Below are 121,783 nucleotides of genomic sequence, written 5' to 3' on the forward strand. Positions count from 1 at the left end.
GTCTTCCTGAGGGATCCCTTCTTGTATATATCCTCAGTGGTGGAGAGGGTGGCATCCATGATGGAACTGGCTGAGTCCATCGTTCTCTGTAGCCCCTAGCCCTCCCAAACATTGGAGTCTCTGTACCAGGCAGTGATGCTACCAGTCAGAGAGATCTTTACTGTATATCAGCTGAAGTTTTGTCAGTCTTTGATGATATGCTGAATCTTTGTATGGTGCCTGTTTACTTGTGTGATTAAAATATCCAGATATTTAGAGGGTATATAATGATAGTCGTCGGGGATTTCAAAATGCAGTTAGATTGGGAAAATTAGGTTGGTGCTGGATCCCAACAGATGGAGTTTGTAGAATACCCCTGAGTTGGCTTTTTAGAGCAGTTTGTGGTTGAGTCCTCTAGGGAAATTGTAATTCTGGATTGGGTGTTGTGAAATGAACTGACTTTGGATTGGTGGACTGGTTAGTACTCAAGGACTCGGCAGCTAATCTCGATGAGTATGCCTCAGCTGTCACGGACTTTATTTGGAAATGCACGGAGGACTGTGTGTCTCGCAAGACGATCCGGGTATTCCCTAACCGGAAACCTTGGATGAATTATGAGGTCAAGACCCTTTTAAAGGCTAGAGCTGTGGCTTTTAGGTCTGGGGATACCAGTCGCTACACGGAATCCCCAGGCGTGAACTCTGGAAAGCCATTAAGGGCGGCAAGAGGCAATATTGAGCCAAGTTGGAAGCCCAGGCTAACCAAAGGGATGCCAGTAGACTATGGCAGGGTCTAAATGAGATCACTGGGTGCAAAGAAAAGGCTCAGAATATTAATAACTGTGGCGCTTCTCTTCCTGACAAACTTAACGTATTCTACGCAAGATTTGAACAGAAGAGGAGTGTTCTGCTCCCTCCGGATGAACCGGACCTGGTGGCATCGAGATTCATCATCACCGAGGAGGACGTTAGAAGGTCCTTCCTGAAGATAAATCCAAGGAAGGCGACGGGCCCAGATGGCGTCCCGGGACAGGTTCTCCAGGCCTATGCAAGCGAGCTAGCTGGAGTGTTTGCTGTCATCTTCAACTGCTCCTTGCTTCAGTCTAAGATCCCCTCGTGTTTTAAGAAGGCAAGGATAATCCCAGTGCTGAAGAAGAGCAAGGTGGCATGCCTGAATGACTATCGACCTGTGGCTCTGACATCCATTGCTATGAAGTGCTTCGAGAGATTGGTTATGGCACACATCAACCACAGCCTACCGGTCAACCTCGACGCTTTGCAATTCGCCTACCGGAGCAACAGGTCAATGGCAGATGCCATCTCTCTGGCCCTACATTCCTCCTTAGAACACCTGGAGAATAAAGATGCATACGTAAGGCTCCTTTTCATTGACTACAGCTCTGCCTTTAATACCATCATTCCAAATAAACTGATTCCTAAGCTCCGGAACCTGGGCCTTAGCACTCAGATCTGCAGCTGGATCTTCAACTCTCTCCCCTACCATCACTCTGAGCACCAGTGCCCCACAAGGCTGTGTACTCAGCCCCCTGCTGTACTCACTGTACACCCATGATTGTGTAGCCAAGTTTCCATCAAACTCAATATATAAGTTTGCTGATGACACAACAATTGTAGGCCGTATCTCGGGTAATGATGAGTTTGAGTACAGAGAGGAAATTAAGAACCTGGTGGCATGGTGCAAAGACAATAACCTATCCCTCAGCGTTAGCAAAACAAAGGAATTGGTTGTTGACTTCAGAAGGAGTAGCGGACCACACGACCCAATTTACATCGGTGGTGCGCAAGTGGAACAGGTCAAAAGCTTTAAGTTCCTCTGGATCAATATCACAAATGACCTGACTGGGTCCAACCAAGCAGAGTTCACTGCCAAGAAGGCCCACCAGCACCTTTACTTCCTGAGAAAACTAAAGAAATTTGGCCTGTCCCCTAAAAGCCTCACTAATTTTTATAGATACACTTACTTTTTATTCGCAGTTATTTTGTAAACAACAGTATTCTTTGCATTTCTGGTTAGATGCTAACTGCATTTCATTGGCTTTGTATCTGTACTCGGCACAATGACAATAAAGTTGAATCTAATCTGATCTAACTATACATAATTGATTTACTTGTTTACTTATTTTTTATTTAATTTATTATTATTATTATTGTTATTATTTTCTCTCTGCTAGATTATGTATTGCATTGAATTGCTGCTGCTAAGTTAACAAATTTCATGTCACGTGCCGGCGATAATAAACCTGAGTCTGATTCTGAGAATTGGGAACTTTTTAAAAACCAACAGAAAGCAAATAAAAAAAAACCACAAGGTGAGCAAAGATGAAGTACAAGGTAAGCTAGCCAAAAATATCAAAGAGAATACCAAAAGTTTCTTTTCAGATATATAAAAAGTAAGAGAGGTGAGAGTGGACATCAGTCTGCTGGAAAATGACACTGCATAGGTCATAATAGGGGACAAACAAATGGTAAATGAGCTCAATCAGTATTTTGCATCAGTCTTCACTGTGGAAGATACGAGCAGTATACCAGAATTTTCAAGCGTGTCAGGGGGCAGAAGTGAGTGCAGTTGCTATTTCTAAGGTGAAGGTGCTTAGGGAGCTGAAAGGTCTGAAGGTAGATAAGTAAGCTGGACCAGCTGGACTATATAGGTGCTGAAAGAGTTTGCTGAAGCTTTTGTGGAGACATCAGTATGATCTTTCAAGAATCAGTAGATTCTGGAATGGTTCCGGTGGACTGGAAAAATGGAAATGTCACTACAGTCGTTAAGAAAGAAAGAAGGCAGAAGAAAGGAAATTATAGGGCAGCTGACCTGACTTCAGCGGTTGGGAAGATGTTGGAGTCCATCATTAAGGATGAGGTTTTGGAGTATTTTGAGGCACATGATAAAGTAGGCCAAAGTCAGCATGGTTTCCTTAAGGGGAAATCTCCTGATAAATCTGATGGAAATTGTTGTGGAAATAACCGGCATGATGGACAAAGAAAAGTCAGTGGATGTTTATTTTGATTATCAGAAGGCCTTTGATAAGGTGCTGCACATGATGCTGCTTAGCAAGATAAGCGTAATATAGGGAAAATGCTATCATGGATAGAAGATTGGCTGATTGGCAGGAGGCAAAGAGTCAAATAAAAGGAGGCTTTTCTGAATGGCTGCCAGTGGCTAGTGATGTTCCCCAGGGGTCAATATTAGGACCTCTTTTTTTCACATTATATGTCAATGATTTGAATGATGGAATTGATGGCTTCGTGGCCAAGATAGTATCTGATACAAAGAAAGGTAGAGGAGCAGGTGGTGTTAAGGAAGTAGAGAGTCTGCAGGATTTGGACGGATTGGGAGATGGGAAAAGAAGTGGAATATAGTATAGAGAGGTGCCTGGTCATGCACCTTGGTAAAAGGAAATAAAAACATAGACTATTTTCTAAATGGGGAGAAAATTCAAAAACCAGAGGTGCAAAGGGACTTGAGAGTCCTCATGCAGAAATCCCCGAAGGTTAACTTGCAGGTTGAGTGGGTGGTAAGGAAGGCAAACACAATGTTAGCATTTATTTCACGAGGTCTAGGATGTAAGAGCAAGGATTTGATACCGAGGCTTTATAAGGGATTAGTCAGACCGTATTTGGAGTATTGTGAGCAGTTTTGGTCTCCTTTATTAAGAAAAGATATGGTGACATTGGAGAGGGTCAAGAGGAAGTTCACAAGAATGATTCTGGGAATGAAAGGGTTAATGTTTGAGAAGCTTTTGTGACCTTAGGCCTGTAATTGCCTGAGTTTAGTAAAATGAGGGGGTATCTCTTTGAAACCTATCGAATATTGGAAGGTCTAAAGTGGATGTAGGGGGAAAAGTCCACTGACTTTTTATTTAGAACAGAGATTAGAAAGAATTTCCTTAGCCAGATGGGATAATAAATCAGCTTGATGGAAAGGCACAGCAGGCTCGATGGGTCAAGTGGCATAATGATGCTTCTATCTCTTCTGGTCTTATGGGTATAGACAGGGTATATGCAAGCAGGCTTTTTCCATTGAGTTTGGTTGACAATAGAACTAAGAGGTCATGAGTTAGGGTGAAAGGTGAAATGTTTTGGAGAACATGAGGGGGTCATCTTCACTGAGATGATGCTGAGAGTGTGGAGTGGGCTGCAAGAGGAAGTAATGGATACTTGTTTGATTGCAACATTTGAGAGAAATTTGGTGAGGTACATGGATGGGGGGGGTTGGATATGGAGGGCTATGGTCCAGGTGTGGGTTGATGGGAGTAGGCTAGGGCTAAATCAGTGGTTGCTGGGGGCACGGCTTGAAGGGACGGAATGGCCTATTCTGTGCTGTAGCTCAATCAATCAATAAAAGAATTATGAGGGGGATTGATAGAGTTGATGTGGATAGGCTTTTTCCATTGAGAGTGGGGAAGATTCAAACAAGAAGACATCAGCTGAGAGTTAAAGGACAAAGGTTTAGGGATAACATGAGGGGGAACTTCTTTACTCAGAGAGTGGTATACTTTATACTTCATTGTCGCCAAACAATTGGTACTAGAACGTACAATCATCACAGCGATATTTGATTCTGCGCTTCACACTCCCTGGATTACAAATATTAAATATTAAAGATATTAAAAATAGTTAAAATTAGTAAATATTAAAAATTTAAATTATTAATCATAAATAGAAAATAGAAAAACTGGAAGTAAGGTAGTGCAAAAAAACCGAGAGGTTGGTTATGGAGGGTATGGCCCAGCTCCGGGTCAGGATTCGTTCAGCAATCTTATCACAGTTGGAAAGAAGCTGTTCCCAAATCTGGCCATACGAGTCTTCAAGCTCCTGAGTCTTCTTCCGGAGGGAGGAGGGATGAAAAGTGTGTTGGCTGGGTGGGTCGTGTCCTTGATTATCCTGGCAGCACTGCTCCGACAGCGTGCGGTGTAAAGTGAGTCCAAGGACGGAAGATTGGTTTGTGTGATGTGCTGCGCCGTGTTCACGATCTTCTGCAGCTTCTTTCGGTCTTGGACAAGACAACTTCCATACCAGGTTGTGATGCACCCTAGAAGAATGCTTTCTACAGTGCATCTATAAAAATTAGTGAGGGTTTTAGGGGACAGGCCAAATTTCTTTAGTTTTCTCAGGAAGTAATGGCACTGGTGGGCCTTCTTGGCAGTGAACTCTGCTTGGTGGGACCAAGTCAGGTCATTTATGATACTGACCCCGAGGAACTTAAAGCTTTTGACCTGTTCCACTTGCGCACCACCGATGTAAATGGGGTCGTGCGGTCCGCTACTCCTTCTGAAGTCAACAACCAATTCCTTCGTCTTGCTGAGGTTGAGGGATAGGTTATTGTCTTTGCACCATGCCACCAGGTTCTTAATTTCCTCTCTGTACTCAAACTCATCATTACCCGAGATACGGCCTACAATTGTTGTGTCATCAGCAAACTTATATATTGAGTTTGATGGAAACTTGGCTACACAAACATGGGTGTACAAGTGAGTACAGCAGGGGGCTGAGTACACAGCCTTGTGGGGCACTGGTGCTCAGAGTGATTGTAGAGGAGAGGTTGTCCCCTATTTTTACAGCCTGGGTCCTGTCCGTGAGGAAGTTGAAGATTCCAGCTGCAGATCTGAGTGCTAAGGTCCAGGTTCCGGAGTGGTAGCTGTGTGGAACGAGCTTCCAGCAGAAGTGGTTGAGGCAGGTTCGATGTTGTCGTTTAAAGTTAAATTGGATAGATATATGGACAGGAAAGGAATGGAGGGTTATGGGCTGAGTGCAGGTCGGTGGGACTAGGAGAGAGTAAGAGTTCGGCACTTACTAGAAGGGCCGAGATGGCCTGTTTCCATGCTGTAATGGTTACATGGTTATATGGTTATAAATAAATAAACAAACAAACAACTGATTCAGTGATCTAAATCTCAGTGATAAAGACCAATTAATTAACCAACCGGTACAGCTTTGGACTGTGGGAGGAAACTGGAGCATCCCAAGAAAACCCACACGGTCACAGAGAGAACGTTAAACTCTTTACAGACAGCGGTGGAAATTGTTTGCCTTTTCTCTTCTACTCCTTCTCGAGCCATATCTCCTCCCCCGCTTCCAGTCTGACCTCAAGCTCACACCCCTGTCTAACCCTCGCCTCTCTGAAATTATCTTACCCAAGGGACCCACCCCCTCTTCTCTCAGTCTGATTCTTTCCCAGCCAAAAATTCCTTAGGAATCTGGAGGAAGATAAGTGGAAATTCCATTTGGATAGTTGTCTGGAATTGCCAGCATCACATCCTTTCTGATCTTCTATACAGCTGAGCAGTTACCAGGACAGAAACCCACACAGTATCTTTTTAATTCAACACATTAGAGAAGGAAAGCGCAAGAGATTCTGCAGATGCAGGAACTGCAGAGCAGCACACACAAAATGCTGAAGGAACTCAGCAACTCAGGCAGCATCCATGGAGGGGAATAAACAGTTGACGTTCGGGCCAAGGAAAACTTTGGTACCAGATAACATTGCACTTAACATGATGCCAGTATTGGAACATTATTGATTTAATTACAACCAAACTCTAATCTATACCCTGAACTTCACCTCTCTTCTCACTGCTGCCATTGGGCAGGAAGTACATTGGGTCCCCACTCCCTGAGGTTCAGGAACAGTTATTGCCCTACAACCATCAGGCTCCCGAACCAGCATTAGTATCTTCACTCATCCCAACTCTGAACGGATTCCACAACCTACGGACTCATTTTCAAAGTCTTTGCAACTCATGTTCTCAGTATTATTGGTTTATTTGGTGCAGCACAGTCGAGTAGTGGTTAGCGTTAATGCTGTTACAGCACCAGTGACCCCGGGTTCAATTCCTGCTGCTGTCTGTAAGGAGTTTGTATGTTCTCTCTGTGAGGGTTTCCTCTGGGTGCTTCAGTTTCAACTTACATTCCAAAGGTGTACTGGTTAGTACGTTAAATGGTCTCATTGGTGTAATTGAGAGTGGTCGTTGGGCCAGAGGGGCTAGTTACTGTGCTGTATCTCTAAAATTTTAAAATATAATTTATTATTATTTTGTTATTATTTATTTTTGTATTTATTTATGAAGGCATGCTGGCCTTCATAACAAGGGGAATCGAGTATAGGAGCAAAGAGGTCCTTCTGCAGTTGTACAGGGCCCTGGTGAGACCACACCTGGAGTACCGTGTGCAGTTTTGGTCTCCAAATTTGAGGAAGGACATTCTTGCTATTGAGGGAGTGCAGCGTAGGTTCACAAGGTTAATTCCCGGGATGGCGGGACTGTCATATGTTGAAAGATTGGAGCGGCTGGGCTTGTATAAACTGGAACTTAGAAGGATGAGAGGGGATCTGATTGAAACATTTAAGATTATTAAGGATTGGACATGCTCGAGGCAGAAAACATGTTCCTGATGTTGGGGGAGTCCTGAACCAGAGGCCACAATTTGAGAATAAGGGGTAGGCCATTTAGAACGGAGTTGAGGAAAAACTTTTTCACCCAGAGAGATGCGGATCTGTGGAATGCTCTGCCTCAGAAGGCAGTGGGGGCCAATTCTCTGGATGCTTTCAAGAAAGAGTTAGATAGAGCTCTTAAAGATAGTGGAGTGAAGGGATATGGGGTGAAGGCAGGAACGGGGTACTGATTGTGGATGATCAGCCATGATCGCAGAGGATGGCGGTGCTGGCTCGAAGGGTCGAATGGCCTACTCCTGTACCTATTGTCTAGAGTCTATTTTGTAGATTGGTTGTTTTTCAGTTGTTGTGTGCAGGTTTTCATTGATTCTATTGCTCTACTGTGAATGTGTGCAAGAAATGAATTTCAGGGTAGTATATAGGGCAATGTACATACTGTGATAATACATTTACTTTGAACTGTGTTTCACAGTTTAAAATGAATGGAAAAGTACGACAAGTCCAATATTCAGGAATGGACAATTACATAGTTTTGGCTGAGAGATGTTATGTTTGGATCACATTAGACTGCAGATGGAAAAATGAACACTATGACCTCAATATACTTCACAGTCATCCCACTTCATCTGAGTGCTCCCCAGGACTTTGCGAATCAAATTGGTCTTAAGGGTCCTCAGAACCAGAGAAGCTAATGGTTCGTGTAGGGACGTAGTGATTCTTTAACCAGGTTTAGTAGCAGAACAGATTGTGCTCTGTGGAAGGTTTCATGTTCAAGCCAGACTTGGTGCAACATATGCTTTGATTATTCTGTGTAACAGAAATAAAACTACAATTATGCTTTTCAGAGTTGCTCATTAGGAAATTCTTAATACTTGTTCACATCTGTCGGAATTAATTGTACTAAGTTTCAGTTCTGCACATTTTTTAACTGACTGCATCACCTTCTGGTATGGAGGGGCCACTGCACAAGAGAGGAAAAAGCTGCGGAGGGTTGTAGATTCAGCCATTGCCATCATGGTCACTAGCCTCCCCAGCATCGAAGGCGCCTTCAGAAGGCGATGCCTCGAAAAGGTGGCATCCATCGTTAAGGACCCCCATCACCCAGGACATGCCTTGTTCTCATTGCTACCATCAAGCAAGAGGTACAGGAGCCTGAAGACACACACTCAGTGTTTCAGGAACAGCTTCTTCCTCTCTGCCATCAGATGTCTAAATGTCCAATTGACCCATGAACACTTCCTCAGTATTTTATTTGCTCTCTTTTGCACTTCTTATTTTAATTTTTTTATACATACATATTGTAATTTATAGGTTTTTAATTATATACTATATATATTACATATCATTGTATAATATATATAGTTCATTGTCATTTTTAGTTTTCTTCTATTATTATGTATCACATTGTACTACTGCCGCATGACAACAAATTTCACGACGTAAGCTGGTGATATTAAACCTGATTCTGTATGAAACGTTTCATCCAGTCTGACAACTTGAGCAGATGCAGGAACATTTGTATTTACTCTACGATCCAAAAAATGAAGTCAGCCCGATAAATGTAGAATTTCCCGACCAGCTCCTTTCCACTTCCGATCTGGCTGGACAGCTATTAAAACATGACACGGCAAATTCAAATTGCAGTTCTGCTGACTAATGTGAACATTGGGCAAACCTCAGCTCCCCAGTCTATGTGGCTTCATGGTCAGCAGTCATGGTGATAGACAGTGCTGTGGGTACCAATCCTACAAGGGGTTAAAAAAAGGAGGCTGAAGACGCACAATCAGCGATTCAGGAACAGCTTCTTCCCTTTCACTGCCAGATTTCTGAATGGACAATTAACCTATGAACACTACCTCACTATTACGCTCTCTTTTTTTTTTACATTCTTACTTAAATTTATAATTTTCATATATTGCTCTAACTCCATGTGTGGTGACACTTGGGGGCTGCCCCCAGCAACCCTTGGGCATGTTGGCTGTTAGCACAAGAGACACAATTCACTGTGTGTTGTGACAGGTAAATGTGAATCTTGTACCGTTGTCACAAAACAATAGATTTCACAACGTATGGTGAACATGATTCTGATTTCGCAATCTAAGCTGAGATTTGCAGCGCTGCACTCTTATTTATACAGTACTTCCTCTAGAATAGCAACAGTGCCAGGGTGGCTTGTCAAGGAAAAAGCATCCTGAAAAATATTTACCACTCAATGAAAATGTATTATGTGGCTCCCCATCATTGATGTGGGTGCCATGGTAGTGTTGGAGTTAGTGTGATGCTATTACAGCTCAGGACGGTCCATAGTTTAGAGTTCAATTCCTGCGCTATCTGTAAGGAGTTTGCACATTCTGAGGATCTAATCCGGTCCCAACGTATCAATGCAGCTATAAAGAAGGCACAACAGTGGCTATATTTGATTAGGAGTTTGAAGAGATTTGGTTTGTCAACTAAAACACTTGAAACTTCTATGGATGTACTGTGGAGAGCATTCTGACAGGCTGCATCACTGTCTGGTATGGAGCGGCTACTGCACAGGACCGAAAGAAGCTGCAGAAAGTTGTAAAATTAGTCAGCTCCATCTTGGGTTCTAGCCTCCGTAGTATCTAAGACATCTTCAAGGAGTGGTGCCTCAGAAAGGCGATGTCCATTATTAAGGACCCCATCACCTAGGCTGTACCCTCCTCTCATTGTTACCATCAGGAAGGTATAAAAGTCTGAAGGCACACACTCGGGGACTCAAGAACAGCTTCTTTCCCTCTGCTATATGATTCCTAAATAGACATTGAACCCATGAACACTACCTCACTTTTTAAAAATATATATTATTTCTGATTTTACATTATTTTAATCTATTCAACATACATATATATATTACTGTAATTGAATGTTTTTTTCTGTATATTATCACGTATTGTATTGAACTGCTGTTGCTAAGTTAACAAATTCCACGACACCTGCCGATGATAATAAACCTGATTCTGATTTTGGTTCTCCTGGTGAACCACGTGGAATTCCTCCTGGTGCTTTGATTTCTTCCCACAGTCTGGTGGGAAGATGTGCCGGTTAGTAGGTTAATTGATCATTGTAAGTTGTCCTCTGAACACTCTAGTGTAAATATGTGGGTTGCTTAGTGGTGTGGTTCTCCAGGCTGCGAGAACCTGTTCCGCCCTGATCCCTAAATTTAAAGGAGTGTCAGGGTTTGCTATGTGCATATCACCTTTTGTTTTTCCTACATCAGTAACTACAGTAGGTTCCTTTTTGTAAAACACCTTGACAATGTCAAGAGATTTGGCCAATGTGAAGAAAGCTCCTCTATTTTCTTAGAAGCTTGATTAGTTCTGGCATGTCATCAAATCTCTGACAAACTTCTGCAGACGTACTGCTGAAAGTGCCCTGATGAAGGGTCTCAGCCTGAAACATCGACTGTTTACACATCTCCATAGTTGCTGTCTGACCTGCTGAGTTCCTCCAGCATTTTAGACTGTAGGACAATAAGATATAGGAGCAGAATTATTTGGCCCATCATGTCTATTTCACCATTTCATCATGACTGATCCAATTTTCCTCTCACCTCCAATCTCTTGCCTTCACCCCGTATCCATTCATGCCCTGTCCAATCAAGAATTGATCAACCTCTACCTTAAATATACATAAAGACTCGGCTTCCAGAGATACCTAAGGAAAAGAATTCCACAGATTCACCACTCTCTGGCTAAAGAAATTCCTCCACATCTCTATTCTAAAATTCTGCCTCTCCATTCTGAGGCTGTTGTCCTCTGGTCCTAGACTCTCCCACCATTGAAAACATCCTCCCCACATCCACTCTGTCAAGGACTTTCACACCATTCAATTGATTTCAATGAGATCACTCCTCATTCTTGTGAATTCTAGTGAACATGTCCCAAATCCATCAAACGGATATGCCAAGCCATTCAATCCTGAAATCATTTTCATGAACCTCCTTTGAATTCTCCAGTTTCAATGCATTTTTTCTAAGATAAGGGGCCCAAAACTGCTCACAATACTCCACGAGGCCCCACCAGTGCTTTATAAAGTCTCAACATTACATCCTTGCTTTTATATTCTAGTCCTCCTGAAATGAATGCTAACATTGCATTTGCCTTCCTCACCACAGACTCAACCTGCAAATTAATCTTTAGGGAATCTTGTACAAGGACTCCCAAGTCCCTTTGCACCTCAGATTTTTGTATTTTCTCTCCATTTAGAAAATAGTCAACCCTTTCATTTCTTCTACCAAAGTGCATGACCATACACTTCCTGGCACAGTATTTCATCTGCCACTTCCTTGCCCATTCTCCTAATCTGTCTAAGTCCTTCTGTAGCCTATTTCCTCAAAAATACCTGCCCCTTCACTATCTTCATATTGTCTGCTACTACAAAGCCATTGTAAAGAATCACTCCCGGCACAAACCCCTGTGGAACACCACTAGTCACCAGCAGCCAGCCAGAAAGCCTCCCTTTATTCCCACTCTTTGCCTCCTGCCAATCTGCCACTGCTTTATCCATGCTAGAGGCATTCCTGTAATACCATGGGCTCGTAGTTTGTCATGTGTGGCACCTTGTCAAAGGCTTTCTAAAAATTAAAGAACACAACATCAACTGATTCCCATTTGTCTATACTGCTTGTTATTTCTTCAAAGAATTCCAACAGATTTGTCAGGCAAGATTTCCTTTGAAGAAATCATGCTGACTACGGCCTATTTTACCAGGTGCCTCCCAATACCCTGAGACCAGCATCAACTCCAACATCTTCCCAACCACTGAGGTCAGATTAACTGGCCTACAGTTTCCTCTCTTCTGCCTCTCTCCCTTCTTGAAGCGGGGAGTGGCATTTGGAATTTTTCTGTCTCCAGAACCGTTCCAGAATCCAGTGATTCTTGAAAGATCATTACTAATGTCTCCACGATCTCTTCAGCCACCTCTTTCAGAATCCTGGGGTGTACACCATCTGGTCCAGGTGACTTCTCTACCTTCAGACCTTTCAATTTCCCAAGAACCTTCTCTCTAGTAATGGTAACTTCACACACTTCATGACCCCTGACACCTGGAACTCCCACCATACTGCTAGTGTCTTCCACAGTGAAGACTGATGTAAGATACTTATTCAGTTCATCCGCCATTTTGTTGTCCCCCTTTACTACCCCTCCAGTATTGTTTTGCAGTGGTCCAATATCCATCCTTGCCTCTCTTCTACACTGTATCTATCTGAAGAAACTTTTGGTATCTTCTTAAATATTATTGGCTAGCTTACTTTCATATTCCATCTTTACCTTAATGACTTTTTTAGCTGCCTTCTGTTGGTTTCTGAAAGCTTTCCAATCTTCTAACCTCCCACTAATTTTTGCTCCATTATATGCCCTTTCTTTGGCTTTTATGTTGGCTTTGACTTCGCTTGTTAGCTACGGTTGTCATCTTTCCTTTAGACTACTTCTTTCTCTTTGGAATTAATATATTCTGTGCCTTCCAAATTGCTTCCAGATATTCCAGCCATTGCTGCTCTACCGTCATCCCTGCCAGTGTTCCTTTCCAATCAATTCTGGCCAACTCATCTTCCATGTCTCTATAATTCCCTTCACTCCACTGTAATAATGATACATCTGACCTTAGCTTCTCCTCAAATTTCAGGGTGAAATTGATTATATTATGATCACTTGCCACTAAGAGTTTTTTTTTACCTTGAGCTCTCTAATCTATTCTGGTTCATTGCATAACACCCAATCCAGAATACTTGATCTTCTAGTGGGCTCGACCGTGAGCTGCTCTAAAAAGCCATTTTGCAGACACTCTAGAAATCAACCCCCCCCCCCCACCACCACCACCCCGGTATCCAGCACCAACCCGTGATTTTCCCAAACTACCTGCATATTGAAATGCCCCATGACAATTGTAGCATTGCCTTTTTGGCATGCTTTTTCTATCTCCCATTGTAATTTGTAGGCCTCATCCTTACTACTGTTTGGGGTCTGAATACAACTCCCAGCAGGGTCGTTTTACCCTTGCAGTTCCTTAGCTCTATCCACAACTACTGAACACATTCCGACTCTATGTCACCTCTTTCTAATGATTTAATTTCACTTTTTACCTACAGAGCACACCACCCCCTCTGCCTTCCTGCCTATCCATTCGATACAATGTGTTTCCTTGGACATTAAGCTCCCAGCTACAATCTTTCAGCCATGAATCAGCGATGCCTATAGCATCATGCCTGCTAATCTGGAACTGTGTTGCTAGTTCATCTACCTTATTCTATACACTGCACACATTCAAATACAACATCTTCAGTCCTGTATTCACCCTTTGCAAATTTTTCCACCTTTTACATTGGATCTCATCCTGTTGACTGCAATTTCGCCCAATCGACAGCCTCTCCTCTCTACACCTTGTCTTTGTTTGTAAACCAGCTACCTCATCTTCAGCACTATTATCCGCCTTTCCTACGATAGTTCTTGCATTGAAATATAGGCAGCTCAGGACACTAGTCACACCATGCTCAACCTTTTGATTCCTAACTTTGTCTGAGGTCTTACCAACATCTACCTCCATAACCTCTCCACTAACTGTTCTTACACTCTAGTTTAAACCTCACCATGCAGCATTAACAAACCTTCCCACTAGGATATTAGACCCCCTCCAGTTCAGGTGCAAACCGTCTCTGCTGTACAGGTCCCACCTTCCCTGAAAGAGAGCCCAATGTTCCAAAAATCTTATGCCCTCCCTCCTACACCAACTCATTAGCCACATATTAAACTGTATAATCTTCCTAGCTCTAGCCTCACTAGAACGTGACACAGGCAGCAATCCTAAGATCACAACCCTGGAGGTCCTGCCCTTTAACTTAGCACCTAACTCCCTGAACTCCCTATGCGCAACCTCGTCACTCATCCTGACCATGTCATTAGTACCTACATAACTTCTGCTCTTCACCCTCCCAGTTAAGAATGCTGGGTACTCAATCTGAGATATCCCAGACCCCGGCAGCCCGGAGGCAACATACCATCCAGGAATCTCATTCTTGTACACAGAACCTCCTGTCTATTCCCCTAACTAATGAATCCCTTTCCAACATGGCATGCCTCTTCCCTTCTGAGTCACAAAGACAGACTCAGTGTGAGAGACCCAGTGACTCTCCTCTGTCAGGTCAACCCTCCTGATAGTATCCAAAGTGATATATCTGTTGTTGAGGGGGATGGCCACAGGGGCACTCTGCACTGGCTCCTTAACCCCTTCCCTCTCCTGACTGTCACCCAGTTTCCTATGTCTTGCACCTTGGGTGTAATCACCTTTCTAAATGTCCTGTCTATCACTCTTCAGCCTCCAAATGATTCAGAGTTCATCCAGCTCCAGCTCCAGCTCTTTAACACAGATTGTTAGAAGCTGCAGCTGGATGCACTTCTCACAGTTGTAGTGGTCAGGGATACTGGAGGTCTCCCTGCCTTCCCACATCCTGCGAGAGGAGCATGCACCTAACTTGCCTGATACCTCTACTGTCTTAATTGAGCCGATATAAAGAGAAGGAAAAACACATGAGCCTTTCTTTCCTTTGCTTTCTCTGAGTGAAGCCCCTCTTCGATGAAGCTTTGAAGAGCTGAAGCCTCAGGATCTCCTCTCTATGTCTCTCCAGCGACGGCCGCTGCGCTTGTCCTACTTCCTTTAATTTGCTCTCACTAGTCAATCCCTAAATGCCAATCGGTCGCTGGTCAAGGCTCTATTATGCTGCCGCGAACCGCTCCTGCCTTTTATTCTCAGGCAGTAGATCTGATTGAAGTCCCCCCCCCCACTTTCCAACTTCTGATGTCTGGATTGGCCGGTGGTCAAAGCTCCTTTGTGTGAATTGCTTTGGATTTGCAGCATCTGCTGACTTCCTGGTGCCACTGGTTGCATTATGGCCGTTACAGCAAGCGGCTACGGAGAGTGGTGGATGTAGCCTGCTCCATCATGGGCACAGCCTTCCCCTCCACTGACGGCAGCTACAGGCGGTGCTGCCCCAAGAAGTTGGCATCTATTCTTCAAGATCCCCAACATCTGGGCCATGTCCATTTTCTCACTGATACCATCGGGCAAGAGGTATTGAAGCCTGAAGTCCCAGACCACCAGGTTCAAGAACAGCTACTTCCCTTCAACTGGCCTGCAGAATCCCAACTCTACCTCAGCAATGAAACACTACTGACCAACCCTTGTACAACTATGGGGTATAATTTATCCCTTTATCTTTCCAACCCATCTGGCTTCACCTATCACCCTTGAGTTACCCAATGTCCCCTCCCTCCACCTTTTTATTCTGGTTTCTTCCCTCTTCCTTTCCTGATGAAGGGTCTCCACCCAAAATATCCACTGTTTATGCATTTCCACAGATGCTACCTGCCCTGCTGAGTTCCTCCAGCATTTTGTGGGCGTTGCTCTGGACTGTAGACTTGCCTCTGATTGTGTTTTTGTTTGCAGTATGTCCCGTTTTGAAGACCTTATTTCTCTTCACTCTTATGGCCCACCGCCATCAGATTTCCGAATGGATAATGAACCCACATACATTACCTTAATTCTTTTTGCATTACCAATTTAATTTTTAAACATATATTTCTTATTGTAATTTAGTTTGTTATGTATTGCAAATTACTGCTGTCACACAACGTCAGATTCCATGACATGCCAGTGATATTAAACCTGATTCTGATATATTCTGTGTTGTCTGTACCAATGAACCTCTGATACTTTTATAGCACGTTTTTCATTGTACCTGTCCCTTACCTAACTTGTGCACATCTCAGCAACTCAACTTGAAGGTAGAGTACAAGCTTAATGTTAATGTGGAGAAACAGAGGGATCTTGGGGTCCATGTCCAAAGACCCCTGAAAACTGCTGCGCAACTTTATAGAAGGCACATAGTACGTTGGCCACCATTATTCAGGGGATTGAGTTGAAGAGTTGCTAAGTAATGTTGCAGATCTATAAAATCCTACTTAGACACATTTGGGAGTATTGTGTTCAGTTCTGGCCACCTTATTATAGGAAGGGTGTGGAAACTTTAGAGTGGGTGCAGAGATTTACCAGAATGATGCTGCCTGAATTAAAGAGCATGTCTTATGAGGATAGGCTACACAAGCTAAGAATTTCCTCCTTGTTAAGATGTGTACTAGATGATAAAAGGCATAGATAGAGTGGACAGGCAGAGACCCTTTCCGCAAGGAGAACACGGCTAATATCAGGGACATAATTTAAGGTGATGGGAGGAAAGTATGGGGTGGGGGGAATGTTAGAGGTAGTTTTTTTTTAAACACAGAGAGTGGTGGGTATGTGGAACTCACTGTTGGGGGTGGTGTTAGAGGCAGATGTATTAAGGACATTTAGGCACCAGGATGAAGAAAAATGAAGGGCTATGTGGGCGGGAAGGGTTAGACTGATCTTAGAATAGGTTAAAAGGTCAGCACAATATCGTGGGCCAAAGGGTCTGTTCATGCTGTAATGATCTACATTCAGCTGTAGCTCTTAAGTCTCATTCTTGGATTCACATTAACAATCTTTCTCTTGAAGCAACACAAGATGCTGGAGGAACTCAGCAGGTCAGGCAACATCCATGGAAAAGAAGTCGACATTTTGGGTGGAGACCCTTCATTGGGGCACATTTCATTTAAACACAGGTTGACTTGACACAATGCCATTTAATGTGCTTTGACCCCAGTGACATTATAACACAGAGAAACATTGAGATAGTTGGCATGATAGTTGATCACTTGAGGTGAGTATGATGTTTTCCCAAAGGGAGATCCCCTGTGAGTGACTTTGTTTGATGTGGGCAGGCTCCACAAGGTCCTTGCAGACTCTGGGGTCAGGGTCCAGTGGGATGAAGTGCAAAACGACTGAGGACTTTTCCTCTGCCTTCACTGTCAGTGTGATGTGTCGCCAACTCCACCGATGCAGTCTTGGTTGGACCACTCCTTGTCTGATCTTGCTGCCATGACTGACCCTACCAGGAGAAACTCTGGTTCTCAGCCCCTGCGGAGCTCTGAAGCCATTGCACCACAACAGGATAATGCTCATTGGAGAAGCAGCATAGGTTTGATATGGGCTCTGTACTGTCCAAGCTTTTGCTCACTGCCCCCATCACCATTTTCATTCCCCCTTTTCTCTGACGGTGTTTATCCAGATTCCTCCGCACTGTGCGTGGTTATCACACCCCGGGAGAGTATGTTCCACATTCTCAGCACACTTGAGGCAAAGCTTCTCCTGAATTCCCTGTAGCGATCCTACCAGGAATGGCAGACAACCCTTTATCCAGAACACCATGCACAAAATGACTGAGATAAGGTAAATGCAAGCAGGCTTTTTCCATTGAGGTTGGGTAAGACAACTAGAGGTCATAGGTTAAGGGTGAGAGGTGAAATGTTTAAGGGGAACCTGAGGGGGAACGTCATCATTCAAAGGGTGGTGAGAGTGTAGAACGAGCTGCCATTGTCAGTGGTGGATGTGAGTTTGATTGCAACATACAAGGGAAATTTGGATAGGTACAAGGATAGGATGGGTATGGAGGGCTGGGGTCTAGATGTGGATCAATGGGACTAGGCAGAATAACAGCTCAGCCTGGACTAGATGGGCCAAAGGGCCTGTTTCTATGCTAGAGCACTCTATGACTCTCTGATTGCTAACTTTCCTTGTTGCCAGACTGATTCACAGAATCAGGTTAGAAGCGAGGAGTCATACCACAATCCTGGGCATCGCCCGATGAAGGGTCTCATCCCGAAATGGCGACTGTTAATTCCCCTCCATTGATACTGCTTGACCTGCTGAGTTCCTCCAGCATTTTGTGTGTGGATTTAGCTCTGGATTTCCAGTGTCTGCAGAATCTACACAAATACCCATGTCAGGATGTTGTTCATCGACTGTAGCTCAGTATTTAACACCATCATTCTCACAATCCTGATTGAGAAGTTGCAGAACGTGGGCCTCTGCAATTGGATACTCAACTTCATAACTGGAAGACCATAATCTGTGCAGATTGGTGATAACATATCCTCCTCGCCAACAATCAACACCAGCGCACCTCAAGGGTGTGTGCTTAGCCCACTATTCTACTCTCTGTATACACGACTGTGTGGCTAGGCATAGCTCAAATACCATCTATAAATTTGCTGATGATACAACCATTGTTGGTAGAATCTCAGGTGGTGATGAGAGGGCGTGCAGTAGTGAGATATGCCAACTAGTGGAATGGTGCCACAGCAACAACCTGGCACTCAACGTCAGGAAGATGAAAGAACTGATTGTGGACTTCAGGAAGGGTAAGGCGAAGGAACACATTCCAATCCTCATAGAGGGATCAGAAGTGGAGAGAGTAAGCAGCTTCAAGTTTCTGGGTGTTAAAATCTCTAGGGATCTAACCTGGTCCCAACATTTCGATGCAACTATAAAGAAGGCAAGACAATAGCTATACTTTATTAAGAGTTTGAAGAGATTTGGCATGTCAACAAATACACTCTAAAACTTCTATAGTTGTACTGTGGACAGCATTCTGACAGGCTGCATCACTGTCTGGTACAGAGGGGCTACTGCACAGGACCAAAAGAAGCTGCAGAAAGTTGTAAATCTAGTCAGCTCCATCTTGGGCACTAGCCTACAAAGTACCCAGGACATCTTCAGGGAAAAGTGTCTCAGAAAGGCAGCGTTCATTATTAGGGACCTCCAGCTTCCAGGGCATGCCATTTTCTCACTGTTACCATCAAGTAGGAGATACAGAAGCCTGAAGGCACACACTCAGCGATTCAGGAACAGCTTCTTCCCCTCCACCATCCTAAATGGACATTAAATCTTTGGACACTACCTCGCTTATTTTCAACATACAGTCCTTCTGTTTTTGCACATTTTTAAAAATCTATTCAAATTGCATAATTGATTTACTTGTTTATTTATTTATTTTTTTTCTCTCTGCTAGATTGTGTGTTGCATTGAACTGCAGCTGCTAAGTTAACAAATTCCACGTCAGATGCTGGTGATAATAAACCTGATTCTGATCTCTTGTGTTTACATCATCTGCCTCTCTGTCTCATCGGTCTGCATGAGCACTCTGGGCTGTTTCATTGATATTAAAGGTGTGGTATAAGGATAAATTGTATGCCAATGTGATATTCACAAAAAACAAAAACTTCAATGTTTCACATCGAGGCCTTGTCGAATGGAGCGGATGAGGTGCTGAGACCGTACCAGCTTCCTGCACAGCAACAAGGCTCACATTTAAAATGTTCCACAGTGTGAATGAACAGACAAAAAGGATTTTCTCTACATTTCCGTCATCCAAAATAAAACTTTCCGATCTCCGCCGATGGCACACAATGGGAGTGTCCGATGCCAGCTTATTCCTGAAGCAACGGGGGCAGAGCCGACCAGGATTGGCTGCCAAGAGGAGAGAGAGTTTGTTAACTGGGTTGCTACGCTAATCCCGCTGATCTCCTACACTAATGCAGATTACAATCTACCCACCTGGAAAAATATTACTTTTACCTCAGAGAGCTCCATCATGGCCACTAGCATCCCTAGTATCGAAGACACCTTCAAAAGGTGATGCTTCAAAAAGACGGCATCCATCATTAAGGAGCCCAACACCCAGGCCATGCCCTCTTCTCATTGCTACCATCAAGGAGGAGATACAGGAGCCTGGAGATACACACTCAGTTTCAGGAACAGCTTCTTCCATTTCACCATCAGATTTCTGAGTGGATAATGAACCCATGAACACTACCTCACTATTTTTAGCCCCCCCATCAGGGACATGTGGAGCCATGAGAGCAGGTGGTGGATGGTTGTATGAGCAGTTGGTGCATAACACACAATCCTGGTTATGTGACCACTGATGCCAGGCAGACAATCTCTGAAGAGCATTGATAATGGCTGGGGTGTCATGTCTTGTAAAGGCACTGCCCGGAAGAAGGCAATGGCAAACCATTGCCATTCTGTAGAAGACTTTGCCAAGAACAATCATGGTCATGATTGCTGACATCATACAACATGGCACATAATGATGATTTATACTTACTGTAATTTACAGGGTTTTTTTATTATGTATTGCAATGTTCTGCTGCCACAAAACAACAAGTCTCAAGACAAATGCCAGTAATAAACCTGATTCGGTTCTGGACTCCATCACCCTCAACTTGCACTCACGTCTTCTGTTTAGTTTTGCTATATGGGGGTGAATTTGTGGAAGCCATTTCCTTGGAGGGCTGTGGAGGCCAAGTCAATGGGTATATTTAAAACAGATTGATAGGTTCTTGATTAGTAAGATTGTCAAAGGTTAGGGGGAAGAGGGAAAACAAATCAGCCATGATGGAATGGCAGAGCAGACTTGATGGCCTACTTCTGCTCTGTTTTCTAATGGTTTTAAGCACCCTATTAGAACTTTGAGGGAACTATGGACTTGACACCAAGATCACTTTCTTCCTCCACACTACTAAAAGTTTTTCCTTCTTTGGTGTCTAGAACTGACATCAAGTTTTAACTTTGGAGATTCAAACCCACCTGTGGGTGACCCAAATGGTGCACAAGGAGTTGACTGTCCATCTTGCCGGGGTAGCCAATTGTTGCAAAAAGATTTTCATTGGCTTTTGACCACCTGGGAAACCGGAACAGAACAACCACAATCAGATAAAAGAATCATTTTGTAAACCAGTTTTTAATTTCTACTGCAACTAATGTCCAAGTCAAAATATGTAGTTCAAATAGAATATTACCGATAGCCTGTGCTGGTTCAATCAGGTTGATGTCAGGACCAATGCATCTACTCCTCAGGAAGCTAAATTACTAATTGAAATAATAATGTAAGCAATTACATTAATTGTTATTCTATTTGTGGTAATATGTACTATGTTGTGCACTTAGTCTGGAGAAACAATGTTTTGTTTGGTGGTACGCAGATAGACAATTAAATGACAAAATTGAACTTGAAGAAATTTGGCATGCCCCATTGACCCTTACTGATTTTTATTGATACACCATAGACAGCATCCTATCCGGACGCACAACGACCTGGCACGGCAACTGCCCGCGACCACAAGGCATTGCATGGAGTTGTGGACACAGCTCAGCACATTCGGGTACCTATCTCCCTCCATGGACTCTGTTTATACTTCTCTCTGCCTCAGTAAAGCAGCCAGTGTAATCAAAGACCCACCCACCCCGGACATTCTCTCTCCTCTTCTCTCCCATCGGGCAGAAGACAAAAGCCTGAAAGCGCGTACCACCAGGCTCAAGGACAGTTTCTATCCCACTTATCAGACTCTTGAACAACTTCTTGTATGATAAGATGGACTCTTGGCTCACAATCTACCTTCTTATAACTTTAAACTTTATCATTTACCTGCACTGCACTTTCCCTGTAGCTTTTTACACTTTATCCTGCATTCTCTTACTGTTTTCCCTTGTTCTACCTCGATGCACTGTGTAATGACCTGATCTGTATGAACACTGTGCAAATACGCTACAGTAGTGTAGCGATTACAGCTCACAGCATTCCAGAGATCGGAGTTCAATTCTGGCACCTTCATTAAGGAGTTTCCTTCAGCTACTCTGGTTTCCTCCCACAGTCCAAAGACATACAGGTTAGTCATTGTAAACTGTCCTGTATTAGGTTAGTGTTAAGCAGGTGGGTTGCTGGTGGCGAGGCTCGTGGCTCGGAAGGGTCTAAATAAATAAATAAGCTCTTCACTGTAACTTGGTACATTTGACAAAAGTAAAGGGAACCAGATAGGCTTCAGTGATAGTCCTGTTGTTTTACAATACAGACGCTAATACTAACACTTCATTCCAATGTTAGTTAATTGAATTTAATTCCATAGTTTGCATGAGGAGATAAAAGCACATTCTTCACTGACCCATGGATTTGATCCCAATCCAACCACTTGGCAGCTGTGTCCCTCACGGGAATCTCCAAAGAGGAAATCAGTTAATTGCTCTAAGTGGGGGGGTGGGGGGTGGCTGAAACTGGACCAGTGTTGGTTCCAATACTTTTCACATATCTGTCAATGATCTGTAAGATGGAACTGATGGCTTTGTGGCCAAGTTTAGAGATGATACAGAGATAGGTGGAGGGGCAGGTAGTGTTGAGGAAGCAGGGAGTCTGCAGAAGGACTTGGACAGATGAGGAGAATAAGTGAAGAAGTGGCAGGTGGAATACAGTGTCGTGAAGTGTATGGTCATGCACTTTGGTTGAAGGAATAAAGGTATAGACTCTTTTATAAACAGGGAGAAAATTCAAAAATTAGAGTACAAAGGGACTTGGAGTCCTCATGCAGGATTCCCTCAAGGTTAATTTGCAGGTTGAGTCACTGGTGAGGAAGGCAAATGCAAAGTTAGCATTCATTTTGAGAAAACTAACATATAAAAGCAAGGATGTAATGTTCAGGCTCCAAATATTGGTCAGACAGCTTTTGGAGTACTGTGAGCAGTTTTGGGCCCGTTGTCTAAGAAAAGGTGAGCTGTCGATGGACAGGAGGTTCACACAAGAATGATCCCTGACGAAGGGTCTCGGCCTGAAACGTCGACTGTACCTCTTCCTAGAGATGCTGCCTGGCCTGCTGCGTTCACCAGCAACTTTGATGTGTGTTGCTCAGAAACGAAAGATGGTTTTGATGGTTCTTGGCCTGTACTTGCTGTATTTTAGAAGAATGAGGGGGGGATTTCATTGCAGCCTGCTGAACATTGAAAACACCAAGATAGTGGACATCATTTTTAAAACAGGGATGAGAAGGAATTTCTCAGAATCAGAATTGTGAAATATTTTGCAGTTGCACTACATTGCAATACATAAATACATATAAACTACAATAAGAAATAGATAGATATCATCAAATTAAGTAAGTAGTGCAAAAAAAAGGAAAAAGTGAAGTGTACATGGGTTCACTGTGCACAGTCCATTCAGAAATCTGATGGTGGAGGAGAAGGTGTTCCTGAAACTTTGAGTGTGTGTCTTCAGAGTCCTATGTCTCATCCTCATCCTCCTCCTCCTCCTTCTCAACAGTAGCAATGAGAGGAGGGTATGTCCTGGGAGACTGGGATGGAAGCCACCTTTTTGAGACATCGCCATTTGAAGATGTCCTGGATGCTGGGGAGATCAGTGTCCAGGATGGAGCTGGTTGAGTTTGTAACTTTCCCCGATTCTGTACAGAGGCCCCCATACCAGACAGTGATGCAACTAGTTAGAATGCTCTCCACATCTCCTCAAACTCCTAATAAAATATAGCTGCTATTGTGCCTTCTTTGTAATTGCATCAATATGTTAGGCCCAGAATAAATCTTCAGAGTTTTTTTTACATCCAGTAACTTGAAACTGGTCACCCTTTCCACTGCTGATCCCTTGACGAGGACTGGTGTGTGTTCCCTTGATTTCCCCTGCCTGAAGTCCACAATCAATTCCCTGGTCTTACTGATGCTGGGTGCAAGGTTGTGGTTTTGACACCACTCAACCAGCTGATCTAGCACACTCCTGTACGCCTCCTCGTTACCATCTGAAATTCTGCCAACAGTAGTTGTGTCATTGGCAAATTTATAAATGGCGTTTGAGCTATGCCCAGCCACACAGTTGTGGGTGTAGAGAGTAGAACAGTGAACTAAGTGCATCTTTGAGTTCTGCCACTGTTGATTCAGCAAAGAGGAGATGTTATTTCTGATCTGCACTGACTGTGAGCAAGTCAAGGATCCAGTTGCAAAGGGAGGTAGAGGCCCAGATTTTGGAGCTTATTGATCAGAATTGAGGGTATGAAAGTGTTGAACTCTGAGCTGTAATCATTAGACAGCAGCCTGACATGGGTATTGCTACTGCCCAGGTCATCTAAGGCTATGTGGAGAGCCAATGAGATTACATCCACAGTAGGCCTATTATACAGTAGGCAAATTGTAGCGGGTCCAGGTCCTGGCCTAGGCAAGGGTTGATTCTTTAGCCAGAGGGTGGTGAATCTGGAATTCATTCCACAGACGGCTGTGGAGGCCAAGGCACTGGGTATACTTAAAGTGAAAGTTGATAAGTTCTTGATTAGTAAAGGCATCAGATATTACTGTTCTCAGACAGACAGGGGTTAAGAGGGAAAATAAACCAGCCACGATGAAATGGCAGAGCAGGCTTAATGGGTCTAATTCTGCTCACATGTCTTAATGTCTAACTGCAGAGATCTGGGGAAAGAACTAGCAGAGACCAGCCCATAAGACATAGAAGCATAATTCGGCTATTTGGCCCATTGAGTCTGCTCAGAACAGAAACTCCAGCCACTGGTGTTCTGCCATCATCTCTGCTGGTGACCCCTTCTAATCAACTTTGGCCAGCTCCCAATGATCCACAGATATGAAACCCTGACCCCTGCACCAATTCTTCTGCCACACATTCATCTACCAAATTATCCTATTCTTACCCTCACTGGTGAGTAGCACAGGGGGCAATCAGAGATTACTACCCTGGACGTCCAGTTTTTCAGTTTTATACCCAACTCCTATATTCTCTCTTCACCCCTTTTGCTACCTATGCCATTAGTATTAACATGTACCCAATGGGATTCCTGTGTTACATGAACAGTTCAGTGAGGTGACCTCCCCATCCTGTGACATGGGAAGTGTCAGAGCCTTGTGTTGCCCCAAATAAGGCAATTTTAGTAAATAATCTCCGTCTTACCGAAATCTGTGAGCTCCATCTAAGTGTGATGGTCGTTTCTCCTGGGGGTAACTGTAGGCAAGAAACAAAAATTAACATGACAATTAAACACATACAGATGCACACGTAGGTTTCAGGTTTAAGATGGCGCTATTGAGGACTGGCGACAGCTTACTGGTGGTTCATAAAACAAGAAATACAACTAAATATTTTATTAACAACACTTTTCCTGTGGTAAATGAAGAGGCAAGGTTGACTCAGGAGTCGAGGCCTGCGGTTGCGATGCCAAGTCGGAGTGAGGTAGAGACATGCTCGAGGAGAAGTGGTCGGAATGAGGTCGAGACAGAATTGGGATGTGCAAAGCATTGGAAAGCCAGAGCAGAGGAATTTCAGAGCCCATCCACCTAAATCCAGAGCGACACCAGATCAATCTAAGCGTCAGGCCGACTTGGGAAGGTCGGGTGCGGTTCGAACCGTGGTGGCAGGGTCCAGGATCAGAGTGTATCAAGGTGACAGGGCCCAGGTCCCAGTGTGGAGGGTGACACCGTGTTTGGACAATTTAAATGCCAGGCTGGATGGACCGGAAGGCCGGATGTCGGGATCGGAGGCGAGGGCACAATGTTCACTCCGCTCTCCGAGTACGCGAGCTCAGTTTTGCTCCGCTGTATGATGAACTGAGACGGAGACTGTGGAGCTGCTCTGGGAGTCATGTCTATAGACTCACTCTCTTTCCGAATACGGTTGCTTGCTTCTAATGCTTGCACGATTTGTGTTTTTGTTTCTCTCTGTGCATTGAGCATTCGTTGGGTCTTTTTCTTTTTAAATGAGGTATTTTGTGTTTCTTGTTTTGTGGCTGCCTGTGAGACAAATCTTTGAAAGTAAATGTACTTTGAACTTTCATGTTTGTTCAGGTTATTTAGTATATCTATGAAAAGAGTGGAGAGTGTTTCTGGGTGAGAAGTTTGAATGCAAAAGATTTCAGGAAGTGTCACGTCCAGGGAACCAGTCTGGTCAGCTGACCACCCAATTCCCACCTTCCGGGAAGTGAACAGTAACTCACCCCCTCACCTTGACTGATTGCATCACGGAGGCTCCGACGCATAGGATTTCAAGAGGCTGCAGGGGGCAGCAGTACGTTGCAAGACAAAAATATTCTACAAGTTACAAAATATATAGACAGTGTAAAAGATGAAAACATCAATAACTTCAGATATGCAGATGATACTGTGTTCATTGCAAGTACGGAGGAAGAACTACAAAACTTAATTGATATAATTGTTGAAGAAAGTGCAAAAATGGGTCTATCAATTGCAAAAAGACAGAATGTATGGTGATATCCAAAAAGGAGAATCCTATCTGCAGGCTGAGAATAAACGGGGAAGACATAAAACAAGTACAGAACTTTTGCTACTTAGGAATCTGGGTGACATCAGATGGCAGGTGCGACTTGGACATCAAAAGAAGAATAGGAATGGCAAAAGACACCTTTATAAGAATGACGAGTATACTGACCAACACTAAACTAGGCATGACAACACGTCTCAGAGCACTGAAATGTTACATCTATCCAGTTATGTTATATGGCTCAGAATATTGGACAATATCTAGTAACATGAGGAAACGAATTGTAGCAGCAGAGATGTGGTTTTTGAGGAGGATGCAAAGAATATCATGGATGAAATGAATATCTAACGAGGATGTCATGAACAGAGCAAACACAAAAAGGGAAATAATGTATGAGATCATGAAAAGGCAACGTAACTTCATTGGACATGTGATTAGGAAAGAGGAGTTAGAATGCACCGTAATTATGGGAAAGATTGAAGGGAAGAAAGCAGGAGGAAGGCAAAGACAAATGACGATGGAGACAGCAGCCAGAGAACTGGAAATGAATACCAATGAATTGATCCACTTGACCCGAAACAGGAGTGTGTGGGCCATGGCAGTCAAAGCTCAAACTGGGCACGGCACCTGATGATGATGATGAAAAGATGAATAACAAATTCATGTTCATGGGTTCATTGTCCATTCAGGAACCTGATGGCAGAGGGGAAGAAGCTGTTTTTGAATCGCTGAGTGTGTGCCTTCAGGATCCTGTACCTCGTCCCTGATGGTAGCAGTGAGAAGAGAGCTGCTCACAAATTTCTTCAGATGTACCATGGAGAGCATTCCAACCGGCTGCATTATTGTTTGGTGGGGGATGGGCGGACTACTGCACAGGATCAAAAGAAGCTGCAGAAAGTTGTGAACTCAGTCAGCTCCATCATGGACACTAGCCTCCCCAGCATCCAGGGCCTCTTCAAGGAGTGATGCTTCAAAAAGACAATCATTAAGGAACCCCAGCACTCAGGACATGCCTTTTTCTCACATTGTTACCATCAGTAAGGAGGTACAAGGACCTGAAGGCACACACTCAACAATTCAGGAACAACTTCTTCCCCTCTGCCATCAGATTTCTGAATGGACATTGAATCCATGAACACCACCTGCTGACTTTTTCCACCCCTCTTTTGGCAATACTTATTTAATATATACTTACTGTAAATAATTTAACTATTTAATAGAAATGTATATACTTATTCTAATTTACAGGTTTTTATTATGTATGGTAATGCACTGCTGCTGCAGAACAGCAAATTTCATGACATACAGCGGTGCTAATAAACCTGATTCTGAAGAGGGCATGCCCTAGGTGGAGAGGATCCTGAGTAATGGATGCCTCTTAGTGAGGCATTGCGTCCTGAAGACGTCCGTGATGGTGGGGAGGGTTGTGCCTGTGGTGGGGAGGGTTCAGTCTGCAGCCTCTTGCGATCCTGTACATTGGAGCTACCATACCAAGCAGAGATGCAACCAACCAGTCAGTATAGTCTCCACCGTCCAGCTAGAGAAATCGGAGTCTCACTATCCACCTCGTTATGATTGCGCATGTTAATATTTACCTGCACTGCACCTTCTCTGTAACTGCATTGTTATTGCTTACCCTTGCAATGCACCGTTGTAATGAATTACATGGAAATTATGTGAGACAGGTTTTTCACTGTATATTGGTACATGTGACAAAAATAAATCAATTCATTTCAGTTCAAACACCAAGGGCAAAAGGACAACCTGGCCAGCATGGACGACTGGGCCAAAGGCATTTCTGTGTTGGGGGCTTCAGCGATGATATGACACAGACAGGTGGAAGATATGTGATATCAAACGGAGCCGAGCTGAAGATGCCAGGAATCTTTTGATTTTGTGTTTTATATTCTGTGTTTCTCGCTTGTTTTTTTTCCCGTCGTTTGCACAATGTTTTTTTTTGTGTGTGGGGGCTAGATTTGATGCCCATGGTTTTTTGGGGTGTTTCGTGGCTGTCTGTGGGGAAGATGAATCTCAGGGTTGTATATTGCATATACACCTTGACAATAAAGGGTCTTTACACCATTACATAAATATACATACATCTACCCTTAAAACCATTCCAACCACAGTTATAAACACAAGAGACTCTGCAGATCAATATACACAAAGTGCTAGAGGAACTCAGCAGGCCAGGCAGAATCTATGGAAGGAATAAACAGTCAACGATCCCCTCCCCAAATCTTATTCTGAAATCTGCTCCCTTCCATTCCAGTCCCGATAAAGTGTTTCAGCCTGAAACATCAACTGTTTAGTCCATAGACGCTGCCTGACCAGCAGAATTCCTCTAGCATTTTGTGTGTGCGTTGTTCTGGATTTCCAGCATCTGTAGAATCTTGAGTTAAGGACTAAGTTGCATTTATTGGGTAATAAAACAGTGAAATCCCTCGATGTCCACATTTTGGACAGCTTCACACACAATCGTCCACAACTTGACACTAGATCTGAGTTCTGCGGGGAACAGAGAATGGTGCGGCCTTGGCCAATGGGTGTGGGACTCGACTATTCTCTGTGACTGCCTGGGTTTCCTCTGACATCGCTAAGACATTGGCAGATTAACTGTCTGCTGTAGTTTATTCCTAGTGGAAGAGATCAGTGTAGGATTGGAATGAGAGATAGGTCAGGACGTAAATGGGGAAATGGGATCTATGGGATAGTACAGAGCTGATGTAGACTTAATGGGCTGAATGGTCTCATTCTTGGTCATAAGAAATCTAAGATGAGAATTAGCACTCCACCACTGAACACATCAACATGACGAGCTGCCACAAGAAAGCAGTATCCAGCATCGAGGACTCTAAGCATCCAGGCTAAGCTGTATTCTTGCTACTGCCATCGGGGAGTTTGTACAGGAACCTTGGTTTCCACACCACCAGTTCTGGAACAGTTATTACCCCTCATGCATCAGGCTCCTGAACCAGTGTGGATAACTTAAATCACCTCATTCTAAACTGATTTCACAAACTACAGACTCACTTTCAAAGACTCTATAGCCCACGTTCTCAGTGTTACTTATTTTTCATTTACACAATTTGTCTTCTGTTGCACATTGTAAACACGAGAAAGTCTGCTGACGCAGGGAATCCAGAACAACAAACACAAAATGCTGGAGGAACTCAGCAGGCCAGGCAGCGTCTTTGAAAAGAATAAACAGTTGACGTTTTGGGCCGAGACCCTTCTTCAAGACCTATGTGCCTTGTCAGTCTTAGTTTATGTACAATTTTCATAAATTCTATTGTATTTCTTTATTTTCCTGTAAATGCCTGCAAGACGAATCTCAGGGTAGTATATGATGACATTTACATACGTTGATAATAGATTTACTTTGAACTCCATGGACACTCCCTAAACGTCCCTCTTAAACTTGATGAAATTGTTTTTAAGTTGGGATAAGTGCAGGTAACATTTACAGGATGTTAGAGTCATTGAGCACTACAGCACAGAAACAGGCCCTTCAGCCCATCTAGTCCATGCAAAACTGTTATTCTGCCTGGTCCCATTGACCCTTACTGGGACCATAGCCCTCTATACCCCTCACATCCATGTAATTATCCAAACTTTTTTTTAAAAGTGTTGGAATTGAACCTGCATTTACCACTTCCACTAGCAGCTCATTCCACACTTGCACCACTCTCTGAGTGAAGAAGTTCCCCCTCATGTTCCCCTTTCATCCTTTAGCCTATGACCTCTGGTCTCACCCAAACTCAGTGGAAAAATTTTGCAGGTGCTGGAAATCAAAGCAACACACACACAAGAAGCTGGAGAAACTGAGCAGGCCAGGCAGCAACTATAGAAAAGAGTAAACAATCAATGTTTCAGGTTGAGTCCTGATGAAGGGTCTCGGCCTGAAACGTCGATCGTTCTCTTTTCCGTAGATGCTGCCTGGCCTGCCGAGTTCCTCTAGCAACTCGAGGGACTGGGTTAGAAGGAGCGACTGGACAGGCTAGGATTTTTGCCCTGGAGTGTGAGGTGATCTGATAGAGGTATACAAGTTCATGAGGGGCAGAGATAGGGTCAATGCACACAGTCTTTTCCCAAGTGTGAAAAATCAAGAACTAGAGAGCACGAGTTTAAGGTGAGAGGGGGCAGAGACTTGAGGGCCAACGTCTTCACACAGAGAATCAGTTTATGGAGCAAGCTGCAGAGGAGATGGACAAAAACAACATTTAAAAGGTACTCGGCAGTTTGCTGCTGCCTGTTGTGAGTTCTCCATGTGACCACATGGGTTTCCTCCAGGTGCCCCAGTTTCTCCCACATTCCTACGATGTATGTGCTAGAGTCAGTAAGCTGTGGGCAATGTACGTTGGTGCCCGAAGTGCGGCCTGGTATGGTGGTAGAGGCTTTTAAGAGACTAGATAGGCACATGGATATGATAAAGGTGAAGGGATATGGACAGTGCGTAGGTAGGAGGGGTTTTGGATGTTTTAGCTGGTTTGGCACAACACTGAGGGCTGAAGGGCCTGTTTCTGTGCTGTACTGGTCCGTGTTCTATGCGTTCAGTACATCCTCAGACTGTGTTGGCCACTGATGCTAACAAAACATTTCATTGTCTGTTTCAATCGGCATCAGAATCAGGTTTATTATCACCAGCATGTGACAATTAAAGCCAGTCTTTCTTTAATCTCTAGAAGGGTAAGGGTCAAATGGGACAGGCTTACATGGGCAGCTTGGCTGGGTTGAAGGACCTGTTTCTCAACTATGTGACTCCATGGTTAACTACAGCAGCTGTTTACCTGGAGCGGGTGATGTCCCAGATCAGCCAGTCATTCCCCGCTACTGCGCCAACTTTAATCGTGTTCCCTAGACACCAGTCAGCTGACATCAGCGGCATCTGCCCACAGTCCAGCGACAGAATGGCTTGCTGTGTGACCAGATCGTAAAAGCGGATGGTCCCGTTCTTCTCTGCCACCATCAGCTGCGGAGAGAGCGAGAGAGAGAGAGGGGAACAGTCAGTGTGGAAGAAGCTTCTCAGAATTCCAAACACTGGTCTGCAAGCCAGCAATCTCATCGGCTGGTAGACCGCCCCCTCTCTGCGCTTTGGTGAGCTGTGGACACAGCTTGGCTTACATGCTCACCCTTTCCACTGCTGAACTAATGACGATCCTACTAACTCTGTCCCTCCCCACAGATGCCGCTTGGCCGCTGAGTGTTTCCAATTTATATGTGGGGAGATTAGAAAGATTTGTCAAACTCTGGTACGTGTTCCTGTGCCTACACAGTGGTTGTTCCTATGTGATGTACTGGAGTTTCAAAGAGTCATGGGGCAGCACAGTAGCATAGCAGTTAGTGTAATGCTTTACAACCCCGGTTCAATTCCTGCTGCTGTCTGTAAGGAGTCTGTGTGATCCCCGTGACCGTGTAGCTTTCGTCTGGGTGCTCTGGTTTCCTCCCACAGTCCAAAGTTGTCCGGGTTAGTAGGTTATTTGGTTAAATAGATATAATTGGACAGCTTGGGCTCATTGGGCTGGAAGGGCCTTTTACCGTGCTGTACCTCTAAATAAAATAAAATCCATAAATGTGTAGAAATTCAAAGTTTTGTTTCTTTTTTTTCCAATTCAGAATTTTTTTCTGTTATGATCACTGGCTACAGTTATGCATTTTTCCAGTTATTCAAAACAAAAAGAACATTAAGTAAAGACATCGACCTGGCTCTTATAACTAATTGCATCCACGCTGACGAGGAAAAATTTGTTTAGATAGAGGATGGTGAATCTGTAGAATTTGTTGCCAGAGACGGCTGAGGGGATAAGTCACTGAGTATATTTAAGGCAGAGGTTGAGAGGTTCTTGATTACTCAGGGCATCAAAGGTTACAGGGAGAATGGGGTTGAGGGGGATAATAAATAAATCAGCCACGATGGAACGGCAGAACAGAATGGGCTGAATAGAACATAGGAGCCTTATTCTGATCCAATGCCTTATGGTCTTCAGGCCAATGCAAGGTTTTGCTGGTATAAAATATAAGAAAACAAATTATTTTTGTCGACCGCCAGGATTGCTTCTTCAAACCCTCCCCCACCAGTTATTTTTGGCAGAAAATGAAGGAATTCCAGCCCTAACTCTGCCCCCACTGCTCCCTCGCTCCCGGCTTGTGGTTCAGGTTTCCCACAGACACAAACAACACGATTCAGAAATAAAAAATTACAAGTGAACCTTGAAGACTTCTTCAGGGTGCCAACACAAGCTCATTCCCGGAGAGTGGAGCAGAAACGAAGTCTTTTGATTTCCGTCGAGGTCCCAGATACTGTAATACATTTGAAAATTTAATCTAATTGTAATCCTTTACCAACAACAGTTGCTCAGCCAACCTTACTTACCTTGTAGAAGAGACCATCTTGTCAAGGATTTCATTCTTTCTGTCACAACAGGCTGGATTTCTCAGTGGTTAACAATTTCAGTTTGACTTCTCATTCTAACATGTCGGTCCATGACCTCCTCTAACACCGAAATGAGGCCACACTTGACTACAAATCTATTGGGATTGTCTACTGTATGCGGTGCTCCTAATGCAGCCTCCGCTACATCAGTGAGACCCAACAGAGATTGAAGACCACTTTGTCGAGCAGCTTCACACCACCCACAAAAGACAGGATTTCCCAGAAACCAATTACCATTCCAATTCTGACATGTCAGTCCATGGTCATCTCTGCCACCACAGTGAGAGGTCACACTCAGGCTGGAGGAGGAGCACCTCATTTTCCACCCCCGTAGCCCCCGGCCTAACGGCCCTTCCCACCATCGACACATCTACACGAAGTGTTGTCGCAAGAAAGCAGCATCCATCATCAGGGATCGCCACAACCCAGGTCTCGCTGCTGCCATCAGGAAGGTGGTACAGGAGCCTCAGGACTCACACAACCAGGTTCAGGAACAGTTGTTACCCCTCAACCAACAGACTCCTGAACCAAAGAAGATAACTTCACTCACCCCATTATTGAAATGCTCCACAACCACGGACTAAACTTCAAGGACTCTTCACCTCATGTTCTAGATATTTATTGCTTATTTTTTACTATTATTATTTCTTTTTTTCTTACTGTATTTGTGCAGTTTGTTGTCTTTTGCACACTGGTCGAACACCCAGGTTGGTGTGGTCTTTCATCAATTCTATTATGTTCATTATTACATTATGGACTTTTTGAGTATGCCCACAAGAAAAAGAATCTCAGGGTTGTATATAATGACATATGTACTTAGGAAATATAAGTACTTTGAACTTACGAAATTTTGGTATTGGTTTACAATGGTCATGTACAGTATCATGTTCATATACAGATAAATCATTACACAGTGCATTGAGGGAGGACAAGGTAAAACAATAGCAGAATGCAGAATAAAAGTGCAGTGCAGCTAGGCAATAAAGTGAAAGGTCATTAGGTAGACTGTGAGGTCAAGAGTCCATCTTGTCATATGAGGGAACCATTTAATAGTCTCGTTACAGTGGGGCAGAAGCTGTTCTTGAGCCTGGTGGTACTGGAAGATCAAGTCCTTCCTGGTATCAGAAACATCAGTCTGTTTACTGAGCTCCCTCACCTTCACAGGTTGGCTAGCCCCACCTGGCCTTTGGTGTATATGTCCTCAGGTCCACCCCTCTGGGTACCACGTCTGCCCTCTGAAAAGACACAGCCAATCACAGAGGATGCGGAGGAGATTTACCAGGATGCTGCCTGGATTAGACAGCGTGTCTTATTAGGTCAAGTGAGCTACAGCTTTTCTCTTTTGAAAGATGACTCAATAGAGGTGTACATGATGATAAGAGACATACATAGAGTGGATCGCTAGAGACTTTTTTTCCTGGTTGGGAATGGCTAATATGAGGGGGCATAACCTTAAAGTGACTGGAGGAAAGCATAGGGGAGATATTATGTTTTTCTCACTACACAGAGTGGTGGGTGAGTGCAACACCCTGCCAGGGGTGGTGGTAAAGGCAGATACATGAGGGACATTTAAGAAACTCTTAGATAGGCACATGGATGATAGAAAAATGAATGGTTATGTGGGACGGAAGGGTTAGATTGATCTTAGTCCAGGTTAGAAGGTTGGCACAACGTCGTGGATGAAAGGGTCTGTACTATGCTGTACTGTTCTGTTCTGATCAGGGGTGGGGGAGAGGGCAATGTGCAGTAAATGCTGGCCTTGAAGTTCAAACTTTGCAAACCGATGGCTGCCAGCTCAGATATTCCCAAACTGACGGGGAGTGCACTCACCATGCAGCGGCAGAAACGCAGGTGCCACTCTGAACAGTCAGAAAGAGATATGGAATTGAAACACACTGCCCACCTACACACCTAATAGTGACCAATGAACCTACCGACCAACGCCCCGCTCCAGGGACACACGCAGAGAAACAATTCCCACCACTGTCTGTAAGGAGGTTGTACCCCATGACAGTGCTGGTTTCCCCGGTGTGTTCTGGTTTCCTCCCACAGTCCGAAGATGTACTGGTTACTAGGTTAATTGGTCATTGTAAAATTGTCCTGTGATTAGGGGGAACGTCGACTCAGACCATGAAAGGCCTGCGTTGGGCAATTTCATGCCTTACAAGGCGCACATTGGAAGTCTGCGTGGGGCGCCACTCCTCGCACAGACTAGAGCAATGTGTGATTAAGTGCCTTGCTCAAGGGCACAAACACACTGCCACAGCTGAGGCTCGAACTAGCGACCTTCAGGTAACTAGACAAACGACTTAACAACTTGGCCACGTGCCCAACTGTGATTAGGCAAGGGTTAAATAGGGGGTGGAGGGGATTGCTGGGTGGCAGAGTTCAAGGGGCTGGAAGGGCCTTTTCCACGTTTATTGAGGAGTCTGTTCTCTGTAAAATTAACTATAACTACATTGATTCTCCCAGTGTAGTACTCAGGGAGAACCACATTGCTATTCATTTCCCCATTTCTTTACGACTGAGAATAAGGCCGTTCAGTGCATCAACACTTCTGCTGGCTCAAACCCATTATCCTATTCCCCCACTGATTTCCCCTGTAACTCTTCTCCCCAGCACTCCCATCAGCTCCCCCAGATTCCACCATCTTTCCACAAATTAAGGGTAATTTACAGACGCCGATTAAACTACCAACCTGGACGTGGGATGGTATCAGAATACCCAGGGTGAACGTGCGAACCCCACAGAGATGTGGGCGTTGCTACTCTGCACTGGAAAGCCAGTGACATGGATGGTTAACACAGGACATCCGTGGACGCTGGGCTGGCCCAGGTCGGTGGGGCCCGGGACCAGCAAGCAGGAGGTACAAGGGCCGGCCCAGAATTTGCGGTCCCGTCATCGACTCGTCTCGGAGGGAGTGGGGTTGATTGCAAAGTCTGCAAGTCAAAGCCCGATGGCCCACAGACATTTTCTGCAGTTGGAGGGCTGTCTGTGTATGTGGGCTGGGGGAGGAGAAGGGAGAAGAGAGGCTTGTCTTGATGTTGTTGTTTTGTTACTTGATGTGTTCTGTGTTGTGCTGCCAAGCATTGTGGGCATGCGATGTGGGCATCCTTAGGTGTGTTGGCTGCCAACGCAAACAACCCATTTCGCTGTACAATCAGTGGCCACTCCATTACGCACATCCCACTGAGTGTACGTTCATGGTCTTCTGCTGCTGTAGCCCATCCACGTCAAGGTTCGACGTGTTGTACATTCAGAGATGCTCTTCTGCACACCACTGTTGTAACATGTGGTTACTTGAGTTACTGTCACTTTCATTCTCCTCTGACCCCTCTCATTAACAAGGCATTTTCGCTCACAGAACTGCCACTCACTGGATGTTTTGTTTGTTTTTTCCATCATTCTCTGTGAACTCCAGAGACTGTTGTACATGAGAATCCCAGGAAATTAGCTGTTTTTTGAGATACTCCACCCATCCCATCTGGCACCAACTATCATTCCACAGTCAAAGTCACTTAGATCACATTTCTTCCCCATTCTGATGTCTGGTCTGAACAACAACTGAATCTCTTCACCATGTCTGCAAGCAGACATCCCACCTCTTCCGGAAGTTCCGGGAGTCTTCCGCATATTAATAGTGGCTCCCTGACGCCCGCAATTTATATACAATATCACGGAAATCAATTTTTTTTGAGAGCAAGCAAGCGAGAGAAAGCAAGAGAGAGCGCGAGAGCGACTGCAAGAGCGAGAAAGCAAGAGCGCAAGGGAGCGAGCACGAGAGAGAAAGCGCGAGCACGAGAGAGCGAGAGCGCGCCATGGCAGAGTGTTCCAAAAAAATATAAAACGTACGTCACCCCAGACTACCCTAAAGTGTACCCCTGCCTAATAGGGGTGAAAAATAATGACAGTGTTGCTCGCTGCACTGTTTGCAACAGTGACTTTTCTATTGCCCATGGTGGGTTAAGACTGTGAAAGATATGTTGAGGTGAGTTTAACAGGTGTCATTCATTCATTAGCATAGCTAACGTTATTTAAACTAGCTGGCTGGCTGCTAAGGAGCTACTCTATTGCAGACATCCCACCTCCCCTGGAAGTCTCCCGCAAATTGATGGTGCTACCTCCCTGAAATGAGTTTTTGCAGGGTGGGATGTCTGCTGCATGCTTTCATGCATTGAGTTGGTGCCACATGACTGGCTGATTAAATATTTGCATCAATGAGCGGGTGTACAGGTGTACCAAGTAAAGTGGGCATGGAGTGCACGTTTCCATATACACCCAATAAATACATCTGCCTCTGAATCCGGCAATGCTTGATGTCAGGATTGAACCTGTTTCTCTGGTTCTCAAACCCCACGCACTGCTCTACTCCCCAGCAGCTGTGGTCCATTTTGGCATTTGAGGACACTCCATGCTCTCAGCAAATGCTACGTGATCTGTGGCCGAGAGCAGATGGTTAATTGCCCTGGCCTGAAGACAGCAACTCCATGGGTTCAACAAGCCGTCCGTACTGTTCTGGCAACGGTCCCGGTTACGTGCCTCTAGCTCCGAGACAGGATGGGAGCAGTGACCCTCTGACCTCGAGGTGAGAGGGCCTCCCACTGAGCCGAAGTGGGTGTGCATGACAGACCCCAGGTAGATGAAAGAAATCTCGTGCAGTGGGATTGACTGAGACACAGCTGGGGGAAATGGAACAAGCAGATGTGTCTCATTAAACCTTCTGCGAGTTTGCACGGTCAACACAGGTCAGCTGGAGGATGACGTAGCAAAATTCCACTCCACAAGACCTCATTAACATTTGCAAGATTACACTGCCTGTTTTGCAAAAGATCAGAGGGTAAAGACAGGGTGCAGAAGGAAATGGAGAGAATTCTGACTGGTTGCTTCAGTGTCTGGTATGGAGGAGCCAATGCACAGGACCGGAAAAAGCTGCTGAGCACTGCCTTCCTGAACAGGTATAAATCCCGTCCCTCAGGGTCTTCTCCAGTAGCGTCCCTACCACTGCCGTGAGGCTCACAGGCCTGGATTATCCCTACGTCCTTTCTCGAACACAGTTACAACTGGTAGCATAGCGGTGGGCGTGACGCTGCTACAGCACGGGGCGTTGGAATTCTACATACGTTCTTCCTGCTCGCGCGTGGGTTTCCTCTGGGTGCTCCAGTTTCCTCCCACATTCCAAAGACGCACTGGTTAGTAGGCTCTCTCTCTCTCTCTCTCTGGATTTTGAAGTCGGGGAACTCAAAATAAGAGGAGACACTGCAGACTGTGACTGTAACGCTGGAACCGTGACTGTCTGTCTCCTCTCTCACTGTGGAAGGAGCGATATCTGTCTCTCCTGTTGTTAGTGAGAGACAGCGCGAGCCTGAGGGATGTTAAAATGTTGGCGTGAACTGCAGACCATGGTCTCTCTTTGGGGGGCTTTGCTGTAGCTTGTGTGGTGGCTGCTGCTTTCTGCGAGAGTCAGTGGGGGGAGGGGGGAAGGGTAGGTGCTGCTTGCATGTGGTGGGGCAGGGGGCTTTGGGTTCTTACATTTTTTTATCATTCATTCTTTGGGGTTTTTCTTCACAAATTTTAGGTTGTTTATTGTCAACATTTTCTAATATTAAATGGAGATAATGAGCCATTCCATTAATCACTGTAAATTGTCCCGTCATTGGGCTAGGGTTAAATAGGTAGGCTGTTCGCGGCTCAGTCAGCCAGATGGTCTTGTTCTGCGCTGTATTGCTCAATAAAATGAATAAAAATAAAAACTTGCGACTCGCCTGGAACCTCACCTGTTGCTAGTGAGGACACAAAGAACTTTATCAAAGCTCTAACCATCTCCATATTAGTTCCTTTCAATAGTCTGGGATCTACATGGTGGCCACTTTATTACGTACACCTGCTCATTAATGAAAAATATCTAATCCACCAATCATGTGGCAGCAACTCAAAGCATAAAAACATGCAGACATGGGGAATACATTCTGATTTTAGACCAAACATCAGAATAAGGAAGAAATTTGACCTAAATTACTTTGACCGTGGAATGATTGTTGGTGCCAGACGGGGTGGTTTGAGTATCTCAGAAACTGCTGATCTCCTGGAATTTTTCACACACAACAGACTCTAGAGTTTACAGAGAATAGTGTAAAAGCAAAAAAAAAAAAAAATCCAGTGAGCAGCAGTTCTGTGGGCAAAGTCTCCTTGATGAGAGAGGTCAGAGGAGAATGGCCAGACTGGTTCAAGCTGACAGGAAGGCGACAGCAACCATGCATTACACAGTGGTGAGAAGAAGAGCATCTCTGAATGTGCAACACGTTGAACCCTGAAGTGGACGGGCTACAGCAAAAGACCACGAACATACACTCAGTGGCCACTTTATTAGGTATAGGAGGCACTTAACAAATTGGCCTCTGAGTGTATGTCAGCAACAATAAACCTAATTCTTATTCTTCTGATTTAGGACACATACGGGGAAGGCTGGACTCTTTGGCGAGAATGGAAGTGGCAGATTAGGTTACTTATCTGCGTGATACAGGCACAACCCACGACGAGCCTCGGGCTCTCCTCCAGCGTCCCAACTAAGAGACAGCCAACTTCCCCGCAAGTTCTCAGCCCGCCAAGCCCACAAGCAGACCAAGTTTGACTTGGCAGTTCTTTATTTAACCTGGCAAGGACAGCCAACGATGAAGACAGATAAATGGCCAAGGGCAGAATGCATTTCAGATAGAAAAACCAATACTCAATCCTAGTTTCTCTCTGCCACCCCCTCCTTAACTAGGACCCAAACCCCAAAGTCTGACCTACCGGCATGTGTGGTCGTCACTCACACTCGCTATCTGTTTACCATTGATGGGCTCGAAGACCAGGTCGTTGATGTAATCCGTGTGGCCTTCAATGACCTATGTGGAACCACAAGTCAGATGCTTCAGTCAGAACAACTCACAACTCATAAGCACAAGGCATTCTGCAGAAGCTGGAAACCTTGAGCAACACACACAAACTTTGTTGAGCACCTTCGTTCGCTCTGTCCACGGCCAGTATGCTGGCACAAACATCAGTTTTTCCAATTTCCAGTCATTTTTCCTCCCTGTCTCCTCGCTTTTTCCATTCTTCATTCCCTTCCAAAACCCTCCCCATGTTTTCTTCCAAAAATTATGCACCTTCGTATTAGGCATTCCACCCTGAGAAAAAGTCTCTGGCTATCCACTCAGTCTATGCCTCTTATCATCTTATACACCTCCATTACATCACCTCTCATCCATCTTCACTCCATTCTCTTCTCCTCACTTGCCCTTCCTTCCCTTTCTCCCATGCTCCACTTTCCTCTCCTATCAGCTTCCTTCATCTCCAGCCCTTCACCTCTTCCACTTATCACCTCCCAGCTTCTTTCTTCATCCCCCCTCCTCCTTACCCACTCACCCATCTTCCCCCTCACCTGGTCTCACCTGTCACCTGCCAGCTTGTACTCCTTCCCCTCCCCCACACTCTTAATCTGGCTTCTTCCCACTTCCACACCCCCGCACCCCCAAACTCAGCGAGCTGATTCCATGCATGGTTCATTGATGTTTCTGTGCCTGGAACTGACTGACACAGAAAGTTCACCCAAGTCCATGAGGCAAGCAGCGGGGAGGTTGCTGAACACCAAGTCCATGAGGCAAGCAGCGGGGAGGTTGCTGAACGCCAAGTCCATGAGGCAAGCAGAGGGGAGGTTGCTGAACACCAAGTCCATGAGGCAAGCAGAGGGGAGGTTGCTGAATACCAAGTCCATGAGGCAAGCAGAGGGGAGGTTGCTGAACACCAAGTCCATGAGGCAAGCAGAGGGGAGGTTGCTGAACGCCAAGTCCATGAGGCAAGCAGCGGGGAGGTTGCTGAACGCCAAGTCCATGAGGCAAGCAGCGGGGAGGTTGCTGAACGCCAAGTCCATGAGGCAAGCAGAGGGGAGGTTGCTGAACGCCAAGTCCATGAGGCAAGCAGAGGGGAGGTTGCTGAACACCAAGTCCATGAGGCAAGCAGAGGGGAGGTTGCTGAACACCAAGTCCATGAGGCAAGCAGAGGGGAGGTTGCTGAACGCCAAGTCCATGAGGCAAGCAGAGGGGAGGTTGCTGAACACCAAGTCCATGAGGCAAGCAGAGGGGAGGTTGCTGAACGCCAAGTCCATGAGGCAAGCAGAGGGGAGGTTGCTGAACGCCAAGTCCATGAGGCAAGCAGAGGGGAGGTTGCTGAACACCAAGTCCATGAGGCAAGCAGAGGGGAGGTTGCTGAACACCAAGTCCATGAGGCAAGCAGAGGGGAGGTTGCTGAACGCCAAGTCCATGAGGCAAGCAGCGGGGAGGTTGCTGAACGCCAAGTCCATGAGGCAAGCAGAGGGGAGGTTGCTGAACGCCAAGTCCATGAGGCAAGCAGAGGGGAGGTTGCTGAACGCCAAGTCCATGAGGCAAGCAGAGGGGAGGTTGCTGAACACCAAGTCCATGAGGCAAGCAGAGGGGAGGTTGCTGAACACCAAGTCCATGAGGCAAGCAGAGGGGAGGTTGCTGAACGCCAAGTCCATGAGGCAAGCAGAGGGGAGGTTGCTGAACGCCAAGTCCATGAGGCAAGCAGAGGGGAGGTTGCTGAACACCAAGTCCATGAGGCAAGCAGAGGGGAGGTTGCTGAACACCAAGTCCATGAGGCAAGCAGAGGGGAGGTTGCTGAACGCCAAGTCCATGAGGCAAGCAGAGGGGAGGTTGCTGAACGCCAAGTCCATGAGGCAAGCAGAGGGGAGGTTGCTGAACGCCAAGTCCATGAGGCAAGCAGAGGGGAGGTTGCTGAACACCAAGTCCATGAGGCAAGCAGAGGGGAGGTTGCTGAACACCAAGTCCATGAGGCAAGCAGAGGGGAGGTTGCTGAACACCCCTTGGCACATCCTTCAGGGCAAAAAAGCAAAACATATTGAAACAACGCTGTTCAGGTAGCAGCAGCTGCCAGTGGGTGACGTCCAACAAACTTCAACTTTCCAACAAACAAGTTCCTTCATGGAGTAACAGCCAATCTTAAGGTTCCAGGAAACTTGTTGGAATAACACCAGGGAAGGCCTTCAGCCGCACAGAAACTGGAGGAACTGAAAATATTTGTCTTTGAGGAGATTTAATTGACAGCTTCAAAATTATGAAGAAAGAAATAAGAAAGATTAGCTTTATTTGTCACAGGTACAACTAAACATACAGTAAAATGATGGCTTTGTGTCAATGGCCAACACATCCCACAGATGTGCTGGGGGCAGCTGGCAAGTGTCACTATGAACCCAGCACCAAAATAGCATGCCCAAAACTTATCAACACCAATCCTAACTCATACTTCGTTGGACTTGAGGCTTAAGGTTTCCTGAGTTGCATCATCGGCTAGTTCGGGGCTCGATCTTCAAGATTGAGCCCTAAACATTGTTTGGAAGTTGTATCGGAGGCCTGGAGATGGAGGACTGTCCGTGCCTGTGGGTTGAGGGAGTAAAGAAACTTGCTTTGCTTCTTGTTGCATTCTACAGACAGTTCATGAAACTACTACTTCTGCCAAATATGATTCTACTACTAAGCTGTGTGTGATTGCAACCTTTGATTTACATTTTGATGGTACGGTTTTGGACCAATTGAGCGATCTGACGCTTTGCTGCTGCGAGTGAGGTCGGTGAGGTTTGGTGCAGTGCGTCTGGCCTGGAAGCCTGGAGACGGGACACATGCCCATGATCTCTCCGAATGAGATGTCGAGCAAGGTTGAAGTTGATGAAGATGAGAATGGAGGACAGCAGGTGTTTGACGCTATCTGCCTGTATTTGATTGCTAGCTGCTGTTGGAGGAAAGTGCAGGAACCTTGGGTTCTGTGCTACAAGGATTGATCAGCAAGGCTGTGGACCTGTTTTGAGGGACTTTGGTGCATGTATTTATGGATTCTAGCTACTTTTATTTTGTTGTTTTTGAGCAGTTTGATCAGGGTGATCAATACGGACTGGGGTGCTTCACCGAAAGATGGCCCTGCGTGCAGCCTGCCGTGGGCTAGCAGCACGATGCCAAACTGAACTAAACTGAATACTACTGGACTCCTGGCTTGATGTTTGATGTTCTATGTGTTGTTCACTCACTTTTTGCCTCTTGAGCGATTTGCTCATGGGTGTTTAGATGTTTTGTTGAATGGGTTCCACATTGTTTCTTTGTTTCATGACTGTCTGTGAAAGGACAGAGCTCAGAGTGTATAGAAAACTTGATAATAAATAAATGTACTTTGATTCTTGAATCTTAACTCCTGTTGTGTTCTGCTGAGCATTATGTTGGTGACACTTGGGGGCTGCCCCCAGCACATCCCTAGGTGTGTCGGTTGTTAACAAAAACAACACATTTCTCTGTATGTTTTGATGTACATGTGATAAATAAATCTGAATGTGAATCTGTGGGATTGGCTAGGCTGAACTTACTTCCCTGGCAACTACCCCTGCTCTTTGTAACTTTTATAAATGACTTGGATGACGAAGTGGAAGGTGAATTAGTAAGTTTGCAGATCACACAAAGGTTGACAGCACTATGAATAGCGTAGAAGGTTTACGTAGGCGAGAACAGGACATTGATAGAATGCAGAGCTTGGCTCGGATTGACTTATTCACTTATTGATCACGTGTACAACGAAACATCCTCCAAGAGGCCCACAACCTTGCCGTTGGGTTTGGAGGCCTATATGCCTCAATGACCTGGAGAGTGGTGTCGGCTGGAGTCAGAGTTTGATGCTTTGGCTCTTGGTAGGGTCACCCATGCCAATCAGGTCAAAGGGTACAGGCCAGACTAAGAGTGGTCCACCTCACAAGTCCCATTCCTCTTTCCCACACACACATACAGCCCTATAACACCTCACAAGTCCCATTCCTCTTTCCCTCAGAGTGAGAGAGACACAGACACACACCTCACAGGCCCCGTTCCACCCACCCACACAGCCCTGCAGCACCTCACAAGCCCCATTCCTCTTTCCCACACACACACACAGAGCCCTGCAACACCTCAGATTCCATCTGGGAGACCTCCAACCTGATTTCCTCCCCTTCCCCCTCTCTGCTTTTTCATTCCCCACACTGGCTCCTCTGTCACCTCTCCTGTTCTCCTCACCTGCCTATCACCTCCCGCTGGGTCCCCTCCTCCCTTCCTTTCTCCCATGGCCTACTCTCATCTCCTCTCAGATTCTTCTTCTTCCAACTCTGGCGATCGGCAATCCAACGTAAAAGGTGCATTACCGCCACGGACTGGACTGTGGTGTAGAGTTGGGAATTAAAACCCCTACTAGTTCTTTATCAAATAAAAACTAAATTAATCTAAAAAAAATCCTATAGAATGTAAATAATGAAAGGCAATATTGTGAATTAAATTAAAGTAACTTCCATCACTTAGTAAAGTTTTTAAATGACAACTCTCAGTCGCCAAAGCTAGTAACGCAGCTTGCATTTGATTTCCTTCAGCCTTATGTTTCATATTGTAAGAGACTGTGTTCAACTTTTTCATAATGATGATAAAATCTAGACACCCCAGAGTGATGTTTTCCAACAAGATACAAAGAATAATTAAGCGTAGTATGCCCAGTTCCAAGTCAAATGAATATAATTCCTTCCCTTCTTGTTGTACCCCCTTCTCGCATCAACCCAACAGTGCTATGTATTCTCTAAAGGGGTCTCCCTTTATCCCACAAGTCTTGTCATAATCCCCTAATTCTTAGCCCCACCAACCCCTTAGCTTCTGATTTGCTAAGTGGAATGTCTATACCCACAGATGAACTTTTAACAACTTTCTTAGCCAAACAATCAACCCACTCATTTCCCTCAAAACTCTACATGCAGTGACCCAGAAGTAGACATGTAAACCAATATTTTGAATATGAAATAAAGCTTTAAGAGCTTCTTGCAGTAAATCTGACCTATTGCTAGAACAAAACTGAAAAAGAATCTGAACAAATTACAACTTTGCAAGGTCAAATTTCCTCCACCCACTCTAAATCCAAAATGAACACAACAATTCTGCTGTATATACTGATAAATAGTTAGTAAGGTGTTTCTTTATTGTTATCTGTAATTCAGGCACAAAAACAGCCACACCAGTATCCCTAGTTAAATTATCTTTATCAGTAAAAAATGGTCAATATAGCATAATAATTTTCCTTAATATATTGATGAACTGACAGACTCTCAGACATATCAGCATCCTTAATTTCATTAAATCATGTCATCTAAAATCAACTAAAGTCATTTGAAAAAAAATCACAGTGGGACATATTACATAACCCAGCAAATCCATATTCCCAGCACGATTAAAACCCAGCCACGCAAAACTAAAAACACTCTTTTTGTGATGTTCCCGGCAGTTCCCCAACACACCTTAACCGGGTGATCAAATTAATCCAGTACGTTAACAACAACTTCAACCTCCACAACTGTAAGGGTAACTGTCCCATTTCAACCAGTAAAGCTGAAACAGAAGATGACTTTACTGCACCACAACACAATCTTAAAGCCTCTGCCCGTATCACATCCACACATTTTATATTTGAAGATGAAACTGATCCATTAGCCACACGGCCATAATCAAGAATAGATCTAATTAAACAAATATAATGATCAACAAAGATTTTCATGTAGTACCCCAAGAATACCCACATCAACACCTGGGAATATTTAATGCTCCTTTCTAGTTATCAATTATTTTATGGATACAGTGCTTCCCTGGCAGCTTATTATCCATCCACATGCTGAGAAATCTTACGCTGACACTTGCTCAAGTTCATATCAAGTGCAGTGCTATTAATCCTCTTTGTAAAACACATAACTTGTGTTTTTGCTACTGAAAGCTTAAAACCCCATCTATTTGTCCACTGTTCGACCTCATTAACTAATTGCATCCTATATACAGTTAAATTGAAATTTCTACGTCTAATCCGTAAAGCCCCATTAGCTGCAAAAAGTGATTTACCCACCCCAATATCTATCTCAGAGAAAATATCATTAATCATAATATTAAACAATAAAGGGCTACAAATACTGCCTTGTGGGGTCCCATTCTCTATCTCATAGAATCCCAAATATACTTTACCCACCCTTACCTGCATAGACCATCCAAATAAAAAACTCAGAAAAAAATTAAACAGCCTCCCTCACTCTTTATTCCCATAATTTGATCAAAAGACCTCCCATCCATAACACATCATAAGCTTTTTATATATCAAAAATACTTCTATTACTTCTTTATTTACCTGTGCTTTCCTAATATCATCTTCCAAACATAAAACTAAATCCAACGTCATTCTACCCTTCCGAATTTCGCTCTGATAAAATGCTATATCATCTCTATTTTCCAAAATATAATTTGTACTCCAGGGAGCGCGAAGCGCAGAATCAAATATCGCTGTGATGATTGTACGCTCTAGTATCAATTGTTCGGCGACAATAAAGTAACTGCTCTGTTACCATACGTTCCATAAGTTTACACAAATGGGGCGTGAGTGATATTGATCTATAACTGGAAGGATACAATGGGGGTTTCCCAGGTTTTAGAACAGGAACTAATATTTCCATTTTCCATGAAGAGGGAAGATGGCCTAATCTCCAAATATGATCCAAAAATTTTTTATATTATCTCAAAAGTTGTCAGTCATGTTTAAAAATACAATAGCATACATCATCCTTTCCTGAAGCCGTCTGACCTTTACAATTAATAGCCTTCTTAAATTCATAAAGAAAACTCGACATCGCTAACTACAGCTGGCTTCCAACACATCAGGGTGTTCACTAAGAACCTCACCCCTACATTGTCTAACCTCTTCACTCAAATTATCTTGATTAACCCGATCATATTCCTTCCTCTCCTCTCCAGCCCATTACCTTTTGACCCACCTGACTTTACCTATCCCTTTCCAGCTATCCTCCTTCCCCTCCCCACTCTTTTTATTCTGGTGTCTTCCCACTTCCTTGCCAGTCCTGATGAATGGTAAATATTAACATTATTTTAAGATTAGCTTTACTTGTCACCAGAAGTTCTGGTAATTTCTCCCCTTCCCCTCTTTTTCCATTCCTCTTTCATTTCTTCACTTCTCCTCACCTGCCTATCTCCTCACCCTGGTGCCCCTCCTCCTTCCTTTTCTCCCATGGCCCACTCTCTTCTCCTATCAGATTCCCTCTTCTTCAGCCTTTTACCTCTTCCACCTATCCCCTCCCAGCTTCTTACTAAACACACCCACCTTCCCCTCACCTGGCATCACCCTATCACCTGCCAGTTTATACTCCTTCCCCTCCCCCCACCGTCTCATTCTAGGCTCTTCCCCCTCCCTGTCCAGTCCTGATGAACTGTATCAGGCTGAAACGCAGACTGTTTATTCCCCTCCACAGACTGACCTGCTGGGTTCCTCCAGCAATTTGTACGCGTTATTTCCCCCAACCCAAGGGCAGGCCGCGTCCGGCAGCTCACCTTCCACGTGCTGCCTTTCAGATCAGACGTCAGTAGCCGTAACTTCCTGTCGGCATCTGCTGTGCATAACCTGTGAGGGTCGGAGGAAAAATTATTTTAAACGGTGTTAAAACTACTGTAAATGGAAAATATCATCCAGTTTATTTGTGGGTTGGGGGAGGGGGGAGGTAAACAGGCCCTCCAGCCCATCAACAGTGGCCAGGTAATTCAATTACCCAGTGAATAATCCCTAGGCCCAGAGACTCGAGTTCAAATCCCAACATGAAGGATTTAAATTCAGATTTATAAACTATTAATTTCAACGTCAGAGTCAATTTATTATCAAAATACATAGGTGTCACCAGATATTACCTTGAGATTCATTTTCTTGTAAACATTTACAATAAAAGAAATACCATAGAATTTATGAAAAGCTATACACAAAGACAGCCAAACAACCAATGTGCAAAAGATGACATATTATGGGAAAAAATACAGAGAATAAGAGTTGAAGAGTGCTTGAAAGTGAATCTGTAGGTTGTGGAATCAGTTCAGTGTTGAGGTGAGTAAAGTTATCCACACTGATGGTTCAGTGGAGTCTGGAACATATTGGCCAAGGAGATGATGGAGACAGACACTCACAGATTTAAGAGGGTAGATGTGATGTTACAGCCAGCTGAGCCGTGGCCTGATGGTTGTAGGGTAATAACTGTTCCTGACCCTGGTGGTGTGGGTCCTCGATGATGAATGCTGATTTCTGGTGGCAGTGCTCAATTAAGGGGAGGGCTTTACCCATGACAGACTGGGCTGCTTCCACTACTTTCTGTATATTTTTCCATTCCTGGACATTGGTGTTTCCATACTAGACCATGATGCAACCAGTTAGGACACTCTCCACTGTGCATCTATAGAAATTTGACCAAGTTTAGATGTCATGCCAAACCTAAACAAACGTCTGAGAAAGCAAAGACGGTGTTGTGCCTCCTTCATGATTGCCCTTAGGTGCTGGTCCTAGGACAGATCCTCTGATATGTTAACACCAAGACATTTACAAAATCAAAGAAGAAATGAAAGAAAAAAAGGAATTTGATTTAATAAAGGTGATAGGGAGAAAGCCATTCAGCCCATGATACAGCTTCACCATCCTAGACCAGCGATACCCAACCACCGGGCCGCAAAGCGCATGCTACCGGACCGTGAGGAAACGATATGAGTCAGCTGCACCTTTCCTCATTCCCCATCACGCACTGTTGAACTTGAACATAGGGTTGCCAACAGTCCGTATTTGCCGGGACATCCTGTATATTGAGCTAAATTGGTTTGTCCCATACGGGACTGCCCTTGTCCCGTATTTCCCCCGCTGAGGTAGAGCGTTCCTATGAAACCATTCGTGCTGAAATGGCGTGAAGCGAAGAAGCAATTACCATTAATTTATATGGGAAAAATTTTTGAGCGTTCCCAGACCCAAAAAATAACCCTACCAAATCATACCAAATAACACATAAACCTAAAACAACACGAACATATAGTAAAAGCAGGAATAATATGATAAATACACAGCCTATATAAAGTAGAAATAATGTATGTACAGTATAGTCGGGAAGATTAAGCCAAAACCAATTTGTGGGGAAAAAAAAATCGGCACGTATGCACATGCGCATGTCACATATGCGCACGCAGGTGCCCGCGCAAGGCTTCATGGTCATGGTAGTCTTTCTCCGGGTAAACACAAGTGTCCCGTATTTGACTGCTACTTTTGTCCCTTATTTGGGAGTGAGAAAGTTGGCAACCCTAACTGTAAAAGACATGTTGAGGTGAGTTTAACCCTACTTGAACACCCCACCCCCCCACCCCCGGTCGGCTGGGCCGCAAGAATATTGTCAATATTAAACCAGTCCATGGTGCAAAAGAGGTTGGGGACCCCTGTCCTAGACCACTGCTCAGCTGGCTGTAACTTCACATCTACCACCTTAAATCTGTTAGTCTCTATCTCCATCATCTCCTTGGGCAATGTGTTCCAGACTCCAAACCCCTCTGGGTGAAAACATTCTTCCTCAGCTCCATTAAACCTCTCCTCTCCCCCCTTACATAGAACATTACAGCACAGTACAGGCCCTTCAGCCCACAATGCTGTGCTGACCCTTTAACACAAACTAAGAGCAATCTAACACTTGTCTACTACATAGCCCTCCATTTTTCTTTCATCCATATGACTATCTGACTGTCCCGAATGTATCTGCTTCTAGCACCACCTTGGCAGCACGCTCTACTCACCCACCACCCAGTATAAAAATCCTACCTCTGACACCACCCCCCCACCCCATACTTTCCATTAAAATTATACACGAAGTGCTGGAGGAACTCAGCAGGGCAGGCAGCATCTATGGAAGAGAATAAACAGGCCAAGGTCTTTCTTCAAGACCGATGAAGGGTCTCGGCCCGAAACATCGACTCTCTCTATTCCTCTGCCTGATCTGCTGAGTCCCTGCAGCATTCAGTGTTGCTTCAAGAGGAAGATTATTAATGTGAATCCAAAAATGAGATTTAAGAGCTATAGCTGAACATAGAGCATTACAGCATAGTACAGCCCCTTTGACACATGATGTTGTGCTGTCCTTTTAACCTACACTCTAGGATCAATCTAACCCTTCCCTCCTATGCAGACCACCACTGTTCTATCATCCATGTGCCTAAGAGTTTCTTAAATGTTTCTAATGTTCTTGTCCCTATCACCATCCCCAGCAGTGAGTTCCACCCACCCATCACTCTCTGTGTAAAAGACCCACCTCTGACATCACCAAACCACCCTTCCTCCAAACACTTTAAGTTATGCCCTCTTCTATTAGTCATTTCCACCCTGGGGAAAAGTCTCTGGCTGTGCCCTCTATCTATGCCTCTTATCATCTTGTACACCTCTATCAAGTTGCCGCTCATCCTCCTTCACTCCAAAGAGAAAAGCCTTTGCTCACTCAACCTATCCTCATAAAACATGCTCTCTAATTCAGGCAGCATCCTGTTAAATCTCCTCTGCACCTTCTCCAAAGCTTCCACATCATTCCTATTGTGGAAATGTACTATTCTTGGAGTAGCAAAATGGCATTTTTTTAATCTGTAAAAAAAAAAACAGAACCTGTATTGTATCAGAGTGCTTTGCCACTAATGTTTGTGCAACATCATGCCAATGGAATCAGAGTCCTCAACAATTGCAGACCAGAAGATACATTACTGAAAGAACGCCATGTACACTGATTATTAAACAGATGAACAGAATACATCCTGTCCTTGATCTGGCACAGGTACATACAATTGTATATAAGAGTGACTTTTGCTGTCAGTTTTTTTTTCCAAAGCAATCACCAGCTCTTGTGTATTACTGGTCTTCCCTTGCAGTAAGTAAAATAAACACACTTATGACTGATCCACTCAGAGTTATTTGTATGGGACTTAGCAAGAAGGTGCTCAACACTATAATAAGGTGGCCAGAACTGAACACGAATCTTCAAGGGTGGTCTAAACCAGGTTTTATACGTAGAGCTGCAACATTACCTCACGACCTTATCCGAAATACAAACACTCTAGTTTCAGACACCTCTACGGTGGTTTCTCACTGCCGACCCTGTCAGTAGTGAGTGGAAAATTGGTTTATTTTTGTCACTTGTTGCAAGGTCCAGTGAAAATCTTTGTTCTGCATTCCCTCTTCACAGATCATTTCATTACATCAGTGTATTGAGGTAGTACAAGGGAAGGCATAACAGATTGAGGAATTTATTGCCATAGCTGTGGGGTCTAAGTCATTGGGTATATTTAAAATGGAGGTTAATAGGTTCCTGATTAGTAATGGTGTCAAAGGTTACCAGGAGAAGGCAGGAGAATGGGATTGAGAGGGATAATAAATCAGCCATGATGGAATGGCGAAGTAGACTCAATGGACCGATTAGCCTAATTCTGCTCCTATGTCTTATGGTTTGATTTAGTATTACTGTTTCCAGGTTCCTCTTTGCTGCCCTTCTTACATAAAGCAACATTCACCAACCTCCAGCCTGCCAGCACCTCAGCCTTGGCTAACGATGATACAACCAGTTCTTTCTAGGGTTTCTCTGATCTTTCCTATCTCACTTCCCATGGTGTTTTTGGATACACATGGTCAGGCCCAGGGGATTTGGTAAAATGGTTCATTATTATCACGTGTACGGAGGGACAACGAAAAAATCTGCTTCGCGTGCCGTCCATACAGATCTATTTATCACATGCACATTGAAATGTGCAGTGAAACGCAAAGTTTGCGTTAACGGCTGACGTACTTACGGATGCGCTGGGGCAGCCCGCAAGTGTTGCCATATGTTCTTGTGACAACACAGTGTGTCCTCAATGTTCAGGAGAACACAGAACACAAATGACAGAACAACAACACAAAAATCCCAATCGAACTTCAGGCTTCAATCTTCTGTACTGACCCCAGCATCCACTGATGGCGACAGATGAGGACTCTGAACAGCAGGTCTTGAATGCTGGACTCTCCATTGACTGGGGCCCCAAATTCTAGGCCTCAAACTCACTGATTCGCTGGTCTGCCAGCCAGTCAACCGACCACAGAAGACCCACATCTGTGTCTCTGGCTTTTGAACGTGGAGCAGCAGTCTGGCCTCTAATTCCCCCACCTCCCTGTCTTTAGACCCGATCCTGACCCCCTAATTCCACTCCCTGTCCCCAAATCTTGAAACAAGACAAACTAACGCTGAACATAAACACAAGAAAATCTGCTAATGCTGGAAATCCAAAGCAACAACACACAAAATGCTGAAGGAACTCAGCAGGTCAGGCAGCATCTACGGAAATGAACACAGTCGGCATTTCAGGCCGAGACACTTCTCGGGACTGAGAAGGAAGGGGAAAGATGCCAGAATAAAAAGGAGGGGAGGGGAAGGAGGATAGGAAAAGCCAGGTTGGTGGGAAAGGCCAAGGGTTGGAGAAGAAGGAACCCAACAGGAGAGGAGAGGAGACCATAGGATAAAGGGAAGGAGGAGGGGATCGAGGGGGAAGTAATAGGCAGGTGGGAGGGGGTAATAATTAGAGTTGGAAAATATAAGCGAGGGGGTAAATTTGTTTAAGGAAAGAGAGATCGATATTCATGCCATCAGGTTGGATGCTACCTGATGGAATACAAGATGTTGCTCCTCCACCCTGAGGGTGGCCTTATCGTGGTATGAGGAAGCCATGGACTAACATGTTGGAATGGGAATCAGAATTAAGATGTTTGGCCACCTGGAAGTCTCGCTTGTGGCGGATGATGTGGAGGTGCTCGATGAAGCAGTTCCCCCATTTTCGACAGATCTGGCCCACAACCTTGATGGAGACTGCATTTGGCGCCATTTTGAACAGAATGATCCAATCATTACACAGTGCTTTCAGGTAGTGCAAGGAAGAGCAGAGAGTGGTGTAAGTGAATTGGAAATAGAACATATTGATTTGATGGCACAACAGATGTTATAAAAGGTACATACTGATTGTATTGGATCTCCTGTACGTATATTCTGTGGATTTGAGATTGGAATTGTTTATTGTTATTTTTCAGTGTAATACAGAACAAAATCATGACTCCAGATATGATGCAGCAGGAAAAAGAAATGCAATAAAACACAGTAGAATGTAATATTCCTGCAAAAGATACTTCTATATTTCAGAAAATGTGTAGCTTGGTGGTTGCTGGTTGGGTTGAGTTGGCAATTTACTTGCAAGCACTTCATCACCATCAGTGTGCTGTTTATTGTGCTGCGTCCTCTGAATGCCTGTCTTTATGTACTTGTCAATTAGCTGACTGGTTGTCATTATGATGACGTACCACAATTAATAGTGCACCGACAATTTCCCGTAGTATGGTGTCAAAACGTTTGCAAGTAAGTTGCCAGGATCGGAGAACAACTCAACCCAACGCTCACAACACACTGGAGGAACTCAGCAGGTCGGGCAGCATCCGTGGAAAAGATCGGTCGACGTTTCGGGCCGGAACCCTTCGTCAGGACTGCAGGGTTCCGGCCCGAAACGTTGACCAATCTTTTCCACGGATGCTGCCCGACTTGCTGAGTTCCTCCAGCGTGTTGTGAGTGTTGCTTTGAACCCAGCATCTGCAAATTATTTTGTGTTTACAACTCAACCCAACCATTTCTTTTATAATTTTTTTTGTTTTTTTAATTGAAGTATATTTCAGAAATTAAAAGGAAACCCTGCACTAAAAGGGTTAATGAATAACTAACAACCCCCTCTTACCTTACCAGGGGCGCCAGTGTGTCGGTCTTTGTCTCTGGGCTCCAGGCAATGGCACCCACTCGCACTCCTCTGTAAAAGGTCTGCAAGGTCTTGTACTCCATACCTTTAACTTCCGCATCTTCTTCCTAAAAGGTCAGGATGAAGAGGTTATGATTTTCACATGCCTTGAATAGACAGACAGTTAAAGGTTAGCTTTATTTGTCACACGCACATCGAAACGTAAAGTGAAATGAGTCGTGTGCGTCAAATCAAATCAGATAGGTGTTGCCACACTTCAGGTACCAGCAGCATGCCCACAGCTCACTAATCCTAACCCGTCATGTAGGGGGAAAGCAGAGCACCCAGAAGATACCCAGACGGTCACAGGGAGAACATCCAGACAGTGGAGAGAACTGAACTCCGACTGGTAATTACTGGCACTGTAAATTGTGCCAACCGTTACCCTACTGTGCCAGTTGGTCTTCAAGGAATCAAAAGTTTCTAGGGGACAGGCAGGAGAAGTGCAACCAAAGCAGGGATCTTACTGAGGGGAATGCAGATGTGAGGATCCGTATGACTGACACTTATCAGATTTAATGTTAAGGGTTCAAATCCCAGAGCAGACAAAAGAATCGCGAAGAGACAATGTTTTTAAATAATTAGGCAAGAATAATTTTAACTCCACTCGCCATTCTGACACGCTGACCATGGCCTCCTGTATCACCACAGTGAGGGCACAACTCAGCTGGGAGGAGCAACACCTCATTTCATTCCACCTGTGTAGCCTCCAACCTGATGGCATGAAGGTCGATTTCTCCAACTTTTGGTAATTTCTTCCCCTCCTTTCAGTTTCCACTCCTCATTCTGGTTCCCCTCTCACCACTTCTCTTCTCACCTGCCTATCACCTCCCTCTCATTTCCCTTTCTCCCATGGTCCACTCTCATCTCCCATCAGATTCCTTCTTCTTCAGCCCCTTATCTCTTCCACCAATCACCTCCCAGCTTCTTACTTCAACACCCTACCCACCCACTCAGCGTCCCCCTCACCTAGTCTCACCCATCACCTTCCAGCTCGCGTTCCTCCCCTCCCCCGACCTCCTTATTCCGGCTTCTGCCCTCTTCCGTTCCAGTCCTGATGAAGGGTCTCAGCCCAAAACATCAACTGTTTATTCCCTTCCATGTATACTGCTTGACTTGCCAAGTTCCTCCAGCATTTTCTGTGTGTTGCTCAAGATTTCCAGCGTCTGCAGAATCCCCTGTGTTAGACAAAATGATAGCTATGCTGCGAGGGCCCAGGCGGCCATTTGGCCTTTAAGCAGCTACACCATCTTTTAACAGAAAATACTTTATACTTTATTGTCGCCAAATGATTGATACTAGAACGTACAATCATCACAGCGGTATTTGATTCTGTGCTTCCCGCTCCCTGGATTACAAATATTAAATATTAAAAATATGAAAAAATAGTAAAAATTAGTAAATATAAAAATTTAAATTATAAATCATAAATAGAAAATAGAAAAATGGAAAGTAAAGTAGTGCAAAAAAACCGAGAGGCATGTCCGGATATTTGGAGGGTACGGCCCAGATCCGGGTCAGGATCCATTCAGCAGTTGGAAAGAAGCTGTTCCCAAATCTGGCCGTACGAGTCTTCAAGCTCCTGAGCCTTCTCCTGGAGGGAAGAGGGACGAAAAGTGTGTTGGCTAATTCCCCGTAACCTGCAAACATTTCATCTCCAACTTCCTTAAGAAAATTTCCAGCTCATTCCTCCTGCCCAGATGAAGTGAGGTCAGCTTACCAGCACCCCCGGTGCAAATAGGTATTTTAGAACTCAGAACCTTACAAAACAGGAATGGGCACTTTGGCCCAACTGATCCATGCCAACAAAGAAACTCCATCCAAACCAGGTGTATCTGTCAGTGTTTGACCCATGTCTGTTCACACAGCAGTGGAAATGAATGGTATTTCATGAGAACGGGAACATAAATCTATGAAATGCAGTCTCTTGATGAAAACTTTGCATAAGATCACAAGGCAAAGGAGCAGAATTAGGCCACTCAGCCCATCGCATCTGCTCTGCCATTCCATCATGGCTGATTTATTATCCCTCTCAATCCCATTCTCCTGCCTTCACCCCGTAACCTTTGATGCCCTGACTAATCAAGAACCTATTAACCTCTGCTTTAAATGTACCCAATGATTTGGCCTCCACAGACACCTGTGGTAATGAGCTCCAAAGATTCACCACCTCCGGCTAAAGAAATTCCTCCTCATCCCTGTTCTAAATGGATGTCCCTCAATTTTGAGGCTGTGCCCTCTGGTCCTAAAGGAAACACCCTCTCCACATTCACTCTGTCTAGGCCGTTCGATATGTTTCCACGAGATCCCCCTCACACTTTGCTAGCCTGCAGGCCAGCCTTGGGCAAAGGGAAAAAGCATCTTACACTGCCGTTGGTAGAGACGTATCTCCACCCCGTCACCCTACAGGTTACGACAAGAATTATAACAAAGTCATTTGTACAAAAAAACACTAGTTTTCAGAATGCTTTAAAGAAGCAGCTACACTCGACATCAGAGATAATAAATCTGATTCACTTTCTAAAAAAGTTACTGGCTATCTACTCTATCTCTGCTTCTTGCAATTTCATTAACTTCTATCAGGTCCTCCCTCAATTTCCACTATCATAGAGAAATAGCCAATTTGTCCAATCTTTCCTCATAGTATCTGCCCTCTAATCCAGCAGTCACCCTGATAAACCACCTCCGCACACTCTCCAAAGCCGCCACATCCCTCTCATAGTGGCGTGACCAGAATTGAAGGCAATATACTCAACCAGAATTCAAAGTTCAAAGTGAATGATGTATGCATATGCCACCGTATGGAGATATATTTTCTTGCAGGCATTTTCAGGAAAGTAAGTAAATACAATCGAATTTATGAAAACTATGCATAACAAAGACTGACAAACATCTAATATGCAAGGGAAGACAAATCAGAAGTAATACTCTCTGTAGACTTTCCTGTTCCTGGGCATTGGTGTTTTTATACCATTCTGTGACGCAGCTACCCAGAAAACTCTCCACCGAGCTTCAGTGGAAGTCTTATCAAGGTTTTAGATGGCATGCTGAATCTGCGTAAATTTCTAAAAAAGTAGAGATGATGCTGTTGTCCCTTTGAGGAACTGGTCCCAGAACAGGTCCTCTGATACAACAATGCTGAGGAATGTGAAGTTGCTGACCCCTCCACCTCTGATCCCCGATGAGGACTGGCTTATGGGCCTCCGGTGTCCTCCTCCTGGAGTCAATAATCAGCTCTTTGGTCCTGTTGATGTTAAGCGAGAGGTTGCTGTGGCACCATCCAACCAGATCTTCAATCTCCCTCCTATATGCTGATTTGTCACCACTTTTGATTCAACCTCTGACAGTAAACTTAAATATGGCATTGGAGCTAAGTTTAGCCGCACAGTCATAATTATAAAGTGAGGAGAGCAGGGGGCTAAGCACACAGCCTCGCGGTGTACCTGTGCTGATGGAGATTGTGGAGGAGAAGCTGTTGCCAATCTGAACTGACTGGGATCTGCAAGTGAGGAAACCAAAGATCCAGTTGTACAGGAAAGCTCAGGGAGCTGTGAACTTGCATGTCAAGTTCTCTCTGTAAGAGGTCCTTGCAATATAATATGGTAGCTCCACCATCTCAGGGAGGTAGCACCCCCCGCCCCCCCCCCCCACAACCCCATACTCCCCACCCCCATCGACCTCCAAGGTGTAATACTTTGTTTAGTGATTTTGTCTAATCTGTAAACCAAATTGGGTATATGCAGAAAATGTGACATTAAAATATGTACTTATATTATCATGTTTATTCTATTGCAATTTTAAGCAAGTCTACAGGGAGTTTGGCCTCATCACATAGGACATCAATAGAGTAGCTCCTTAGCAGCCAGCCAGCTAGTTTAAATAACGTTAGCTATGCTAATGAACGAATGACACCTGTTAAACTCACCTCAACATGTCTTTTACAGTCTTAACCCACCATGGGCAGTAGAAAAGTCACTGTTGCAAACAGTGCAGCGAGCAACACTGTCATTATTTTTGAGGTCGACTGTAAAGCCCGCCCACAGAGAAAACTGATGTCTACTTAGCAGGGATCCCCGACCTTTTTTGCACCGCAGACCGGTTTAATATTGACAATATTCTTGCGGACCGGCCGACCCGGGGGGGTGGGGGGGGTGTTAATCACGGCCGGAATATCGGTGATAAGTCAATAGCATCATAACATTTTAAGTAACATTTGGATATTAAACACACAGCACATATTTTCCTTGTATGAACATATAAAATCATTGCAACACACCAATATGGCTGAATCAGTGGGAGCCCTGGGCTTGTTTCCCTGCAACAACACGGTCCCATCGAGGGGTGATGGGAGACAGCGATACTCGAAGGGGGTTCCTTATGTCCAGTCTATTCCGCAATTTGGTTTCCGTTGCATTCATTGCAGAAAACTCTGCTTCGCAGCAATATGATGTTGGAAATGGAAGCAACGTCTTCAGTGCTTTCGTGGTTATCTCAGGATATTCAGCCTTGACTTTGATCCAGAATGCCGGCAGAGATGTTATGTCAAACATACTTTTCAGCCCCCCGTCATTTGCAAGCTCGAGGAGTTGATCTTCCCACGCTGACACGGATGACACGTGCGTAATGACCTCGCGTGCGTTCAAGTTCAACAGTGCGTGACAAGGAATGAGGAAAGGTGCAGCTGACTCATATCGCCAAATCATATTCTTTCCTCATGGCCCGGTGGATGGGGACCACTCTTAGCACGAAGAAAGACCAATCAGGATGCTCGCTCTCCCTCTCAAAAAAATCTATTTCCGGCATTTTGTATATAATTTCCGGGCATCAGGGAGCCACTATTAATATGCGGGAGAGGTGGGATATCTAATGTTGTGCGATATTTGGTTACATAATTTGTTCTTTTTTCGTACATTGCTTGTTTGATAGTCTTCGTTGTATGAGGTTTTCCTGTGGATTCAATTGGGTTTCCTTGTTTTGCGGCTGTCTGTAAGGAGACGAATCTCAAGGTTGTATATAGTATCCCAATCACAAGCAACAGAAAATCTGCAAACGTTGGAAATCCAAGCAACACACACAAAATGCTGGAGGAACTCAGCAGGTCAGGCAGTGTCTACGGAAAGGAGTACAGGCGACATTTCAGGTCGAGACCCTTCATCAGGACTGGGAAAAAAAAAGATCAGGAGTCAGTGTTATAAGGTGGGAGGAGGGGAGGGGAGGAAGTAACACAAGGTGATAGGTGAAATGGGGGGGAGGGGGCAAGTCGATTGGTGAAAGAGTTACAGGACTGGAGAAGGGAGAATCTGATAGAAGAGGACAGAAGGCCATGGAAGAAAGAAAAGGGCGAGGAGCACCAGAGGGAGGTGATGGGCAGGTAGCAGGTAAGGTAGGGAATGGTGATGGGAGGGTGGGAAATTACCGAGTTTGAGAAATCGATGTTTATGCTGGAGGCTACCCAGACAGAATACAAGGTGTTGCTTGTGGCCCCATCGCGACAGGGACTGACATGTTGGAATGGGAATGGGAAGAGGAATTAAAATGGGTTGCCACTGGGAGATCCTGTTTTCCTCTGGCTCGGCAAAGCAGTCTCCCAATCTATGTTGGGTTTCACCGATATACAGGAGGCCACACAGGGAGCACTGGATATATACAGTATACATACTTTGATGATAAATGTACTTTGAAATTTGAACTTTGAAGAAAAATCTAGATGTCCTGATGAAGGGTCTCGGCCCAAAACATCGACTGTTTATTCCTTTCCATAGATGCCTGATCCGCTGAGTTCCTCCAGCATTTTGTGCGTCGCTCTAAATCAGGGACCCCCAACCTGGGGTCTACGGACCCCTCAGTTAATGGTAGGGGTCCAAGGCATAAAATAGGCTGGAAATCCCTGTTAGAGTCTAAAATCTCGAGGGATGAGCAACACCAGGGTTAGATGAATCACTGATACATCACTACTTGTTCAAGCAGAATAAAGACTATTATAACACAGAATAAGGTGGAGTGCCCTAACCTCAATCAATAAAGAAAAGATTAAAAAGATTCACTTTATTAGTCGCAAGTACATCCATAGTGAAATACATCGTTTGCGTTAAAGACCAACGCACTCTGATGATGTGCAGGGAACAGTCCACATGCTTCGGGCGCCAACATAACATGCCCACAACTTACTAACCCTAGCCCATACGTCTTTACAACGCGAGAGGAAACCGGAGCGCCCGGAGGAAACTCACGGGGGAAACGTAGTAACTTCTTACAGGCAGAGGCGGGAATCCAGCCGCAAGTGCAGGAAATGGGATCTGTTTATATGGTAATTTGGGCTAGTACAGGCGCCCAGGGCCGAACAGCCTCCTTTGTGTGAACTTGTCCTGCACAGTTGCAGACAAGAATCCTCCCCACCCACACTCGCTCACCTGGAAGCGACAGCTGCCCACCACCAAGTAGTTGTCCCCTCCGTAGGCGATTAGGGTGCCGGCGTCGCAGCTGTCGAACGGGCTGAACTCCACGGCGATCACCGTCTCCTCGCTCAGCACCGAGTGCGTGGCTCTTCGGGCCACGGCTTCCTTCTTCTTGTTCAGCAGCATGGCCGGGTCTGAGCTCCGAGGCTTCCCCACCAACACCGCACACCCGAGCATTCCCCGCCTGGAAGGTCCAGCCGCCGCTGATTGGCCACGGCCACTTCGCTTCCGGGTGGAAAGTGCAACATTGTAGAGCGGCGACTCCCATTGGCTGCTGCAACACCGGCCCGGGACTTTTAAACCTGCCCAGGGCCGGAGCTCGGCAGTTAGGGAGAGGATGGATTGTATTGTTAGTGAATCGGGTCTGTCATCCCGGAGATAGGGCGGACGGGATCCCAGGCGACAGACCAGCCAGCGGAGATCTTGATCGGAGCAAGAACGATGTCCTTTGATCATCTAATCTTCCAACCAAGCACAATCGAATTTCCCCCCAGGTAAACCATAGCACCCGACTCTCCCCGGGGCAGCTCTAAATGCAAAGTGACAAGCACCTGTAGTAGTGTTTTGGCAAAAGAGTTGGTTGGTATGGCTCTAACTGACGGTTGCCAAATTTAAACCGCCCACCTGCCGTGTGATTGGTTTTCTGTTAAAGCTTCTTGTAAAGCTACATTTGTCTCTGTATAGGAGGAACTCGCCCTGCTGGCAATCTTTCGAAGCGATTTGAACGTTATGTCAGATTGAGTTTAAAGGAAATATTTCTTAATAATGTATATTTCTAGCATTTTATATTGCGGATGCGGTTTGAGTGACCTGAATTTCGTTTCCGTGAGAGGGTGGTGATACAGGTTGTCTTGGTAACTCAAAAACTGCTGTTATCCCAGTGAGCTTTAGCCACCCTCGTCTACACGGGGGAGACATAAATAGAATCAATATTGATAGGGCGGTATCACGGGTTAGTGAGACGCAGAGAATATTAGACCATAACTATAAGAGCAGAATTGGGCCATTTGGCCCATTGAATCTACTCTGACGTTCGCTCGTAACTGATTTATTGTCTCTCTCAACCCCAAACCCATTCTCCACTCCTTCTCCCGGTAACCTTTGATGCGCTGACTAATCGGGATCCTATTAACCTCTGCTTTAAGGATTCTAAGAGTCCATAATCCCGGAATTTAAACGGTTAACATATGAGGAGCATTTAATGGATCTTGGTCTGAATTCGCTGCATTCTTAGAGAACTTCTTATTGAATATTGGAACTCCTGGATAGAGTGGATGTGGAGGGGATGTTTCCTACAGTGGGGGATCCTAGGACTGGAGGACACACACTTAGAATAGAGGGAAGTCCCTTTAGAATGCAGATGAGGAATTTCTTTAGCCAGATGGTGGTGGATCTGTGGAATTTATTGCACAGATGGCTGTGGAGGCCAAATCATTGAGTATATTTAAACTGGAGGTTTAGTTCTTGATTAGTAAGTGTGTCCAAGGTTATGGGGTAAAGACAGGAGAATGGGGTGAGAAGAAAAGTAAATTAGCCACAAAGGAGTATTGGAGCAGACACAATTAAGACGTGGTCTAATTCTGCTCTTGTATCTTGCTCTTGTATCTTGTGATCTAAATGTAACTTCATTTTAGCAGTCCCAACATATGACTTTCACAAAGGGAGTGCACTTTGAGCCAAGAACAAGCTGGCCACAGTGATAATTGAAATCTTTCATAGTCTTCGATATCTAGAAATTTAAGGTATAATTGATTAGTTCTCCATGGTCTCTTAGGGTCATGCATTCCTGCCAGCAGAGAGTGTTACAGTTGGTGAGGAGATTTCGGGAAGAATGGTGCCTGTCACGGGAGCGTGAGAGGATGACAGTGTGCGGTGCGGACCACATGTTCCTGGTTCTACAGCTTGCCATGGCTGAGGTGAACAAGGAGGTAACTCTTCTGTTTATCACCGAGAAGAAAGTAGATCTCAATTTCTTCTTTTGTGCTCATGGTGACTTGCACCTATCAGGAAGGTGCATTACCACCACCCATGGTAACAGAGTACAACAGGAGCCATTACTGGGACCAGATCCTGCCTCCCAAACCTGTTTTAATTAAAAAGTTCACCAGAGCTCTCACACGGATTAACCATTCCTGCCTCAGGTGCCAGAATATCCTGCAAGCTAGGCACCCCGATTGACCCAATAATTGCCCAAATAGCTTCCCAGGTTCCAGTGAGTATCCGTGACGCCATGGCCTCCTATTCCACTGCCTCGGGGACCTTACAAAAATCACTTCACCCGTTCCCATGCTTACCAACAAGTGCCACAGAGGAGTGCCAGCCTCAACACATCTTCCCTCCTACCCCTTTCCAAAAGATACCTCCCCCGAACTCATGGAACCAAGTGTAATGCCTCCTCCCCATCACCATCCCACTCCTATTCCACAATTTCTGCTGCCTTCTAATCCCAACCAACCTAGTACAAGAGTTGGCTTCATACTTTATCATATTAACTATAATAGCTACCTCAGGCTCGGTAAGTGCCTGTTTTGCTGTAATGCCCTTTCATTACCTGATACACCCACTTGTGCAGGTAGCCAACTAAACCGTACAACAATTCCCACACTCTCCAGAGCATATTAGATTAGATTATGAGAACACTCAGTCCTCTTTTTATTGTCATTTAGAAATGCATACATGCATTAAGAAATGATACAACGTTTCTCCGGAGTGATATCACAGAAACCAGGACAAACCAAAGACTAACACTGACAGAACCACAGAATTATAACATATAGTTATAGCAGTGCAAAGCAATACCATATTTTGATGAAGAACAAACCATGGGCACAGTTTAAAAAAAAGTCTCAAAGTCCCCGAGTCGATCGACTCCTGAGTCCTCGATAGCAGGGGGCAAAAGGAAGAAACTCCCTGCCATAAACCTCCAGGCACCGTCAACTTGCCGATACCTTGGAAGCAGCCGACCACAGCCGACACTGAGTCCATCCATCTGAAAACTCCGAGCTTCCGAGCAGCCTCTCCAATACAGCCTCCCGAGCGCCATCCTCTGCCCGGTGCCTTTGACCTCGCCCCGGCCGCTGAAACATGCAAAGCCAAGGACTTCGGGGTCTTCTTCTCCGGAGATTCCGGTTACCACACAGTAGCAGCGGCAGTGAAGCAGGCATTTCAGAAGTTTCTCCAGATGTTCCTCCGTACTCTCACATCTGTCTCCATCAAATCAGAATTGCACACGGTCCCCTACTTGACAGATACAGACATCACCACCGAAGTGACCGCGCGCGCTGTTGTCACGCTGCCATCTTCTCCTCCCTATAATATAGATTATAACACATGTCCATCAACAGATCGGGTCTCCTTGAACGCTTCAATTTCAAACTCTGCAGTACTGAGGCAGAATCTGAACAGTTCACAACTGTTTAGCTTAACTTGTTTGACCCACTGTATAATTTAAATTTCCATCTCCTCTCACTTTTAACCTTTGTCAGTAATGATAATTGGTGTGAGCTGATTACCTGTTGTACCAATTGTTCCATCTGGGTTTTAAACTTGCATCCCTTGTGTTCAAAATGTCTTCCTAAGCCCTCATACTTTGGCTCTAGTTACAAGATTCAGGGTCACTTATTGATCACAGGTACATCGAAACATGAAGTGAAATGTGTCACTTGCATTAACGACCAACACGCCTGAGCATGTGCTGGTGGGAGCTCGCATGTGCTGGCAACGTGGCATGCCCCCAATGTTCTGCAGAGCAGCAATGAAACAAATCACAAACAGGAGAAAATCTGCAGATGCTGGAAATCTGAGCAACACACACAAGATGCTGGAGGAACTCAGCAGGCCAGGCAGCAACTATGGTGGGGGAGAGAGAAAAAGTAGTCGCCATTTTGGGCCAAAATCCTTCTGCAGGACTGGAGAAAGTGCTGAGGAGTAGATTTAAAAGGTGGGGGGGGGGTGGAAGGACGATCACAAGATGATGGGTGGAATATGGAGGGGAGGGATGAAGTATAGAGCTGGGAAGTTCATTGGTGAAAGTGAGAGAAGCCCATGGAAGAAAGAAAAGGGGAGGGAGGAGCACCAGAAGGAGGCAATGGCAGACATCCCACCTCTCCCGGAAGTTCTGGGAGTCTCCCACATATTAATAGTGGCTCCCTGATGCCCGCAAATTATATACAATATCCTGGAAATCAATTTTTTTGAGAGAGAGAAGAAAAAAAAAAACACACACCATGGCAGAGTGTTCCAAAAAAGGAAAATATAAAACATACATCACCCCAGACTACACTAAAGTTACCCCTGCCTAATAGGGGTGAAAAATAATGACAGTGTTGCTCACTGCACTGTTTGCAACAGTGACTTTTCTATTGCCCATGGTGGGTTAAGACTGTAAAAGACATGTTGAGGTGAGTTTAACAGGTGTCATTCGTTCATTAGCATAGCTAACGTTATTTAAACTAGCTGGCTAGCTGCTAAGGAGCTACTCTATTGCAGACGTCCCAACTCTCCCGGAAGTTCCGGGTGTCTCCCGCAAATTGATGGTGCTACCTCCCTAAAATGAGTTTTTGCAGGGTGGGATGTCTGCAATGGGCAGGCAAGGAGGTGGGGGGGGTGGGTGGAAGGGGATGGGAAATGGTGACAGAGGGCATTATCAGAAGTTCGAGAAGTTGATGTTCATGCCATCAGGTTGGAGGCTACTGAAATGGAATTTTCTCTTGTTTGTGCATCCATGGCCTCCTCCACTGTCGTGATGAGGACTTCGATCTTGGGGCCTCAAACTCCTGGCTCACACAGGCCTTTGACCCCCAAGACTTGACAATCTGGGGGTGGGGGGGGTCATCCAATGCCTGAACTCGTAGATATCGGGTTTCCAGACACTGCAATATGGGGGCTTCAACCATTGGCTGTGCTTGAGTATACATGTACTGTATCTGCATTAGACGGGAGCAGAATTGGGCCAATCAGCTCATTCTATCATGGCTGATTTACTATCCCTCTCAACCCCATTCTCCTGCCTTCTCCCTGTAACTTTTGACACCCTGATTAATCAAGAATCTATCAACCTCCACTTTAAATATACCCAGTGACTCAACCTCCACAGCCATCTGTGGCAATTGGTACCATGGTTAAGCTATTGATCCTAAAGCTCTGGACAGTGATCTAGGGAATGAGTTCAAATCCCTTCATGGTAACAGAGGAATTGAAATTTGATTTGCATAGCATGGCAATGGGCCCTTCAGCCCCTTTTGTCCATGGGCACCACGTAGCAAAGCAGTAAGAGTGATGTTATTACAGGTTGGATGTCAGAGTTCAGTTCTGGCATCCTCTGTAATTTCTAGACTGGTTAAGGGGAGGTATGATAGAGGCTCATGGATAGAGTGGACATATAGAGTATCTGTTTCTCAGTGTAGAAATGTCTAATACCAGAGGGCATGAATGGAAGGTGATAGGGGGGTAGGTTCAAAGGATACATGAAGGGCAAGTTGTTTTTTAACTCGGTGGTGGATGTCTGGAATGCACTGCCTGGTATGGTGGTAGAGGCAAATACTTTAGAGGCTTTTAGATGTTTGGATAGGCCCATAGACGTAAGGAAGATGAAGGGATATGGACATGGTGTGGGTGGGAGGGATTAGTGTGTTGGGGTTTTTTGATTTTCTTTTTAGCTGGTTCAGCACAACATTATGGGCTGAATTGCCTGTTCCTAAGCTGTACTGTTCTGTTATAAATAAGTGGGTTGCTTAGCAATGTGGCTTGTTGCTGTTCTGTATCTCCATATAAATACTAGCCAACTTGCCTCATGCCAGTTCTACTGGCTTCCGTTTGGCCGATGCCCTTCTAAACCTTTCCTGTCATCTACCCATCCAAATGTTGGTGTACTTGTACCTCTTGGTGGGAAATGGTTAAAGTAACACAACCAATCTGTTGGAGGAACTCAACAGGTTGGGCAGCATCTGTGGAGAGGAATAAATAGTCGATATTTTGGTCTGAGACCCTTCATCAGGATTGGACCGAAGGGAGGGAAGAAGTGAGAATGAGGAGGGGGAGGACTAGGTGCGGGGGAAGGTGGGTGGGAGAAGGGGTGAAGTGAGAAGCTGGGAGGTGATGGGTGGAGAGGTAAAGGGCTAAAGATCATGGGAGAAAGGAGGAGAGGACCCGGGGTGGTGATAGGCAGATGGGAAGAAGAGAATGGGTTGAGATTAGAGTAAGAATGGGAATGGAAAAAGAGAAAGGAGGGGGAGAAATTTATGTTCTTGTGTCATTTAATGGGTTCCTATTAAATACCTACTTCATCTAACCCTATGCCTTCTATTTCTTGATTTCCCCCCCCCCCCCCCCCACAATCAGGAGGTCAGGAGGGTTGGGGGAGAAACTGAGTGCATTCACCCTATCTAACCCCTTGTGATTTTTTTTTTAATGTACAGTTCTCAGATTGCCCCTCATTCTCTTGTATTCCTAAGAGGGTGTCTTCTAGATGAGCGGCCATCCACACTGACAAGACCCATCTACCAAAAGCAATTGGTTTTGAGGTGCCTTTGCCCCTTCCCCTGTCAATAGAAACTGTTCTCCCAGGCTCGGTTGCTAAGCCACACATGAAGCCCAGGAGGTGGACTTAGTTGTCAGAGGCTATTTGAGACACACTTAATAGGTAGTGGGAGTTTATCCCCGCTATCTCCCCAAACTACGACAACTTTAAGAACCTCCCCTATGGCAGGCTGACCAAAACTGAACGCAAGTTCCAAACAGTCTCCATGTCTTATACAACTGCAACATAACATCACAATATCTGCACCGTGCCTGACTGCAGGTCAGTGTGACAAAGCCCTGACTAACTGCACCACCATTTACAGAATTTGGACTGCCAGGTGCCTCTGTTCCACATTTCCAATCGTTCCATAAATTTGTGATTGGGGAGGGAAAAAACTAATATCAGCACTAGTGACTTCAGAAAAATCAGTTTAAAGATTCATCTGGTTTATTTTCTTACTAAACGCTCAATAGTATGGCTCTGATTCAGATTCATTTATCTACCATAGGTACATTAAAAACATACAAACAAATGTATTTTGCAGGCCAGGCAGCATCTGTAGGAAGGGTCCTGATGAAGGGTCTCGGCCTGAAACATCGACTGCACCTCTTCCTACAGATGCTGCCTGGCCTGCTGCGTTCACCAGCAACTTTGATGTGTGTTGCTTGAATTTCCAACATCTGCAGAATTCCTGTTGTTTGCAAACAAATGTATTGCTTGCATTATCAGCCAACACAACCCAAGGATGTGCTGGGCAGCCCACAAGTGTTGCCACGTATTCTGTAATGTCAATATAACGTGCTCACCATGGTAGAAATATACAGGGAACAATGACAACTCAGCAGAACACAACAGCAACACAAACCCCTTCTCTCCCACATTCAGTCAAACACACAGTACTTGGCCAAGACATGCAAATGTTCACAAAATTCCTAGGGGACTCAGCAGGCCAGACAGCATCTATGGAAAAGAGTAAACAGTCGAGGTTTCCAGTCAAGATCCTTCATTGGAACTGGTAAACATTGGGCTCTGACTTCTGGCCACACCTGCCATTAGGCCTTGTCTTGCAGAATCTCTGACCTTCAGGTTTAAATTCCTTTATTAACCCCTGGACTGGCTGATTGCAGGCCTTTGAATTCGGGGCTGGCATGTACCTCCAAGCCTGTGACTCACTGCCCTGTTTTGTCACCCTTTCCCTGCCTGATTCCGGACTGTCAGTATTGAGCTAAGCTTTCAATTTCCCTCTGGCCCTCATGACCCCTCTCTGGGGAGAGGAGGGTGGGGTAAACGTATGGTTGCGGATACAGAATTCCAGGCTCTGGAACCATGGCAACACTTGAGAGCTACCCCTAGCACAATCCTCATTGTCGTTGATGTTGGTTGTTGAGCAAAAATGATGCATTTCACTTTATGCTTTGTGAATGTGACAATTAAATCTTGTCTTGAATGTCCCTAATGTATTGGCGTCTACCCCTGTCCCAGGCAATGCTTTCCATGCACTCTCTCTGGATATTTTAAAAAAAAAAACAACTTCGATATCTGTCCCACCTCCCCACCCCTATACTTTCTTCCAGTCAATTTAACATTGTGCTCCCTCTTATTTCTTCCCTGGGAGTAGGTCTCTGGCTGTCCAATCAATCTATGCCCCTACCTTTTACAGAGTAAACCCATAATAAATGCAAATTATAGAAATCAACATGAAAACCAAAGGTAGTGTTGATGGTCGAGGGGAAGTTGTTTCTGCATTGATTGTCTTCAGGCTCCGTCTTCTCCTCCCAGGTGGTGGTAGTGAGAGAAGGGTATGTCCCAGATGATAAAGGGTCCTAGGTGATGAATCTTGCCTTTTTGAAGCATTGCCTCTCAATGGTGAAGAATGTCATGTTCACGATGGACCTGGGCAAGTGAGTTCATAGTAAAGCACAAGTTTTCCAGCTGAATCTTTCGTTGTTATTTTTCTGTTTTCCTCTGTAGTCCTGTGGTGAATTCACCATCGCGTTGAGCGAGCTGCTCCTGATGTGGAAGTATTTACTTCAGAAGAAACTGGAGTTGCTGAGTGATCCTGAAAAGGTCCCTGAAGGGTTTGAAGGAGTGCGTGAAAGGTATCATTCCTTCCTGAGCAGAAGTAACACAGTGGATCTGATCGACGTGTACAAGATCTGTGCTGACCTGGAAACTGAAGATGCATCTGAGGAGATGCTCTCTAAGGTAAGGAGAACGTTGTAAACAAATCCCTCAGTACCCCTGGTGTTTTTGTGATAGAGTTCAGAAGCTGAGAACAAGGCATGAACTTGTTGTTTACAGCCATTTTATTAAGTGTTAAAAGAGAAAAGAACACGTAGATGGAGTGGACAGTCAGACTTTACCCCCAGGGTGGAAATGGCTAATATGAGAGGGCAGAATTTTAAAATGATTGGATGAAAGCATAGTAGTAGTCATAGTCATACTTTATTGATCCCGGGGGAAATTGGATTTTTGTTACAGTTGCTCCATAAATAAATATTAATAAAACCATAAATAGTTAAATAGTAATATGTAAATTATGCCCAGAAATAAGTCCAGGACCAGCCTGTTGGCTCAGGGTGTCTGACCCTCCAAGGGTAAAGTTTGATGGCCACAGGCAGGAATGACTTCCTATGACACTCTGTGTTGCATCTCGGTGGAATGAGTCTCTGGCTGAATGTACTCCTGTGCCCAACCAGTACATTATGTAGTGGATGGGAGACATTGTCCAAGATGGCATGCAACTTGGACAGCATCCTCTTTTCAGACACCACCGTCAGAGAGTCCCGTTCCATCCCCACAACATCACTGGCCTTACGAATGAGTTTGTTGATTCTGTTGGTGTCTGCTACCCTCAGCCTGCTGACCAAGCACACAACAGCAAACATGATCGCACTGGCCACCACAGAACATCCTCAGCATCGTCCGGCAGATGTTAAAGGTGTTAAATGGGAGGGATTGGGGGACAGTTGGCTGTACCACTACCTTGATGGTAACGATGAGACAAGGACATGTCCTAGGTAATGGAGTCCTTAATGATGGATGCTGTCTTTTTGAGGCATTGCTTTTTGAAGACCTCACTCAATGTGGCTCGTGCCCATGATGGAGCTGACAGAGTCTACAACTTCCTGCAGTGGTTTCTGAGCCTGTAGCACTTTGGCTGTAACAGAAGTTGTAAAGTCCTTCTATGCCAGTCTGTAGTTTCTGGGAACAGTTGAGGATTGAGGTGAATGAAGATATCCAAACTGGTTTGGGAGCCTGATGGTTGTAGGGAAATAAATGTTGCCAAGCCTGCTTGTGTGGGGCCTAAGGCTCCCTTTCCTGCTGTTCAGCACTGGTCAGAAAGCAAACTCAAAAATACATCAATGGTTAAGAAACAAAATACAGTCCGAATTGGATTTACTATCACTGCATAGGATATGAAATTTGTTGTTTTGTGGCAGCAGTACATTGCAATACATAATTGCAATTTATGACTTCATAAGGTGTATACATAAAAATTAAGTTCAATAGATAGTGCAAAAAGAGGAAAAATACAGGGGTAGTATTCATGGGTTCAATGTCCATTCAGAAATCTGAAGGAGGGGAAGAAGCTATTTAAGAAATGTTGAGCATTTTGGATAGTAAGACTAAGATACAGGAGCAGAATTAGGCCAATTGGTCCATCGAGTCTGCTCTGCCATTTCATCATTGCTGATCCATTTATTTTCCCCTCAGCCCCAGTCTCCTGCCTTCTCACTGTATCCCTTCATGCCCTGACAAATCAAGAATCTGTCAACTTCTGCCTTAAATATACTGTACATACAGACTTGCCCCCCAAAGCTCCCTGTGTTCCAAAAGTTCATCACTCTCTGGCGAAAGAAACTTCTCTGCATCTCATTCTAAGAGAATGCCTCTCAATTCTGAGGCTGTCCTCTGGTCTTGGACTCTGCCACCATAGGAAACATCCTCTCCACATCTACTCTATCAAGGCCTTTCACCATTCAATAGATTTCAATGAGGCCACCTCTCATTCTTCTGAATTCTTGTGAATACAGGCCAAGAGCCATCAAAGACGGTTCATATGATGACCTGTTCAAATCTGGAATCACTTTTATAAAACTCCTTTGAACCCTCTCCAGTTTCAGCACATCCTAAGAAAAGGGGCCCAAAATTGCTCTCAATACTCCATGTGAGGCCTCACCAGTGCTTTATAAAGTCTAAACGTTACATCCTTGCTCTTATATTCTAGTCCTCTGAAATTAACGCTAATGTTGTGTTTGCCTTCCTCACTACAGGTTCAACCTGCAAATCAACCTTTAGGGACCCTGCACGAGGAATCTCAAGCCCCTTTGCACCTCAGTTTTTTTTGTATTTTCTCTCCATTTAGAAAATGGTCAACCCTTTCATTTCTTCTACCAAAGTGCACAAACATCTGCCTTTTCTTTGCCTATTCTCCTAATCTGCCTATCCTTCTGTAGCCCACTCCTTCCTCAAACCTACCTGTCCCTCCTCCTATCTTCATATCATCTGCAAACTTTCCAACAAAGCCATCAATTCCATCATCCAAATCATTAACATAATGTAAAAAGAAATGGTCCTAACACTGCTCCCTGTGGAATACCTCTAGTCAGTGGCAGCCAGCCTGAAAAGGTTCCCTTTATTCCCACTATTTGCCTCCAGTCAATCAGCCACTGCTTTGTCCATGCCAGGATCTTCACTGTAATACCATAAGCTCATAGCTTGTTGAGCAGCCTAGTGTGTGACTCCTTAATAAAGGGCTTCTGAAAATCCAAGTACACATCATCAACTGTTTCTCCCTTGTTTATCCTACTTGTTATTTCTTTAAAGAATTCCAACAGAGTTGTCAGGCAAGATTGAAACCATGCTGACTACAGCCTATTTTATCATGTACCTAAAAAGTACCCTGAAATCACATCCTTAACAATCAATTTCACCATTTTCCCCAACCACTGAGGTCAGACTAGCTGGTCTATAGTTTCCTTCTGCCCCTCTCCATTCTTGAAGAGTGGAGTGATATTTGCAATTTTCCAGTTTTCTGGAGCCATTCCAGAATCCAGTGATTCTTGAAAGAACATTGTTAATGCCTGTACAATCTCTTCAGCCTCCACTTTTAGAACTTTGGGGTGTTCACCATCTGGTCCAGGTGACTCGGCTACCTTCACGCCTTTCAGTTTCCGAGAACATTCTCCCTAATAATGTAACTTCATGATCCTTGACGCCTGGAACTTCCATCATACTGCTAATGTCTTCCACAGTGAAGACTGATGCAAAATACTTATTCAGCTTGTCCACCATTTCCTTGATCCCCATTACTACCTCGCCAGCATTATTTTCAAGTGGTCCGATATCCAGACTTGCCTCCCTTTTACACTGTATGTATCTGAAAAAACTTTTGGTATTCTCTTTAATATTATTGGCTAGCTTGCTTTTGTATTCCATCTTTACCTTAATGACTTTTTTAGTTGCCTTCTGTTGGTCTTTAAAAGCTTCCAAACCCACTATTTTTTGCTCTATTATATGCCGCCTCTTTGGCTTTTGTTTCCTTTGACTTGTTACTCATGGTTGTAGTCTTGCCTTCAGAATACTACTTCCTCTTTGGGGTGAATGTATCCTGCGCCTTCTGAATTGCTTTCAGAAATTCCAGCCATTGCTGCCCTGCTGTCATCGCTGCCAGTGTTCTTTTCCGATCAGTTCTGGCCAACTCCTCTCTGCCTCTGTAATTCCCTTTATTCAGCTGTAATAGCTGATACCCAAGTGGGCTCAACCACAAACTGCTCTAAAAAGCCATCTCATGGGCACGACAGAAATTCGCCCTCCAGGATTCGAGTCCCGACCTGGTCTTTCCCAATCTATCTGCATATTGAAACCCCCCCAAGACTGTTGTAACATTGTCCTTTTGGCATGCATTTTCTATCTCCCATTTGTAATTTGTAGATCACATCCTTGCTGCTGTTTGGGGGGACTATCCAGCAGGGCCTTGCAGTTCCTTGGCACTATCCACAATGATTCAACACCTTGCAACCTTGTCAACTGTTTCTGATTTGATTTCATTTTTTACCAACAGAGCAACATCAACTCCTCTGCCTGTCCTTTTGATACAATGTGTATCCTTGGATATTAAGCTCCCAGCTACAATCTTGTAACCACGATTCAGTGGTGCCAACATCATGCCTACCAATCTGTGGCTGCTCCAAGTTCATCTAAATTATTCTGTATACTGCGCGCAGTCAGATACAACACCTTCAGACCTGTATTCACCCTTCTGATTTTGCCCACCTTTTACATTGCGGCTCATCCTGTTGACTGCAACTTTGCCCTATCAACAGCCTCTCTTCACTACACTGCTTCTGTCTGTAAACCAACTATCTCATCTTCAGCACTATCACTCCATTTCCCATCCCCCTGTCAAACTAGATTAAACCCACCCGAACAACTCTAGCTAACCTGCCTGCAATGTATTGGACCCCCTCAGGTTCAGATGCTACCTGCCCCTTTTGTACAGGTTTTGCCTTCCACAGAAGAGATCCCAATGATCCATAAACCCTGACCCCTGCACCAGTTCCTCAGCCACTCATTCACCTACCAAATATTCTATTCTTGCCCTCACTGGCTTGTGGCACAGGCAGCAATCCAGAGAATACAACCTTGGAGGTCCTGTTTCTTAACTTCTATGTGGTTCCCTAAAATCTCTCTTCAGGATTTCCTCACCTTGACTATCGACCATCCACCAAGACTTCTAGCTGCTCGCCTCTCCCTTGATAATGCCATGGACCGAATCGGAGACATCCCTGATCCTGGCACCAGGGAGGCAACATCCCATCCGGATGTCTCTTTCATACCTACAGAACCTAGTCTCTGTTCCTCTGACTAGGGAACCTCCTATCAAGACCTTTCTGCTCTTCTGAGCCACAGCACCAGACTCGGTGCCAGAGACCCAGCTCTGTGGCTCTTTTTTTGCCCCCCCCCACCACCAAAAATATCTAAAGTTGTATACTTGTTACTGAGGGGAATGGGCACAGGTGTACTCTGCACTAGTTGCGTTTGCCCCCCTTCTCCTGACAGTCCTGCAATCTAGGGTGACTACTTCCCTGTAGCTCCTGTCTACCACCACCTCATTCTCCCATCTGCAGCTTCAGTTCTTCGATACACTCTGTCAGGAGCTGCAGATCGGTGAACCTGGTGTAGATGTCTTTATCTAGGAGACTGCAGGTCTCCCAGACTTCCCGCATCCACACTGCCCTTGCAGCCATTCTCACTAAACTACTAACAGATGAGGAATTGGCAAATGAGGACAGAAAAAGCAACTTGAAAGACAATTTACCTCACCCAAACCTGATCTTGCCCAAACCTGATGAGCCGAGGTTACTAAATACTGGCACACTCCAAGTGAATGGCCACTCCTTGCAGCAGCAGGAATGAAATGCAGATCCTGCAGCTGGCATAAAGCACTGCGCCAATGGCTACATTGGTGTACTGCTCCATACTGGGTTGTGTGATGGACTGGGCTGCATTTGTAATCCTCTGCAATTACTTGTGGCCTTGGGCAGAGATGTTGCTGTGCCAAGTTGTGCTGCATCTTCCTGTGGAGCACCTCTAATAACTTCAGAAAGTACAAGTACAGGAACCATAGCTGGAGATCTATTAACCAGCCACACGAGTATAACTGCTTCGATTTAAATGCCATTGGTACTCAGAGGGAATAGTTCAAATTGCATTTTATTATTGGAGTACACGTGTCACCATATACAGCCCTGAGATTTAATGTCTTGTGGGCATACTCAACAAATCTAAAATAAGTATGATAGAATCAATTAAATACTGCCCAGCTAGGGCTTTCAACCAGTGCAAAAGACAGCAATCTGTGTAAATGCAAAAAGAAGAAACAATTTTAAGTGCAAAGAGCCGGAACTGGTTAGTAGGTAAGTTGGTGACTGAACTGCTGTTATCAGGCCTGTGTTAAATGGGTTGGTTTGCTGGGTGGTGCCGGCTCACCTGGGCTCTAAGAGCTGGTGGCAGGTTCCACGCTCCATCTCCAAGTAGATGGTTAGACCTAAATAGCCTTTTTGTGGATATGATACAATCTGAATTGATGCCAATTTGTGAGAACAACAAAACTAAATGTAAAATAATTTAGGTGGAACTACTGGACTTCCTAATGGGATCTTCATCGGATACAGCACCAGAAGTACCCACTTCTCCACCCAGTGAGCAATGTCGGTCCACTTCTAAGGTGAGGCAAAGAGTCTTGAAGAGGTGTTGTAAACACAAAATACTCTGCAGATGCTGAGGTCAAAGCAGCACTCACAACAAGCTGGAGGAACTCAGCAGGTCAGGCAGCATCCGTGGAAACGATTGGTCAACGTTTCAGGCTGGAACCCTTGAGTCCTGACGAAGGGCCACTGATGAAGGGCCTCTGCTCAAAACATCAACTGTTTATCCCTCTCCATAGACGCTGCCTGATCTGCGTTCCTCCAGCATTTTGCATTGCTCAAGATTCCCAACATTTGCAGAATCTCTTGTGTTTAGGCTTTTGTATCTGCTCATGAAAATGTCAACACAAATGTCCTATAAACTGGGTTTTAAATTCATAAACTCAGTGGGCAACACTCGTATTCTGTCTGGGTAGCCTCCAACCTGATGGCATCGACATTGACTTTTCTAATTTCCGGTCACTTCTTTCCCCGCCCCCCCCCCCCCCCCCCCACCTCTTCTTTGTTTTCCATTTCCCACTCTGGCTCCCCATCACCTCCCCTCTGTTCCTTTCTTCTATGATCCACTGTCCTCTCCTATCAAATTTCTCCTTCAGTCCTTTACCTCTTCACATCTCAGCTTCTATCTTTCCCCCACCTATCCACCTGCCAGCTTATCTGCCTTCCTTCCCTTCCCCAACTTTCTTACTCTGGCATCTTTCCCCCTTCCTTTCCAGTCCTGATGACGGGTCTCCACCTGAAACATCGACCAGCTTGCTAACTTTCCCTGAAACAAGGGTTCCCAATCTTTTTATGCCATGCTCCCCAGGGTGGGAGCCCCTGCACTAGAATTCTGTGCATTACTCTGGATTTCCAGCGTCTCTTTAATTATTGCATTACATTACAGTGTTTTTGTGGTCCAGGCACATGACTGGGTGTTTCTCACACTTCACCATTGTTCTGTTATAGCTGGTGCCGGTCTGGAGGAAGCTTCTGTCTGATTATTTGCACTTGTTGGTGAACTCCAGGAGTGACCTGGCATTGGCATGTGTTTTCAATGTCCCTGACCGGGCACTTGGTCCTGATGGTTTCACTCACCTCAAGCACACAGCACGCAGAAAGCAGATGTCCTTGTACCAGGTAAGGCAGCTCTGAACTTGTCCATTCATCACTTCCCACTAAACTTCCTCCTGGCACGTATCCCTGTAAGTAACAGATGCCACACCTGCCCGCTCACCATCTCCATTCAGGGGTGCACGGAGACCTTCCAGATGAGGCAACGCTTCGCCTGTGAATCTGTGGGGTTTGTCTATTGTATCCAGCCTCCACTACATTGGTGAGACTCTACATAAATTGGGAGATTGCTTTGTTAAGCTCTGTTGCCAAAGGTGGAATTTCCTGGTCACCAGCCATTTTAATTCCTATTCCAACTTGTCAGTCATGGCCTCCTTTTCTGCCACGATGAGGCCACTCTCAGGGTGGAGGAACAGCAGCTCATTTCATCTAGGTAGCCTCCAACCTGATTACATGAGCATCAATTTCTCCTTCTGGTAATTTTGTTCCTCCTCTTCTCCCCCACCCCCTCTATTCCCCCACTCTGGCCTCGATCTCTTCTCATCACCTGCCTATCACCTTCCCCTGGTGCTCTACCACCTTCCCTTTCTCGCACAGTCCACTCTCCTCTCCTAGCAGATTCCTTCCTCTCCAGCCCAACTGGCTTTCCCTGTCAGTCCAAAGACTTGCTGGTTGGTAGGTTAATTGGTCATTGTAATTTGTTCTGTAGTTAGGCCAGGGTTAAGTAGTGAGTTGCTGGGTGGTGTGGCTCATTGAGTCGGAAGGGCCTATTCTGTGCTGTATATTTTTTTAAATAAATTGAGTTATTACCAGTGGACACAGCTGAGGGGGCATCCTTTTAGAGAAAAGGAGGAGGAATCTTTTTAACCAGAAAGCAGTGAATCTGTGGAATTCTTTGCCACAGGCAGCTGTGGAGGCCAAATATTTATGTATATTTAAGGCCAAGGTTGATCGATTCTTGATTGGTCAGGGCAAGAAGGGATATGGGGAGAAGGCAGGAGACTGGTGCTGAGAGGAAAATTGGATCAGCCGTGATGAAATGGTGAAGCAGACTTGATGGGCCAAATGGCCTAATTTTGATCCTATTATTGGAGATATTTACAGAGGAGATTTACCAGGATGCTCTCTGGATTAGAGAGCATGTCTTGAGGATAGGTTGAGTGAGGGCTTTTCTCTTTGGAGTGAAGGAGGATGAGACGTTCCACACTCTCCACCCTCTGAGTGAAGGTGAACCACCAGCAGAAATGGAGATTGTGGGTTCGATGGCAACACTTAAGAAAAATTTGGCCCATCTAGTCTGTAGGAGGAGTATGTAGTGTTGTGATCCAGGTGCAAGTCAATGGGACTAGGCTGAGTAACAGCTTGGCATGGACTAGATGGGCCAAATGGCCTGTTTCTGTGCTGTAGCACTCTGTGATAGAGCTAGACTGGACAGCCAATGACTTTCTTCCCCCCCCCCTCCCAGAGCAGACACGGCTGATACAGGAGAGTAAATTTTAAGGTGACTGGAGGAAAGTATGGGGGGTGGGGCAGATAGTCATCAGAGATGCACAAGGTTTTTTTTAGAGTGTTGGGTGAATGGAATATGCCGCCAGGGTGGTGGTAGAGGCAGATACATCTGGGACATTTAAGCGACTCTTGGGCACGTGGATGAAGAACAAATGGGAAGCTATATAGGAGGGAAAGTTTGGATTGATCTTGGTGTATGTTAAAAGGTCAGCACAACATCGTGGGCTGAATGGCATATACAATGCTATTCTATGCTCTATTAAAGGCTGAGTTTAACAGCAAGGGTCAGGTAGAGGAATTCTTGAGGGTTCCAAGAGGTCTGGAGGCGTGAATGGTAACAGTGTGTATGTCGATGTTCCTTCACTCAGTCTTTCACCCATCACGATAGCAAATTGTCAGGCTGCTGTTCATCAACTAGATGGGCCAAACTTCTCTTAAATGTTGCCATCGAGCCTGCTCAGTGTTCAACAATATCCCCTCAACTCATCTCCTGGCTCTATTCCTCTGTAAATAGAGAACTACCTTCCTCATCGGCTGATCTGTCAACACAGATCATATCAAGTTCAAATTTAATTGTAGTTCAACCATACATGTGTATACAACCAAATGAAACACCGTTTCTCCAGGGCCAAGGTGCAAAGCACGATACACGCAGCACCAACATATAGTTACGATAGCACAAGCTAATGTCACACTTCTTCTCCCATTCTCAGACTGCAGCATCCTTTATTAGAAGCCTGGAGCTTGGAGGGAAGAGCTACGCCCCTTCAGCAGACGATCCACTCATGCAGTACGTCAAGGGACTGATGGATTTGGTGCACTTTGTGGACAAGCTGCAAGAGATAATGGGAGAGACTTCTGACCCCAGGTACTGGCAGTCTCTTGAGCTCATGAATAAAAACAGGTCGGAAGAATTCTTGCAATAAAACATAGTAGTCATAGTCATACTTCATTGATCCCGGAGGAAATTGGTTTTCGTTACAGTTGCACCATAAGTAATTAAATAGTAATAAAACCATGAATAGTTAAATAGTAATATGTAAATTATGCTAGGAAAGAAGTCCAGGACCAGCCCATTGGGTCACTGAATTTGTATGTGAAAATCAAACTACTGATGTTGGAAATCCGGAGATTTTAAAATCTAGAAACTCGGCAGGTCAGGCAGGTAAGCTGAGAAAGGAGCACATCTTCTGTAGAATCGGGTTTATTATCACTGACTGCCTTCAAATTCATTGGGTGGCGGGGTGGAGGTGCGTCTCTACCAGAGGAGGTGTAAGGTGCTGCTTCCCTCCACTAACCTGCAGGTCATCCTTGGGCAAGGTGTAGCACCTGCTTAGACCCCGATCTGGGTCACAAAACCATGGGAGCAGGTGGTGGATGGTCGTATGAGCAACTGGTACACATCACAAGTCCTGGTTATGTGACCACTGACGCCAGACAGACAGTCTGAGTATTGATAATGGCTGGGGTCACCCGTCTGGTAAAGACACTCTCCAGAAGAAGGCAATGGCAAACCAGTTCTGTAGGGAAAAACTTGCCAAGAATCATGGTTAAAGACCATGATCGCTCATGTCATACAACATGGCATATAATGATAAGTCATGATATTTGTTTTTTGTGGCAGTAGTACAATGCAATACATAAGTTGCAATAAGAAATTGTATTTTAGATTATCTTGTATTTATGAATTAGAAGTACAGTAAAGTGTTCATAGGTTCATTGTCTGTTCGGAAATCCTGATGGCAGAAGGGAAGATGCTGTTCCTAAAATGTTGAGTGTGTGTTTTCAAGATCCTGTATCTCCTCCCTGGTAACATGAAGCTGAGGTTCTGTATAGTAAATCCAACGTTTCCACTCACCCCACCACTGACATACAGCAACAACATTGTGTAGTATCTACAGGATCCATTACAACATCTCACTGAGGCTCCTCAGAGCTCCTTCCAAACCCACCACCCCTACCAACTGGTAGAATGGGAGCTACAAAAGAACAGGGAATTCCCTCAACACAAAGTAGTCTGACCTGGAAATGTATTGCTTGATTCAGATTGTCTGGTTTGAACCACATGGTAGCAGCATGTTGTGTAGCAGTCAGTGTTACACTATTACAGTGCCAAGCTAGCCAGTGGTGTGGTGGCATTTATACCTGACCTTGGTACGAGTGGTTCCAGGTTCAAATCTGGCCAGCTTCTTGTACACTATCCATCCATGCTGGATTGAGTGTCAAGCTAACAACTCGGCCTCATTTATATTTTTTAAAAAAAGATCAATACTAAAGAAACAGTAAGGTTGCCATCCGATGCCGCACAAGGTGTGGAAAGGAGCAAATTAAGTGCCAGCTGTAAGTGCAGAGTTCAATCCCTGCTGCTGTCTGTAAGGAGTTTGTATGTCCTCCCTGTGACCATGTGGGTTTCCTCTGGGTGCTCTGGTTTCCTCCCACAGTCTAAGGATGCATGGGTTAGTGTTAGTGGGTGTGCTCTGTTGGTGACTGGAAACGTGGTGACATTTGCAGGCTGCCCCAGCACAAACATCACTGATTTGATGCAAATGACGCACTTTACTGTTGTTTTCTTGTACATGAGACACATCACTTCTTCATTCACATTCAGAAATAACTTGCTGTAGGAATACAACATACAATCTGTCACAATTCAATTGTAATGAAGAATTAAATTTTTTTTTCCTGCTCTTGATATTTACTGCCCTCTGGGTAGGGGCAGCAGCTGAGTGCATTACACCAATTCATTCTGCATCTCAACTCCCCCACCCTACACCAGGAGAAGTTGACCATATCTTGCATAGAGGAAAATCTGTGCAAGAAAACGTTGTTTTCATACCAGCCGTCATTTACTAAGTGGCCAAGTCAAGAGGCATGACAGCATTGCCTGGCCTATGATGATGTCTGACCTGCTGTTCCTCCAGTGTGCATGTAACGTGTGCTTTCGTTGTCAGCCTTGCCCACTTGGTATTGGGCTGTGAGCATTTACTGAATTATTATTGAACTTTTTATCAAAAGCAGCATTTAAACATATTGTTATTTAATTCACCATCACCGGGTCAAAATCTTGGCACTCCTTCCCTGACCGCACTGTGGGAGTAGCCCACACAGCCTGGACTGCAGTAGTTCATGAAGTCGTCTCACCAGCTCAGTTACTTGGGGATAATTCAGCCAGCAAAGTCCACAAGCATTGAATATTAAAAATATTAATACAAAAGGCTTTGCAGCTTAATTAAAATCCAAGGAATTGTACACATTTTCTGGATGGCAGCAGTTCAAGGAGGCAAATCGCCATGTTTCAAGGGCATTCAGGAATGGCTGAGCCTGGGCACAAATTTAACTACAAGAAAAAGACCAATTTGACACTTCAATTCAACACAATTTATGTTTAAATGATAGATTATCAAACTGTACAGGAGCAGACCCTTCAGCTCAGAGCTGTGCTGAACCAGCTAAAAAGTAAATCAAACCCCCTCCCTAAACTAATCCTTCCTCCCTAGATAATGTCCATATCCCTCCATCTTCCTCATATCCACGTGCCTATCTAAACATTTCTTAAAACCCTGTACAGTAATATATTTGCTTCTACCACCATACCAGGCAGCACATTCCAGGCATCCACCACTGAGTCTTTTTTTTTTAAAAGTAGAAGCTTGCCCCTCACATCCCCTGTGAAGCCACCCCCTCTTGCCTTCAATGTATGCTGTCCAGCGTTAGACATTTCTACCTGCGGAAAATGACACTGTCTACTCTATCAATGGCTCACCCAATCCTGTAAACCTCTATCAGATCTCCCCCAGCCTCTGCCACTCCCAAAAAAAACCAATCTATCCAACCTCTCAGAAGCACATGCCCTCTAAACCAGGAAGCACTCTGGAAAACGTCTTCTGCAACTTCTCCAAGGCCTCAACATCCTTCCTATAATGGGGTGACCAGAACTGTATGCAATACTCTAGATGTGGCCCAACTAGAGTTTTATAAAGTTGCAACTTCATAACTTTTGAACTTCAATCTACTTGCTTACCCTTTGTAAAGCAGCACTTTTATCCTCACAAAGGAACAATCTCTTAACATTGTATAGATCATTGGAAGACCATCTTTCAAAACTTCGGTTGGTTAATAGTAATGAGTTGCAATTGCGATATTATTACAGCCGAGGCATCAGAGTTCAGTTCTGGCATCCTCTAAGAGGCTTGCACGTTCTTCCCTTTTGTGCGTGGGCTTCCTCCCGGTGCTCCAGTTTCCTCCCACACTCCAAAGCCTTGCTACTTAGTAGGTTAATTGTTCATTGTAAATTGTCTTGCAGTTAGACTGGACGGACCTGTTCTGCTGTGTATCTCTAAATGAAATTGGGATTGATAAATGTAAACAGACGAGATTCTGTCGATGCTGGAGATCTAGGGAAACACACACGCAATGCTGGAGGAACTCAGCAGGTCAGGCAGCATCTATGGAAATGAATAAGCAGCTGACGTTATGGGCCAAGATACAAGGTTAAAAGACATTGGTGTACTGTAAGCAGTTTCGGGCCGCTTATCTACAAAAGGATGTGCTGGTATTGGAGAGGGTCCAGTGGCGTTTCACAAGAATGATCGTGGGACTGAAAGGGTTAACGTGAGGAACGCTTGGTCCTATATCCGCTGAGGGGGAAATCTCTTTGAAATATATTGAAAGGCCTCAGCAGAGTGGACGTGGAGAAGATGGTTCTGTTAGTGGGGGAGGTCTTGGGTCAAAAGGATGTCGGAGCAGACTCGATGTGAGCAGAATTAGGCCAATGCTTTATGATGGGTTCTCATCTTTTTATGCTGTGGACCCCAGATTGGTGACCCCTGTCTAATCTTAAATCAGCTGCGATCAAATGGTGGAATAGATTTGATGGGCAGAGTGGCCTACATCTGCTCATATCTTGTGATTAAAGCCCACACCTCTTTGAAAATATTACAAAATATATATGTAGCAAGCTCTGATCTCTAGTTGATAGCTAAGGGTTAGAACATACTTTCTGGGCTGAATTCCCCTCTGCTGTGCTATGGTTCTTGCACAATCCAAGGTCCTGTATTTCCAAACAGATGGTGGCTGGCTTTATTCCTGAGGCATGAATTGGCTGCAAAGCAGTCCTGAACTTTGTGTTGAGCAGAGGAGTAGGAGGGAGAGGGACAAAGAGATCTTGTTGGAATTGAGTATGCTGACAGCCAAAGTGAGAAGTGCTGAGCTTGCACAGACTGTATCGTCCATAGTTCCTGGAATGAGGGTCGAGCAGCTGTGGGTTTAACTCTGATCGCTTTCCATGTGTTTAATCACTTAACAGTGTCACGAAAAACACAGCCAACGTGGAAATAATTGGAAAGCATTAACTTGTGACAGTGCTGTGAGGTGACTACATTAGGTGACTCTGCTTTGTTTCCTGTTTAAGATAAACTTGTATGTTCATCTGAGGGATTGTTCTCAACAGTTTACAGTGTGAAACATCTGTATGAGGGGCTACACTGTTTCTTGAACTTGGTCACAGCTGTGCACACACCCTGGGCCCCTGCTTTCCTAGTGAGGCTGATTGAGGTCAGAATGAATTAATTTAAAAGGCTGGAGCTGCTAGGATATTTTAAAAAAATCACAATTTACAATAAAACTACAAAGACAATGGATGCTTGAAAGTTAATTGAAACCAGAAGCTGCTCGGAATTCTCAGGAGGTTGGGCAACAGGACTTGATTCCCTAGAGCACAGGAGAAAGAGGGAAGGTTTGATGGAGGTATTTACAAAATTGAGGGGTATAGATAGGGTAAATGCAAGCAGGCTTTTTCCACTGAGGTTGGGTGAGACTAGAACTTGAAGTCTGAGTTCAGGTTGAAAGGTGAAAAGTTTAAGGGGAACCTAAAGGGAAACTTCGCTCAGAGGGTGGTGAGATTGTGGAACGAGCTGCCTGCAGAAGTGATGGATGTGGGTTCAATTTCAACATTTTAGAGAAATTTGGATAGGTATGTGGATGGGAGGGGTACGGGAGGCTATGGTCCAGGTGCAGGTTGATGGAACTAGACAGATAAATAGCTTTGCATTGACTAGATGGGCCAAAGGACCTGTTTTGTGCTGTAGTGCTCTGACTATCTCAGCAGAGAGAGAAATGGTTAATATTCTGGGTTGATCTTTCAGCAGAGACATGTTACAGATTTTACACAAGTGTAGATTGGGTGGGGGGGGAGATGAAGGAGAAGTGCTCAAAGAGGGTGTGCAACAAAATGGAAGTCTGGAGGGATTAAAGATGACAAGAGTGTTCAGTGTAGAAGGTGCAGATAAAGAACAGGCAAAGTCACAAATGGGTTGAGAGAATCTGCAGAATGGAATCGTTTATTGCTCTTACTTTTTTCCTTAAACAAAATTGCAAATTTAGACCACAGGAGCAGAATTAGAACATTCAACCTATCGCAATATCATTTTGAGTCATACTAAAGTTCAAAATAAATTTGTTATTAAAGGTACATGTGTGTCAGCATACACAGCCTTGAGGTTTGTCTCTTTACGGGCAGCCATACGAGCAAAGAAACGCAATAGAACCCATTTTAAAATAAAGATGGTCAAACACCCAATGTACAGGAGGGAAAAAATCATACAAACAACACGAGTAAGCAAATAGCATTCAGAATTGTAGTTTATGAAAGAGTCCAGCTACAGACAGAAAATCATATAACCATATAACAATTACAGCAGGGAAACAGGCCATCTCGGCCCCTCTAGTCCTTGCTGAACTCTTACTCTATCCTAGTCCCACCGACCTGCACTCAGCCCATAACCCTCCAATCCTTTCCTGTCCATATACCTATCCAATTTAACTTTAAATGACAACATCGGACCTGCCTCAACTACTTCTGCTGGCAGCTTGTTTGATAAACTGATCACCCTCTGATAAAAGTACACCAGGTCCTTCCCAAATCTTTCCCCTTCCTCACTTTAAGCCTGTAGCCTGAGTCCTCTAGTTTTTGGTTCCCTTTCCTGGGGGGGCGGGGGACAATGTCAGTCTGGATTTATGCCTCAAAGGTGGTGACGAATCAGCATATAGGAGGGAGATTGAAAATCCGGCTGAGTGGTGCCATAACAAAACCTCTCGCTTACTGTCAACAAGATAAAGGAGCTGATTATTAACTTTAGGAGGTCCATGAGCCAATCCTCTTCAGGGATCTGAGGTGGAGAGGATGAGCAATTTTAAATTCCTCATGGTCCTCATTTCAGCAGGTCTGTCCTGGGTACAATTATAATTACAAAGAAAGCCCAGCAGTGTCTCTACTTCCTTAGGAGGTGCAAAGATTCAGCATGACATCTAAAACTTTGACAAACTTCCAGATGAGTGGAGAGTATATTGACTGGCTGCATCATAGCCAGGTATGGAAAGGTCAATACCCATAAATGGAAAATCCTATATTTAAAAAAAAAAAGTAATGGTTTGGCCTTGTCCATCACAGGTAAAGCCCTCCCAACCAATGAGCATGTCTACATGAAACTCTGTCACAGGAAAGCAGCATCCATCATCAGGGACCTCCACCACCCAGGCCATGCTCTCTTCTCGCTGCTGCCATCAGGAAGGAGGTACAGGAGCCTCAGGACCCACATGACCAGGTTCAGTAACAACCATCAGGCTCTTGAACCAGTGAGGATAGGATAGCTCCACGTCACTCCACTGGACTGTTCCCACAACCTATGGACTCACTTTCACGGACAATTCATCTCATCTTCTCAATATTTATTGCTTATTTACTATTTTTTTTTCTCTTTTGTGTTTGCAATTTGTTGTCTTTTGCACACTGGTTGTCTGCCCTGTTGGGTGTGGGTGTGGTCTTTCATTAATTCCATTGTGTTTCTTTGATTTGTTGAGTATGCCACAAGAAAACGTATCTTGGGGTTGTATATAGTACTTCGGTAATAAATTTACTTTGGACTTTGAAACTTTGATTTTATGTCTTTAAAGATTAGCCTACATTCAAAGACACAGAGAAATGTATTACTTGTGTCAAAGCAAATCAGCGAAGAGCATGCTGGGGGAAGCCTGCAATGTCACCACACTTCTCGTACCAACATAGCATTCCCACAATTCACTAACCATAACCACAAATGTACATCTTTGGACTGTGGGAGGAAACCCACACAGTCATGGGGAGAACGTATAAACTCCTTACAGACAGCGATAGAAATCGAAATCTGGTCAGTGATCACTGGCACTGGAAAGTGATTGTGCCGACTACTACACCACAGTGTCACCCAGGTCATCTCTTTCCTGCGTTCCCAGGAATAAGTCCTATACTGCCCAGCCTATTCCTGTAACTCAGCCTGGAGACCTGGCAGCATTCTCATAAATATTCCCTGCATTCTTTCCAGCTCAAATGATCTTACCCCAGAGCAATACCCAGTACTCCAGGGTCTTGTTGATTGGCTTTCTGTCCTATCCCATGACGTCAGACAGATGGTTGATTGTTTTTCTGTCCTATCCCACGATGCCAGACAGATCGAACTACCTGAGGAAACCCGTCCCAGAGAGTTTTTAAAGTGGAAAGCCATTGCACTCTCACATCCTCAGAAATTCTGGTCCAGGGTACGAGACTGAGATCATGGGTTGCAGTGGATGACCATGAATTCTTCTGTGCCTTGATTTGCCCTTTGCTCTCCACAGAACATTGCCCATTGGATCTCCGTGCTGATCTCATCCGCCCAGTCCACAAGAGCATTCTAGGACAGGTGTGCCCCAATCTCACCGGGGTGTGAGGACCGCCTGTCAAAGCAGAGCATTGAGGTGTGACCACGGTCGCATGCAGACAGCCACTGGGTGTCACCAGTGAGAGCTGAGTGAGCTGCCCCAAAATGACAAGCCCCTTCACAAGAGGTGCTACTCCTGCCTGGACAGCCCCCATGTGCAACGTCCCAAGTCTTATCCCCAGGACCCTGAATGAAGAAGGCCAGAGTATTAAGACTATCAGAGAAGAGTGAGGCCTTTTGGTCCATCAGGTCTTCATTTTTTCATGGCTGATTTACTATCCCATTCTCCCATAACCTTTGACATTCCTACCAATCAAGAGACTATCAAGCTTTGCTTTAAATATACCCAATGACTGGACCTCCACAGCCATCTGTGGCAATAAATTCTCCACAGATTCACCACCTTCTGGCTAAAGAAATTTCTGCTCATCTCTGTTCTAAACGGACCATCTTCTACTCAAAATGTGTTCCCTCTGGTCCTGGACTCCCACTATAGGAAACATCTTCTCCACATCCACTGTATCTAGGCCTTTCAATATTCTATGTGTTTCGATCAGATCCCCCCTCATTCTTCTAAGCCCCGGTGAGTACAGGCCTAAAGCCATGATGAAAGGTGTTGGCCACCAATGCTGGTTTGGCAGACTGTCTATTTTGCTATGAAAGTTTACTCTGTCAACTGGCACGAACAGTTTATCCGTCAATGTTCCGACTAATTCCCGGTAAAGCTGAGGGATTTCCACAGAAGTTATCAGGGGGCCTTCATTCGGTTTAGATTTTATAATCTGTCAATTATTCACAATTTTAAATTGTCCAAAATCGTTCCCTTTTATCAGGTCAGTGTCCAGCTATATCAACTTTATTAAATATCCTTTCCAAACCCATACTCCAGAACACTACAGCATGGTGCAGGTCCCTGGGCTCACGATGTTGTGACAACCTTTGAACCTGCTCTAGAATCAATCCCTCCCACATACCCCTCCATCTATCATCCATGTGCCGATCTAAGAATCTCTGAAATGTCCCTAATGTATCTGCCTGTACCAACACCCCCGGCAGCACTTTTCACACATCTACCACTTTCTATCTATATATTCAATAAGAAAAGCCTACCCCTATACTTTCCTCAAAATGCCTTAAAGTTGTATCGTATTGTATCAGTCATTTCCAACTGGGGGAGAAAGATCTGGCTGACCTTATCTTGTACGTCTCTGTCAGGTCACCTCTCATCGTCTTTCACTCCAAAGAGAAAAGCTATAGCTCACTTGACTTATCATTATTTTTTTGCCAACAAGAAAATTTATCTCCAAGTTGTACAAGGTGGCATTTATGTACTTTGTATTTTGAACTATCCTTATAAATCATGTTCTCTAATCCAGGTAGTATCCTGGTATATCTCCTCTGTACATTCTCTAAAGTTTCCATGTCCTTCTCATAATGAGGCCACCAGAACTGAACACAATACAGTATTCCAAGTGTGGTCAAACCAGGGTTTTGTAGAGCAGCACCATAGCCTCGCGCTCTTGAACTTAATCCCCGATTACTGTAGACTAACACATTGTTTGCCTTCTTAACCATCCTATCAACCTGTGTGGACCCCTAGAGCCTTCTGTTTCTCCTTGACATTTTGGGCTTCCCCTTTGTAAAATTGCTCTGCTTTAATGAAGCTCAAAGTTATTTTTCTTACTGAGTGTTAAATAGTAATCGTACATAGAGGAGTACCGCACAGGAAAAGGGCCTTCGGCCCACAATGTCTGTACTGGATATGATGCCAAATTAAACTGCATGTGATCCATATCTTTTCATCCACTGCGTATTCATGTGTTTGTCTAAAAGTCTCAAATGTCACTATTGTACCTGTTTCCATTGCCCTCCCCAAGCAGCCTGTCCACCAGTCTTAATGTAAAAAAAACTTGCCTCACATGCCACCTTTAAAACTTTCTCCCCTGGCCTTAATTGCATGACATTTGTACCCTGGGGGTCAAGATTCTGTCCATCTCCTTATCTCTGCCTCTCATAAGTTTATAAACTTCTCCCCGCGGCCTTGCTGGATCTAGTGATATTCACCCAGAGGTTCTTCAGGAATCAGGCATGAAACCTGGTCGTAGTCTTATTTATTTATTGAGTTACAATGCAGAATAGGACCTTCACAGCAATCCAACTGGTATGTAGTTGGACTATGGAAGAAAACTGGAGTACCCATTCTCATGGGGAGAACATATGAACTCCTTACAGTCAGAATTGAACCTGGGTCGCCTGTACTGTAAAGTGTTGTGCTAACCACTACACTACCGTGTGATGGGAATTGAACCCGGGTCACTGGTACTGTAAAACGTTGGGCTAAACACTGCATTACCATACCACCCCATTTATTGAGTGTTTCATGAAGAAAGAATGAATGTGAAAAAGGAAAAAGAAGTCAAGGTCAGCTCATACTCTGAATGGAGGTAAAACACATTCCATTGATAAGATGGAATGATGCTGGAAATCAAGGTGGAATATTTAAGGGGGACCTGATGGGATCTTCATCACTCAAAGCAGGAGTGCCCAACCTGTGGTCCACAGACCCTTTGGTTTGTGGTAAGGGTCCTTGCATTAAAAAAAGATTGACAACCACTGACTTGGATGGCAGTGAGTGTGTGGAATGAACTGCCTCCACAAGTGGTGGATGTGGGTTTGATTTCAACATTGAAGAGAAACTTGGATCGGTACGTGGATGGGAGGGGAATGGAGGGCCGTGGTCGATGGGACTAGTCAGAATAATAGTTTGGCAAGGACTCAATGGGCCAAATGGCCTGTTTCTGTGCTATAGAACTGGGGTTCCCAACCTGGGGTTCACAGAGCCCTCAAGTAATGGTAAGGCTCCATGACATAAAATGGTTGGGAACCCCTGATCTAAGATGTCACCTATGAATAACCAGATCCAAGTAGTGAGGCATCTGCCGCAGGAAACCTGAGAGTTTCTGAAAAAAATAGGTTCAGCTGTACTACAATTACTGGAAAATTTAGTAAACAGGTACACAAATATAGGTGATTATATAAAAATTATCACTAAGCATAAGAAAGTTAGGCTACAAGAACAATTGCAATTTTATACCTTAATCCAACTGCCTTTAGTGTTCCAGGGAAAATAATCCAAGTTTGTCCAGCCTCTTGTTATAACTCATATTCTCAAATCCAGACAACATCTTGGTAAACCTCTTCCACCCCCTCTCCAAAAGCACGACATCCTTCCTGTAATGAGGGGAACAGAATTACGTGTGATATAACCTGTAACCTGACTTTCTGACTCTTGTGCTCATTGCTCCAACCTACGAATGCAAACATGACACGCACCTTCTTAACTACACTATCAAATGGTCCAATTTAATATCAGAAAATGTATGCAGTATACAACCTGAAATTCTTACTCTTCACCGACATCCACGAAACAGAAAAAACCCCAAAGAGTGAATGACAGAAACATCAAAGCCCCAAAAAAATCCCCCAAATAACAACATCATCAGCAGCATCATCTCTCTTTATTCGATGGTGGACTTTAGATGCAGCTTTAAATGCCAAGGTTTACTGTCCATCCCAAAGTATCGGAGTCCAGATACGTTTTGGTCAATATGTTCCTTCAGACTTGCCTACCTGCACGACACTTTCTCTGAGTCTGTTACAGTATGTTCTGCATTCCATTTTTCACCTCGAAGTACTTGTACTTAGGGTGATCTGCCTGGACGGTATGCAGACAAAAGCTTCTTCCTGTATTCTGAAAGCTGTGGCAATAATAATCCCGGTGACAATTCCTGGTCTACCCAATACCACCCCATCAACGACAAGAGTATTGAAATTGGACTGCGGGTACAATAGCGAGGGGTGCAATTAGAATTGGTTTATTGTTCTCAGATGAACATTTTGTTCTGGATATTGTCCATACAGATCAATTCATTAAGGTAGAACAAGGTGAACCAATAACAGAATGCAGAATAAAGTGTAACAGCTACAGAGAAAGTGCAGCGCAGGTAATAAGGTGCATGGTCATCACAGGACCCTCCAAGAGGACTACAACCTTGTCGTTAGATCTGGAGGCTTGCATGCCTCAATGATCCAGAGAGCTATGTTGGCTGGAGTCGGGGCCTTGTGTTTTGACTCTTGGTAGTGTCACCCGTGCCAAACAGGTCAATGGGTAGAGGCCAGACTAAGAATGGTCCACTCAGGGCTAATAACCCCGACTGGTCAAGCAAAATTGTTACAGAAACAGCCATGAAGAGTCCTTCTATATCTGAGTACAGCGGTATCCCCGAGTCTCTACCTGGGACTTGCATGACTGACAGAGGTGAAGACCGAGATGAAGCTACTGACATAATGAAGGAAGCCCTGAACACTAGCAAAACAAAGGCCAAAACTGGTTTTGGGAATGTACAGAATGAGGACCCTGAACCAAACCTTAGGCACAATAGAGAAGATGGCCAAGGACAGACAGAGATGGAGGACGTTCATTGCTGCCCTAAATGCCAGCGGCGTAACGGGCAATACATAAGTCATAACAAGGTAGATTCTGAGGTCAAGAATCTATCTTATTGTACTAGAGAACCATTCATCAGTCTTATAACAATGGGGTAAAAGCTGTCCTTGAGCCTGATGGTATATGCTTGTAGGCTTTTGTATCTTCTGCCCGATGGAATAGGATAAAAGAGAGAAGATTCAGGGTAGGTGGAGTCTCTGATTATGCTGGTTACTTAACCACGGCAGCAAGAAGTGTGGACAGCGTCTGATTTCCGTGATGTTCTGAGCTGTGTCCGTAACTCTCCGCAGTATCTTGTAGTTACGTGCAAAGAATTTGCCATACCGAGCTGTGAAGCAACCAGGTAGGATGCTTTCAAAGTTCAAAAGTTAATTTATTATCACCATGTGTGTGTGTGTGTGTGTGTGTGTGTGTTGTGTCTATATATACGGATTTATTGACTATGCCCTCAAGGAAATGAGATTCATAGGTCAATAGGTTGAGGGAACATTTCACTGAGGGGGAAAGTGAAGTTATCCCCTCTGGTTCATGAGCATGATGGCTGAGAGGTAATAACTGTTCCTGAACCTGTTGATGTGGGTCCTGAGGCTCCTGTACCACCTTCCTGATGGCAGCAGTGAGAAGGGAGCATGATCTGGATGGTGGGGGTCCCTGATGATGGATGCTGCTTTCCTGTGACAACACCCCATGTAGATGTGCCCAGCGGTGGGGAGGGCTTTACCTGTGATGGACTGGGACATATCTACTACTTTTTTCAAGGGCATTGGTGTTTCCATACTTGGCTGTGATGCATGCAGTATACCATCAATACACGTTCTATGGTGCATTAAGTAAATCTAGGTGAGGGTCCACAGTGACATGCCAAAGTTCTTTACCCTCCTGACGTGTGACTATCTTTTTCAGCATTGCAGGGAGTCAGATACTATCCACCATCACAAGACGACTGTTGAAGGGACAAAGCAGTGAGAGTTCACTCTATCTTGCCGGTGAGGAGATCCGACAGGAACTAACAATGAGGATTACCAACGCCGTCCACAGACTGGATGATGCTGCAGGGGGAAGAACGACAAACATCAGCCCTGCACAAGTGAGTGCCTTTCAGTTTTAATCTCTTCCTGCTTGGGTTTAAATTACATTTCCTTCTTTTCTTTAACCCTCGCTGGAAATGAGTTAATCCCCAGGTTATACCTAAATATCTTGCTGTGTTCTTGATGGATTTGCATAAATCAGCTCCCACAGAGTTGGTGAGATTCTGAGTCATTTAGAAGAAGTGCTTATTCTATATTGGTATAACTCGCATTTTCAACTTTCTGCTCTACAGGAAGCCCTCCTGATGTGTGCAGCAAGCTTGAATTAGTTTTGCAACTCATGTTAATTCTGTGCTTTATTTTGTTAAGTAGACCCTGTTTTGTTTTCTTAATTCTGGGAGTAATAATTTAGAAAAAAACCAGATAAAATGGGTTCAATCAGGTTAATTTTAATAATAAAGACTCTCCCTCCCCATTCCCCTCCTACTTCTCTTTCTCCCATGGTCCATTCTCCTCTCCTATTGGATACCTCCTCCTGCTGTTTACCTCTTCCATCTGTCACCACCCCCCCATCCACCTTCGCCCTCAACTGATTTCGCCTGTCACCTGTCAGCTTGTACTCCTTCCCCTCCCCTCACCTTCTTATTCTGGCTTCTGTCCATTTTCTTTCCAGTGCTGATGAAGAGCCTCGGCCTGAAACGTCAACTGTTTGTTCATTACCATCAGTGCTGCCTGGCCTGCTGAGCTCCTCCAGCATTTTGTGTGTGTTGCTCTGGTGTTTAAAATGTTGGTGGTATTATTGTTGTAGACAGCAGAAAGTGGAGAGTTAATAGTGAATGGGTTGTGAAGTCACACAGCAGCTGAGTGAAACTGTGATCGTCCTGCGGGGTTGGTGGAGTTGTGGATACAGTAGTGAAGAAGGTTGTCATAGGTGTAGATCAGCTGTAGATATGGACAGAGAAAAGGCAGATGGAATTTACACCGGGCAATTGACAGGTGTTGCACCTTGGGAAGACAGATGTAAGGTGAAAGTTAATGGCAGGTCCATCAAGAGCCTTGATGTATAGAGGCAGCTAGGGCTCCAAGTTGACAGCTCCCTGTAAGTGGCCACACAAGTGGACAGGGTGGAGAAAGCAGCTTGCTGTCAGTCAGGGCATTGAACAGGCCCTTTGGCCCACAGTGTCGTGCTGACCTAACAAAATCAGTAATCAAATGCTCAACCAACCTTATCGTTTCTGCCTACACAATGTCTATATCCTTCCATTTTCCTCACATTCATGTGTCCAACTCTTAAACACATCTGTCACCCCCGCCAGCGAATTCCAGGCATCAGTGCTTAAAAAAATCTCAAACCTTGCCTCACACACGTCCTTTGAAATTATCCTTCTCACCTGAAAGCACATCCTCTGGTATTAGCCATCTTAACCCTGCGGAAAGATACTGTCTGTCTACTCTGTCTATGCCTCTCGTAATCTTATAAATCTCTTTCAGATCTGCCCTTGGTCTCTGTTGCTCCCAAGCGTCCAACCTCTCATTATAGCTCATACCCTTCAGTAGAAGAGTGAGGAAGTTATGCTGTGGTTGTATAAAACTGTGGTTAGGCCCGAGAAAGCATTGGAGTGGCAGGACCAAGATCCGAGAGTGAGGAGAGACTTGAGGTTTGATTGACTTAAGCTCTGGGCCGTATTGCAAAGGTTGGGCATGGGCTGAATTGAGGCAGCAGGGCCTGGGCCGAGAGCGTATCGAAGCGGCAAGGCCCAGGCCCCAGAGTGAAGGACGACCGGAGGTTTGACTGATATAAATGCCGGGCCAGGCAGGTTGAAAAGGTTAGGGTTGCAGGGCTGGAGGCGAGGGAAGGGATGGTGTTCAGCTCTCTGCTCAATGTGGCCTGTAACTAATGGGCTCATGGCCCAGCCGCAGTGATGACTGGCTTCGTGGCTGCGGACTCACTTTTATGAACCTCAGTTGTTTGCTTGCTTTTGTTCTTTGCACAATTTGTAATTTTTTTCTGCAGAGTATTGATAATGACTGGGGTCACCCGTCTTGTAAAGACACTGTCCAGAAGGCAATGGCAAACCAAAAATTTGTCAACAACAACCATGGTCATGGAGATACCATTACACTCACATCCTACAACATGGCACATAATGAACAAGCAGGCAGAAGGATTTATTTAATTTGGTATTGTGTTTGGCATAGACATGGTGGGCCAGAGAGCCCACTCCTCTTCTGTATTCGAGGATAATCATCGAGGAAGTGTACGATGCACAGGGCTGTGTGGTAATGGTTACCATTTCATACGCTGGGTTACTTTAACCCTGTAAAAGATAGGATGTAGTTCCAGGCTGTGTGCTCCAGGGGTTCCCAATCTGGACTCCATGGATCTCCTGGTTAATGGCATAAAACAGTTGGGAAACCCCTGCTAGTTGTGTCTCCTGATTATTACAGACGTTTTATTTGGATGTTGTTCTCTGGCTAATAGAAATGAATTAATGTACAACATTTCTAGTTTTCAAAAGTTTCAAAGGTACATTTAATGTCAGGGAAATGTATACAATATACATTCCGAAGTTCTTTTTCTTCACAACCATCCACGAAAACAGAGAAGTGCGCCAAAGAATGAATGACAGTTAAATGTTAGAATCCAAAGCCCCCCCCCAGCTTCCCCCTCCCATGTGTAAGCAGCAGCAAAGCGACGATCACCCCACCAACAAAAAAGAAGCATCAGCCCCCCCAACAAGCACTCAAGCGCGCAGAAAGTATCAATAAAGACACCAACTTGCAGTATCCAAAAGACTACTTGTTCACGCAGTATTCGACATACCACAGGCACTCTCTCTCTCCCTAATAAGGGAAAAAGAGGTGTCTCTGTTTCACAGCGAGAGGGGAGACATAACAAACAACTCACTGATTTATGGTGTTAGAAGTCTGTTACGTCGCTTTTTCCGAGCTCTGTGCCCAAAGAACTCGGGTCTCTAATTCGGAACTCAGGCACACAGCCAGCAGCCAGCTCGCTGCTTTCGAGCTTCCGTCTCCCATGACACACCGATTTCCTGCAGCGGCACTGACATTGAGTCTGCCCGCCTCCAGATCCACGAAATCTCGAAACTCCAAAGGTGAGTTAATCTTCTAGGCTGCATCCTTGGTATATCAAATAATGGCCAGTCGTGAGACACTGAGAGCGAGTCCCATTCCTGCAAAGAACCAAAGTCAGCGTGTAACTCCAGGTCAGGGTCTTCAGAAGAACCCTGAAAGGGAAAAATAAGAGATATTAAAGACAGAAATAGAGCTGTTTCTGAAGATGCAAGCAACCGAGTTGCCGTTAGGTGCCATTGTCTCCTTCGCTCCTTTTTGTGTCTTTATGTTGATAAAGACCCTCTTTATTTGTCACATGTACTTTAAAACATCAATACTTTAGGTGAAATGTGTCATTTGCATCACTGACCAACACAATCCAAGGATGCGCTGGGCCAGCCCGCAAGTGTTGCCAGGCTTCTGGCACCAATGTAGCGTGTCCACAACTCAGTAACCCTACCTGTACACCTTTGTAATGTGGGAGGAAACCAGAGCACCAGGGGGAAACCCATGCTGTCACATGGAGGGTGTACAAACTGGTGGGAATTGAACCCGATCGCTGATTATTGTCTCTAATTATTATCGCTGATTATTGTTCCTAATTAATAATTGCTGATCATTAACGCTATCACACCACCCCGTATATCCATGCTGAGGGAATCAATACAGAGGGTCCATTGGAATGCTTGTTCAAAACCCACAAGGCATGATGGGCTGAATGGCATCCTCTGCTATCTCATTGTTTGGTACTTTTCCTCCACATAACGAGCCATGTTGCTTTTTGTTGTCAGCCCAAGGTTTATGCCATCAACCACGCCACGGCGTACGGTGGGCGAAGGGCCGTCAAGGCCTTCCTTGCCGTGCTGGATGAAGAAGCAGCCAGACCTCCGAGCGGGGGCAAGGCAGAGCTGCTGGGTGGTTCCGAGGAGAACACGAACCCTCTCGGCATGCCGAGTCTGCTGTCACTCTTCAGGTATGTTGGATCCAGCTGCTTTGGCATTCAGAAGTTCTTCCGAAGTCAAGTATAAAGCTTGTTGTTTTCAGACGCTTTATTAAGTGTTACCAGAACAGATCATGAACAACAAGAGCACTAGGAAGTCCTAGAATCATGGAGTCACAGGGCACTGTAGCACAGAAACAGGCCCTTCAGCCCATCTAGTCCATGCTAAACTGTTGTGCCTAGTTCCATTGACCATAGCCATCCATACCCCTCCCATCTATGTACTTGCCCAAAGTTCTTGAAACCTTGACATTGAACCCACATCCACTGGCAGCTCAGTCTACACTATCACTACCTTCTGAGTTTAAGTTCCAGTTCACGAGACAACTTACAATGACCCAATAACCAGTGTACCTTTAGACTGTGAGAGGAAATCAGAGCACCCGGAGGAAATCTATGCATTCCATGGGGAGGACTGGCATGTTCCTTACTTATGACGTCAGAAATGAAATCCTAACTCCAACTGCCTGAGCCGTAATGGCATTGCGCTAACCACTGCAATACCGTGGCTCTCTGGCAATCTCGGTCTGGCCTACTCTACGTTGGCGAGACCCGTTGTTAAGCACCTTAACACTGGATCTCCCGGTGACAACCCACTTCAACTAGACTACCTATTCCCATTCCGACATGTCGTTCCATGGCCTCCTTTTCAGCCAAACTCAGCTGGAAGAGCAGCTCCTCATTCCGTCTGGGTGATCTCTAACCTGATGGCATGAACATCGATTTCTCTAATTTCTCCTCTTCTTCCTTCTTTCATTTTCCAGTCCCCATTCTGGTTACCTTTCTACCCTTCTCTTTCTCCCATCTGCCAATCACCTTCTCTGGTCCCCCTCCTCTTCCTCTTTCTTCCGCTGCCCTCCCTTGCTAGATTCCTCCTCCTTCAGCCCTTTACCATAAGACTGAGGAGCAGAATCAGGCCATTCAGCCCATCAAGTCTGCTCCTCCATTCCATCATGGCTGATGCATCCCTCTGAACGTTATTCCCCTGCCTTCTTCCTGTAACCGTTGACACCCTGACTCACCAAGAGCCTATCAAACTCCATCTTAAATATACCCAGTGACTTGGCCTCCATGCCATCTGTGGCACTGACAGATTCACCACCCTCTGGTTAAAGAAATTCTTCCTCATCTCTGTTCTGAAGAAACAGCTTTATATTCTGAGGCTGTGTCCTCAGATCCTGGACTCCCACACAACTGGAAACCACTTCCACTTATCACCTCCCAGCTTCATATTTCACCCACCCACCTCCCCCCCTCACCTGGTCTCACCTGTCAGCTTGTACTCTCCCCACTCACTCACCCACCTCCCCCCTCACCTGGTCTCACCTCTCACCTCTCACCTGTCAGTTTGTACTCTCCCCACTCACTCACCCACCTCCCCCCTCACCTGGTCTCACCTCTCACCTCTCACCTGTCAGTTTGTACTCTCCCCACTCCCCCACCCACCTCCCCCCTCACCTGGTCTCACCTGTCAGCTTGTACTCTCCCCACTCACTCACCCACCTCCCCCCTCACCTGGTCTCACCTCTCACCTGTCAGCTTGTACTCTTCCCCACTCACTCACCCACCTCCCGCCTCACCTGGTCTCACCTCTCACCTCTCACCTGTCAGCTTGTACTCCCCCCACTCCCCCACCCACCTCCCCTCACCTGGTCTCACCTATCATGTGCAGGCTTGTACTCTTTCCGTTCGCCCACCCCTTTCCTTCTGGATTCTTCCCCCTTCTTTTCCCATCGGGATGAAGGGTCACAGCCTGAACGTCAACAGATTACTTCCCCTAGAGACGCTGCCTGTCTTCCTGAGTTGCCCAAAACCAAATTGCAGAGCCTCTGCTGTCAGGTGTGAAAAAATGGCAGAGCAAGATCCCAAAGGCAGGATCCTGAGTATGCTCTGAGCTCGGCCAAGGGCCAAAGGATAAGCGTTCCATTTGTGTTGGAGGGTTTTATTTATTTTATTTTATTTGAAGAGACATTACAGCTCAGAACAGGCCTGTTTGAGCGGCACCCACAGTACCGAATGGCTCTCCCACCCCTCCGAGCTGCACCCACAGTACCGAATGGCTCTCCCACCCCTCCGAGCTGCACCCACAGTACCGAATGGCTCTTCCACCCCTTCGAGCTGCACCCACAGTACCGAATGGCTCTCCCACCCCTCCGAGCTGCACCCACAGTACCGAATGGCTCTTCTAGCCCGCCAAGCTGCCACACACAGCAACCACCAACTTGACCCTGGCCTAATCACAGGACAATTCACAATGACCAGTTGACCTACAGAGTGGCACTGTGGGAGGAAGCCCATGTGCACAAGGGAAGGAATGTGCAAAGTGTCATACAGAGAACACCAGAATTGAACTCTGAGCTCTGATGTCCCAAAATGTAATAACTAACCACTATGCTACCGTGACACCCCAATAAACCTCCCATTTGCACTTTGGGGATTTTATTCTCTTCAAGCAGAACCTTCATAGTGGGTGAGTCTGCCCCTGGCTGGAGAGTGGCCAGGTGAGAATGCCCCTTCACCCCGCCCGCCCCACTGATCCTCAAGACAAGGAGAGCTTGGACATGCATGGGGAACTGCTCATTAACTGGACCAAGCCTCGTTAAGTTGTTCGTCATCTCTCCCAACATCTCATGCTGATAGGGTGGATTAGAAGGTTTATGGTGTGTTGGCCTTCATCAGTCAGAGGATTGAGTTCAAGAGCAGGAGGTAATCTTTTAGCTCTACAAAACCCTGGTTAGACCACACTTGGAGTATTGTGTTCAGTTCTGGTCCCCTCATTATAGGAAGCACATGGAAGCTTTAGAGAAGGTGCAGAGGAGATTTACCAGGATGCTGCCCGGATTAGGGAGCACACCTTATGAGGATAGGATGAGCGAGCTAGGGCTTTTCTCTTTGGAACAAAGGAGGATAAGAGGTGACTTGAAAGAAGTGTACAAGATGATAAGAGACAGAGATAGAGTGGATCGCCAGAGATTTTTTTTTAGGGAGCAAATGGCCTAATTTGCCTAGGGGACATAATTTTAAGGTGATTGGTGAAGAGTATAGGAGGTAAGTCAGAGGTTAGTTTGTTATACAGAGTAGTGGGCATGTGGAATGCCCTGTCAGGGGTGGTGACAGAGGCAGTGATGTTTCAGAGACTCTTAGGCACATTGATGAAGAAAAAATGGAGAGCTATGCGGGAGGGAGGGGTTAGATTGATATTAGACTAGGTTAAAAGGTCAGTCCAATGGGCCGAATGGCCTGTACTGTTCTGTAATGTTCTATATTCTCTGTGTCTACAATAAATTGTGTTTATGCAATCAGGGACACCAGCAGGAATAGAACACTGAAATCAGTTCCACCACTTTGCCTCTCTTGTTACTTGTCCACCTTCTTACCCCGTCGCAACCCTGCTCTGATTTCCTCCGCATCCAACGATTTATCCATCTCATGTTGAAGTACACATTCACAGACCCATCAGAAAGAGAAATGCAGACACTCTCAATCCTCTGAGTGAGGGAACCCCCTCCATCTCAGCCCTGACTGGGCTGGGTGAGAGGGCTGTGGGCCAAATGGGATGCCTAGCTTGGACGGACATCTTCGCTGGCATGGACCAGTTGGGTCAAGGAGTCTCTTTCCACGCCATATGACACAAATGACCTTTAACTTGGAAAGTGTGGTGCCCCTTTCCAGCTCCACCAGCCAGGGAGCAAATACCTTTCATCCTGGCAATCTTGAAGATTTAAAGATTTTAAAAAATTAGCTTTACTTGTCACATGTGCATCAGAACATTGAAATGTGTCATTTGCGTCAATGATCAACGCAGTCCAAATCTGTGCTGGGGGCAGCCCACAAGTGTCGCTATGCTTCCAGTGCCAACGTAGCATGTCCGCAATTTGCTCACCCTACTCCGCGTGCCTTTGAAATGTGGGAGGAAATCAGAGAACCCAGAGGAAGCCCATGTGGTGGTGGGGGAAATGTACAAACTCATTACAGACAGCAAAAGGAATGGATTTCATCCCTTTTCTGAAGAAATGCCCCTTTTAGTGGAGGAGTCGTCCCAGTACATTGGAGGAGGGAGTCAGTGCGTGACCATCGATGTGCTGTCCACCACCCTTGTGTCCCACTACATGGCAAGCGGTCCTTTGGCCCAAGGAGTCCATGACAATCATCGCCCATTCATGCACACGTGACAGGTAGAGCACATTTTAAAAATCTTTAAATCTTTAGGAATGCCAGGATGAAAGGTAGTTGTTCCCTGACTGGTGAATCTGGGAAGAGGCATCACACTTTCATCAACCCTTTTCATTAACCTCAGAATACTTACCAGCATCCAGAACATCTTCAAGGAGCAATGCCTCAAAAAGGCGGCATCCATCATTAAGGATCCCAGTCACCTCGGCCGTGCCCCCTTCTCATTGCTACCATTAGGAAGGAGGTACAGAAGCCTGAAGGCACACACTCAACGATTCAGGAACAGCTTCTCTCTCCCTGTCATCCAATTTCTGAATGGAGATTGAACCCATGAACAATACCTCATGACTTTTCTTTCTCATTTTCCACTACTTACTTAACATAACTTTATATGAATATTTACTGTATTTTATAGATTTATTATGTATTGCAATGTACTGCTGCCACATAACAACAAATTTCACATATGCCAGTGATATTAAACCTGATTTTTATTGTTTTTTTTTTGGAAAAAAATATTCTCACTGTGTTTTCTTTCTAGATCCCCAAAGCAATCAAGTGGCTCATCTCCTCAGGCCTTGCGTCATCGCATTCAGAAGCGGGACCAGGAAAAAAATCCCAGTAAGGTAATTCTTTGAGCTGTTTGGAGATAAGAGACTACAGATGCGGAAACCTGGAGCAATATAGGCACTGGAGGAACTCAGTCAGGTAGCACCTTGGAGGGCAATGGATAGTCAATGTTTCGGGTCGAGACCCTTCGTCTGGACTGGACGCTGGAACCTGGGGCAACATACAAAGTGATGGATGAACTCAACATGTCAGGCAGCGTCTGTGGAGGGAAGTGGGCAGACAATGTTATTGGGCTTCTCTTCGTTGGGACTGGATGGGAATCGACACAAATCGCTGGTGGAACTCAGATCCATCCTGATGAAGGATCTTGACCTGAAACATTGACTGTCCATTTCCCTCCATAGATACTGCCTGACCTGCTGAGTTCCTCCAGCATGTTGTGTTGCAAGGGAAATTTGTTATTTTTTGCAGTACAGTGACTGAATCAATAGTATACCAGTTCAACACTTCACCACTTCCCAGCTTTCTTGAAAGACGGGTTTCTCTGTTGTTAACCCTTTATTTAAAGCGAATGAAGCATCACCACTTTCTGAGGAGATTGAGATGCGAGTGAGGCTCCTTCCAGCTCCCCCTCCCCCATTCTAACATCCAAACCAATTTTCACAGGATTTCATGAGACGTACTTTGTTTTGTATTCAGGGATGCTGTTCTGCACGTCACTGTTGTGATGTGTGGTTATCTGAGTTACAGTCACCTTCCTGTCAGTTTGAACCAGTCTGGCCATTCTCCTCTGACCTCTCATTAACAAGGTGTTTATGCCCACAGAACTGCCCCTCACTGGATTTTTTTTTTGTTCTTTTACTATTCTCTGTAAACTCTGGAGACTGTTGTGTGTGAAAATCCCAGGAGATCAACAGTTTCTGAGGTACTCAAACCACCCTGTCTGGCACCAACTATCTTTCTTTGGTCAAAGTCAATCAGTCATGACAAAGTCATTTCTTCCCCATTCTGATGTTTGGTCTGAACAACAAATGGACCTCTTGACCAGGTCTGCGTGCTTTTATACTGTACATTCAGTTGCTTCCACATGATTGGCCGATTATATATTTGCATTAGTGAGCTGGTATACAGTGGCATCTAATAAAGTGGCCACCAAATGTATATTTCTCATTGTAATAAAGTGTATTTTATGTATTGTGCTGTACTGCTGCCACAAAACAACAAATTTCCTGGTGTATGTCAGGGATAATAAACCGGACTCTGATCGTCAGGCGTACGTGTAAAGCGGTGATGTTCGCTGATTACCTTCTCTCACTCTTTGCCTAGGTGAAACTCACAGTCAGCAAGTCTCAGTTTTCTTGCACCTACAAGGATGAGGTCGCAATACCGTGTCAGCAGAGTCTCAGCCAGGCTCCAACCTGCGTCCATCCAGCTCCAAGGCCCCTTCCAAGCACCTCGTGCGGTAACACACTACCTGACGGTAAGGAGACGTGTCGTCTGCACAACTTGTATTCGTACTCCTTTCTACGGGCAAACACCTCCTATCCACCAACACAGCTTTCTCCTATTTTCTGAAAAGCCTAGATAGAGTGCATGTGGAGGTGATGTTTCCAATTGTGGGAGAGTCTCGGACCAGAGGACACAGCCTCGGAATTGAAGGACTTTGCTTTAGAATAGAGATGAGGAGGGATTTCCTTCGCTAGACAGTGGTGAATCTATGGAATTCATTGCCATAGACGGCCATGGAGGTCAAGTCAATGAGTATACTTAAAGTGGAGTTTGATAGGTTCTTGATTAGTCAGGGTGTCAATGATTGCAGGGAAATGATAATAAAATCAGCCATGATGAAATGGTGGAACAGACCCAATGGGCTGAATGGCCTAATTCTGCTCCTATATCTTGTGGACGTATGAAGAATTGTGGACAGCCTGTGCCTTTTCCCGAGGCAGCGATGGCCAATACCAATAGATACATGTTTAGGGTATAAACCAGGCTTGATAAATGGTTTTGGACATTAGGGAAAAGTTTAGGGGTGATATCACAGGTGGGGTTATTTTACACGCAATCTTATACACCTCTTAAGTAGTTTCTCATTCTCCATCCAGCCACAGCAAACAGCTCTAGATCTCTCAACCTCCCTCCCCAAGATATGTTCTTTAATCCTGGTAAATCTCTTCTACACCTTCTCTAAAGCTTCCACATCCTTCCTATAATGAGGCAACCAGAACTCTACACAATACTCCAAGTGTGATCTAACCGGAGGTTTAGAGTGCTGCAGTGTTACCTCGTGGGCATTGGTCCCTGCCTTGTTCAAGAGCTGAAACGGCTATGGATAGGCTTCTGGATGTTAGAGGAATGGGGGATGTGGGGATAACGCAGGGGGATGGTGAGCGGGCTTGAGCGGCTGACGGCCAACTTCTGTTTCTCATGTTCTTTGGTTGCAGCGAAGCCAAAACCCACCACAAAAAAGCGGGCACACGGAACGAATCTTGGGAAAGCTGGGATGGAGAAGGCCAGGAATCAGGAAGGCAGCCGGAAGGAGATGAAGCGGAAACGCCTGGAGCTGGACTCTGGTGATGAGAATAAGCCACCAGGTTGTACGGACGTGAAATCAGTCAACCTGGAGGGGCAACGGTGCAAGCAACCGCAAAGAGGTTTGAAGGACAACAAAACTAAGAACAAATTAATTCCTGGACAATTGAAGCTCACGAGTTTCTTCAGAGTTTAATGTGTTTTTTCTTCTATCATATTTTAAATGTTAAATCCATTAATGCTACCCCATCAGTTTGTTTGACTTTATTTTCAAAGTGCTCTGAGTGTAATGTTACAACTATCAATGCAGAGTATTTAATAGTTACTATAAGTACACTGGCTGTCACACACTATTTCACATTAAAACTTTCACTGTTTAAGTCAAGGAGCACAGAGTAATGACGATGGCCACTCAGAGTGAAGCAAGAATGAAATTGTGTAGAGTTTCCCTGCGTGCCATTAACGTGTGGTCAGTTTTGCCAGCAAGGTCGGTACACACGTCCCAGCATACAGCGGAGAACTGCAAGACACAAGAAATATAATATTGATAACTGTGTACAAAATGCTGGCGGAGCGCTGCAGGCCAGGCAGCATCCTGGATTTCCAGCATCTGCACAATCTCTTATGTTTTTAATATTATTGAGTTCCCGCATAACTTTTGAATTATAGTTACCTTAGGGCTTTGTCTCTTTTATTTATGATTATGCAACTTAGAAGCAGTATTGGAGAGTCAAAGTCTTATTAAATTTAGTATCCAAGTAGGTATAAGAAACCATATAATACCTTCAGATTCATTTTCTTGTGGGCTTTCACAGGAAAATCAACCATTAGGCTCCTGAACCAGCACAGATAACTTCACTCACCTCCACACTGAACTGATTCCACAACCCACAGACTCACTTTTAACAACTGTTTACAATTCATGTTTCAATATTATTTAATACTTATCATTTGTTTTTCTTTTGTGTTTGCATATTTTGTAGCCTTTTGCGTATTGGGTGTTTGTCAGTCTTTGTGTAGCTTTTCATTGATTCTACTGTGAATGTTAGGAAGAAAATGAACCTCAGGGTAGTGTATGGTAACATATACAGTACATACTTTGAATTCTTTTGATAATAATTAACTTTGAATTAAGAAATGCAATAGAATTTATGAAAAACTATACATATATAAAGACAGTTGAACAACAGAAATAGGCCATTCTGTCCAAATACTGCGTGCTAGCCAGAAGCTCATTGAGTGGGCTCCATTTAACATGAAATAGTATTGCACAGGAACAGGCCCTCTGGCTAATGAGGTTATTCTAACTAATTAAATACAAATCCCTGCATAGTCAAATGCTTATCGAACAGGAACAGACCATTTAGCCCACAATGGTGTGCTGATCTAATTAGTATTCAAATGGCCAACTAAACTAATCCACTCTGCCTACACAATGCCCATCTCCTTCCATTTCAAGTTATTCAAGATTGTTTAATGTCATTTCCCGTACACAATTGTAAAAGAGAACAAAATTAATTGTTACTCAGGATCCAATGCAGCACTGAAAAAAATAAAGATGAACAATAATAATAAACAATAAAAATAAATAGCTTCTACACATAAAGAGATTGATTGCATGTTCATTAAAGTGACACCAAGTTGTACGTAAGCAGACTAACAGGAGGTTATAAAGTAGTGGTGGAGTTAGTGGGTGGAGGTGTTGATCAGTCTTGCTGTTTGGGGAAAGTATCTGTTTTTGAGTCTGGTGGTCCTGGTGTGGATGCTGTGTAAGCTCCTCCCTGATGTGAGTGGGACAAACAGTCCGTGAGCAGGGTGGATGACATCCTTCATGATGTTACTGGAATTCCCTCACATTTATGTGTCTATGTAAATATCTCTTCCAAGTCCAAAAAGATATAGATAAAAATAAAGCCGTATCCAAGAGCCTCTTAAACACCATCACATCTGCCTTCACCACCACCCCAATATAATCCTCACTGGTTCGAATTGATGCAGACACATTTCACTGTATGTTTCGATGTACATCTGACAAATACTAAAGCTAATTTCATTTTAAAATTTCAGTTTCACCCCCAGCACCACATTTCAGGAACCTACTACTGTCTGTGTTTAATTAAAAGCAAACTTACTCTGCACATCTCCTTTGAACTTGCCATCTTTCACTTTAAATTCATGTCATATATTTCAAAGGTTCATTTGATATTGGAGAAAGTATACAACCTGAAATTCATGCTCTTCACAGATGTCCACAAAACAAGAAACCCCTTCAAACGAATGATAGAGACTTCGAAGCCCAGTAGCTCCCTCCCTGCCTCCTTTGCACAAGCAGCAGATAAAGTATCGACCTATATCCTTCTAAACTTTACCCATCCAACTGTTTTTAAAAGTTGTTACTGTACCTGCCTTGACCACTTCCTCTGGCAGCTTGTTCTCTGTATGTAGCATCCTCGGGAAGATTGTTCCCGATGTTGGGGAAGTCCAGAACAAGGGGTCACAGTTTGAGGATAAAGGGGAAGCCTTTTAGGACCGAGATTAGGAAAAACTTCTTCACACAGAGAGTGGTGAATCTGTGGAATTCTCTGCCACAGGAAACAGTTGAGACCAGTTCATTGGCTATATTTAAGAGGGAGTTAGATATGGCCCTTGTGGCTATGGGGATCAGGGGGTATGGAGGGAAGGCTGGGGCAGGGTTCTGAGTTGGATGATCAGCCATGATCATAATAAATGGCGGTGCAGGCTCGAAAGGCCGAACGGCCTACTCCTGCACCTATTTTCTATGTTTCTAATTCTTAAAAAACCAGAGGCCATTCTAAATCTATCCACCATTTATTACAATCAGAGCTGATCTGGAATGAACCACAGCTCTGCCTTCCTGAATCCCCGAGCAACCTTTCACCTCCTTGCTTATCAAGCAACTATCTAATTATATCTTAAAAAATAAATGAAATAAATATTCTTATTTAGAGATACAGTATGGCAATTCCAGCCCAACAAGCCAATTACACCCATGTGACCAATTAATCTACTAATCTGTATGTGTTTGGAATGTGGGAGCACCCAGGAAACCAAGCAGTCACAGGGAGAACGTACAATCTCTGTACAGACAGCGATAGGAATTAAACTTGGGTTGCTGGTGCCATAACAGTGTTATGCTATTATATATTAATAGTGTTATGTAGTGGTTATGTTAACCACTACATTACCATGCCAGTAGAAACTGCCTTCTCTCAAAGTGCATCAAAGTTATGGGAAGTTATGGCACATTTGGATAGCAGTAACAGGATCGGTCCAAGTCAGCATGGATTTACGAAGGGGAAATCATGCTTGACTAATCTTCTGGAAGTTTTTTTTGAGGATGTGACTATGAAAATGGACAAGGGAGAGCCAGTGGATGTAGTGTACCTGGACTTTCAGAAAGCCTTTGATAAGGTCCAACATAGAAGATTAGTGGGCAAAATTAGAGCACATGGTATTGGGGGTAGGGTACTGACATGGATAGAAAATTGGTTGGCAGACAGGAAACTGAGTAGGGATTAACGGGTCCCTTTCAGAATGGCAGGTGGTGACTAGTGGGGTACCGCAAGGCTCAGTGCTGGGACCGCAGCTATTCACAATATACATTAATGATTTAGATGAAAGGATTAAAAGTAACATTAGCAATTTGCAGATGACACAAAACTGGGTGGCAGTGTGAAATGTGAGGAGGATGTTGAGATAATGCAGGATGACTTGGACAGATTGAGTGAGTGGGCAGATGCATGGCAGATGCAGTTTAATGTGGATAAATGTGAGGTTATCCACTTTGGTGGTAAGAACAGGAAGGCAGATTACTATCTGAATGGTGTCAAGTTAGGAAAAGGGGAAGTACAACGAGATCTAGGTGTCCTTGTTCATCAGTCACTGAAAGTAAGCATGCAGGTACAGCAGGCAGTGAAGAAAGCTAATGGCATGCTGGCCTTCATAACAAGGGGAATTGAGTATAAGAGCAAAGAGGTCCTTCTGCAGCTGTACAGGGCCCTGGTGAGACCACACCTGGAGTATTGTGTACAGTTTTGGTCTCCAAATTTGAGGAAGGGCATTCCTGCTATTGAGGGAGTGCAGCATAGGTTCACGAGGTTAATTCCCAGGATGGCAGGACTGTCATATGTTGAAAGATTGGAGTGACTGGGCTTGTATACACTGGAATTTAGAAGGATGAGAGGGGGATCTGATTGAAACATATAAGATTATTAAGGGATTGGACATGCTAGAGGCAGGAAACATGTTTCCAATGTTGGGGGAGTCCAGAACCAGAGGCCACAATTTGAGAATAAGGGGTAGGCCATTTAGAATGGAGTTGAGGAAAAACTTTTTCACCTGGAGAGTTGTGGTTCTGTGGAATTTTCTGCCTCAGGAGGCAGTGGAGGCCAATTCTCTGGATGCTTTCAAGAAAGAGTTAGATAGAACTCTTAATGATAGTGGAGTCAAGAGATATGGGGAGAAGGCAGGAACAGGGTACTGATTGTGGATGATCAGCCATGATCACAGTGAATGGCAGTGCTGTCTCAAAGGGCTGAATGGCCTATTCCTGCACGTATTGTCTATTGTCTAGCAATAGACCAGGGTTGAGAGGGAAAATAAATCAGCTATGGTCAATGGCAGAGCAGACTTGATGGGCCGAATGGGCTATTTCAGTTCCTATATTTAGATCAATGACTTGCGAGTTCTCCCCTGCTCCCCTCACAGATCATGAACCTTTCCTCAACAGCCCTGCCCAGAGACCAACAACCTACCATCAAAATTTCTCCTCCCCATGGGAAACACAACCCCATTTTTTTCATCACCATGTTCTTTGTGCACTTCTGGCAGATCAGACAGTTCTGCTTGGTTAGACACATGTGAGGTTTCTGTTCTCTTGGCCAAGGAATCAGGTGGCTCCTTCATTGATCTAAAGACCAGAAGTGGTTTCAGGAACCTCTGGAATTCGAAAGGTTGTTCAAAGGTTTTAGGATACATCTTGAAACTCCGATGCTAAATGGAAAACAAAAATGGATTTCAGTTACAATTTGCAATGACACAGAACCTTAAAATATATAGATTGGATTAACACACACAAAAAATGAAGGGTCCCAGCCTGAAACGTCGACTGTACCTCTTCCTATAGATACTGCCCGGTCTGCTGCGTTCATCAGCATCCTTTGTGTGTGTGGCTTGAATTTCCAGCATCTGCAGATTTCCTCGTGCCTGCGTTTATAGATTAGATCAGTTTTGTTTGTCATATGGGCATCAAGACACACAGTGAAATGTGTTGTTTGCATCAGGTCAAATCTGCAAGGATTGTGCCGGGCATGGTGATTCACAAGTATTACTATACATCTGGCACCAACATAACACACCCACAGGTCACTAACCCCAACCCTAAATGTATGTCTTGGAATATTGTGTTCAGTTCTGGTCACCTTACTATAGGAAGGATGTAGAAGCTTTAAAGAAGTTGCAGAGGAGATTTACCAGTATTCTGTCCCAATTAGAGGGCATGTCTTACGAGGATAGGTTGAGTATGCTGGGGATTTTCTCTCTGGAGTGAAGGGGGATGAGAGGTGACTTGATAGAAATGTACAAAATGATACGAGGCATGGTTGGAGTGGCCATGACTTTAGAACAGAGATGTGGAGGAGTTTCTTTAGCCAGTGTGGGGTGAACCTCCAGTCTGTACTCACTGGAATTTAGAAGAATGAAAGAGGAATCTCATTGAAACCCATCAAATACCAAAAGGCCTAGAAAGAGTGCATGGTTTCTGTAGTGGTGGAGTCTAGGGCCAGAAGGCACAGCCTCAGCATACAAGTATGTCTCTGTAGAACAGAGATGAGGAGGAATTTCATTAGCCAGGGGGTGGTGAATCTGTGGAATTCATTGCCACTGACAGCTGTGGAAACTAAGTAACTGGGTATATTTAAAGCAGAAGGTGATAGGTTCTTGATGATTCAGGGCATCTAAGGGTACGGGGAAAAGGCAGGACAATGGGGTTGAGAGAGGTAATAAATCAGCCACTGTGGAATGGAAGAGCAGACTCAATGGGTCGATCAGCCAAGTTCTTTTCCTGTGTCTTATGGTCTCCACCCCATCACTTGGCCTCCACCAGCAGACGATCTACAAGATTAAGAGGAAATTTAACAGGGGAGCTGGTATGGTGGGTCTGTTAGTGATTAGGATTGAAGAGGATCGGTCTGCAAAACTGGCTGTTCGTCAACCAGAAGCTGCATGGAGTCAGGAGAAGGAAACAGAGACAAAAAGAACATGTTTATTTTTTGGACTGAATTATTGTGTAGTGGGATACACGCCTTGAAAGAATAAAGAAGCAGTTTTCATTACAAACCATCCTCTGATTTCAAACAAACTGCTGTGTTGGGAACTAGAACATGGTTTTTAATGAAACTTCTTCATTGAACTTCAGCAGACAAACGAGCTTCCATAAAATTATTAAATTCAAAAGTGTGACACATGTACAAACGTTTGTTCTACAATGGCAGAAAGTTTTCTTCCTTTTAGTCATTGTTCTTTGATGCCATTCATTGCAAACCTGTGGAGATATTGTTACCACAACGAGTGACTTTGTGCATTTTCCAGCTGATAGACAACATCGATTTAGAGACATCGGTAAAACAGAAGCATTTCATTCCCCGGGAATGGTGCATAGCGACTTCCAAAAGGAAATTGGATAAGCACAGTACTTGAAGTGGGAACCAATCGCCCATGTGTATCATGGAGAGCATTCTAACAGGCTGCATCACTGTCCAGTATGGGGGGTGGGGGGCTACTACACAGGATCGAAATAAGCTGCACAGAGTCTTGTACTCAGTCAGTCCATCATGGGTACTAGCCTCCCCAGCATCAAGGACATCTCCAATGAGTGATGACTCAAAAAGGCCACATCCACCATTAAGGATCCCCATCACCCTTCTGCCATTTCATACCCTCTTCTCATTGCTACCATCAGGAAGGAGGTACAGAAGCCTGAAGACACACACTCAACGATTCAGGAACAGCTTCTTCCTCTCTTCCATCAGATTTCTGAATGGACACTGAACCCATGAACACTATCTCACCACATTTTTGCACTACTTATTTAATTTAACTATTATATATACTGTAATTCATTAACTTTATTATGTATTGCATTGTACTGCTGCTAAAAAGACAACAAATTTCATGCCATGCCGATAATATTAAATCCAATTCTTTCTCTGTTAAGGTGGTAACTGAGTGTAGAACAATGCAGCACAATGGCCGACCATTCAGCCACTACGTGGTGCTGAACTCAGTCAATCGGTAATCAAATGGACGTGTAAATTAATACCTTCTACCTACCCAATGTCCCTCCATTCCCTGTGCCCATCTAAAAGTCTCTCGAATGCCTCAATCATACAAACCTCCGCCACCATCCCTGGCAGTGCATTTCAGGCAGCCACCGGTCTTTACGTACAAAACGCCCCTCTCATCTGAAATGAGTGCCCTCTGGTATTAGACATGGCTGTCTGCTCTCCCTGTGGCTCTCATAACCAACCTGAGTGTGCCCAACATCTCCTTGTAGCACATGCCCTATGATCTCTTCTGCACCTTCTCCAAAGTCTCCACATCCTTTCTATAACGGGGAGGCAGAACAGCATGCAGTACTCCAGATGTAGCCTAGAGTTAGCTTAGGCTAGAGTTTTTTAAATCTGCAACATAACTTCACAACTTTTGAACTCAGTTCCTCAACTAATGAAGAGGAGCATGCTGTACACCTTTTTTACCACCTGTCCGCCTGTGTAGCCAGGGTGAGAGACCATCTCTGCAGTACCTTATAAAGAAGGGAGGTGATTTACACACCATCTCCTAGAATATGGGGAGTCCAGGGAAACATTATCTGCCAACAAGGAACATTATATTTATCAAACTGAGTCAAAACAGAAAGAGCAGATTTGATTTAGATTTACTGTCAGTGGCCACTTTATTAGGTACACCTGTACATCTTGTTCGTGCAAATACCTAATCAGCCAATCATATGGCAGCAACTCAGTGCATAAAAGTATGCATTCATGGTTAAAAGATTCAGTTGTAAGATCAGACCAAACATCAGAATGGTGAAGAAGTGTGACCTAAGTGACTTTGACTGTGGAATGATTGTTGGTACCAGATGGGGTGGTTTGAGTATCTCAGAAACAGCTGATCTCCTGGGATTTTCATGCACAACAGACTCTAGAGTTTACAGTCAATAGTGCAAAAAACAAAAAAAAATCCAGTGAGCAGCTGCTCTGTGGGTGAAAATGCCTTGTTAATGAGAGAGGTCGGAGAATGGCCAGACTGGTTCACAATCAGGTTTAATATCACCGGCATACGTAATGAAATTTGTTAAGTCTGCTGCAGCAGTACAATGCAATACATGATAAATATAGAAAAACTGGAATTACGTTAAGTATATACATGTTAAATAGTTAAATTAAGTAAGTAGTACAAAAACAAATGAAGACTGGTGTTCATAGGTTCAATGTCCATTCGGAAATCAGACAGCAGAGGGGAAGAAGCCATTTCTGAATTGAGTGTGTGTGCCTCAAGTTGCCAAGAATGCAACATCAACTCAAATATTACAACAGTGGTATGCAAAGAACATCTCTGAACTCACAATATGTTGAACCTTGAAGTGGATGTGCTACAGCACCAGAAGACCATGAACATGCACTGAGTGGCCACTTTATTAGATACAAGAGTGTGTTACGTAAAGTGTATTTATCACACGTACATCGCAATATACAGTGAAATGTGTCATATGCATTAACAACCAACACAACTCAAGGACGTGCTGGAGCAGCCTGCAAGTACTGCCACATATTCCAGTGCCAACATGGCATGCCCACAATGTTCGACAGACCAACAGGGAACATAACAAAACAACAACAGCGAAACAAGCCTAGTTCCTCCCTAACACACACACACACACACACACACACACACACACACAGTCATCTAACCCTATGACAGGTCATCTTCTTCAGCCTCCAGCAGACTCTTTATTCAGGGCAACACATACAAAATGCTGGAGGAACTCAGTAGGTCAGGCAACTTCTATGGAAATGAACAAAGGTTCGACATTTTGAACTGAGACCCTTCATCAGGACTGGAAAGCAAGGGGGAAAGATGCCAGAATAAGAAGGTGGGTGGGGGAGATGGGGTGACGCAAGAACCAGGGAGGTAATAGGCAGAAAAGGCAAAGGAATCTGATAGGATTGGAGAATGGACCATGAAAGGAGGAGGATAGATACCAGGGGGAGATGAATGGCAGGTGAGGAGAAGAGTTAAGAAGCCAGGGTGGGGAATAGAAGAAAAGGAAAGGGGAAGAGGAAAAATTATCAGAAGGATAAATTGATGTTGAAACTATCAGGTGTGGACTTGTTATCCAGATTAAGACCACTTACGGGAATGGTGAAGTGTTTTGGGTTGACTTGGCCTGGCTGAAGAGGCTGGTCAGTATTGGAGGAGTCTGAAGACCTTCCTTTCTTCAGAAGATTCCCAACAGGCACCACCATCTCCTGGCCAAAGCTTTCTTCTGGATGTTCCATGGTTCGGACAGAGGAAATGGAGCAGTCTAGGGAGAAGAGCAGAGAGATGATAAGAGCACTGTAAACTGAGCCAAACATTCCTGAAATCTTGCCGTAATTCACTTCAGGAGATAGAGCAGGACTGCATCTAAACTCAGAGTGACCAAGAAAGAAGTCAGCCTGAGACTGTTGGGAAACAATTACACCTATTTTTATATCCTTAAGCATCACTTATCGACCTTACACTGAGCCCATCTCATGTCTCAGAGCCATCATTTGCTGATGGTAAGATCTCTGCTTCATCACCACAGGAGCGGATTGGATCATTGTCTTTAATAAAACCTGCTAATGTCAAAAACAGCAGCAGCCTTCGTGAATTATTTCCTCTAAGTGAAAACAAAACAAGATGACATATTGTCCTGAAGATTTAATTTAAGAGACCAAGCTCTGAAGAATCCTTGAAGAACCTGTCCTCCTCTCTTAGTCTTCTCTCTCCTCCCAGGGTAATATTTCCATGCAAATAGCAGCAAATTGAATTCCTTAAACAAATATTTCTAATCCCAGAAAGATTAATTATGAGTGGATAAAATTTCTATTTCAGAATAATTTCCTATCTATGACAAAGCTAATTTAAAACACAAGAGTGTAGCAAATCCTCAGCAGTTCTAAACTTTGATTAAAAACCATTGCGTCTTTTACTTCAAAGACATTCTTCACACATTGGAATTATTCATTGATTTTAACAGTTTATATCTCCAGCTACTTTCTGCAGATGTACTATGGCGAGCATTCGAACTGGTTACATCACCATCTGGTACGGAGGGGCCACTGCACAGGATCGGAAAAAGTCGCAGGAGGTTGCAAGCCCCATTATGGGAACTAGCCTTCCCAATATAGTCATAGTCATACTTTATTGATCCCGGGGGAAATTGGTTTTCGTTACAGTTGCACCATAAATAAATAGTAATAAAACCATAAATAGTTAAATAGTAATATGTAGATTATGCCAGGAAATAAGTCCAGGACCAGCCTATTGGCTCAGGGTATCTGACCCTCCAAGGGAGGAGTTGTAAAGTTTGATGGCCACAGGCAGGAATGACTTCCTATGACGCTCTGTGCTGCATCTCAGTGGAACGAGTCTCTGGCTGAATGTACTCCTGTGCCCACCCAGTACATTATGTAGTGGATGGGAGACATTGACCAAGATGGCATACAACTTGGACTGCATCCTCTTTTCAGACACCACCGTCAGAGTATCCAGTTCCATCCCCACAACATCACTGGCCTTACGAATGAGTTTGTTGATTCTGTTGGTGTCTGCTACCCTCAGCCTGCTGCCCCAGCACACAACAGCAAACATGATAGCACTGGCCACCACAGACTCGTAGAACATCCGCAGCATTGTCCGGCAGATGTTAAAGGACCTCAGTCTCCTCAGGAAATAGAGACGGCTCTGACCCTTCTTGTAGACAGCCTCAGACTTCTTTAACCAGTCCAGTTTATTGTCAATTCGTATCCCCAGGTATTTGTAATCCTCCACCATGTCTACACTGACCCCCTGGATGGAAACAGGGGTCACCGATACCTTAGCTCTCCTAAGGTCTATCACCAGCTCCTTAGTCTTTTTCACATTAAGCTGCAGATAATTCTGCTCACATCATGTGACAAAGTTTCCTACCGTAGCCCTGTACTCAGCCTCATCTCCCCATCAATATCGAGGACACCTTCACAAGACAATGCCTGAAAAAGGCAGCATCCACCACTCAGGTCCCCCATCACCCAGGACATGCCCTCTCCTCATTGCTACCATCAAGCAGGAGGCACAGGATCCTGAATGAACTCACACTCAATGTTTCAGGAACAGCTGCTTCCCCTCTGCCATCAGATTTCTGAACCCATGAACATTACCTCACTATTTTTGCTCTTCTTGCATTAATTATTTACTTATGATGATGAGGATGGCATCTGTCTGCCTCAAAGGACAATGGGTGTTTTGGCACTGGAGTGACTTCTCCAGGGCATAAGCCTGGGCGGAAGGTATGGAGATCCTGGGATGTCCAGTTGTCAAGATCCCCCTCTCTGCCTCACTGGTGTAAACCAAAGGAAAGCTTATGAATCAATACATTTGGCACTATATTTGGCTGCAGGAGCTGCCGGAAGGACTTTCAATGACATCCAGCTGCCTTAGGGGCTCCACTCCTCTGGGTCCACTCCCACGGCTGTCATCTCTCCCGAGGTTGCCCACAAGGCAGTCGGGCTATTTACCCATAGCTGGGGATCTGGTTAACAAGCACCAGGGCGCGACCACATGCCAACAGGCCTGCGTGCTACGTGTGCAGGGGCCAGACCTTCTCCGCCCTGTCCTCTGTAATTCAGCCTGTCTGAAAAGAGTGCAGTTTCAGTGTGTCGCCAGTGAGGCACTACATGAGGCTTGCTGTTGGAGAGGCTCGTACAGGCAGGGAGAGGCTTACGCATTCAGCTCTCCTTTTCACAAGACCGCTAGCCAGCAGTGGAAGCTGAAAGCAAGGGTGACAAGCATTGCCCACTACACTACCAGACTAGACACGTCACATCAGCACATTTAATTATATTCAACCATTGATCGTTTGGGGCAGCCGCTTATTTGGTGACAACTCTTTAAGAAGAAAACCAAATCAGCGCCAGTGACCCGGGTTCAATTCTGCCACTGTCTGTAAGGACTTTATACGTTCTCCTGTTCTCCCTGTGATTGTGTGGATTTCCTCTGGGTGCTTCAGTTCCCTCTGAAAATGAATGCCAACATTGCATTTGCCTTCCTACCCAACCTGCAAGTTAACCTTTACATCTTTGCTAATGTCCAACATCCAGAACAGGACACCATTCCCCAGCTGTGGCCGAAATGGTATTCTAGAAAACTTGACCCCTGTTCTTTGCTCATATACAGGATCCAAGGCGTGAGGACGGAGGAAGTCCCAAAACGTTGATAGTTTATTCCTCTGTATAGACAGTGCCTGAGCTGCCGAACTCCTCCAGCATTTTGTGGAATCCCCTGTGTGTGTATATAGACACATGTTCTTTTCACAACTCACAACTGTTTATCTTTATACTTTTCAGCAGAGTGAGCTGAGCTCTTCTCAGTGAGTACTGTATATCTCTCATCTATATAAATAGTGAAAAGATGAGGCCCCAGCAGCAATCCCTGTAGAACACTACTTCCACTTTCCCAATCAAAAACAGTCCCATTTGTGCCTACTCTGTTTCTTGTTTAGCCTGCCTTCCTTTGACTCATGCTAATACATTACCTCATGCAACAGGGGACTTTGTGTTGGTGTAAAGTGGAAGGCTGTGGTATAGAGGGGTTATTTGGAGTCATACAATTGTACAGCACAGAAACAGGCTGTTCAGACTACAAGACATAGGAGTAAATTAAGGCCATTTGGGCCACAGAGTCTGCTCCACAACTTGTCCACGTTGAGTGTGTTGTCCAGTGAGTTAGTCCCATCTGCCCACGTTTGGTCCATAGCCCTCTTAACCCCTCTCATCCATGTACTTATTTAAATGGACTTTAAAAGTTGCTAACATGCCCATCTCAACCACTATTTCTGGCAGCTCATTCCCAAATACACACTGGCCCTTTGAGTAAAATGTCCCTGGTGGCCTTTTTAAATCTCTCGCCACTGACCTTAAACCTGTGCCCTCTTGTTTTTAGCATCTTCTCCCTGGCAAAAAGACTTTGCTTTCACCCAGTCAATGTCCCTCATGATTGTGTACACCTCTATCAGGTCACTCCTCAATTTCCTCTCTTCCATAGAATAAAGTTTTAGTCTACACAGCCTCTCCTCATAACTCAGGTCCCCAAGTCCAGGCAATGTCCTAGTAAATCTTTCCTGCACTCTCTTTAGTTTAATAACATCTTTCCTGTAACATGGCTTTGTGTGTGGTAGGTCATGTTTGACCAATCTATTGGAGTTTTTCGAGGAGGTTACCAGGAAAGTGGATGAAGGGAAGGCAGTGGATATTGTCTACATGGACTTCAGTAAGGCCTTTGACAAGGTCCCGCATGGGAGGTTAGTTTGGAAAATTCAGTCGCTAGGTATACATGGAGAGGTGGTAAATTGGATTAGACATTGGCTCAATGGAAGAAGCCAAAGAGTGGTAGTAGAGAGCAACACTCACAACACACTGGAGGAACTCAGCAGATCAGGCAGCATCCGTGGAAAAGATCGGTTGACGTTTCGGGCCAGAACCCAGGACGAAGGGTTCTGGCCCGAAACGTCGACCGATCTTTTCCAAGGATGCTGCCCGACCTGCTGAGTTCCTCAAGCGTGTTGTGAGTGTTGCTTTGACCCCAGCATCTGCAGATTATTGTGTGTTAGTGGTTCTCAGAGTGGAGGCCTGTGACTAGTGGTGTGCCACAGGGATCAGTGCTGGGTCCATTGTTATTTGTCATCTATATCAATGATCTGGATGATAATGTGGTAAATTGGATCAGCAAATTTGCTGATGATACAAAGATTGGAGGTGTAGTAGACCGTGAGGAAGGTTTTCAGAGCCTGCAGAGGGACTTGGACTAGCTGGAAAAATGAGCTGAAAAATGGCAGATGGAGTTTAATACAGACAAGTGTGAGATATTGCACGTTGGAAGGACAAACCAAGGTAGAACATACAGGGTTAATGGTAAGGCACTGAGGAGTGCAGTGGAACAGAGGGATCTGGGAATACAGATACAAAATTTCCTAAATGTGGCGTCACAGGTAGATAGGGTCGTAAAGAGAGCTTTTGGTACATTGACCTTTATTAATCAAAGTATTGAGTATAATAGCTGGAATGTTACGATGAGGTTGTATAAGGCATTGGTGAGGCCGAATCTGGAGTATTGTGTTCAGTTTTGGTCACCAAATTACAGGAAGGATATTAATAAGGTTGAAAGAGTGCAGAAAAGGTTTACAAGGATGTTGCCGGGACTTGAGAAACTTGGTTACAGAGAAAGGTTGAATAGGTTAGGACTTTATTCCACTTTATTCCCTGGAGCATAGAAGAATGAGGGGAGATTTGATAGAGGTATATAAAATTATGATGGGTATAGATAGAGTGAATGCAAGCAGGCTTTTTCCACTGAGGCAAGGGGAGAAAAAAACCAGAGGACATGGGTTAAGGGTGAGGGGGGAAAAGTTTAAAGGGAACATTGGGGGGGGGCTTCTTCACACAGAGAGTGGTGGGAGTGTGGAATGAGCTGCCAGACAAGGTGGTAAATGCGAGTTCTTTTTTAACATTTAAGAATAAATTGGACAGATACATGGATGGGAAGTGTATGAAGGGATATGGTCCGTGGGCAGGTCAGTGGGACTAGGCAGAAAGTGGTTCAGCACAGCCAAGAAGGGCCAAAAGGCCTGTTTCTGTGCTGTAGTTTTTCTATGGTTTCTATGGGTGATCAAAGCTGTACCTAATACTCCAAATGTGACCTCATCTTCTTATAAAACTTCCCAACAACTTCTTCACTGCTTTCAGCGAACTGTAGACTTGTACTCCTAGATCCCTCTGTTCCATAACATTCCCCAGGGCCCTTCCATTCAGTGTAAATGTGCACTCTGGTTTGACCTCCCAAACTGCAATACATTACCCTTCTCTGGGTTGAAAGCTATTTGCCTGTCCTTGGCCCACATACAAAAATAATTGATCGCATAATTACTCACCTCCTTCAAGTCAGTACTTAGTAGATGCATCTTTGGCAGCAATTACAGCCTTGAGTCTGTGTGGAAAGATCTATATCAGCTTTGCATGTCAGGACATTGCAATTTTCTCCCATTATTCTTTACAAAACTGCTGAAGCTCTGTCAGATTGCATGGGAATTGTAAGTGAACAATCCTTTTCAAGTCCAGCCACAAATTCTCAATTGGATTGAGGTCTGGACTCTGACTTGGCCACTCCAGGACATTAACTTTGTTGTTTTTAAGCCATTCCTGTGTGACTTTGGCTTTATGCTTGGGGTCATAATCTTGCTGGAAAACAAATCTTCTCCCAAGTTGCAGTTCTCCCGCAGACTGCATCAGGTTTTCCTCCAAGATTTCCCTGTATTTTGCTGCAGTCATTTTACCCTCTACCTTTACAGCCTTTTAGGGCTGCTGCAGTGAAACATTTCCACAGTCTGATGCAGCCACCACCATGCTTCACAGTAGGGATGGTGTGTTTTTGATGATGTGTCGTGTTTAGTCTGATGGGCAAAAAGCTCATGTTTGGTTTCATCAGACCGTAGAACCTTCTTCCAGCTGATTTCAACATCTCCCACATGCCTTCTGGCAAACTCTAACTGAGATTTCACATGAGTTTTTTTCAACAGTGTCTTTCTAATTTGCCTTTCTCCCATTAAGCTGTGGCAGGTGAAACACCTCGGCAACAGTTGTATGCACAGTCTCTCCCATCTCAGCCACTGAAGCTTCTAACTCCTCCAGAGATGTCATCGTTCTCTTGGTGGCCCTCCTCACTAGTCCCCTTCTTGCATGGCTGTGCAGTTTTTGAGGACGGCCTGCTCTAGGCAGATTTACAGCTGTGCTATATTCTTTCCATTTCTTGATGACTTAACCGTACTCCAAAGGATATTCAAGTGACTTGGAAACTTTCTTATATCCACTTCCTGACGTGTGCTTTTCAATAACCTTTTCATGAAGTTGCTTAGAGTGTTCTTTTGTCTTCATGGTGTAGTTTTTGCCAGGATACTGACTCACCAGCACTTGGACCTTCCAGATACAGGTGTAATTTTACTACAATGAATTGAAACACCTTGACTGCACACAGGTGATCTCCATTTGACTAATTATGTGACTCCTAAAACCAATCGGCTGCACCAGCAGTGATTTGGTGTTCATATTAAAAGGGATTTAGGCAATCAATTATTTTGTGTTTTGTATTTGTAATTAATTTAGATCACTTATTAGAGATCTGTTTTCACTTTGACATGAAAGATTCTCCTTCTGTTGATCAGTGTCAAAAAAGCCAAATTAAATCTATTGTGATTCAATGTTGTAAAACAATAAAACATGAAAACTTCTGGGAGGAGGGGTGGTGAATACTTTTTACAGGCACTGTATCTAGTTAGAACATAAAATGTAGATCGGTACAGGCCCTTCAACCCACGATATTGTGCTAACCATTTAACCTACTCCAAGATCAGTCCAACACTTCCCTCCCCTCCCCATAGCCCTCCATTTTTCTATCATCCATGTTCCTATCGAGGAGTCTCTTAAATCTCACTAATCTATCTACCTCTACCATTACCCCTGACAGGGCGGACCACACTCTCTGTGTAAAAACTCTCCTCTGACATCCCCTTATACTTTTATCCAATCACCTTAAAATGATAACATGCAAACTCCTTTCAGACAGCAGTGGGAATTGAACCCTGGTCACTGGCACTGCGCCAACCACTATGCTATCGTTCTGCCCATGTACATAGCTTGCTCAAGATGACATGGCAGATTGAGAAAGTAGTTTAAAAAAAGCATATAATCTATGGCCAGGGTTACACACACAAAATGCTGGAGGAACTGAGCAACTCAGGCACCACCTATGGAGAGGAATGAACTGCTGACGTTTTGGGCAGAGACCTTTTATCATGCCTAGGATCCTGTACAAGAGCAAAGAAATCATAGTGAACTTTCTAAAATACTGTTTCAGGCACAGTTGGAGAATGGTGTCCAATTCTGAGCTCTGACATTTGCAGAGATGTGGAAGTTAACTTGCAGGATGAGTCGGTGGGAAGGAAGGCAAATGCAGTGTTAGCATTCATTTCAAGAGGACTGGAATATTTATTGTATTCAGAGATATGGCACAGTAACAGACCCTACTGTCCCAGCGAGCCTGCACTGCCTAATTACACCCATGTAACCAATTAATCTACTAATCCGTACCTCTGGGATGTGAGAAGAAACTGAAGCACCCGGAGGAGATCCACACAATGACAGGGAGGACATGCAAACTCCTTACAGACAGCGGCAGGAATTGAACCCGGGTCCCTGGTGCTGAAATAGCGTTACGATAACCACTACACTAGCCCAAAAAAGATAAGAGCAAGGATGTAATGCTGAGGCTTTACAAGTCCATACTTGTTAGAGTATTGTGAGCAGTTTTGGGCCCCTTTCCTTCTCTAAGCAAGGATGCCTTGACATTGGAGAGAGTCCAGAGGAGGTTCGCGAGAACGATCCCAGGACTGAAAAGATTAACATATGAGTAAAAATGTTTTGTACGCACTGCAGTTTAAAAGAATGAGGGGTATCCCATCGAAGCCTATCAAATATTGAAAAGCCCAGATAGAGTGTATGTGGAGAAGGTGTTTCCTACAGTGGAGGAGTCTAGAAGGATGACCATTTGGAACAGAGGTGAGGTGGAACTTATTTATCTAGAGAGTGGTGAATCTGTGGAATTCATTGCTGTAAATGGCTGTGGAGGCCAAGTCATTGAGTATATTTAAAGTGGAGTTCGATAGATTCTTGATACATAAGGGATATGGGGACAAGGCAGGAGAAAGGTGTTGAGAAGGATAAGTCAGCCACGATAGAATGTCTCGATGGGCCAAATGGCCTGTTTCTGCTCCTGTGCCTCATAGTCTTGCGGCTTTGTCGAAAAGATTTATACAACTGATGCCGGGGTAATAGGCTTCAGTAGGTCAGACAGACTCCTTGTTCTTAAAATAAAGGAGATTGCAAGGGATAGATCTGATAGAAATATTTAAAATATTGTTGGGGGTGGGGGGAGTGAAGAGAAAAAAACTGTTTCTATTGATGGAGAGATCAAGAACATGGAATGAAGGTTTATCTGATCTGATGTGAACAGATCAGAGGAATGACAGATTGTCTATGGAACATAAAATCATAAAGGTACCCTGGCACAGAAATGACCCAACTGGTTTGTGTCAGACTGTAATTCTGCCTGAATTCCATCCACCTGCACATGAACCGTAGCACTCCATAACTCTCTCATCTATGCACCTATCCAAACTTCTCTTAAATTGACTTGACAGAGGTGTACAAGATGATAAGAGGCATTGATCAAGTGGATAAACATACCTTTGCCTAGGGTAGAAATGGCTAACACCAGGGGGCATAATTTTAAGATGATTGGAGTAAAGTATAGAGGGGATGTCAGAGGTAAGTAGGTTTTTACACAGGGAGTGGTGGGTGTGTGGAACACAGTGCTGGGGTGGTGGTAGATACATTAGGGGTATTTAAGAAACTTTTAGATAGGCACATGGATGAAGAAAAATGGAGGGATATGTAGCAGAGAAGGGCTAGGTTGATTTTAGAGTTGGTTAAAAGGTTGGCACAACATCGTGGGCCAAAGG

At 44.7% G+C, this 121,783-nt stretch overlaps 2 protein-coding genes and 1 long non-coding RNA gene across 3 annotated transcripts; 1 reads left to right on the forward strand and 2 right to left on the reverse strand.

Moving 5' to 3' along the window:
- Positions 1–15,988: 15,988 nt before the first annotated feature.
- nup37 (nucleoporin 37) lies at positions 15,989–60,213 on the reverse strand. Its single transcript, XM_072267407.1, has 9 exons — positions 59,956–60,213; positions 53,489–53,613; positions 47,246–47,315; positions 39,594–39,688; positions 32,581–32,671; positions 31,162–31,343; positions 25,049–25,099; positions 20,911–21,004; positions 15,989–19,788 (listed from the first exon to the last, which is right to left on the reverse strand). Exons 1-9 carry the CDS (start codon positions 60,175–60,177, stop codon positions 19,675–19,677), a joined length of 1,044 nt encoding a protein of 347 aa, XP_072123508.1. The 5' UTR covers positions 60,178–60,213; the 3' UTR covers positions 15,989–19,674.
- A 68-nt stretch (positions 60,214–60,281) lies between these two features.
- On the forward strand, positions 60,282–103,156 carry parpbp (PARP1 binding protein). The gene is made up of 11 exons (XM_072267406.1): positions 60,282–60,494; positions 61,775–61,928; positions 68,492–68,725; positions 74,658–74,753; positions 75,682–75,852; positions 78,009–78,163; positions 91,438–91,621; positions 95,429–95,610; positions 100,352–100,436; positions 101,707–101,860; positions 102,825–103,156. Exons 1-11 carry the CDS (start codon positions 60,442–60,444, stop codon positions 103,106–103,108), a joined length of 1,752 nt encoding a protein of 583 aa, XP_072123507.1. The 5' UTR covers positions 60,282–60,441; the 3' UTR covers positions 103,109–103,156.
- LOC140202496 (uncharacterized) lies at positions 103,150–112,631 on the reverse strand. Its single transcript, XR_011887108.1, has 3 exons — positions 112,347–112,631; positions 107,688–107,925; positions 103,150–103,432 (listed from the first exon to the last, which is right to left on the reverse strand). It is a non-coding gene; the product is annotated as an uncharacterized lncRNA (long non-coding RNA).
- Positions 112,632–121,783: the final 9,152 nt, after the last annotated feature.

The sequence above is a fragment of the Mobula birostris genome, chromosome 9 (assembly GCF_030028105.1).
Source record: "Mobula birostris isolate sMobBir1 chromosome 9, sMobBir1.hap1, whole genome shotgun sequence".
Classification (NCBI taxonomy): domain Eukaryota; kingdom Metazoa; phylum Chordata; class Chondrichthyes; order Myliobatiformes; family Myliobatidae; genus Mobula; species Mobula birostris.

What these genes read in the sequence shown, in the direction of transcription:
- parpbp (XM_072267406.1), top strand. Translation starts at nt 60,442, where the DNA reads ATGTCCTTTGATCATCTAATCTTCCAACCAAGCACAATCGAATTTCCC. An exon ending in CTGAGGAGATGCTCTCTAAG is followed by an intron (nt 68,726 to 74,657) that starts GTAAGGAGAACG and finishes AAAATAATTTAG; the next exon opens with GTGGAACTACTGGACTTCCT. An exon ending in AGCAGATGTCCTTGTACCAG is followed by an intron (nt 75,853 to 78,008) that starts GTAAGGCAGCTC and finishes TCCCATTCTCAG; the next exon opens with ACTGCAGCATCCTTTATTAG.
- nup37 (XM_072267407.1), bottom strand. Translation starts at nt 60,177, where the DNA reads ATGCTCGGGTGTGCGGTGTTGGTGGGGAAGCCTCGGAGCTCAGACCCG. An exon ending in ACCCTGAAGAAGTCTTCAAG is followed by an intron (nt 31,344 to 32,580) that starts GTTCACTTGTAA and finishes CTCTCTCCGCAG; the next exon opens with CTGATGGTGGCAGAGAAGAA. An exon ending in TGGGACATCACCCGCTCCAG is followed by an intron (nt 25,100 to 31,161) that starts GTAAACAGCTGC and finishes TCTTGCCTACAG; the next exon opens with TTACCCCCAGGAGAAACGAC.